Source organism: Corvus cornix, chromosome 1A (genome assembly GCF_000738735.6).
Source record: "Corvus cornix cornix isolate S_Up_H32 chromosome 1A, ASM73873v5, whole genome shotgun sequence".
NCBI classification, from domain to species: domain Eukaryota; kingdom Metazoa; phylum Chordata; class Aves; order Passeriformes; family Corvidae; genus Corvus; species Corvus cornix.
In genome coordinates, this window is record NC_047057.1 from 30,776,865 (window position 1) to 30,921,043 (window position 144,179).

A 144,179-nucleotide genomic window follows, 5' to 3' on the forward strand; every position below is an offset into this window, starting at 1 on the left:
GCTGAACACAAGCTGATCGTGGGTCTCAAGAAGCAGACCATGAAGTATTCCCTTTAGGAGGTGCTCATGTAAATTAGGAAATGGTAGCACCAGCCTGAATGGAATAAAATATATGAAACTGCTTTTTTTTTCATTTTGGGTAAATGTCTCTGCATATTAGCTCATTGCAGGAATGTCTTTCATTGCTGTTTACCTCAGACTTACCACAGGGTCCAGGTATTCACACAGGCAGTTACAGGGGCCATTTGGTACCCAAACTTATCAGACTTGGTAACCTGTTTGTTTGCTATGTCTTTAGCATAACACCACGATGGAAATTTTTCTTGTTTCACATGTTTAATATTTATGTTGGATAGCTGCAAGATATAATGAAAATTCATTTTCACAGCTGGTTTGAACCTGTTTGTTTCTGCTTTTCTGAAAGGCAAGAATAGAGAGAGATGAGATATCTCACACAGAGAGGTAAAAGAGGAGGGCAAACAGAGAGAAAATAATGGAAATGTTCTGCAGATAAAAACAATATGAGAGAAAATAATGATTTTTTTCTCCTTCTCTGAAATAAGACCTACCTAAGGCATGCTCATTTATTTCTCTAATGGCAGGGTAGGTCCCTTGATACTGCTCCTTTATATGTCACCAGTGCAACACTACAAGAACCTGCCAGCTTGATTAGAACTCATCAATTAGCTTCAAAAGCTTTGAATCAACCCCTTGCTTTTTATTGGCTTTATGTCTCCATCAGACCTGTGTAAAGAAGCCTCCTGCCAGCAGGGGGTGGATCTGGTCTGGAAACGGGGACAAAACAAAAATGCATCTTAAAGCACCAGGCAGCGCCCTGGTTTAATCGTTATATTTATTTATAACAGTATAATAGGGAAAGTGCCAAGACATTATCTAATACATGGATGGTGCCGCAACAGCTTTTCATCTTAGTCTGGGAGCCATTAGGACGTTTTGCTGCATAAATAACACAGTGAATTAAGTCTTCTTCTTGTATCAGCACCATATGCTAATAGCAAACATATTTATAATGTTTATTTGAATAGCTTCAAAAGGGGATATTACAACAGATCAGTTGAACTGTAAACACTATTAAAGCACTTTTTAAACTTTGTGGCTAATGCCTCTTAGTAGATGTAGAAAAATATCAGTGAGAAATTTCAAAAGTACGGGGAAAAACAAGATTTCCACACATGAAATTCTAAGTACATTTATTAGCTATGCAAATTCACTGGTCTCAGTAACTGGGAGGCTTACAATTCTATCTTATGTGAATAACAGCAAAAACTGGGTTGTGTAATTAGTCTGTGGTCTTCCATCAGTAAAAACTTCTATTACAGGGAGCTGCAGTGCTGACATTTATAAGTTTCTGGGTGATGTATTAGTTACCATAAATACAGCTGATAGTAGCAGTTGCTGTGGCCACAAATTAGGCTAGTAAATCAAATGTAAGTACTCACACGGCTCTTTTTTGCCTTTTTTTTAAATAAAGAAAGCTGCAAATTAGCAGATTTTTCTATGCAAGTTCACATATCACAGAAAAATGTCAGTGAGTTCGGTCCAAGGGGCACTCTAGGTTTTTTTCATTCTCCTTTGTTTTTTAACAGTACTGGCATCAGCATTTTTTTTCCCTTTTTCGAAGACACTCACCCTTCATTTGTGAAAGCAGTATCAAACAGCAGGTCAGCTGCTTTTTCTGTGTGTATGCTGTTTCCTTTAAAGGCATTCTTGAGTGAATGCTGGTAGCTGTAAGGACAATGATGGGACTACTCAGTGGGAAAGAGTATTTAGCCATCTGCAACACAAGGAGATGCTGATTTTTTTTGTATCTGTATCCAACCAGGTTAGTAAGCAGAAAATCTGTCTGCACAATGAAAACAGTTTCAAAGATTTCCACAATGAATTAAAAATTAGTGCCAGAGGTTCATGCATCCTGAGTTAGTCCTTTAAAATTAAAAATCAGTGATGCCAAAATTTTGATTAAATGCAAGGAAAAAAGTAAAATATTACACTGGCTGGGATTCACTGGCTTAAACACAGTCATCTAGTGTCATTTACAATGTGCAAAGATGTGACAGTTGTCTGTGGCCAGGGTGTATCATATAGTATCTATTCAGAAGCCTTCTTCTGTCTAGTCAGTCAGAAGACTGACAGGACACCACGGTGTATCTGAAATGGTGTGAACACTCCTATGGATTGGCTAAAGAATCCTGTCCACACTGAGAAAATCCCCAGTGGCCAGTAAGTAAATTTAAATGTCTGTGTACATTCAACAATTTCTTTCTCTTTCTGCTCCAGAGACTTGCCTCCCTCCTTGGCTATTTCCTGAAGTTTCAGTCAGTCTGAGAAACTGAGTTCTTTCTGAATAGTAAAAATCTCCCGACATATGTGACTTGTCTAATTATCTGTTCCAAATATGAGGGTCTAATTTTCTGATTGAGGACCCTTTCTGGCTACAGGACTCTAGTCTCAAATTGTAAAGGAATCCAGGAATGTAAAAGAGCCCAGTTATGGGTCAAGCACTCTCTTGTTTGTAGAAATGAACTCAATAAACAATGAATTTCACCATGCCTCACACAAGTTGCATATGTGAAGCTCCTTAAAACAGTTGCGCCCCTCTACTGCTTCTAATCCTCTGCAGTGAAGCTTGTGTACCAAAATGGACAGCCAGCACTGAAATACTTCATCTGGACTTGGCAATTTTGAGTATAGTTACACAAGTACGGTACTTTCCATCCAAATCCCTGAAATTTCATGACCTAGATATAGATGCTGACTGGCTATTTCAGCATGTGTGCATGGATCTAGTGTTGCAGTGGGGATCCTGCAACACGCATATATCAAACCAGGAGTCCCGTGGAAAGGAAATATATATGGACAGACAGATTCTTGCTAGCTGTTTCAGAGATGTTTATTTCTCCAGCCGCATGGCCGGAGCTCTGCCCAGGAACTGTTCCAGTCACGGGACCAAGGGTCCTTCTGCCCGCGCAGGGAACACAAACCAACCAATGGGAACGAGGCTGAGCAGGGGCAGGGAAGCCCCGTGTCTGTGCCCTCAGGGCCCCTCTGCCAGGGCTACACGGCAGGGGAGGGACCCCAACAATCTAGGGCACTGTGTTGCATGGACCAGACTCAGTATCAGCAATATGGCTTCGAAGCCAAACTTTAAGTAACAAACTCAAAGTAACAGAAGAGACATTTTGGCATATGACTATTAAACACAAGCTGTCTGAAGAGCATTAAAAGAATATATTATTGCAGATCCAAATACAGAATCCAAGTGCAGAAGTTACAAAATATCAAAATACATGCAACCCTAATTTCTTTTTCTTCAGGTATATGTCTTCTAGTGTGGTATATAATTACATTCAAACCTGTCACAGAGCATGAACTATTTCAGGCACAGGACAGCATATGTTCTGAATAAGAGCAAAAGCACTAGACACCTACTTGTGCAGTAAGCACTCTCTCTCAGAGACTGGACAAGAAAGAGCAGTGTAAGGCTTTGTTTCAGTCTATCAGTTTGCTACATTCCCAGGCTATAGATTTTTAATATGTTATATGAGCTATGAAGGTGGGATGAAAATGAAGGTAATCACCAGCTGTAAACTGGATAAGGGGTCCCTAATCAATCCTTGTAACTTGGCCCCTAACAATCTCATTATTGTACTGTATGTGTACTCTCTTTTAATACCTGTAAAATGTCATCTCTGTGTTCTTTGTTGTAGGTAGTTTAAAATTAAAATTTGTTGAATTAATTCCTTGGTAGCATAGTTTCAGTGTGTGACAAGAAAAGCTAATTCAAAATATTGTGATTACTATTGCAATTCAAGTGGACTTTAACCATATATTTCTCTTTTTGCAAATAGTTTGCTGCTTTAAGAATGGTTCATGTCTTGTATCTATAAACCAACAGTAGAATCCTTCTGATTATGCAAATGATGCCAAGCTGCGTGGTGAAGTTGATTCACTTGAAGGAAGGAATGACATCCAGAAGGACCTGGATGACTTTCAGTAGTGGGTCCATTTGAACCTCATGAAGAGCTACAAGGCCAAGCACAAGGTTCTGCACCTGAGTCAGGGCAATCCTTAATATCAGTACAGACTGGAAGATTAACTCATTGAGAGTGCTATGAAGAAGGACTTGGGCATGGTGGATGACAAAATGGCCATGACCCAACAATGTGCGCTCACAGCCCAGAAAGACACCTGTGTCCTGCTACATCAAAAGAAGTGTGACCAGCTGGTTGAGGAAGGTGATTATCTACCTCCACTCTGCTCTGGTTACAACCCACCTGGAGTGCTGGGTCCAGCTTGGGTGCTTGGAGAGTGTCCTGAAAAAGGTCACAAAGATGGTCAGAAGGCTGGGACACCGCTCCTGTGAAGAAAAGCTGAGAGAGCTGGGGTTGCTCAGCGTGGAGAAGAGAAGGCTGCTGGAGACCTGAGAGCAGCCTTAGTGTACCTAAAGAGTGCCTACAAGAAAGACAGTGAGAATTTTTTTTTTACCAAGACCTGAAGTGACAAGGAGTAATGGGTTTAAAAGTGTGTAGATTCAGATTAGATACTGGGGAGAAATTCTTCACTGTGAGGGTGGTGAGATATTGGAACAGGTTGCCAAAAGAACCTGTGGATGCCTCACCCCTGGAAATGTTCACAACCAGGCTGGATGGAGCTTTGAGCAACTTGGTCTTGTAGGAGGTGTCCCTGCCCATGACAGAGGGGTTAGATGACCATTAAAGGTGTCTACGACCCAAATCCTTCTGTGATTCTATGAATGTAGCAATGACTAAATTAGCCCCTGCTTTCTGACACTCCTTTCCACTTCCTCTTAGAGCAGCAGGAATACATTGGCAAACGTGAACCTTGCTTCAGGGGCACTCAACAGGTAGGTGCTTCAACCAAACCACAGTAAAATATTCATATTGGTTCACAATCCATGAGTCCACACACTGAGACTGAAGCTTCTGAGCTGTACTACTTACTTGTGACATCCACCTGAGAATTTTATAGTCCGGCTGCACTCTTGAAACATTGGAAAGATCAGGTCAAGCTGAGGGGTGTGTGTGAAGTGTGTGGGGGCGGGTGTCATTTCCTGAATTTGCCTCTTCCCACACGTTCTTGGACAGGAAGGAACATATGTTGTGACTACAAATGGGATTATTCACTGAGTATGGCAGGATCAAATTGCTGTTTTGAAATAATCTTTCCTGATGTTAACATCCAGGAAGGAAGAAATAGCTCATATGAGTACTCAGATCATCCTCCAAGATGCAGAAATGGCACCAGTTTTGACTTTTGTTATTTTCTCCATTCCTATAGCGTCTCATGACTTGTGGTCTGCTTACCAGAATCAAGTTCGAGAACTTTGGGAAAGGCCACAGGGTACATAGCCAATCTCTACAATGGCAGAGTGTATGCCAAATATAGCTCCTAAATATGATATTATTTAAATATTTTTTTCATTATATTGTTTGAAGTGGAGCCACTCAGTCTGCCTTGTGCCGTCTGCCAATTTTTAATCATGAACTGAAATTTGAAATGCTTATTTTATTAGGGCAAAAATGCCAACATTAAAAAATATTATTATTAATTTTTAAATAATGTTTTAGTTATTCTGCCTCCAAAATGGAGTCATATTTTCTGTTCACAAATTTAGAAATGAATGTAACTTATTTATTTTCTCACTTCTCTAAGAACATAAGAAGTAGGTTTCTATAATAAAGTCTTTACATGATGGGAGACAGTGTATCCTGCAGACACATTATCCCCACAAACATGATGGATATATATACTGTTTAACCCAAACTAACCCATTATGTCAAAACATTTAACAGCTCTTTCTTTTTGTTCTTCATTTTAGTGGAAGTTCCACCTGGGAAAGTCTTTGCTGTGCAAACATTTTCCATTGCACACTTTTCTGATGTTGCTCTTTAAAAGGATTCTTTTTAGCAGTGCTTTTGGATATTTAATGATTGTCAAGCCATCAAATGTTCAAGTCTCCGAATGACCTCATTACTTAACTTTGGCTTCACTCTGATTCCATATTTGAGGTTGAAACAAAACACAATTGAGTAAAGAACTCAGGTCACTACACTATGGTTTGCCTTGACCTTGAAAGCCCTATATTTCCCCTTCATGCCCACCACCTACACTTTTCATGCAAACAGACTGCTTTACTGACTTAGCTTGTTTGCTAAGTTTGTTGTTTGTTTGTTGACGAGGTCTATCTCATTATCACATCTTCTATCATATTTAGATCTACTGCTGTGACTCTATGGATCACATTTCTTCAGGAAAGCTCTAATGGTCCTGGCAATTATATGGTACATTATACCACTGACAAGGCATATTCATTCAAACATCTTAAATATTTTAAGAAATCCCATAGAATTTTGCTAGTGCCTGAAAATCATCTCTTATCTAATGATACAGAGTATTTCTTTGCCTTATAAACACTTTGAATTTTGGCTTACCATGAGAATTTTTCACTGAGGACTAAATGCAACCCATTACACCAGTTTATTGCTATCTTTAACTCAGGAATGCCCTATGGAAGTCACAAAAGTGTTAACCCTTCTATTTTCTTACTAAGTTTTCTCTCAGTCCTTCCAGATTTTGAGAAAGAAAACCCAAACACACCAAATAGAAAAGTCAGGTGAACAGGTAGCATTTTGCAATTAATGAAGAAGAGAGAGAAAGATTAATTTTTAACAATATCTGCTTTCATGTGAAAGACACGCCTTTATGAAAAAGTGTGATGTTTTCAACTGGTTTCAACAGTTTCCCATGACCACGTATCTCTAGTTCCTAGAAGACTAGGTTTATACCACACAGAATACCCATACCAGGGCATCATTCTGTTCAGACTGTGTTGTGCGGGAGAGAAGGAAGCATATCAGAGTGGTTGGACAGCAACAAGAGCAAAGAAAGCATCCACCAATAAAAAGCAATAAGGAAAGCTGTGTGTAGATCTGCATCAGGATGTGTGTGTCAGTATTACTCTAGGACTTAGCTACACTGGATGCACCTTGGGACCCACAGTGCAGCATCCCCTCTTGAGATAAGTCCTTAGGGGCTTCATCCCACAAAATTAAGCAGTGAGACCTCTTCTCTTTCTAATTGTTTTAAGTAATAGCTTAATGAACATTAACACGGGATATTGGCAATGATTTTGTAAACCCCCTCACCAGCCTGGGGAGGTTCTGACTTAAGCACCACACCAGAGATGCTATTAGTATTCTGGTAAATTGTATTCTTCTTCTACCAGTTAAACACCTGCTGCTGGGAGGAGAGGAACTTGAGAGCTATCGAGTTAAGAAGAAGTAATGAGAAACAGAGTGCCCCTAGCTTTCCAAAAGGAAGGGTCTCGGTTCTTTTCCAGGCCAGGGTAAAACCAGTAATAATACTGATTCCATAGATGAGAAGCTAGATTTGTCACCTGCCAGCTCAATACTCTTAAGCAGTGTACTGGGAGAAGCAGAGTCATATTCCACTGTGTTCCGTTGCTTTGTTTACGTTGGCGCAGAACCACAGTCATTGGCTCCACAACCACACATCACTGAGAGCAATGAAGGGCTTCCCTGTCTGGACTAGCTTACAGCTTGGTGGTAGGGGCATTGCCTGGGAGTAAAGGGAGGGAAATTCATCTGACAGGGAGCTGAATCCAGACATCCAGCATGGAGTAACAATAACATTCGGTGCCAAAGGGGTGTGGCTCCTTGTGTTTTAGGACCGACCTTCCATTTGTGTTCCATAAAAACTCTTTTAGAGAGTATAAGCCCATATCGAATGATTGTCACTGACAAAAAGAAAGAAAAAAAACCCTTCATGTTCTGAATTCTGAGCGGAGAGAAGACACAGATCTGTGCCTGACAGTTCTTACGGACTAAGTCTAAACAAGCCTTCCTTTTGGGTGGAGGCTTTCTGGTTCTTTGAAGTGTCTCATTTCCTCCTATCAGGTATGCAAGTTATCAAGGTACTTAAACTGTTTTAATTGCCTTGACAGGCCCCCTACATTTAAGGCTTTGCAACATTTTTGCACAGAGAACAAAACCTCAGGGTAAGGTACCAACATCAGTGAAAATTTTACAGTAACTAATACTGTTTGGAAATTTAACCAGCTGAATACATCTGCTATAGAGCTATGTGTGACCTGAGGGGCAAAATCACTTCCAAAGTGCATATAGTTTATGGAGCTTGCAATAAAAATTATTTGCAATTATAATTCCACTTTTAACAAACAGACAAGAATAACTTGCCAAAAATATTTCAAAAGGCCTTTGCATAATCTTCTTATGTCTATTATCATATTCTTGACAACTGAAAGTTATAAGCTATTTAGGTAGACATGGAAATTCAATTAGATATTAAGAAGTTAGATATTAAGAATTTAAAAGTCCAATCACAATTCTCTTTTGAGGGAGAAATTAAACATAAACCTGCTGTACTCACAGGTTTTGATTGATTTAAAAAAACCCATTCAGAATAAGTGTCCTTGCATGATTGATCCAATTGCGTATTATTGATTATTCCTTATTTTCTCAAAGAACTTTTTCTTCATGAATCATGAATGCTCAGCATTCCTGAGTTGTGCTATAGGCAGTTCATTCTCATGTAGTAAACTGAGCTGCTAATATCCATTACCAGTGTGCCTTGTTCCATTTATGCTGCTTCCTAACCTGGGAACCCAAGAATCCCGCCTTTACTGCAGTAGCAGCTCCTCATTCCACAGTGTGATTAGGTTCAAATGCAGAACCACATCCCTCAAGAGAATTTGGGTAATTCTTGCTGCTTCCTCTCTTGGAGCCATACCTTGACACCAGTTCTTGTCAGGAACAGGTTAGTATTCAAAGGTCAGCATGCTCCTGACTTCTTTTTGCTTTGATTTCCCATATTTATAATTAAAATAAAAATAAAAACTAAAAAATAACTCTAAAAAACCTCAAAACAACTTTTTCCTTGGTTTGTATGGTGCAGGCCTTTTAAGAAAGGTTTTGTTAAGATAGTTAAGAATGAGTAAGTGTTGAACTCTTCTAGGGCATCTTTCTACCTTCCTACCTTTCTACCTTTCTACCTTCCTGAAGTTTGTAATGAGCAATAATTCAAGCACCTTGTAGTGCTCAGTCCTTGGAATGATGTAAACAGCATTTTACATCTGGAATGAGAAACAATGAGACTACAGTTTTACCTCCTATAATGTGGGCAAAGTCCAAAATCCATGTCTAGTGATATCAAGAATAAACTATATGGCTATCACTCCAAATTTGTTACTCGTCATGATTATGATGTCATGCAAATAAACCAGATGGTTCATTGTCATTTGTGTAATTGTGAACCGACATTGCTGTAACACATTGAAAATCTTTAGAAGTTTTCATTTTTGTTCAGATAATAAATCAAGATCAGAAAAACAGAAAATAGTAATGTGTGATAATATAAGAAAAACAATAAATCAAGATACTTTACTTGGAAAAGGCAATCTCTAGCTGCTGAAGAAACTCCTAAATTGATGTCTGCATAATGACTTAAGTTTTTTATTGAAAGAATTTTAAGAAGTAATTTTCCCTACTTCACTCTTTTGAGACAGGTTTGGTCATTTTCACAGATATTCCAGATGAAAAAATTGTGATATTTCAGATTCCATCAGAAGGAAGTTGTCACCAGGCTGCAGAAGTCCCTAGACACAGTTAACCCACTCTGACAACAGAGCAGAAAAATTTCATCCAAAAATAAAGCACAAGACAAACAGTATAGGAGAAAAAATGGAGCCTGTGTCAGACTGGAAAGGTAACAAGGTAGATTCTGCAACTTAAATCTGTATGAGGAAAGCCTTGGGCATCAATTGAAAAGTGAGCTTCATCCTAGAGAGGACAATAAATTAAATATGTTCCTCTAGATGAAGTTCTCAACTTGACTAAAACCTACATGCTTCAACTTCCTCTCTTCCATGTTTTTAATGCTTCAGACAGGTGTTTCAGCTGGGAAGACAATGTGAAGTTTTAGTTTTAAAAACTTTATAACTTGATTTAAATTCTATTCCTTGCAACTAAAATACATATTTATTTGGAACAAATAAATAAATTAATACCTAAATTTCTCTAGTGACTTGTGGTCCCAATAAAGATGCTACACAATTTCCTTAACTGAATTTTTTCTTTTGTGACAGGACAGTTCCCTTTCTTACTGGTGGAGTCCTTCAATAAGATTATCAGCTGAAATGGTCAAATTCAGACACAAACTCCCAACAAAATCCAAACACAAAAAGGAAACACACAGAGGGTGAAATCAAGGCTGGATAACCTGGGAGGAATACAGAGACATTGTCCAGTGATCTAGGGTTGAAGTTAAGAAAGCTAAAGCCCAAATGGAATTGAACCTGCTAATGGATGTCAAAGACAACAAGAAAGGCTTCATAAGTATGTGAGTGACAAAAAAAAAAGTGACATGTGGAAAATGGGGGCCCATTGCTGAATCAGAGGATCTGATTACACAGGATATGGCTGAAGTACTGAAAGCCTTCTTTGCTTCAGTCTTTACTAGCAAGACTTTTCTTCAGGAATTATTGTCACCTGTCTTCCCAGACCAGCAGAATAATCTGGAGCAAGGAAGATGTACCCTTGGGGGAAGAGGATCAGGCTGAGGGATACTCAAGCACACCAGAAACATGTAAGTTCATGGGCTCTGATAGAACATACACACAAATGCTGACAGAGTAAAAGTGCTGCTGGCCATTGATTTGACATTAGAGCCATAATTAAAGTCAGGCAGTAAGAATGACACCCATATAGACTTCAGTAAGCATGGACAAGAGGAGAGAAAATGCAAAAAATTATGAACATATTTCTCCCACTTGCCAGGGAGGATGCTATAGCACAGTGATTTGGTGACTTTCTTTTCAACCTTATTTTCTACTAAGAACCTTCTCTCTCGAGCACTGTCCTAATCAAGTATTCTAACACAGAGCTTCTAACTTTATTTCTCTACAGCACAGCATCTTGCACTATTTTGCTTTTAAGTGGTGGCAGGTGCCAGGGCAGACCAAGCCCTGGAGATGTGCAGAGGCCAGTCCAGGCAGGTGCAGAGCAGGTCCTGGGCCATGGGTTGGGTGAAGGTAGAGCCTAGTAAAGGGTCAGGGTCAGGGCTGGCTGTGCACAAAATTGATGAAGTTAAATGTCACATCTAGTAAATGAGCTCACCAGTAACACACCAGAAACACACACACTTCCACACCTCTAAAAAGCCAAGGTCAGGATCCATAAAGGCACACTCAGCACATATCAAAGGCTCCTACAATAGCAGTGCTATCTCAGGACTCGTAAACAACTTTTGCAGTGCTGCAGTGACTGGAGCAAACTGGGTTTTGCTGAGCAAGCCGAAGGAGAGTCGGTCCTTCATGCTGGCGGGTGTGCTGGGAAATCAGCATGTCGTGCTCGTCAGAGCACTGCTGTGACAGAGATCTCTTCCTCTGATGCTGCCTCTGCAGATGCAGTAAATCATTCTCCCCGGTTACTGTTTGTGAGAATGAAGCCAAGGGAAAACTCTAAGTTGTTACAGGGGTGACAATTCCTGGCAAAAATGAGTTATAGTAGAGTAAAAAGAGCCAAGGAGCTGGTTCATGTGTCATTCTGTACAGTGATGGATATTCTGAACTGTCATGTTTAAGAGCTGAAGAGAAGAAAGCATAAGAAAGCATTTGCTGTTTCCTCCTCTTATTCCTTCCTCTTTTGAAAGTCTCTCCAAATTAAAATACATGTATAACATGCATGAGGTATGTATAGCACTGTATTATGTTGTACTGCAGAGAAAATTTTACTTTATATGTATATTTCTTCCACTAGTATTTATCGAACTGTTTTTTCTACATTAGCATTTTTTATTGTCAGACTTATTTCAAGCTTCAAATATTCATGTAAGTATCAGAAAAAGATTTGCACATTTTATCAATGCATTACACTTGCATTAGTAGAGAGGTCCTAGAGACACAAACCAACAGCGTACCTACCTTTACCACACAGATAAGAGTGGGCTGGAAGTCCCTTTTTGGCTAGATCTGCCTGTTATGATTCACTTTCTTAAGCCAGTAGTCTACTTTATCCATGCTAATCACAACAAACTGTACTCCCTTAGATATAAAAATCCCCCTTTCCACTTCGTGCTGTGGAAGTGTTTGTAGGTCATCAGTTTGAAATTAGAGCCATAATTAAAGTCAGGCAGTAAGAATGACACCCAAACACAGGCAAGTGGAGAGAAAATGCAAAAACCTACCAGCATATTTCTCCCACTTGGCAGGAGGAAGCTAAAGCACAGTGATTTGGTGACTATTTTCAGCCATATTTTCTACTAAGCACCTTCTCTCTCAAGGACCATCCAAAACAAGCATTCTAACAAAGAGCTTCTAACTTTATTTCTCTACAGCACAGCACCTTCCACTATTTTATTTAACTGTAAAATGGTAAAATGCAGTTGAATCTTGGTTACTTGAAATTTAATGATGCAAAATCATTCCTTATTTGAAACATATTCTTGTTACCTGAATACAGCATGGATCTACTAAATCTTTGTTTACCTGAAGGTATGAAAATAGACTTAATTCTAAGTCTACCATTAGAAAAACCTAGTAAAACTTAGACTATCAGTCATAAAAATATCTAGTTAGCTTTTTCCCTAACCCTCTGAAGCAAAGTCATGGGACTTTGCTACAGCTAACTCCATACTCTGTCTCTCACCCACGCACTGTTTGATATGCTTTTTGAAAAATTAATTGCTCATATTTTAAAGCTTCTTTCTGGTTATTTTGGTGCTACCCACTTTACTTTGTACTTAACATCAAGATAAGGGAGTGGACTTAAAAATTTATTTAGCGGGGAGGGAAAAATGTGAGGAAAAGTCTTCTAGAGACTCCAACTTCTTAAAGTAATTTACCTGTCCTTGAACAAACTGACTGTAAGTCCTCACTTAGAAATTACATTACACAGATAAATTACCTTACATCATATGCACCCAGGCTTTTTGCCTGGTATATGTTTGTGTATTGGTTTTTCTTTTTTAATAAAATCAATCATATCTACCTGATTTCAGAAAGTTGTAACAACCCACCTGATTTAAAGACACAGAGAGAAAAAAATGATCAGACAACGTTTTAAGCTACATGCTGGCTCACTTTATTAATATTGATACAAAGAAAAGCATGTTAGTTTGTCACAAAAATCACAACTTTCTCAAGAAGGGTAGTCTGTGCTCTTTCATGAGCCTTAAGGAGAAAAAGTACACAGGAAAATAAGGGCCACAGCAACAATTATTCCCCAAAACAACTGCCAAAATTTGGGCTGCAAACATGGATTTGAATTTTGTAGCACAGGGCTATTTCCCATATTATATTATTTAATAATATTTAAATAATTATTATTTCTGTTTTGGAATGTTTTAAATTTTCCTAGTCATCTTCTGTGTTGTGTGATTTGGTATACTACCTCTTTGGAACTTGTTTAGCACAACTTCCTTAGCAGTAGTAGCTAAATTTGCTGAAAGTTTGTACCACCAGATCTAACTTTCAGCCAGTCAAGGAAAAGTAGCACCCAGAGGCAGCTCAAGCCAGAAAATAAGAAAGCTACATGCATTAACAGAAGGGCAGCCTTAGAGAGAGAAAGGAAATGGCTCACCTAGAGACAGTGGAAGGACCCAGTGATGGGAAGATCCCAAACCACAATATTACGACTGGTCTGAACTGCCCCATGACAGGTAGGGAATTCAGATTATAATGGTAGAATTGCCCAGGGCTTTCTGTGTTCAAAGTCCCTCTTCAGAGGCACCCAGGTCAAGCTGTAGTGTTATTAATAAAAATTACTTTATAGAAGAATCTCTTTTTGGCTTATTAATTCAGCAGAAATTTAGAGCTGAACCCTGTTATGGTGGCAGGTATGTGTAATTCCTATCATAACTGTAAGTTAGGTATTGGCCATTGGTTTTCTTTACCATATTGCCTTAATTTTAAAGCTCGTTAAGTTGGTTTCTAGCTTTCCATCTTACTTGAATTGAACCTTTCCTAAATGTAAAACCATGGAGTCAGTGAAGGAAAAGAAGTGGGTGGATTTGTGTGCTCTTTTTTTTTTTAATTTCACTTTCTTGATATTCTGATGGAACTTCCATCTCTTGGGAATATGCCTCACAAATATGAGAAAAATAATATACCTTTTTCTTTCCCCTCAAACTCTCAAGAAATTGAATCAGCAAGCCCCAAATATTTAATAGTTTTTTGATATCTCTTTCAATCATTTTTAAAAATCCTCACTTGTCACTGACAGCTTTGCAGCTCCTGTCAAAAAGGCAGACTTGACTAACAATTATTTTTTTACTCTTTATACAAAGATAATTTTTTCTTTCAATTTCTTTCTCAGTCTGAGTTGAACAAACTTTCACCATTTGGGTAGAGAACTCTCAGAGATGATTATTTGATTACTTCTTAACCTCTAGCAAAATGTCTTTACATGTCTTTATATTTGTATCATCAGTAAGATTATTTTGAGAATATGGAATGAGTGGCATGACAAGAACTCATGAAACAGAGAAGATTTTTGCGACCAAAAGTGCCTGAATCTTGCTCAGTCAACAGAAAGCCATTAGAAGCAAAAAGAACAGTATCACTCTCAAATATTATTTTAATATTTAGTTATATTCTTAAAAATAATCTAGAAAAATAAGAAAAATAAACTAGTTAATGGGGAAAATCAGGCAGTCACAGAATTTAGTTGGTTTAATTGGTTTCAAATGTATTTATTTTGATTTGCTGACTCATGCTTTAGAGGGGCTTATAAGAGAGAAAGCTGGACTCACATAAGTTTAGATAAGCAGATATGTTGTTTTCAGAGGGTTAGGTGCAGATGAAATGGACTCTACCTGTTTGATCCGAGCAACCCATCAATGTTTCTTCCTTGCATCCAGAATCACTATAGGGCCAGTCATTACATGTAGAGGCAGGTAGGCAGGTCGGTCTTTTCTTTCTATGTTGCCAGTACCATTTTCAACTATTTTTATCTGTTGAATTTTCTCTCACAGCAGTCACCTCACACACAGTTTACATCACCTATCCCTCTTTATGGCTTGCATTTGAAACTTTTGTTATGGCATTGTTTCAAAATGTCTACAAATGCAGGGCCCTGAGGGCATAAGTTTTCATTTCAAGTCTAAAAATTTTAAATTTATGGGATTTTAGGGGTTATTGAGTATTGTAAAAAGGAAAATGTTACAGATCATTCTTTAGGGACCAAATAAGCTGTCAACCAAACCAATTTATATGCAGAAAATGCAAATTAAGCCAGGGCTTGATAGCATTATCTTACCAAAAGTGAGTTTTCATAGATTTTTTTTTTTCCCCACTGGGGAAGAAAGAAAAGAGAGAAAAAACAAAGCAAGGAAGATAACAACTTTATGATGTATTATTGCCACTGTAAGTGGTCATGGTGAAAGAATAGAGACCACAAGAAAAGTAGGATTGTAAAGGGCATTAGAGGTTGCCTATGGTGAGAGGAAACCTTGAGAAAGAATCAAAGTAGAAAAAAGCACCTAGAGATGACAAAACTTCAACAAACAATATAAAACTGTATGCACGTTCTTTAGAAATTAGTTGGTGGCTGTTATCAAGTCCAGAACTAAACAAGTGGTTGCAGTGGACTTGTGAAGTACGTAGAAAACACTGAGCTTAGACACTTCATGTGTGGTGAATCAGAAGAATTTAGCAACTGTCAGAATGTGGGAATGCCCGACTCAATCACTGGCTTGAATAGACCTAGTACAACTGCTGGGGATTGCAGGATTGCAGCCACAATCACAGGTTTCACCATCAGAATTACAGTCTAGAAACTGCTTCTCCAAATTAGTCTTGCATTTTTGTGGTCATGTTTGTTTTGGCACGGCAATATTCAAACAGTGTACTATATATTGCTTCCTTTAAGTCTTTTTAACAAATACATTATTTGTGGGGTTTCTGAAATATTATTCTAGTTGAGTTTAATTCTTTGTTAAACTGCACAGTTCTTTATTAGAAGGATATCTAGCTCTGTAATTTACACATGCTATAACTGCGCTAATGAGTTGTAAAAGACAATGAAATTCTCATCTTGAAATATTATATTTATTAATATTTTCATAGCTCCTGCATTTCATATTGATGTTCTGAGATTAGTAAAATTGTTGCAGTTTAGAATTCTTACTATATTAAATCATATTTCTTGTTGTTTTATTGTGACTGGCAATAAAAAAAAGCATTGGTCCTCCTACTTACAGCTAATGACCAAAAAAAAAAGGTAGTTAAATACAGAAGTTTAGGTCACAACCTGGCGTTCATCTTTAGTCTAATGTGTAGTTGATAAATAATGGTTCAGAATCTATTAGAAATGCAAAGTATGTATTAAAACCTGCTATCACGTTCTTATTTCGTTGGTTGTATTTTTTTTATTTATAGTGTCTAAACCACATATAACAGCTTATTTCCAAGTAGAATAGCTCTCATTTGTTCTGCTTTTCCATATCTTCACCTTTTCTCCTGCCATCTTCAGGGACCCTTATAGTTCCCTGCCTTTGCTCATCACCTTGGAATCTTGTTCTGGGCAATATCTTGCCCTTTCATTTAGCTGAATTGACCCCCACAGAAGCCAGGAGAGAAGCAGAAATAGCTCATGTAACCAACAGATGAAATTCAACAAGAAAGGAGTAGGTGATAGCAACCATTTAGTCAAGGTTTGACCAATTTCTCTTCAGCTGCAGTGTGAAAGCATGGCCAGACTGCCCTGACTATCTTCTTCTTCCTGGTTTCATAGTGAACATTCCTCAGGATCTTCTTTGCCAATAATAAAATATTTTAAAAGCCGGAACATATTTGGGCAAGGCATCATTTTGTCAGGAGAGATCTGGTAAAGGATGTCTGGTTTCAGTCAATGTTAACTAATGCATTCAAAATTATTTGGGCAAGAATTTATACTGAGAGACCTCTAGCTGGTATTATAAATAATGCTAGAACCAGTACCTTAGGAGGCTCAGTTATGTCTCCTCTTTTGTGCCATCCAAGCTAAGTGTCTTAACCACAGATAACTTTCTTTTCAAATATGTCATAATATTGAAGGTTTTTCCTATTAGGGGAGGAGAATGGAACAAAAAGATCAGAAAGATCTAGTGAAAAAGATAAGAGAAACCCACACTATTTTTCTTTGTTAATAACAACTACACTACTCATAGTTAGTGCCTCAGCATCCCAGGTCTTTGGGTAAGGTTTTCAAGAGCATTCATACATTCATGAACTATGACTTAAGCACTACAAAAGTCAAGAATCCTAATAGCTGACTGAAAGGGTCTTTAAGCTGTTATTGCTATTGTCAGTAACTCTAGAAACACTGGAACAATTTCAGAAACTGGAAGAAATTTAATGCTGTACCAGTATGTAAATGTGATAAATGATGACCTGTCTGAATATAGTCTATCAGGCTGACCTTGACCCTAAACAAAATAGTAGAACAGATACATTACATCAATAAATAATAAAATATTATGAATGCCATTCAAATTAGTCTTCTGCAAAACAGGTTCCCTCAAGGTAACATGATTTTTTTTCGGATGGGATTACAAGTTGAGCTGACAAAGGAAGGTACGCCAATGTATATAATCAAAGCTCAGTCAAAACTTTGACTGCATATCACAGGAAAATTTGATTAAAAAATCTAAAATCCTACAAATTTAACACAGTGAACACTAGGCATATTTTCCATTAAGTAAGTGACAGACGTCAGAGAAATCATCACCAAGCAGGTGTGCTTTTAGTGTGGTCCCATAGGCAATGCTTAATAATACTTTTTAATGAGTTTTTATCAATGACCTGGAAGATAACATAAGAATATCATAAAGTTTGCAGTTACCAGGAAGAATTAGAGTTTGGCAAATAATAAAGAAGAAATGTTATTGACAAAGGGCAGTCTTGATTGCCTGATAAGCTCTAAGCTTGCAAACAGTATGTGTTTTGATTTGAACAAGCAGAGAGAGACTAAAGAAGAAAGGACATAGATGATACCAACAGAGGAGGAGATGCTAACACGTGAAGGAGTAATTCTGGGAAGAACAGTTGGGATGGTCCTGCTTTAAACTGATCTGAGCTTCACACGAGAGTCTGTGTTTTGAAAGGCTAACAAGACCCTTGAATTTAGTAAAAAGGGAAAACTGACCAAGTGTAAAGAGTGAATAACATTTATGTATTTCTCCCAAAGTAAACTTTATTGGAATACTCAAGTAAATTCCTTTGCCTGCAGGACAAGAAGGATTGATATTTGGAAAGAGTTCAGAGAAGATTTGTGAGAATAATTAGATTATAAGAAAACATGACTCATAGCAAAAAAAATCCAGGCACTTTATCTTTTGAAGTTATGAGGTGATCTTGGCTTGCTTATACCTATGTGAGGAAAAAAAATTTAAAAGGTTGTTCCAGAGGTCATGATTTAGCTCCAGTAAAATCTAAGCTGGGCTAGCCTGATGTCCTGTGTCACAGCTCAAGATAGTTAACCACACTGGGTCATTTTTGAACATGTAACCTATGACTCATGCAATACTACTTATTTCAAACCAAACAGAATTACAAATTGAATTTGAGTAATTCGAAGTAAAGTTATAGATGGTTACACATTTGAGACAGGCTTCTGTGAGACATCATATTTTGAAGGGTTTGTCTTGACTGGAGAGGATCTGCTGAGCAGGAATGAAAACTGAAAGGTTTGTTAGACTATAAGAATAATGAGGCTTAGTTATGGATGGCATACCTCAAAAAAAATACATATATAAAAAAGGACTAATTTTTTTAGGAAGCAGAATAGAAAAAGATGAAAAAGATAGTGTTCTTTTCTGATTCTTAAGCAAACTGATTTTTTTCTCAGTTATTTCCAACACTTAATTCTTTGGGATAATGAGGAATGAGAAAAACTGTTTGGTTAGAACATGAAATAAACCAACCCTGTCCCAGATTCCAATCTAATGTGGATGACCGTGTAAAAAATGAAGTTAAGGCAGATGATCACTTAGTTTAAAGAGAACAAAGAATTCATATTCTTAGCTCTGTTCTGAAAAAATTGAGTAAAAATAACAGTCACAGCTGTTGCCTGAACTACAAACGCAGCTTCATGTGGATGCACAGAGGCAGCTTCAGAAAGAAATGCAGCATCACATCTGCAACAAGAGGCAAATGGTAGTCATGCCACTCAATAAGCTGCAATCATTGAGCCCAAAAGGATACCTATTGATGTTCAAAATATTTCAATGCACAAATGGGAACACAGGAGGAAGGACAATATCACTGTCAACTCTTGCTCAGTTATAGGATGTTGCTTAATATCTTGCCTGTCTTAGGGTCTTTGCTTTATGATTAGAAAAGCTAAATCCAGTTCTTTCAACTTTCTGACCTGTATGGGTGGAGAACCAGTCAGAGATGTCTGCAGAAGGAAGTGACACATCCATGAGGAGCTGATGATGAATCTGGGCTCTTGTTTAGATAGGAAACAAAAGGAAGAAATAGCTGATAAACATTCAAACTTTTGAATGTCTTATCCAAGCCTCTCTGGTCTGGAAGCAAGACTGGAAATAACTCAAATAGGATTTCTTGAAGGATTTCCAGAAGCATTTGGTTTTGGCTGAGTCAGGAGTACAGCAAGAATAGACTTCCTGGGATATTTCAGCATTGCTGTTTCCCATCTCAGACACAAACAGAACATTTGTTTTTTATCTCCCCTCCCCTCCCCTCCCCTCCCATCCCTTCCCTTCCCCTCCCCTCCCTCTTTGTCTCTCCCTCTGTCTCTCTCTCTCTCCTTCCCTCCCCACCCTTCTAGCATTTCCAAACAGCTCAGGCTGTGGTTCAGCTAGAGATTAGGACAAAAGCTTTGCTTTGGTTGAAACAGCGTCACCAAATTACCTACATGATTTGCCAAAGTACACTGCTATACACCAGAATCCACGAATCTAAAAGCAAATAGTAACATTTGGTACAGAAAGGAAATGGGAAGCTAATGAATATTATAATTCAGGGAAGTTACATTTCTCTTTCTCCTTAAAACTGTTGATTATACAGAAGCTCAAACGTGTACACACAGAGCCAGATCCTATCCCCAGCTATGCACACACTGTTCCCATTGAAGCATGGAAGCCACACACATGCATCTGAGGGCAAAATGGGGACCCAACAGCTGGACCTTTTAATACAGCCACATTAATTAGAGCTCAATGACCACTGCATACCACTGAATCTCTGACCACGCTGAGCAGATCAGCCTTGTAGTGCCACTTTTGGCTCGTGGACAGCAGACAGTGATGCCTGAGGGAAGAGAAACACACTTTTGAACACCTGTTCATTCTCTCCTTGCACACTAGCATTGGCACCCATCCTTCCATCACCAAGGACTGATTGTTACATACGTGGCCACACACAAAGCCTGCCTGGCAGACAAAGAACTCATAAACCAAACACTGTAATCTACTTTGCTGGCAGCACTCAATGCTATGGATGCAATTGGGATAGTGGTCTTGCTGACTTGGCAAGGGTTTCTTTAGCTGCTTCTGTTAACATTTCAAGATTTGGCTGCCACCAGGCCTTCCCAGCTGCCTTCTTTCACTGGCTTAGTTCAAAGGCCCGAGTGAACTGAGTGTATATAGACTGGTTCAACTTTGTTCCACTGCATATATACACACATGCAATTAGCTGCATTTATTGAGTTGAAAGTGGTCTCCTATTGACAGTCAAGAAACTGAACATAAATTTTGAACTTGCAATTAAAAAAAAAATTAAGCCGATAAAAAAGTAATTTATATTGTTAAATATTGGGCAAAAAGGATGTAATGTAAAATGTGAGACATAAAATTAATACATAGGAAGTGTTCTGTATTCTGGGTGTTGTATGAGGCCTTAAGAAATGCTCACCTGAAAAAGCATAATGTGCTTTTTTTACATAGAAGTGAATCTGACATTATACGTTGGATTCTAGCCTCGCTTTTGGTGTCTTTGACAAAAAAATGTGCATGTTGGCCTGAAACTCCAGTGGAATTACAGCAGGCTGAATTTTGCTCTTTGTGATTCATTAAATGTTTGTTTACCTCTGCCTTTGTTTGAACGGGCAACAACAACAAAACATTCTTTTTTTGGGAAATCCCTTGCTTAAAAATAGAGGAAATTAAAATTACTCTTCCCCAAGAACTTGCACCACTGAACAGCAGTGGAAGAGTTACTTTCTAACAGTGCATCATCAATTTTGCTTCATTTGCCCAGTGTGGAATACACCTTTGAAAAGTGGAGGACAAGGTGAAAGTGCCTTTAGAATACAAATAATTAGCTTGGCTTGGTTTTTTTTTTTTTAATGAGACGATTCAAAGTCAGAAAGACTGATTACATTTTACCAACTGGAAATCCTATCCTACAAAGTCAGAAGGCTATTAGCATCAAGAGGAATGACACAACGTGGGAAAGCATTGTCACCACAAAAGCATATTATGTCAGAGGACATTAGCAGCTGATAACAGTTTTGGGGGGTAGTTTGTTCAATTTTGTACTAGTTGATTTTGATTTATTTTTCTCCCTGAAACTATTTTACATATATTTATATTTTAAATATTTTTTTCTTCTGCATCAGAGATTTCAAATGGTTTTGATTTATTGACTCTAAGAAATACCCAGATTCCACTACAGGAGATCCTGTGTCCCCAGGTTGAAAATCTTGCTCTATCTTTTAAATTAAAAATAAATTATAGTTTTATAATGTGCTATGAAATTTAAAAAATGGCATCACAAAAACAGTTGTATTTCTTTAAGGAAGGATACTGTGGTTTTCACAGCAAGCAACAGTTCCCAGCACAATTAAAGTAACAAAGTAAATAATAAAATAATGGAGGATGGCTATAAAACACTTGCACCTGAGGTATTTCCATTTGCTTGATGTAGACCACTTATTGCAGATGCTGGCTGAGTCCTCACCCTCCGTCTCTGATCCTTTATGAGTGTGATTCATTCATTCACTTCTGTTCTCTACACCGTTAATGGAATCGTCATCCCTTGAGCCTGTCTTTGTGTAACCAAGGTTCTCTATTTTCTTTTGCCCTCTTAAAATAACGTTCAGACAGTGATGAGTACATCTAGATTCTTCATCTCTTCACACCTCCTCCACTGTTCTTTACAAAAGGTATTGGTACTTGTTGCTTTGAAAAGACTATGAAAAGGAAAAAAGAGAAAAAAAGGAACAGAATATGCTAACCAAATAGATTTCCTAAATCACTTTCTTTTTGCTGATTCAATATATTATAAATATAATATAGATTCTTAATATATACTCATATATAATTATAAATATAATACAGATTTTATTAAATAATGTTCCTTTTAAAGATGCATTTCTTGTGTATATCACAGCACAGATCCACTAAGTACACATTCCTCGAAATGATAATTTCTGTGATATGGGAACCTTTGTTCTGAGGCTGTAATCTTTAGTATTAAAAACTTGATAATGAAGTAATGTTTGGTCCCTGATATACGTCTGAATAAAAAAAAATTAGTTTCTGGTATTTTAGCAAAACATTTATAAATATTTAAATGTTGGCTTTTTTTAAAGGAAATTATATTTTGAAATAATCTACACAATTACTGAATGTACATAAAAACAGTGAGAAAATTAATTTTTAAAATAACATCATCAAGCTTTTTTATTTTAGTAGAGGAAATCAGGTTAAAAAGAGCAAAATATTTATAGTCAAATTCTTTTTCTTTTCTCTTTGCCTGACTTTTCTCCATGGAATATATTTCTGATGCAGTAATTTCACATGTATAAAAACATCCTCTGCTGTAGTTTGGACAAGTCTGCTGAAGGCGTGGCTATGTGTGGGTAGGGCAAAGCCATGTAAAAATATTCATGTTATCTTTAAATGAGCTATTCTAGAAACTTGGTTCAAAAGAGTTTCTTTAGTGGGATCAAACACTATGGGAAAAAACGCACATCACTGTTTTCCAGTACACATTTTAACTCATTTAGGACTGGTTCCTATAGCTTAGTTAGGCACTGCCTACTCTGAGTTAACATTTAGTGAGTTTAATGCTTCAATGGACAACTCTTGTAGGATAATGTCCTATGGCTCAGTCCAAGTCTACTCTGATGAATTTTGCTTCAGAATGTGTGAAGTTTGGACTGCATCAAATACCTTGACGCAGAAGAGAGCACATGGCACTTTTAATGGCACAAAAGGGAGGATATTGCCTGCCTTGCAACCTGGTCAAGAAACTGAAGGAGCAGATGGCAAAGAAATTTACTGTGCTGACTCTCTGCTCTAATCTCCCTCCACAGCAGTGATGGGTTCATATTGCACTGCTTTATGATTTCTCTCCTCAACTGCTCCCTGTAACTCGAATTCTACAGCTAGACAGGTATAGGGATTTTCAGTTCAAGATTTTTCATACCATTATTTAAAATAAGTGAATTTTAATTCAGGAGCAATGTAGCCAACCCCTTGATATTTTCGAGCAATTGCAATGGTCTCACCACCTGCGGGGTCACAGATGCAAGTCTCTGTCTAAGATATAGCCACAAGGGTACATAGATACCTTAACTATTAATTTTAACTTCATAAGAAAACAGTATTTTTTCTTCTAAGTAATTGTTGTGTATCATGCTAACTTTATTCTTAAACTGTATTGATCCACTTGCATAAATATTTGATGATCATACTCAAGCATATGATTAAATCTCATGTCTGTATTGAAGCATACTGATCAATATTTGATTCTTGTTCACTGCAGAATTGTTAAGGATCCTCAATAAGCAACATAACATTTTCATCATGAAAGGATGTTATCCACTGTCATGAGGCATGCCATGCTTTGGAACACAACTCAATATCAAAAAACAGTGCAAGATTTCAAATTCCATAAAATTGTAAGTGGCATTCATCTCAACAAACTTTTAAGCACTAATGCAGAAGGCAGGTACATCTGGGTTATTCAGCTAGATTCTTTTTATTGGAGAGGGCATTTAAGTGGCATTAATGACACATTTGAATGGAATTACTAAATCTTACATTTATTACGATATTTTAAGTCTGTTAGTCAGGATGAGGTGAGGTGCTTTTTAGGAGTAGCTGTTTCTCATAGCAGTCTGAAAAAGGAATACCATTAGATATAGATTTCTACAACATAGATGCCTATGCTAGAGACATTTTGAAAGCTACCATTGTTGTCTGACTGCAAAGGCATCTTCTGAAACACAGCCAGAGAGAGCTATACTGGGCTCTTATGTACATAAGATTGTTAAGTTTAGTTATCTATTTACGCTGTGATTTACTTCAGTTCACCCAACCTACCTCTTGGCCATATTTTTTTCCGTATGAATAATGCAAATCATATCACTCTTTCCTCTCCTCATGAAAAAAAAAAAAACAAAACAAACCAAAAAAACCCAAGGCGGTTATATTTCTGTATGCAAGAACTGAGGAGAAGAAACTAAATACAATCTATTCTGTGTAGCATACACGTTCTATTAATATATGTAGGATAAATAGCAAGATACACAGGTGAATGAACTTCTTGTATCCATTATCCTTCTCTGGTTGCAATATGTTGCTAGTATAGCATTAACTTGTGATAAGAATGTCTGCTGCTCCAAGTAAGATAGGAGTTGAAAAAGAAAATAAATGAATTTGATTTGGATTCTCAAGGCCAGTATCCAGCCCAAAATGCATTATGCCCGTAGTCAGTGGTATGTTAATTCAACAGAAACTTAGTCCAAAGACCTTTGCCTGTATCTTTTCCAAGCTGCATTACTAAACCATTCAGAACAAAATAAATAGGAGAATAGGTCATAAAGGAATTACAGTCCCAAAGGTAGTTGACTGAAGCTCAGATGCTCTTGGCAGCATGACAAATGATGTGCATATGATCAACAAAAAGCATGGAAAAAAAGCAAAGGATAATGACATATTTTGCTATTGTGTTTGTTTTTCTTCCATTTTGTTCATTATATACAAAATTAGAGGTAGAAGCCACAGCCAGAAATCAACAGCTCAACACAAAGTAAAACAGAACGCCTACCCAAATAGCTGGATTAAATAAACTGGGAACAACACCAGGAGCAGCAACAACACAGAAGAGTGAGTCAGGAGAGAAAAAAAACAGACCCAACAAACAAGCAACAAAACAAAATATACAAAACCATCATCTTTATACCTTTTCAGTGATGAAAAGATTGTGAAAATAATAATAAACCAAAAATTAAATCATAATCAATGGTTAGTTTTCACATCTGCTTCAAGACAAATTCCTATCAGAAATCTCAGCAGGAATACTGCACCTTCCCTGGAGACCTGCGAGTTCCCACCTTTGCTTGATGGCCTCAGCCACCCTTGCTGTGTCATCTTCATCACTACCTGCTGCACACAATGAAGTTGTTGGGAAAAAGGAATTTTCTTCCTTAACAACAAACCTGATATGAATCCTACAAAATTCTCTATGTTTACAGAAAAGATATATGTAAAAGTGGAAAAAATATAAAATATCAGAGCTCCTGACAAAAAAAAAAAAAAAAACCTAAAGTTTGTTAAAAGACATTCCATGCCAAAGAAAATTTTAAACAAAAAATATGCCACTAGTTCCAACTTAACGTTTTCATGTTCATTTAAACCTGTCTTTACAAGAATATTTTGTGCTCTTTAAATTCACCCAACCTATTCTGTGGGCTGTGCAGGAGGATTTAGTAAGTACAGGAGCCTTATGCAAACATGTTCATGTCAGTAAGCTTTTGTGTTTTGATCCTGAGGCAATATCTTGGCAGCTGTACTTGTGAGAGAATGCCCCTGAAATCTGCATTTTGCACAAGTGAATTAATAAAAACACAAACAACATTTTGCCTTGTTCTTCTGAACCCCTGCAATGTAACAGCTTCAGAAAGAATTATTCAGGTGAGCCTGTGGAATAGATGGCAGGGTAAGAACTCAACTACATTTCACTATCTATCCTTCCATTTTGTGTTCCAAGATTCTGTCTTTATTTCAAAGCTTCCCTGTGAGAGCAATATGGGAGATTAAACAGAGACTGAAAGCAGTGCAATCATGTTATGTTTTTCTTCCTTTTGCATTTTAAAAGATTGGGGTTTATCCATCTTTGTGTTCTTCATTCCCTCAGCTAAACTAGACACCTCTGAAATTTTGTGTTGCCCTCTGGGTTAAAATCCATCCTGGACTTAAATCCATATATATATATCTCCATATCTATCTATATTGTCTATCTTTCTCTCTTTATATATGTGCATGTGTAGATATATATATATATATATATATATATATACATATTTAAATATAAAGTTGGTTTCTTTGGCTCTGACTTTCCACAAGACCTTGAGCAAACCAGTTTGCAGTTGTCTGATCCAGTTTCCTCACCTGGATAATTTTTAAAGGCTACTTTACTTTCTCTTATGCATTGACATTACAAGCTGAAATTACATTATTGCCAGAAAGCCTATCACAGGAGTTTAGGAAGCAAACAGCAATGGATGAGAGACTGAATCCCTCTGAAAATCTCTTAAAATAGCATTGGTGGCTCTACCAATTTAGGAAAGGTTACACTACTATTGCTCGTGGCATCCCTGTTGTGCATGTAAGGAGAGAAAATTGCTCTCTAGAACTGACAAAACCACAAGCTAGAGATTCACTACATAAACAGATGAAATGTTAAAACATGTTTCTCCTTTCTCTGCGTGGGTTGCACTTGTAGATTTGGTTTATCAGCTCTGCACTCTCCACACACACATTCAAAATTCAGGTGATTGTTAAAGACTTATAGGTTAAAACCATAAATAAGCTATAGTCCATCAATATAATGTGCCCCATCTTTTTCTTTTATCAGCCAAGTGAGAAACACAGGCATAGCCATTGAACACTGGTTTAATTGAATCACAGTTGCTTAAGTGCTCTCAAGAGGTGATAAATTAAAAAGTGTTTTATCGATGAAAGAAATGGGTTTCTGCAAGTTGAAGAAGCAATATGGCATGAATCTAGTAATAAATTGTTGGTTATCTACTAACACCAAATTGCTACCAATAAAAATTATCTGTGAGCTTTTTTTAACAAGGAAGGAACAATAAACAGAAGATTCTAGCCCAGACATTACTTTGTTTTGCTTTTTTCGGTCAAATTAATGTCAAGTTAAATGGAGAGCTGATCAAATTATTTCTTGAAGGCAATTATTTCAGTTAATCTGATTTATTTTGCCCTGACTAAATGTTCCCCAAGGAATGCTGATTAGATGATTTTATGTCTCTTTTCCGAATTTTGAAACTATGACCTTTTCTGCAAATTTCTTTTCCTGAAAAGTTCTTATTAACTTTTAAAAGAATTTGCTTTCCCAACTCATATTCTACTGGTTATGTAAAGTCACTGAATATGGTTTACCTGCAAAAATCTTTTCTATATTTTAATAAAAGTTTTTTTTTCCTTAGAAGTTGCTAGGTAAAATCCTGACTTGTCTAAAGCTAGCTGATTTTAGCAAGGACAAGAAGCCATATTGCATGTCTTGAAAGTAACTAAAAATGCAATTGAATAAAACAGAAAAGGCATTTAAAACTAAGTAAAAAAGAATGGCATTAGGTAAATATTAAAAATATTCCCCAGTTATGATCGGTGCCTTTTCCTCCTGCACTGGTTTTCACTGGGACACAGTTAACTTTTCTATATAGTTGTAGTTGTATAGTACCTTGAATAGAGCAATATGTTTTGGATTTGTGACTGAAACAGTGTTGGTAACACACTGACAATTTAGCTATTGCTGAGCAGTGCTTTCACATCATCTTGGCCTTTTCTTCATCAGTGCTGGGGGTGCACAGGCATTCAGAGGGGACAAAGCTGGGACAGCCTCCCTTTTTTTTTTTTCCCTAAAGATCCCTCCCTCCCTCCCTCCCTCCCTCCCTTCCTTCCTTCCTTCCTTCCTTCCTTCCTTCCTTCCTTCCTTCCTTCCTTCTGAATTCCTTCCTTCCTTCCTTCCTTCCGAATTCCTTCCTTCCGAATTCCTTCCTTCCTTCCTTCCGAATTCCTTCCAAATTCCTTCCTTCCGAATTCCTTCCTTCCAAATTCCTTCCTTCCTTCCGAATTCCTTCCAAATTCCTTCCGAATTCCTTCCGAATTCCTTCCTTCCTTCCGAATTCCTTCCTTCCGAATTCCTTCCTTCCGAATTCCTTCCTTCCTTCCGAATTCCTTCCGAATTCCTTCCTTCCCTCCGAATTCCTTCCTTCCTTCCTTCCTTCCTTCCTTCCTTCCTTCCTTCCTTCCTTCCTTCCTTCCTTCCTTCCTTCCTTCCTCCCTCCCTCCCTCCCTCCCTCCCTCCCTCCCTTCCTTTCCCTTTCCCTCTTCTTCTCCCCTCCCTCCTTTTTTTTTTCAACATATAATATTCTGAAATTATGTAAGGACTGTGTTACAGCCTATGAAATGCTTCGGAAGCCCTGATTTGAAGGCATGTGAGAAGGCTCTGCAGGGGGACCACTGCTACTGCTTCCCCAGCTGACCACTGGGAACAGCCTCAGAGTTGTCCCCAGAAACACATCTGAATTTGATCACAGAAGGATCTGCTTGATTCACTCCAAAAAAAGGTAAGACCTGAACAGGGAAACAGAGATGTTAAGACACTGAAGATATTCTCATCCTTCTGCAGGATCCCAATCAGGAAATCTCATTTTGCTGTGCAAGTTTATGGATACAAAGAGAGAATCTTTCTGGTATAAGAAAGGCAGGCCTTTGATGTATCCCAATATCAGATATTTCTGGTTCATCAGACAAACTGATAAAGATATTTGGACTTTTCTGAAAACTTGAGGACACTGCTTGGGAAGTCCCTTGGAATTTCCCTGGAGGAAACCAAAATTGAAAGATTCAAATTTAGAAAAAAGAAAACAAAATAAAATAATTTTTTTCAGTCTACAGTTATTTTAGAATGTCAACAATTTTTTTCAGGATTTTATCAATATGGAACAATATTTTTGTTGGAAAAAAATTGTTAATCTCTTTTTCTGTTCTGTGTCTTCAGAAACAATATCTTTTATTTATTTATCTTGCTGGTAGTATAAAGTTATAAGAGTTTTCCAGCAGCAAAATATAATTTTCCCATTCAAACTTACAAAATAAATATCTACCTAGTGGATAATTTTATAATAAAACAGTAAATGAAATACAATACTGTTTCATGTTCTATGGCCTTACCTCTCAGGGTTTAGAATAAGACTGAATATATTATGTCTTTGGGGAGTGTGTGATAAAAATTATCCCTGTTTGCACATTTGTGTGCTTAAAGAAAGTCTTTACAGTTCCACCCAGGTTAGTAATGAAATCCTAGCTGTTAGAACCTCGTACATGAATATGTTTCTGAATGGATGTTAGTGAAAAAGTAGTCTCTCCATCATGTGTGAGAAGAGCAACACAAAGCAAAAGCCCAGGAGTGATTCTTGCTAACCGAGATGTTTCCCTAGGTCTCTGCCACAAGTACATTTCACTGTCATTAGAGAAACACAGGCACTTCCAAAGGGCTGTCTAGAGCATGGGCTCAGCCAGTCTCTGCAAGGCGTGGATGAATGTGGTATTCTTAAAGCACTCTTGCTAAGTGCTTCAGGAATGATAGGATGCATTAAAAAAATAAAAAGAGTTACATTTTCTTTTTTCATTTGTATATTTTCTTGTATCTTTAGGTTGTTTTACGCTCAGCTGCTGAGGGGTTTGATCAACTGTTTCCATTAAGGAAGTATTAATAGGGGACTAAACAATCTGTTGCAAGAAAACTAATTCCCTTTAGATAATGCTGGCTGCATGAAAGGGCAAAACCCTTCAGCAAATACACAAAAGCAAAAGACAAACCAAAGCCAAAATTAGAAGTAAGCATGTTCTGAGCCAATGCAGATTCATCCTGCAGCTGCAGAGGAAAGTCACCTGCCCAATTTGTGAAATCATGAGGAGTGTGAAGAATCACAGAAAAAAAAGAAGCATTTGGTGCCCAAAACTGGGCTTGAAGGGTGAGAAAAGCTGGAACTGGGGAACGCTCTGCAGCCAGCTGTGAGACTGTCTCTGCTTCCCAGAGGAATGACCCTTTCAAAGCACAACCTGCTTTTCCTGCTTGGCCTTTGCCCCATGTCAGGACACAGACAGAACCAGAGACATGTCATAAATGCCTAAGCATAGCAGCATGGTAGCTGTTCCCACAGGAAGCTTATATTCGAGCAATTATAAATTCAGAGGAAAGGCCATATTTCTTTCACATTGCATCTCAGTTGAAAGCAAAAAGGAGATAAGAAAAAAACTCAAGACCACTAAGTTTTGAAGGGAGTCACAACAACGCTGAACGCATAGGCAGTCTGAATATGACTTCATTTGCTTAGTTAGTTACTTGCTCAGGAAAGTTAAGGCTTTGCGTTTTTTCTTTCACTGCCTTCTCTGTATTTAATTTCAGGTTTAAACCTAGAATGATACATTGGTACAGTGTAGTTAAAATTATTCAAGTGCTTTAAACAACTATCATTCAGTGCAATCAGAATGGGGATTAGACAAGCTAAAGTGTCGGAGTATGTTCTTGCTTTTCATTAAAATTCAGGTTTCTGAGAAGTGGCACATTTTGAATTTTGATCAAATTGATTTATTTCCATTAGTCGTAAGTGACAATTAATTGTTTGTTGCATTAATGAGAGATTAGATCATTTTAATAGAAAGATCCAAACCCAGTGTTCCCTTTCACTGTAACCAGCCCCTTCAGTCATCCTATTCTTAACAGTTAGAACACTAATAAAATCCTAATTTAAATAGGAATATCACCATTGACTTCAAACAAGGCCAACTTGCACCCAGTGTAACTCATCCCATTTTAGAACAAGACAGAACCTTCTTGTGATTCTGTTCAACAGAAATTGTTTTCTTCCTTCCTGGAGCTAAATTAGTCAATATTTAACTCAAAGTTTTGAATAAAGCTAATTTTTCAGAGGATTGCCATTGTCGATTTACAGTGATCCTTTGTTGAATTTATAAATTTAGAGGAAAGAGATGCACAAAATATTAAGGAAAAGGCAAGTGATATTCAAAGAAAAGTACAGAACTATGGCTTCTCTAAACCAGGAAGGTAGAGAAGGAATATGCTTGGTCTTTACGAAAACGTTGGAATCTACATATTGGATACTGTTCCATCCACTTTCAGCAACAGAAAGCTGTTATTCCAAAGAGCAAATATCTGTCCTGGGTAAATTTGGGCTGAAAATCAAAGAGATTCCTACATTTGTGAGCAAGCGGGTTTTAGCAGACCTTTCTAAGTGGAAGGAGGAAACAGATGGTTTTACAAAGGAACACTTTCTACAATCATTTGTTTGTCATAGTATTGTCAAAATAGACCCAACCCCATTCCTATTGTGAGCATTTAAAGTCAGCAAAAAAGATCATGCTAATGATCTCAGCTTCATCGTCAGAATGCAACACATTACAATTAAGTATCTGGGGTGTTTTTTGTTGGCAGCTTCTATAAACCTATTTGGGGCTTTCTGAAGTCAGCTAAACTGTGCTCTTTTTTCTCATTTCTAGTGAGTAACAAATATTGTTGTAGCACAAGATTTACTGACCTACCCCTATCTGACCAGAAGTTAAGCTTTTAATTTGATCTGTTTTCTAAGGTTGTCAGCAGAGGTGTGGGCAGCCTTGAACATCAGTGCAGCTCCTTCTCAGATGGGTTTCCAAGACATGGGGACAAGCATCTCCTGAGATGCTTATCACATATCCACTGAGCCCAGAGGAAACCAAGACAGCTACCTGAGCCTACAGGGCTAACCTTCCATTAGCTAAAAGGATTCGGGAAGAACCCAAACCCTACCTACCACCTGTATCTGCTTGTATGAGTTAAAACTTCCTTTTGAAGACTTTACAGAAATCTTTTCATGGTGCACCTGAAGATGTGAATTATCTTTCCCGTGTGTGGTTTGAGTGGTGCTAACACAAGACAGTGAAATTATTTTTTGTACTGATCTCTGGCAGAACAGACATTTAAATTTGTTCAGAATAGCTCATACTGTGCAGAGCAGATCCTCTTTGTGGCACATTCAACTTTCTCCTCTCCTTCGTCCCAACCCAACCTCCAGCCTACAGACACGGCTGCAGGGAGGAGTCAGTCAGACCCTTTCTGCTGATTTGTTTGGATTTTCTCAGAGTTTTTAGGTAGTTGATCATCCCTATTCATGCATATCTCTATGTTCCACTCTGTGTGTCTCTCCATCCCACAATTCTCCCTAGTCACTCTCTTTTTCTGCCTTTGATCCCCTCCACATCTATTGAGTTTTTCCACCCTAAGCTCCTGATAAAACCATCACAACATCACATCCTTATTTTAGCCCTTGCCTTCTCTGTGAAAGCTTGAGGTCCGAGGCAGGAGTCTCACCACTGGAAGCCAGTCTTGTGTGGCTTCTCATCACTGACATAAAAGAAAGACCAGGCAGTAGTAACAAGTAGCCACCACTTTATCACTTGAGGGAAATGACACTATTTTGGGTCACCTTTTGGATCAACTGGTTTTAAATTATACAGGATCTAGAAGAATGCTAATGTGCAACATGCAGGGTAATAATAATTTTTAAAAGTAGGCTGATTTTGAGATTAGAATTATAAATTTTTCATAAAATCAAATACTTTGATGGACGAAAGCACCTGGGTTTAAACATGCTCTTTTCAGGAAATACTGATATAAACACTAATAATCATAAACCAGAAAAAAAATAGAATACTCACTGGTTAGTCTTCCAAGTAAGCTATTTGATTTATTCCACAAGTTTTAAATTCTAATAATCCTTGTCTGTTGAAAATTGTATTGCATTTAGTGGGTGGACTGTATTTGAAATATAAGAAGTGAAAACACAGTATACAGACTACTTTACTAGATGTAGAAAACTGCTTGTTTCCAAGCAGCTAAAGATAGATACTGCATGAAGACTTTGACAAGGCCAAATACTCATTTTTACCTTTAAAAACACCTGATTTTAAAGTCTGTAACTGTGAGAATAAATATTGTTTTAGCACTAGTTCTGTGTGCAGCTTGATGTTCGTCACTGTATCCATGCTCTACAAATATTATTATGTAGTGTAAGTCGGAATTCTGTTCTAAATTATGTTTCTGTAGTGATGATTGAAATAATAGCTAAGAAAGAGGTTTCTAGGGTGAGCTTTAGTTGTTAAGCAATTATTCTTTTTACCATTCATTGTAAGAAGAGGCGATATTTCTAAAATTAGTGTTCCCAGAATTTCTGCCTGGCTTTCCTCCCAGGTAGTTCAGCAGAAGCAGCTCATCAAATTCTAAGATTCCTCCAAATGTTTTGCTCTTAGCTGTTGTGTAACAACTCCTGAGTAGTCTTATACTCATGTAATCAAAGGGAACAGCCAGAAAATACTAATTTTCGGAGAAAGGATGGTCTAATTCCTTGACTGGCTCAGCATGGGTTCAGATGAAAAGCAAGTTCTCATCAGGGAGGCAGAATGATTGGCACAGCCAGGAAGGCTGGATGGGGGCTGCCTTGTTAGCATGGACCATTCAGTAGGATTAGCTGCATTCCCAAACATATCCAAACATCTCGCCTCTCAGAACTGATCACACAAGGAAACAGGAAAAGCAAAAGATCTCGGGGCGATGCACATTCCCATCCCTGCCCAGTGCTGTGAACTACCAGCACAGTGTTCCAGCTCACTGCTGAATTCTCCTGAGCAGCTCGGCTCAGCCCTCTCAGAAGCAGAAACTCATGGTGGGTACCTGAAATGGCTCTTTTGTCATTGTCTGAGGGGCTGCTGTGAAGCTTGTCACGGTTGACCAGGGCCAGCTCCTACCTTCAGCTGCCACAACCTCCTGCTTCAACTTGCGGGCACACATTCTCTCTCTAAAACCTTGTTAGGAAGAAAATTTTGAGTTTAATGAGAGTATTTATTTTTCTAATTTGCTTCGAGTAGCTGAAATAAGTAATGGAAGTGGTGTACCACCTAGAGGACTCCTTAGAGCGAATAAGTACAGGCAACCTCTACGCCCCAACCTCCATGCACACATGTGCACACAGGCGCACACACACACGTGCATACATTATTTGTGACTATCTTTCCACCTGTGCTGACATGGATGGGAATTTACAACTGCATTGAAAAAGTTACAAGCAGTACCTCAGAAATTCCACATTTTACTGAGCTGCGTTATTATGGCACATTTGTCAGGCAACCAAATGCTATGTCAGCCCCATAACCGATTTAGAGCAACATCTGTAAGAATATTTGAGGAGAGGAGGAAACAATGTTCAGTTTTCATTCCAGCGTTGCAAAGAAAATAATGGCCATAAGAGATTCACAAATAGAAAACACAGAAATAAATAGCATATCTAAAAGTTTATGTGCTAAATGTTACAAAAAGGAAGGGGAAAAATAACAAATAAATGCAGTACTTTTCAGACAGGAAAACAACCACAGCCTTTCCAGGCATGTTTTAACTCAGCCATATAAAACACCTGGCCCTAAAAAAGCAGACCCTTTTTCTTTCTTTCCTGACAAATACATGAAGCTTGAGCAGGAAGTCCACATAAGCTTAAAACTCCTTTGTGAAAGACCTCATTAAAAAAAAAAGAAGAAAAACCCCACCAAAATTTATTAAATAGTTTCTTTGTAATTGCTATGAACTACAAGAGCAAATTCCTGCTTTTCCATTTAAGAATGTTTTGTGAAGAGTAAAGAGGTCCAACACTACTGAACAGCTGGAAAGCTTTGAGTGGAGGAAAGAGGTAGGAAAGCCTTTCCCAGATGACTCTCCTCAGCCCCTGCACCTGACCAATGATCAGATGCTACAGACTCTAAGAAAGTTTCCTCAGCTGCCTTGTCTGAGAGATAAACTGAAGTGCAAATAAAAGGCCACATCAGGTAGTTAACAGAAGAGATGATTTGGGCATTGCTCACACAGCTCCTGAATCTGAGGTGCTGTTTGAGATCTGCTGCAGCAAGGCATCCCCCAGGGGGGGAGTTGTGGAGAGCAAGGCTGCCCCTGTGGCTCCCCTGCCAACAGCACACACAGCAACGCTGAGAGGCCACTTGGAGCTTGCTCAGAACCCATCCTGGGTTACACAGGAGGTGCAGGGACCAGCCTCCTACAGCTCTCAAAGCGCACAGGGAGCAGAACATTTCTAATCACACAGAAAAATCTCAAGCCTGACTCTTTATGATTATAGAAATTTGTTGAATCAGTACTTCTAAGAAGAAATCAAGGAGAGAAACATACTCTGGTAGGAAGGAGAATCAATCCCCGAGGACCTGCCAAACTTAGATCAAATGGATTTGGGAAGAAGGATGTGCAGCAGGGAAAGAACAAGCAACAGCTCTACACACTCCAGCTGTGTGCCTGGTCTGTGTTGCCCTGATAACCCAAGGGGCTCTGCACTTTATATTCCAGTTCTGAATGGAAAAGGAAGAATTCAAAAACAAAAATGAAAATAATTTTGAGACAAGTAATTTCAAAGTGAAAAATCAAAACATTTCTATTTTTTCAGTCTTTTTTCATGTTCTGATTTAAGACAGTAAAACAAGTTCAGTGACTCAGTGTCACAGAATTGCTTTTTGATTTCATCCTCTTCTCTTTTTTTTTCAAAGAACCCCCATACTTTGAATGTAAATGCTGTTTCAGACAAAACTGCTAGATTGTGCTGGTAGGTGAAATAAAACAGATGTTATAAGCTACAGAACAATAAACAAACACATTTTTAAAATAAGGCACTTAAGAACCTCAGTTTATATTAAAGGACAATTTTATTCATTAACTTAATGCAGCTTTCTGATTAGTCATATTTTCCATCATCACCACCATTTTACTACTTTACCTACTGTGTGGTCACATTTATGTGAAATTTAATTCATTCTAAGAATATTTTTACACGTGGGCTTTTGTGCCCTTGCCAATATCTGAGAGCAGATTAACTTTTCCTTGCTAACAGCAAATACCTACGAGGCTGCTGCAAGCACCCCTGACACTTTCCATTCTTTAGCTTACATGGAAGGCTGTTCAAGCTAATTACAATGGAGGCCATGTTTCCCCTTTCCTGAGGGAAGGTTAATAGAGAAAGAACTTTACACTAATAAAGAATCCGATCACTCTGTGGCAGAGGCCAGGCTACGGGCATGCTTTCTTAATGCTGCTGGTGTACAGACCTGCAGCAGGTAGCAGTACAAATACAGTTTATTTTAAGCCAGGAGAGTGGCTAGTTTCAGTTATGAGTTGGCTTAATTATGTATGTCTCCTACCACTTACTCAAACAGCAGCTTCTTCGTTGCTATGCTAGTCAGCCACAGCTATTAAAAAAAACGTAGAACAAAAGTCTCATTTGGAGATGTGTTAACAATTATTATGTGGTACCAGTGAATGAATTTTTTGTGGTGTGAACTCTCTGGTTAGTCAATAGACTGCTAAATTTTTCTGCATGCAGTAAGGCAGATCATGAGGGACCTCCATATGCCAAATGAAGGACCAAATCTTTCTGCTCACTTCTAAGAGTCTAGAATAACAATGAGATCAAAAAGCAGTTCCAAAAACTCCATCGTACTGTCCTGCAGAAAATGCACACCTTCCCCATTCAAGGGCTAATAAAGTGGCAGCTCTAACTCTTTGATAAGCTTATTGAATTATGGGGACTAAACGTTAAAACCTGCACAAGTTACTCCCTTAGAACAAGAGAACTATTCAAAACCCCTCTGTGGAGGGAAACTACAGCCCTCCTCTCCTGAATCCCCTTTAAGGTATCTCTGTAGCTCTGCCTTACAGTAGCTCTGACTACTTCCCTAACATGAAGCATGCCAGCACAGGACAGAACTAGATACGGCTGTCAAGTGCTGGCACATCTATGAAAATCAGGATGAAAGTAGTCTACTATTTGTTGATGAACAGAGGCTGAATGGAGTCCTGAATTCTTCATGTTACAGCAAAACAAAATGCAAGCATTTTGCAAGCAACCAAAGGACATCAATGTCTATTCCTCCATGACAGTATTTTTTCAGTGATTTCTAAAATAAGTAGGCTGAACACCAGGAAGAGTACCAAAGGGCATTTCTTTAACTGGATAGGAACTGATGTGGCCTTGCATCATTTTGCCATAAAAGAAGCTGAGGCCTCACTCTCCAAGATGTTATTTCACACATCTCTATAACCAATACCTGAATTTTGATAATCCAGCAGCAGACCCAAATCATAAGCCATAGCTTCTACATGCACACCTACAAAGGAAGTGCTGAAAATAAGTAGGTCACACATTGCTATGGCAAATGAGTGTGTCTTTAGACAATGTTGTATACCAGCCTTTCAAAGTAGGGGCCTACAAAATCCCAAAGCCTGTCTTATATCCAGGGGATCTTACTACCTCTGTCAAGTAAGTTGGATCTTCATTTCCAATGCCATATTTGAAATTCACATGCCTTAAAATTAGTCACCATTAATTTCAGAACAGAGTACATACAGGTACTCACACTGCAAATTCCTGCACTGAAACTGCTGCTCAACAGCCCATGGTCAAGAGCCAAACTGAATAGGAATAACACCAATACCCTTGTTGATGGCTGAGGCAGAGGGATCATGCAGAAGTGCTATTCAGTATTCCCTAACCTAGAGTAATTTATGGTTCTCTTCTCTGTTGTGTGGGGGAAAAACAAATTCTGAAGTCACAAAGCCTGAATTTGTTTTATGATCAGCGAACTTAGAATCACTACCAACTTCACTGTCAGGTCCTGCTGTCCCATGGCATTCTTGAGTCACATTGATCACGTGCATTCTGACACAGTGGACCCCACAGACCACATGACTTTGGGAAACTGTGCACCACATCAGCAGTATTTAGTCTTGAACACAAATACAGAATAACAAATGGATCTTGTTTCTTGCCTACCAGAAAAGGAGATTTTTGATGCAGTAAGAGGTCACTCTCCAGATGATGTGCTCTTCAGTGCATTGCTGTTTTGGCATTTGAAAGCACGGAGGATGAGAAGAATTAAACACACAAAAAGTATTGTAAAGCTTGTAAAGTACAGAAATGCTCTTTATTATGCTCATATTATTGTATTATAAATATTTTATCCCTGTCCCCTGAATTACGCATTTTCTGCACATTCATACCGAGTTCTTCCTAAAGCTGTGGCTAGCCTGTCTCTCTCCCAACACTTTCCCTCCTCTCTTCCAGCACACAATCACTTACTGTCTGCAATTGCACTGTGCTCTGTACACTGAGTCCATTTGTCCCAGCCTGTCACCACAGTGACATGGCAAGCAGAGAAACTGGAAACAGAGGAGTGTAGGTTACCAGAGAGGGTCCCCTGAGGACATGGGAGCACTATTGAGCCATGAGAAAAAGATCAGCAGGGGAAACAGGAGAGGCCACCTGTGCCTTTGGTAAGAGGTCAGGTGTGCACATATTTATTTCAGGGGAACAACGACCTTTATACTTAAGCACAACAACCAAGAGAAGCACTTTTTGCCACACATTAATGAGTCAAGACATTGTTGCTTTTATTCCTTCCTCTAACACTTCCCTGAAACATAAAAAAGGAAGGTATCTGGTAAGTTCTTAATCGGAGTACAATGGTATGAACACAAACTGCATCTTGTTACACACGGTTTTTTCCCTTCATTAAACAGGCTGAGGCTCCCCTCTCTCATTTTCTTAACGAAATAATTTCACAAGGCTGTGAACTAACATCCAAGTAGTCAAGACACATTCTCTATGACAAAGCAATACACAAAGTAAACAACAAAAGATAGACCTCACTGAGAAAGTATAATTCTCTGAGACGTGTCATACCTGCAACAAGAAATCTTGCAAATAGCTAACAGAATTTCTGCTTATGTTTATATTCAAGAAGGAACACAGTCCCCAATTATAGTCCTGGTTTGTAAGACAGGCAGAACATAAATGTTTGCAGTGCAAATCTAAAGTCTTAGTTTTAAGCTTCTTTGAAGTGGCTCAAGGAATAAAGCTTTCGTGTTCAAGAGATCCCCGAGACTGAAATAAGAAATGTTTGGTGAAACTAATGAGCCCTCAGTTGGAGAAAACTTTGCACCTAACTTTACCATTTGTCAAGATCCTCTTACAGTTAAGAATTCTAAATTAAAGCACTTGCTGCTGCATTACAGTAGTACTCCATAAGGTTTTTTGTGTTTGAAATTCTAACAGCCTTCAGTAAATGCAGGTATCCCTAGAGTCATCTCATACACACCATTTCGATTACTCGTTAAGAAAATGCTCGCTCCAGAGAGATTCTGGTAAAAGAGTAACTCCACTCATCTGTCTAAAACTATTAAAATTATTATTTAGGGCTTGCAGAAACTATACCTCAGCAACTGCTTATGTGAGTTCAACAGATAATGCTTTACATAACAAAATGTTTTAAGTGGATACTACCCTTAAAGAACATTCTACAAGTTTTAAGTGAGCCCATGGCAAGATTCCAGCTGCTGCTGGTCATTAAACCACAAAATGTCTGTTTTGTCATACAGCAACACAACACTTGTTTCTAACTCTTGAGATGCAGTGTAAGCTTTACTCAGGGTTGGCTGCGATTTATTTTCCCATCACATCAATTTACGATTTAGCTTTCAGCTGGGTCAATATCCCCAACTACCAACTCACTAACATCTGCATCTTTAGAGGGGAGAAGAAAAAAAGAAAGAATGAAGGCAAGCAAACTTGCAAGCCTTTAAAACAGATGTTTGGTTACATCAGTGGTCTTAAAAAGAACTACTAAGATATTTGCAACTATCTTGCAAATTTCAGATTGCCACTGTATTTAAGCACAATCCGCTTATTAAACACAAAAACTCAAGCTAGCAGAAAAGAGGACTTTGGAGCTCTCATTTCCATTTCTGGGCATTTAAGGCATGAAATAAAAATTTAAGGCATCCTATGTCTAGATTGCTAAATGAAACTTGATGGAAAGCATTTAAAACTCAAGTCATTGACCCTGAACATTTATTTAGGTACAGACATCCAAGCCTTTGGAAGATTAGTATCTCCGCAAGGGAAAAGATGAAAAAGGAATAAAATGACATTGCCACTGTTCTCAACCTTCACCCACTACAGAAAATAAATTTAAAGCTTGTTTTTCATGATGGACCTTTAACATAGAGTTCTTAAGGATAAACACTAAATCTGGAGTTACTGTTTTTAACTTCAGTATTTTTTAATATGTCAAAAAAGCAATGTCTGGTTATAAACAGGAGCTATCATAGCCCCAGGCTCTCCTCTCCCTAAAAACAGGGTCATTGGGGAGGCGGGTGCAGGGCAGAAAAAGGAGAGATATATTAGTGAATCAAATTTTAGATTGCTTGCCTTATTGACCTACAGGTTTGTGCTTAACTGAGGAAAAATTAATCTCTTTCAAATGCACTTAATTATAATCAAATACCCATACCAATGTCTGTCACCACATCAGCGCATCTGGCAGCAATGAAGACAAATTAACAGTAAGTCAAAAAATCTGGCAATATGATCAACTGAAACACGCAAAATCCATTCTGTAGACTTAAGACCACCAGTGCCTAAGGATGGATTAACTTCCTGTCTCTAATACTGGTGTCTAAATTAAAGGGAAATTGCATTGCAATCTGGGTACCAGGTTTCTGGCTACAGACAACTAAAAGCCCTTAGTTCAGGCAACAAAATCTTTGCTCTCGCTTTAGCCCTGATGCCTGTGATGGCCTATTCTAACAGCTGCTTTTAATTTAGTTTAAAAGAAGCTATTTGGCAACCATGTAAGTTTACACCTTCAAAGCAGGCAGATTTAAAAAGCCAATGTCCTGTAGAATTAACCATTTTGAAGTCTCGCTGTTTTAGAGCAGTGATGACAACAGGATTCACGGCTTTTTTAAAAAGAAGGCATCTGTACATAGAAAAACAAAATAGTGTTTTCACTCAGTTTTAACTACAATTTTATAGTAAGCAATCCTCTTTCTCTGACTTTGTATAGTTAAAGATATTGGGTTCATTACTACAAATATAATCCAGCAAGAGTTTACAATTGCTCAACTTGACTGAGCAATTAAATACAGCACAGATCTCATCTATAACCAGAGAAGGGCAGCCAAGTAAGGAACAGAAGCATGAATTAAACCAAAGAAAACATTATCTTGTTCTTGGATTACCTCGTGTTGAGCAGGGAGTGGTTGCAGAAGCAAAAAAGAGGGAGAAAGGGTATGGGAAAGCAAAGACTCAGGCACGCACTGTGTACTTGGCAAACACTTGACACTGAGCAACTCGGAGAAGAGTGAGGTTACCAGGCAGATATCCAGTGCCTTTTTTCTTCTTTTACTTAATAGCTTGATATGAATTTGTGCATCTACTGCATATATCCCTCCACCAGATGCAGGCACACTAACAAAGGCACGGGCAAACTGCTGGTACTACAGCCCTGCGGGCATGAAAACCAAGTGTGTGCGCGCACACATCTGATAAGGGGAATTCACACACTGGAAAATTTACAGCCTTGTTTTGGTTCAAATAGCTTCAACCCACCTTACCAGTAGCTGTGGTGGGACCACACCCACTCTTCGAAGATGAACACATTTTACATAGTAAATCTAAAGGTACATGTTTAAGTCAAATAAAGGTGCAAACATGCATCAGAAGGCACCTACATTTGCAACACTGTCTACAAACATAATTCACACTTTTCATTCTTCATACACTAATGTGGGTCAGAGACCACACGGCAGCATATTTTATTAAAGTAATGTGCAAATAAGATGCATGATACCTGCAAACAGCATGGAGTTTCCATTTGTAAAAAGGTACAAGTAACAGTACAAAATTAGAATGCTTACTACTCATTTCAGGAAAATTAAGTCTGACATAGAAATACATATGCTGTATTATTTACACCATTAATTTACAAAACATATTATCTGCATTAAAAAAAAGTTATAAAATAATTACAAATATAGTATTTTTATAAGGAATGTTTTCCCTGTATAACCAATGTAGAGCATCTTGGAAATTATGCTTTATTGGAAAAAATTTTTTTTTTTCTTCTGATTTCACAGCATCACGTGGTTTCTTTCTTCCCTTCTTCTCCTTCTTCCCTTTTTAAATAAAGTTCCATACTGAGGTAGTAGTATGTCAAATTATTTCTTTGGTTCCAGAAATCATTAAGTCCAAAAGGAGCTATGTATCCAAATCACAGGATTGGAAAGTAGAAGTCCTAAAGTTTTCAAAGGACTGTTTGCAAGTATAAAAGCTGTTTTCTCCTTTTGAAACTGTCCTTTCCTTTCCCTCTTCATCTGCCTCTGCATCGAAGTCCAGTGAGACACGATGACTATTACGGGAGGTTTTTGGTTGGCAACTTGCTGGCTGTCTACAGCTTGTAAGAGAGTCCAGCTGAGGCCTCCATAAAGGCTTTCCAAATGTTCCTGAAAGACAGTGAAAGAGTGAGCACAGAAATACTAATGCTAAAAGCTTTGTGTTTCACCCTAGTGTCCAAAAGTGACACTGGAATGCAAGCCAAGGATTGACAAAAGTTCATCAAAGTGAGAGTTTACTTAACCGTTGTTTTACCGTTTAACATCCATGCAATCACAAGCGTAAGGCAAGATTCTGCCACCAGAGACATTAAAAACATTTCCAAGTAGTTGTATAGCCACCCACAACTTCATTTCTTTTGTTTTCATGACTACTTCCATACCCATTTTTCTTTGGGGGGAGTGGTGAGGGGGGAACGTGAGAACACAAACCAAACTGCAAATGCATCACAGGACACTTTCAAATGCGAAAGTCACAGCAGCCTCCCTGTTTTGTTCTTCAATAAATGAATGACACATGCAACCTGCCATGCAGTTCAGAAAAAATAAAAGGAATTAAAAAAAATGTAACCCTGCAACCTCTGTCAGGTTATACAACATTGTCCCACAGTACAATCTGAATGCTAAAGCAATCTTCTTATGGCTAGCATCAATAAAGGTGCAGATAGCCACATGCTCCCTTCACCACTCATCATCCACAGCCAGTTGCGGGCAAGGAGAATTGTAGCAACCCAAAGACAATTCCACATTTCAGTTCAATTTTTATTAATAATTATCTGGATTTACCAGTCAGAAACAATCAGTGTGTGTCACTTTTCACCACTGGGAAGCTGCTAGGATCAACACCTCTACAAGAAGGGCCTTCTCTTTTTTCACTGAACGAAGATACAGCTGTCGAAAGTCATAGTGTCTGTAAGGACTTATTTTCAGAGGACAATGTGCCACAGGCTGACTTTGAAGAACTCGAGTTTTTATTAATAATTTAACACTACAATCTTTAATAAATTTTGGACCTGAATGCAACACTTCTGCTTTTGCTTAGTTGCTAGAAGCAAGGGTTTCAAGTAAAACTGTGATCTGTGAAGTTAATAAAAAAGGAATTCAACAAAATCTCTATTTGCATCAATGACTTGTAGAGCAATTTTGACCTAACACAATATGAAAGGATGTTCCTCACAGCACCAAGCTACAAATGAATTCTGTCTTAAAACCAAAAATCCTACGAACTTTCTGGCTCATGCATCAACAGTGATGCTAATGCCAGCTGTCTTCTTCACTGTGATTGCACAGGCAAAAGGGGGCTTGAATTTGACAACCATTTTGAGGAAGCAAATCCACAACTAAAGACAAGAAATATATCACAGGTTCTTATACAGCCACCACCTCCAAGATCTAACCATAGGCTCTTTGAGGGAAGAGTGCTAATGATTATGAAGCATCCAAGGCAATGACAATGCAACTTAAGTGGGGTAGTACGCTCAGAGAACTGATGAAAGAAGTAACTCTGCATAGATTTTTAGGGCAGAAAGAGGACTATGTACCCTTGAGGTGACATTAACTCCTGGATATACGAACATACAGTTGAACTACTTTCTGCAGGAGACATGCTAAAACCCTATCTGCACAATCCCACCACAGTAATAGTGGCAGGCAGCCAGGAGGCCAGCCATGTGCAGTCCCAGGGTCTCTGCCAGATGTCCTGGCATCTGCAACATTTTACAATTCAAACATCTGGCTTTTGAAGGGGGAAAACTTCAGAGCTTGTGCCTCCCTTCCCACCTCCCGAGAACAAAGAGCCCAGTGGTGAACATTCCCCCAGGTCCCCTTCAGAGCCAGCAGACCCAGACCTCGATCAGCCAGTGCTGACACGCCAGCTGGGAGACAATCCATGGTACCAGGGCTGTGCTTGGCGCTAAGATATCACAAGGATGAAAGCAGTATGTGGTTTTATATGCGTTTTAAACCAAGCAGCCAAACCAACATCCAAAATTTAATGAGTTTCAAGGAGAAAGCAATGTTTTTCTCCTTCCCCCACTTCTCCCTGCAATGTGGATTAAAATTGTAAACCCTAAACTAAGCTTTGGGAATTCTTTTGTCACGCACATCATGAGAAAACGACAAAGGAGGGATAGAGAGGGCATTTTTACATAGTGCCTTATTTTGAAGGGTAAATAGTTCTGGTTGACTATGTTACACAATACGTACGCATACAAGTTCAAGTCTCTCCACCTGCCCTGAGCCCTCCTTGCATACCTTTTGCCTGTCAGGCAAAACTTCTGGTATGCCTGAAGTTTGTTAAGGTATATTTAAGTTACGTATTCTAACACTCACAGAAATCTGCCAGCTATATTAAGACAGAAGATAAGAATTGCATCACTGATGAGATTTTTACATAAGTGTGAGCTACTAAGATCTGGTAATCGAAATATTCTCATTACACAGTTTTACTGTAGTCACTTTCCTGTTCCTTAGCTTCAAACATTTGGGAAAGAAAAAGCTGAAAAATTAGTTTTGCTTAGTGTCGTAGGTAGGAAACAAGACAGGAATGACAATGGCAGTTTGAATAAAAAACAATAGCTAGAACATACCCATGAAAGTGCTGTTACTTGTAATAGATGAAGGTTCCAAACTTCTGCTTAAATCAAATACGTCTGAGTTGACACTTTTGCTTTTCAGTCCAGTTCCTTCATTTTGAGTATAAGTAGAGTTCATCAATCTGCTACTTGCAGCCTGTGTCCCAATAATTCTGACACACTGGTCAAAGGGATCTTCCTGTGGAGGTGAGTATTGACAGCATTCCTTTTTTTTTAAATATCCAGACTCATAAAGGCCTAAGCCTGCTGTTCTTTGGTCAGGGCTGCAACCTAAAGGAAATGAAAAATTTATTTTATATAGATTCATCACAACAAAGATCGAATTAGGACTAAAACTTCCACCCAACAACTTACTTGTACTGTATGCTTCGAATGCATCAGAACTATAAGTGTTTCCTTTTAAATACAAAGTCCCCGAAGTCCCATAGTGGCATAGGAATGGATCTGCAACTCCCTCCAAGTCTGTTTCACTGCTGTTATCTAGATGGCAAATGCCTTAAAAATAAAAATGATGTGTCAGCATACAGTCTTTTCTGAGTCTTCAGCTTAGAGTGTCTTGAGTAAGTTTTAAGAACCCCATGTATTCAACTACATTTCATAGTGTAGTTTAGAGTTTGCTTAACCTAACCTTTGGATGAGAATTCTAATTCCAGCAGCTGATCAATTAATTAGCTTGACAGAGCATATGTCACAGTTTGCTTCACTATACAATCCCTGAATAACAAAACAAAACCAAACCAATCACAGGGATCAGAACCAGGGACTCCCTTCTTCTAAAGTACAGAAGACAAGTCCATGATCTGTCTGACAGACACCTTTTGGAGCACAGTGTCAATGTCAAAGTCCCAACTGGAAGAATCTGAGGGAGTCACTGGCTGCTTGAACAGCTATACAGATTTTCAGTTCAATGGTTCCTGAAAGCTGTGGACACAGTCTGTTGTAGGGAGAGATAAGACAGAATTGGGTTACAGGCTGTGGGATGTGCCTGCAGAACACTATGGCAGCATGGAGAAGCTTGTCTCTGCCTGACCTTAGTGGAAGGAGATGCCACACAGCACAGCCCTAGAGAGGAGCCTGCCAGAAGCTGACAGACACCTGAACAGTGCGCGATCAGCCCACAGAAGGACATTAAGAAAGTGTACTGCTGACGCAGCAATGTGTGACAGGTCGCTTAGTGAAAAATACCATATATGGAAATACTGCATCTTGAAGCAAGTCTATAAAAACCAGCTCGTTTCTTTGAATAAGTGATTTCAGATTCCCTGCTGGTCTGGGTCCGTGTCTCGGTCACTCACAGTCTGTGGTTCTTGATCCACAAAGAGGCTGTTCCTCTCACTATCTATCCTACAACTGCAAAACTATCTCACCATCACTCCATTCCCATCTGTCCCAGCTCCTGATTGTATCTCAACCCCAAGCCCTTTCCCAGCAGGGTGCCTTTTCCTCCCTAGACCAGGTATGTATGGGATTCTTAGGGGTCATATGTATAAAGGTCAAGTACTGCAGCTTTTAACTTGCAGTCACCACAAATCCTTTACTGACTCTGACCCTAATGATTTTTAACAGACAACTTTAAATGGTTATACTGAAGTTCCACTGGTATTACCGCACATGCCTACATTCCACTAAAAACACCCTTTTCAAGCTGTAAGAGAGGAAGTCATGCTGACACAATTTCTTTTGAACACTCTTGTTTTGCAAATGTCATCTTAATTTCAAATTTACCCTTGAGACTAGAAAAAAAACTTCCTGATTTAATAAACACCATAATGTCATTTGGATGAACAGAACCAAGTTTCAGTTATTATCTTGTTGAAAAAATCCCAAGCAATAAATTTCACATCCTCTATTAAACATCAGTAAAGATGCTTCTTAACTGTTATTTCTATTAATTAGAAAGACAATAGCCAAACTGGAGCTCCTCAAGCCACATGAAAAATCTGCTTGGCATTTTCTACCTACCATTACTGTCCCTCTGCTGCAAGAAATACCCTCCCACAGAAAATGTGAGGAACTGATGGTGACTACCATTTTCAGATGAGCCATATCCATCCTGCCTTTCAGCCAGTGTCCCCTGGGATGACAGGTAACTTGGAATGTCAGTAGGCAAATTTGTTTCATCTGTGGGGAAGCAAAACACACATAAAACCAAGCCATCAGCATACTTCAGTTTGTAGAAACATTTTAAACTTGTCAGCAAAGCACTGAAAGTAACAAATAATTCACCTTTCTGCCTCTGAGTCAAAGCACACAAATATTCCTACAATAAAGTCACTGCAAAGCAACCACAAGCATTTTTCTTTCCTTTCCAAGGCAAACCTTCAGTTTACACACCTGTATTTGTGATGCTGCAATCTTCATTTCTTCTTCTGGTGTGGTAGATGATGACCACCCACACCAAGGAAGTGCCCACCACACAGCAAACCACAGCTATGATCACAATGCCAACTGTGGCCCATCCATCATCATCAAGTGATGGGGCAATATTTTGAGGAGAGTCACAGGTGGGAGTAGGAATTACATTAAGATGGATGTTGCCTCGTTCCGTTCCAAGCGTATTAGACATTTCACAAGTATATTTCCCAGCATCTTCTACATCTGTATCCACAATAATTAGTAACTGATTGCCTGCAGCAAAGAAGTGTCTTTCTGTTACCACGAGTGGGCTGTCATCTTTAGTCCAGTTCAGCCGGGGTGGAGGGCTACCACCAGCAATGCACTGCAAAACTGCGGTTTCACCTTTTGTTACAGTTCGATCCAGCAAAGGCCGCAAAAATGATGGTGTTTCTGAAAAGAAAGCATAAGCCTTATATTCTAAATGATCTTGCAAGAGTAAGAAGTGTCCCTTTCCTTCATCGCTCAAAAGCAAAAGCTAATTTAAATGCCTTAGTAAGGCCTAATGAAGCTTACTCTCATTCTAAGAAGAAACTAAAGGATTTGTACTTAAAGCCTACAATTTGTCAATTGATCTGATTGAGATACTCGACTACCTTACAAGGTAAAAAGGCCAAATTATATATGCTTAAGATTTCAGAGAATTACAATAAAAATGGTTAACAAAATGTCAAGAAATCAAAAGTTAAACCAATCTACTGTCTCTAAATGAAAATAGAAGACCCTTCTTCCCTCCACCCTATTCATACCAGATGTGTATACACTGAGAAATGTAAATAACTTTTATTATTTTGCATCATAATAGTGATTGTGCTGTTAAGGTTTGCCAGTACCTTACCTAGTACTGTTAATGTTGCGTTAGCTGAAATGCTTCCAGCAGTGTTTTGAGCTGTACAGCTGTAAACACCTGTGTCCTCGATCTTTACATCAACAATAAAGAATACATCATCTTCAGGCATGACATGCATGCGTCTCTTGCGTGCTGCAGGAAAATCTGTTCCACCATCTTTCTGCCAAGCAATCTGTGGGATAGGATGCCCAACTGCAGCACATTCCAAACGTGCTGTTGCCCCGGCTCGAACGGTTAAGTCCATGGGGATTTTTGTAAATGAAGGAAGCACTAAAGAAAAGTCGGTGATACCAAAATCAATACATGAAACATACTTTTCCTTTTTTGTACAGCATTTTCTTGAACACCCTTCATGGGCCTAAAAACCCTAAAGAAAAATACAACCTAAACTGATCAGTAGCTAGCAGAAAGGGAGGGAACTGTGAAGTATGTGAGACCACCTAGATCAAAATCTCATTTTTGCTAACGGCCTCCGACATGACCTTTCCATAGCATCTTGAAACAGAGCACACGCTTACCTCCTGTGAGGAAAAGATAATATTTTTCCATCTTGTAACATTGATTTTGCCAGATTTACTATTAATTGGGTATGTTATTTGTTTTTTTCTATACTATGCTTCAGCACACTGGGACCAGAGGTAAAACTGAATGGTGACCTTGGAAGTGAATACATTTTTAAGAAATAATCTCATATTAAAGGATCTTCTAAAAGATGCAGATGATGAGAATGGAAAATCTATGATTACCTATCTTGATTAAAATCATTCTAAGTCCACAAGCAAAACACAACATACTTACTGTTTACTGTAAGTTTGGCTTTGACAGAGTAGGATGAACCAAAATGATTTGAAATAACACACTGGTATTTCCCTTCACTGCTGAACTCGACATTGCGCAGTCGAAGGATGGTGGTGTACTCCATCACTTCTCCGCCCTGGGCCCGGAGGTGCGCGTAATTCTCCATTTCAGCATCTTGCAGTAATTCGTTGTCTTTCTTCCATGCAAAAGTCATTGGGGAATCACTGCTGCTGGCTGCCGAACACACAAAACTTAAATTGGAGCCTTTAATTGCTGACTGGGTTTCTGGCTGGACAGTTATCTGTGGTTTAGGAAAATCATCTGCACAGAGGGAAAAGAAAAAATGATGTGATGCCTGAGGATTCTTTCCAGAGAGTTTGTAAGCCTTGTTTTATAGGTTTGAGAGAAGAGTCAGATAAGTATTTATTAAAGGGATCCACAATGCTTTTGTTTTAAATTTTGTTAGCCTTAGGGGCATTTAAAGATGCCGTATTTATGAGTTTATTGTGCCAAGCCATCTCTTATTGAAGAGAAAGCACACTTAAAAGCAAACTGTGTGCATAGTTTATTCAATAGGAGCACTAAAGACAGAAGAGTTACCTCCTGACATCCATAGGAACTATTCTGAACACCAGTCATGAAGCCTACCTCTCATCTTTACGACACCTCAGTCTGCTGTGAGTTTTTCTTTATTGAAAGCATAGCTCTTCTGCTATCAGAAACTGCAAGTTACAGTTGAGGGTTTTACCCAAACCCACCAAAAAAATCATGTACAAGTCAGTGTTCCAGTGATCTGCATCTGTTTGGGCCAAAGGGGATGGAAGGTCCCTTAAGCAGGGTAGAACATAAGAATTTCAAGAATTCCTGGAGGTCCCATTACAATAGGAAAGTTACCTTCAAAGTGCCATTTTGGGAGTTTACGGAATTAGTTGACTTCTGAATTATTTATTCAAGTGTGTGTACACTGCATGTACAAAAGCAATGGGCAAGTAAATGCTTGGTCACCCAAAAGCAAAAGCCTTTAGCATATTCCAAACTTTCAAGATGTCTCCAATCTGTGGACAAACTTCACAGGAACTGCAGGGAAAGCCCTGTGCCCCAAAAATTCCTCCCTACAGACCCTGCTGTTTTTCCTAGCCCCTTTGTCTCATCACATCTCAACTGTGTGGGAAACAGATGGGGTCAAAGTGTTATTTCTTTGAAGAACCTCCACGCTGTTTGTTACAGAAGAAATGAGATGTGCAGAGATAGCCTAACCTTGAACTGTCTGCAAAACTCCTGCAGGCATGAAGCTGTGCTCCAGTGACAGGGCAACATGGATCTGGGACTCTAGACATGGGCTTTAAGAACCTCCCAGGCCATTTGCTTTTCATGCTTCATACCCACGTCTTAAATCCTCCATGACAAAATATACCATTTGCAAATTGAGTTAATACATTCACTGACTTTGCACAGGGATAACTAAATACAACACTCTAAATACTTAAATTAGCCTTGTGAAAGGACAAGAGAACTACTTCAATCTTAATTATTTGAGAGGGAGGGGTGATAAAAAGGTCACTCAAATAAGCATACAGTACAGAATACAGAAAAACACACTAGGATAAGACTAGCATTGGAGACTTTAGCTATTGCATGGCAATTGCGTTAAGTATTAAGTGCAACAACTGACGCAGTACATTTCTTTTTACTAATACATCTTAAACAGTTTGAAATTAATTACTTAAAAATAGCATTCAGAAGCTAAAAGAAAGAACACAATTCCCCCTGATTTAATGAATGAAAGATACATATTTAAATCCCCAGTTTAATTTTTTGACAGAATGCATTTCTCATAAATCAGGACGTCTATTTCATATATACTCCTTTAGCCACTGAGTAATCTGTAATTCCCTGTATTATGTCAACCTCTCCTTCTCACCAGTAGCTAGAATCTGCTCATTATTTAATTTATTAAATATTTGACCACTAATAGGAAGGGGAAAGGCCACATTTTGGTACACTATTTTATATTCTGCACCTGCTTTCACACTGAAAAAAGGCTATGAGTAGCAACAGTAAAAATTAACCAGTTATATTTGCTATGAGAGGAAGTTATTGAGAAAACACTTATTGTTTTGTCTCCAAAGAATAAAAAGTTTGAATTTTCTTTAGTAAGAAAAATAAAATGTATTCAGCAAAAATACATGAAATGCAGTTAGCTTTTAAATTTCCTGGTATTTTCAAAATTCCCACTTTACGTATCAGAGTACTCAAATATATGTCTTTACTCTGAATGCTTAGCTTCACTTTGCTTTAAATAGAGAACATAACATAGGTGATAATGAATGCTACTAAACACATAGAAAAATTTCATTTTTAAGGCAGACGCTATCACCTTAAATTCTCAGGTCTTAAAGTAAAAATATTTTACTAGCATTTACTATCTGGTGAACTGAAATAAAAAAACATCAGTATTGTAACTGTGGTAATCAGGTATTTTTTTTAACAGTTTATATAAAGGCAGTAATTTACATACTACAAATACTTTTTGAAGCAGACAACAAGCACACATAAAAAATGTCAGAACTGAGGCTGGTATGGCTTTACTTCCAAATTTTATCAGCCCTGGAATAACCTCAAGACTAATGGAGTATGAAAAAAAATTTCATATACTCAAATCCAAAAACTGCATCCTAATTTTGCCAAAATATGCCTCGTTTAAAAACCACAGTTATCTAAGCAATCTTTTAAATCTAGAGGCACATTCATTTACCCTCACAAGCTGATGAGCTTTCACTTGCATGCTATGCTATGTTCTATGTAAGCTGTACTTGAAATAAAAGTCAGAATACCATCACTCCCTGTGTTACACAAAGCCACAAGCTTTGAGCATCTACATCATAGTCTGAGAACAGAAGAAAATGTTAATAAGTATCACATCCTCTCCATTTTGTTGCAGAAATCACAACACATCAAGGAACCACAAAAAACCCCAAGCACACAGCAAAATTTGGTTTATGGAATGAGAAGTTGAGGCTACACTCACCACAGACAAACCCATCCAGGCTAACAGCAAAAATACTCCTCCCTTTTAGCAGCTGAGGATGGGCACAACTGGCATTTACAAAGTTCTGGAAGTTATTCTCTGACATCCACTGTGGTAGCCATTTTAACTGGCAGTCACACAAGAGACTTGATGTGTTGAAGTGCCTAAGAAAAAGCAATTAAAATCAAAGCCTGGTTTTTTCTGTTTGCAATACAGATCTGCATGAGCAAACTTTTGTAACAAAACTAAGTTTTCAGGTTGAATACAGATATTGAAAGACAGCAATATTGTTCAGCTCTAATTAGTGACACCCATTGTCATGACTCCTACATGCCACAGAGCAGACATGTTATCCTCAACTCCCAGCTTCAGCTATGAGTTCAGGCAAACAAGCATGTTTGTAGTGTCTCTCAATACAAAACTACAGTCTGCAGTCACACACACAGAATGGGCATGCAGCAGAGCAGTCCAGAAGGCAGGTACTCTGAAAGTCAACATCTGAGACAAATTCATTCTCTAATTTCCTTTTCAGCCAGAATTTATCTTGGCGAAGATATTTAAAAAGATGAGTGAAAAGAAAAAGAATAGTAATGTGTTGAAATAACAAGTGCCGAACTAGTTATTAGCTTACATAACCTGTAAGAGTATCTCCATTCACAGAGGGAAAAAATAAGAAAGCTAAGGAATATTCTGGTAAACATCTAGAATCAGAAGTTTAAGCAAGAGAAGTTCCCAGTTTTGGCTGAAAACTCAAATCACCCTTAAAAAACATATTAAAAACCCACACTCAGTAATAAAATACCGTTCCTTCAAATCTTACTTGTTCTTGAAAAAAAAAGCAAAAATAATTCACACAGATCCACAGAATATGCTGAGTTGGAAGGGACTCACAAGGATCATCAAAGTCCCACTCCTGGCCTTGCACAGAACCATTCCCAAGAATCACACCATATACCCAAGAGCATTGTCCAAATCCTTCAGCAGTGTCAGGCTTGGTGCTGTGAACTTCCCCTGGGGAGCCTGTTCCAGTGCCCAACTACCCTCCAGTGAAGACCCTTTTTCTAGGATTCAACCTAAATCTCCCTTGACACAACTTCACGCCATTCTCTCTGTCCTGTCACTGGTCCCCACAGAGCAGAGATCAGTGTCTGCTCCTCATCTTCCCCTCATGAGGAAGTTGCAGACTGCAACAAGGTCTCCCCTCAGTCTTGTTGACCCCAGGCTTAACAGTCCAAATGATCTCAGCTGCTCCTCACATGGCTTTGCCTCAAGGCCCTTCACCATCTTTGCTGCCCTCCTTTGGACACACTAAGAGTTTAATGTATTTTCTTGTACTGTGGCTCCCAAAACTGCACACAGTGCTCGAGGTGAGGCCACCCCAGTGCAGAGCAGAGCGGGACCATCCCCTCCTTTCCCTGGCTGGCGATGCTGTGCCTGCTGCACCCCAGCACAAGGGTGGCCCTCCTGGCTGCCAGGGTACTGGTGACTCACATTCAACTTTCCCTCGACCAGGACACCAGGTCCCTTTCCAGGGCTCTGCTTTCCAGCACCTCATTACCCAGCCTGTACCTACATTCAGGGCTGCCCTACCCCAGGTGCAAAACCCAGCACTTTCTCTTGCTGAACTTCACACAGCTGGTGATCACTCAGCCCTCTCACTTGTTGAGGTCTCTCTGTGGGGCCTCCCTGACTTCCAGGGAGTCAACAGCTCCTCCCAGTTTTGTATTGCCTGTGAACTTGCTCAGTATCCCTTCCCGTCCTGCATCCAAGTCTTTTATGTAGAGCACAGGGCCAAGGATGGAGCCCTGCTGAACCCCACTAGTGACAGGTTGTCAGTTTGATGTCACCCCTTTCGGTATAACCCTCTGCACTCAATCCCTGAGCCAGTGCTGTTCTGCATTGATCAATCGAAAAAAGGGGTAAAAGGACAAAAACCCATCCTCACTAGAACACATTTTTCGCAGTGACCGCTTCATGACTTCTCTGAAGATCTGTCTCTCTGCTACTACAGGAGAGAAGGAACCAATTACAAGCACTGACAACCAGGTCTTTACAAAAGAATTACAGCACTGCATTTCACTGGTCCAGCAAGCTTTAGCTCAGTGGTAGCACTGCTGATCTTAGAGCACATTACATCAACGTCTCTCTTATCTAAAACCTGTTAGAGTTCACCCAATTTAAAATAAGAAGACAACAAACGTAGGAGAAAGTGAAATGCCTCCTATCCTACACTTTCTCATTTAAATACCCCCATCATATAAAAAATAAAAAAACCCCAAAACACTGACATAACCTTTTGATGTTACTTCAGAGAGATTACAGCAGGAGTCTATCACTGCATCAGGTGACGTCTTACAAGGCTCTTATTTATATATTTATCAGGATACAAATACTTAATAGAGATCACGTCTTTTGATAGAAACTTACAATTCTTTGAGTTTCTTCATTTGTGAAAATGCATTCCCTTGAACTGACATAATTGCATTGTTACTTAGATCTCTAGGAAAAAAAAAGAAAAACAGAATGATTACAGTAATTTATTAAACTGAATGGATTTAAGACTCAAGCAACAGTTTGCTATTTTATTGATATACAAAGAACTCTCCAGCTCAAAAGTGAAAGAGACACAAATAAGGAGTTTCATAGCATGCTTAATATGTAAGAATTTCTGCATTAATTCCAAAATTCATACTCAGTGTAACTCCAAAACAGAAAAATCTTCTGAAGATCACAGCAGCAACGTGATCGTAAGTGTACTGCATCCCAAGTCATAAGCAAAGCTTGTTAGTCCTACTTTAATTTCAGTTAGTATCAAAGTTCATTTTATTCCAATTTTGCATTAAATGTGACTTTCTACTACTTACAAGTGTTCAAGTGCATCCAAACCAGAAAATGCTTTCTTTGTAATGGATCTAATCCTGTTCCCTTGGAGTACCCTGAGAAATTTAAGCACAAGACGCAAAAGAGATGTAATTAAATGGGAGAATTTTTGAGCTGAATAATTACATTTTTGGCATTTGTTTTTGAACTGTGACTCGTATTCACCACTAACCCATCTCCAATGGAGCCAAATGTCTCACATGTAAAAAATACTCATTTATTGCCCTTGAATAAATATCTAGATTACAATGATTTTAGAAGACATTTAAGATGTCCAGTTAAGTGACATGGATTATTCTAAATGTAAAACTATAAACACCTTTTAATTTCATAAATACGCATTTGAAAATTTCAATGCAATGGAGCCACTTCCACTGGATGCTGTTTTATCTTATTGAAGACTATCCCTATCACTATGCCTTTGTCATATGATACACTTATTACTCCTTGCTATGGAAAACCTCACTCTTTGATAAATATGTCCATAAATATTAATAATACTTAAAATATTTCAGATTAGTTTGACTTGGAAAATCTGGAATTTCTTTTACTGAAAAGGAACAGGTTATAGAGAATAAAGTGGTAAGGAAGAAAAAAATCATCTCTGCTGTGGAAAATTTAATATCCTTAAGTGTTGGGCTTGTCCCTTGAAAGACACATAATAAGCTAATTTTTTTAAGGCATGATGATAATACAAATATTGCAGCAATACTCACAGCTTCCTAAGTTTATCTAAGCCAGAGAAAGCACCATTCATATCTTCAATAGTCCATGATATTTCATTGTTTTTCAGATCCCTGTTTAAGAGGGGAGGGGAAATCAAACCACAAAAACTATTAAAAAGAACAAGGTACATACTTCTTCAACAGCATGTATTATTTTTAAAAAAATTCTAAAACAGCTTTCTGTTAGGTTGGATTTTTGTTTAGCTGGTTTTTGTGGGTTTTTTAAGAAAAGCTTTTCCTGATTAACTTTATAATTTCAATTTTTTCCGAGAGACTCTGAAGATTATTAGTACTTTTTGATAATTAAAAAGATCACAAACTCAGTAATTTTTAGAACTGTGAGCAAATAAACCCACATACCCCTTCAAAGGTATTCAGATACAGGACTATCTTAAGAGAAGGTGCATCGCAGGAAGAGAAAGGATCAACTGTCATCCCTTTGAAATGAAACACCGTCATGTCTTTTTAAGTCCATAATATTAACACCCAGAGAATCATTTTAATATCCCCAAATACCTGCTTAATTATCTGTGAAGCATAAAGAGATTAGAGATTTGTGTACATAATGGTCTGTCAGCAAAGAATCAACAGGGTAGGGCTGGAGGAGAAAGAAAAATCTATGAGGAAAAGCCTAACACTTAATTCCTAAACACCTTGCAATTTTCTAACTTCCTCTCTTTATGATCTCCAACTCTCTGTATTCTTAAAAAACATAGTGTACACCCCTCTAATCTGCATCTTTCCTGGATGCCCTAAGTGTGAGTATGTGAGCAAACCCCTGAAAATAAAGCCTAGAGGGAAAGGCAATCGTTGTGCTCATCTGGCTGACAGATGGGTCAGTGGTATGCAGTGGGAAGGTTTTAATGAAGTGAAATATATTTAGATTAGTTTACTTTGTTCTTTCCCTTCCTTTAAGAAACGGTATTTCAAAACATGCTCAAATGCTTAAAGCAATTGTCCAGTCATGACAATCAGTTTCGTCTTCTTACTTCTACCATGAGGGAAAATGATTTAATTAGGACACAACTATGATCCAGATCCCCAAAACTGTGGGTAGCAGTGCTCTGCTTGCTGCCTTCAAGCAGAGATATGCCTCTCCCACAATAATGCTACTGAAAGTTTGTATCACAGTTACCATCAACAATGTGCACAGCCTTAACAAAAGAGTCCCTTCCCCAACTATTCTGAAAAGAAATCCTACTGTACCAAAATCATACACTGATCAGGGGAAGTTAACAGAACATTCTTGTCTATTTCAAAAGGAAAAAAAAGAACCTATAAACACAGGATTTTTCTTAAGGTTTTTTACGTTACAAATTGAGTTTGTCAACTTACAGAATCTGTAGACCGGAAAGTCCCTTGAAGGCACAATCAGCAATGTAATTTACTTTGTTGTTTCCAATGTACAGTCCAACCAGCACGCTTAAACCAATGAAGCTTGAATCATCTAACCTTGCTAATTGATTGAATGTCAAATCTCTGCAAATTTAAGGGGGGGAAAAAAGCATTTTAATGTTCATGCTGAAGTGCTAATTTAACTCAGTTCAACCCACATAAATTTTCAGGGGGGAGCACAATTTTTCCCCTTGTGATTATCACACAAACCTACTGCATCATTTCTGACCACACAGCATTTTGCACTGTTTCGAACAATTCACAAATTACTGCAGAAATAATTTCCTTCATTGGAAAATGACTGTGTTACAGCTTTAGTACAACTGCTACAGTGAAATAAAGCCATCACAGTTAACTTCAGCTTCTTTCAACAAGACATAACTGTCTAATACAGTAAAGTTGTTGTCACCTTGGAAACTTTGCTATGAAAAATTCACAAATCAGTGGTAAGAAACTCATGTTTTGGCATGTGCCCGGCTTTTGAAACTGGAAGAGAATAAAGGTACTCACAGCTCACTGAGTTTTTGGCAAAACTCCCAGGCATCAGGGCTGATCCTGCTGATGGCATTTTGGCTGAGATGGAGTTGATGCAGCATCAGTAAGCCATAAAGCCAGCCTTTGGTTACCTCTGTTAAGTTGTTATGGTCCAGCTGCCTACAAACACATTCAAACAGAAAAAGACATAAGGTTCAGAAACTCAGCAGCATGCATTGCTATGCCACAGGTCCACATCTGGACAACACACATCTCACAATACTGCTAGCTAGCTGGAGCCTCTATTTAAATTTAGAACTGTATGCATTTAAAATGTGCTGCTCTACACATTCACTAATGACTGCTTGCTGCTTTTCAGACCACACCACAACATTTTAATTCAAAAACGCCTTAAAATTTTACCAAGCAATTCTATTAATTTTGTGCAAATCTACTTAATATGTTATCAGCAGAACCTACCAGCAAGTTTGATACTTACAAGACTTCCATGTTGGTCAAACCCCAGAAAGCACCATCCATGAGCCTCATAACCCCATTTCTCTGCAGTTTTAATGATTTCAAAGCAGGAAGTCCTTGGAAAGTAAGTCCATCTATTTTTTTGATTTTGTTGCGATTCAGCTCCCTGCATCAATAAAATTTACAGTTACAGCACAGTAATTTTACCTATGTGCCAACAACCTTTCTTCCCTCTCTGGAAAAAACTATTTAAACACTTTTCTTGCACATAAAACAGAGACAAAAAGTAATAAAAATCAAACATTTTATTTTAACACATTATGTTCAACCATGTTAATACCTTTGTGCCTTTCTGATACTGAGGACAAGTACTTGGTAGTTCCTTGACTTTCAGTCTTAAAGAATCCCTGCAGACCTAGAATGTCATGGTTAATCCTGTTCGCTAATTCAAAACTGAAAGCAAGTTCCTGGTGTTTATCCAGCAGTAGAGCTGTTAACGTTGGACTGTAATTGCAATCAATAATCAGTCAAGAAAAAATTAAAATTTTAGCTGTGATAACTAGACAAAATTGAGTATGCTGGGTGACCTCTTCCTGTACCTGTAGCCAAGCACTCATTACATGTATCTCTCCCTCCTCCACAACCAGTTACACATAGTGCCTTCCCTCTTTTCTCAAGTGGTCCTGGCACACACCCTTCTGCCACTACACTCACCCTCTGCAGTCAGAAACCGGGAGCAATGTGTATCCAGTGAGGGAGCTGGAGGGCATAACTAGCTGGAGGGCAAGATGCAGTGACAGGATTAGACAATACTACCAAAAGATGAGTGATCATCTGCCCCCTCAAGGAAGTCTTAGATCTACCAAACTAAGAGGAATCCTCTCCTTCCAAAACTTACTGCCCCATGCAAAGTAAAGGTCTAAATAATCCTTTCCCCATAGTTATACCATCATTATTTTTCAGGGTGTCAGTCCCGAAAGAACTCACCTTTCCTCTACGGCAGTCTGACACAAAACCTACCTGATAACAGACCTGAGGGAGAACCCTACTTCTCATCGTGTGTTTAAATATGAATAAAAAGTGAAGAACATTCAATAAGAACAGGCTTTAGTTCTTCCCCACTCCTCTCTGAATACTTTCAGGTGGTAACACAAATTTTTTGCCTTTCTTGCAAATGAACTACCTAACATAACTCAGTCAGCATACCAACTATGAACAAAGGGAACATTTTTAGGCAAGAATATAACCAACATCCAAAATTTAAGGTGAATTTAAGATCAGAAAGTCTACCAAGATCATTAACAAATCCCGAGCTCTGCAGGACTGTTCTCATACTCTTCTACTGAGGCCTGATTAAACCCTTCCTGCATTTGTATACAGAAGAAACACAATCACTGTTTCCAGAAGTGTCAAGAACCCTAACATTTTGGTGTTCTTATAACCTATCACTTTCAAGGTTAAAAATGACTCTGTCATTTTTAACTCCTGACTATCTGATATGGAAAATAATTATCCAGGATTTGACAAAGTGCAATCCATTCTCTTGTCCATTTTCTGCACTTTCTAAGCTTTCCAACAACAACAAAAAAATCCCACAGTCTCTTTCATATAACTTTATTATTTATTCAGTAAAACCTTTATGGACAGCACTCCATCGGTAAAGCTGAAGGTCCATTAATTCAAGCATATTGCTTATTGTCATGCCATGTGAAAGCAAATTAATTTCCTTCACTTCACTGTGAAAGCACAAAGTAAGTAAATGACTGCTGCAGTGAACTATATAGGTTTACTTTACTTACTATTTTCCTGACGCTTTTTTACAGAAATATTGCTACTACCCCTTTTCCAGCCTTTTTTTCTTTTTAAACTTTTAAAAGGCGAACACAATTTTAAACACAAAGACTGTTCACATCTCACCAACATATAAGACTAGTTTTGTTCAGTACAATGCTGCAGTTAGTAAGGGTTGTAGTAATATGTTTTCTCTGTCTGTCTCACTCTGCCTCTGGTTAAATTAAAGGCTAAAGTTCAAGCACTGCCAGTGCTTTGGAAAACCTGAAAACAATTAGTCAATTGTAGGTTACACTTACAGGTGCTGCAGATGGGACAGTTTAAACATCTTTTGAGGAATTGCTGAAATTTTGTTCCTGTTCAGTTTCAGTACTTGAAGTGTGGTAGACAAATTGTCAAAGGTACCAGGCTCCATAGAGGTTATTCGGTTACTGTTAATATACCTGTTGAAACAATGTCTAGAAGGTCAAATTTACAGCTATTTAATAAATTCTTAACAACAAGTAGTGAAATACAAAGCTCTTGTGGTGCTTACTCATCTATAAATGGAATTTTATATTAATTAGAGCTCTTGACAGCTAATTCTATAGTCAAATAGTATTTCACCCCCACCGTTTTACTCTATTCTGCCAGAGTGCGATAATGGAAGAAGATAATGTGGCAATCCTGTTACTGTTTTATCAGTGAGTATATCTGGCATTGCAATATTCCTGAACAAGAACTGAAGTGTATTCACAAGAAGTCTATCAAACTCCGTATAACTACAAACTAGCCTATCCATGGGGAACTTAAATTCATTTTATTGCATAATTATTTCTCTCAAGAGACACGTCTGTTTGTTTCATCTCAAAATAATGGCCTTAGCCTTTTTTAATGAATTAAAACATCTCATTGTAACAACTCATGTATTCAAGTTAGCAGCTTATCTTAAACTAGACAGGTGAAAGTAGGAATATTTAATGTCATTCTAACTAAAAGAAGATTTAGTACCTTAATAAACAGCTGCGAATCTAAATTATCAAAGAAGATTTTTCAAAGTAACCTGAAAGAAGGAAAAAAAAAATTAATTTTTACTTACAGATACTTGAGCTGTAATGGTGGAAATGATGACATTTTTAGCTCAGATATATTGTTGTTGCTCAAGTCCAAAGTTTCCAGACTCTGAAATGGCTTCAGATGTTCAGACAAAATGCTGGCGATCTTGTTACTGGTCCTGAAATTTAAGGGCAGTAGGGAAAAGACTGTCATTTCCAGAGTAAGCACATCTTAACTACACAACTCTGGCAAAAGTTAGTTCCTAATTCCCCTACTTGAAAATAACTTTGAGTTACAGAAAACCAATAAAGTATGTTCTTTATGCATAACATTAAAAATTTCCAAAATCACAAATTGGAATAGTTTAAATAAACGTTCATTAGTATTTCTTAAAATATAATCCCAGGAAACTATGAAAAAAATGCAATATGATAAAATTACTGCCCTTCATGACTGTTAAAAAGAGATGTAAAACTCTATAATCATCTGTTTCTGAACAGCAGAAATATCTGGTACTTGCACGGAACAGTATGTCACAGTATTGCAATGAAATAAGGTTAGAGCTGTTTCCTATTTTAAGCAAATTAATATCATAGCAGCTAAATACAGTGTTTTGGGTTTTTTTGAAAACTCCCTTGGCATGAAAGTCCAACTGAGTTTCCAGGAAAAAAAATAGAGCTGGATTATAAAACATGGATGACAGTGCACCCCCTCTGAAAAACATTCTCTTAATTGTGGAATTAGACCTAGTATTTCAACCTACAGATTCTTCTACTGAGTTGGCAAAGAACAAAAATTCTGCATATTAGAGGTCATTACAGGAGTTTTGGACTTCATGTCTGGTCAAACTTCAGCTCAGCATCACACCCAATTCCACAACAAAACACATGCAACAATCTGAAGACGTGGGTATCATAGTCTGCTATAAGGAACACCTCTTTTTTCACTTTCAAGGACATGAACTTTTTCCAGAGACCCTATTTCATGTTCATACCCAGCAACCTACAAATTTTTCCCATCTCAGCAGCAAAATGTACAGAATCATACATGAACATCAGCAACATTAATAGGGTTATTCGTTTGGGGCTACCAGTACATAGGTGAAAGCAGATCATGACCAATTAAATGTGACCTGAAATTATTCTTGTTACCTTGGTAAGTTCAAGTCAGTTCTAGCTGTGGTACATTCTGTACCTTGTCTAATGAATTACCAAAATTTAGGAGCTTTCCCCAGATCCTAGAGATTGGAGGCAAATGCAATTTTAGTAAAACTATCAACAAGAATATTAATTCTGGAAGGTGTTTACCTTTACTGGAAGTACTTGCTCTGGATCAAACAGTAAGCCAAACATTAGGGTAGCATGGACAACCCTCATGTATTCAAGGGATGTGGGGGAACTACTGCTCTAGACAAAAATGTCCCAACTCACAAACTGAACCAGAAGTGAGATTAATGGGCTTTCTGACCACGTGTGGGAATGGGTAAGTGATCCTGCAGCCTCTCCAACGCTGAGCTTGTATCATGTTTCATTCCTTAGGCTGTCTGGTAGAGGTACACTGCATTTTTTAACTCTTAGCTAAAAGTATTTATAACAAATGGAAACAAATTACTTTAATAAAAAACAACAACAAACACCACCACCATGCATCAGTTCCACCAGCCAAATAATAATGTGAGTTAGATAACAGGTCATAGAGCCTTGCATTTATGCATTACTTTGTTTATAAGGTAATTACTAACAAGGTATTAAAACTGCCAATTACTTGAGTGACGAATAAAATTTTCCTTGCAGTAAAAGTGTGCTCCAGCACAAGCCAGCAATTTCCTGAACTGCACGCCTCCTAAATTGCAGTGTGAAAGTGTTCAGTTATAAGACGGCTTGCACAGTACTGTCTTTGTGTCAGCACTGCTCCATAAAACAGAAATTCCTCACAACTGGCAGGATAATAGCCCCTGTATTACAAAGTTTAGTTGGACCTAATGGAACCAAATAAAACTCTTACACAGTCTTCAGAGTAGCACTTAAACCAGCTGGCAAATTACCTGACACAGACCAGGTTACAACAACAACAACAACAACAAACCCCAAACAAACAAAAAACCCAGAGCTTGTTTGTTTCAGGAACATTTTTCTTTTTTTGGAGATGGTAAGGCCATATTGAGGAGTGATGAACAACTTCTTTTGCTCACTGAAACTACACTACACATTGCAGTCCTAGTCCATCTCACAATCAAAAACCAGCCCTCACTGCACCTTCCTGCTTAATCTTGTTTGTAGCAGTTACTCAGCTGCGGAACAGCTGAACGGTTCACTCCCTATTGCTCCAACACCCTAGTCCAGTTTCTTTTCGAAAGAATGTAAGCGTAGTAATTCACACCTGGAAGATTACTCAGCACTGAAGATATCCAAACAGTTTAAGACCCAACTTTATTTAAAATGAGAAAGTTCAACTCTAATTTGGTATTTCTTCATCACTTAAGCAAATTGAAAAAAACAATGTATCATCTTTCTCATAACTGCCAAATCACCATCAAAATTAGTCAAGAAGGACATGCTTGAAAACACAAGCCTATCTTAATTGTCAAGACAGAACCAAACAGTATGTGTGTGGGTACAATGACATGAAAGTTTTTTCACTGAGAGGAGGGTGGGGGTAAGAAAACCCAAAAGAAAACCTTTCCTGTGAGATGCTGTTACAGACAAAAGGAGCTGCATACACCCCATTGGTTTACTTTCACAAACCTTCAAGGGGAGATGAGAGAAATAGAGATCCCATGCAACAAGAAAACCAGCACATCAAGCTCTCCCAGAAACAAATCTGCAGCAATTTGATAACAATTTCTTCATGTGGAAGGAACAGCAACATGCTGCAGCTTCCTTACAACTTCTCCTGTTACAGCTAAAGCAGCAGGAACACCAAGGAATGCAGATAAAACCACCAAAAATATCTACGTGAATTTGAACATGCCTTTTGCAATTTGAGTGCCTACACCCTGACTTGCAGCAAAAAACCCCACAAACCAATGACCATGAATGCATACAGCCTGATTTAATTACTTTTACATAAGCCTGTGTGAATACCAGCTTAACAGAGAATACCAGTTTTTCATTATGTGTATGAGAAACCTTAGCCTTCCCTCTCAACATTCATGACTTTAAACACACCAGGTAGGCCAGAAATCCTGTAACAGCCCGATCAATCCTGATCTTAAGCTTCATTCCATGTAAACAGCTACCATACATCTGACATACTGACTTGTACTTTCCTTACTCTGGGGAAATACAAAGCAGCACAGAAACTTCTGCATCCATTTTGCTGAGGGTCTAATTAACACCTTTCAGATGTAAAAGCTCTTAAGTGCTCAAACATTGCCCCCACACCAGTTTTTAAAGATCTGAGATAGTCATACTGTCTCTTGATAAAGATTGTCAGTATGAAATGTTTTCTACCGAAGAAAAATATCCATGTAAGCTTCATGGTCCTGATGAGTTGGAACTCATCAAGCACACTGTAACATGGAAAATCCAAGGCAAGAACAGATTAAAACCTGAATTCCTATCTTTTGTTTCTCTTTGAAAGCTCAGCACAAAAAAAAAAAAGACTCCTGCACTTTCAGCATAACTTTTTCTTCCAGCTATATCCTGATCAGCAGTGTTTTGAAAACTTCTTAGTTGGATCTCACCCTACTATCCTGACAAGGAGTATGTGTAGGAGCCTGGAGGTGGAGCAACCTGGTAAAAAACAAGTAAAAGTAAAGTAAAAAAAAAAAAACAAGTAAAAGCCAAGTAAAAAAAAAAAAGTAAAAGACAATTTTGGAGAACAGTCCATGCAGCCTGTTCTGCGTACCTGTCAGATGTAAAGTAACTATCTTAAGATATGTGTGTATGTGAACTAATACAGTACCTCCTGTTCCTCAACTAAGCCCTGAGAGGCAGAATAATCTGAATCACAAACAGGCAAATTAAACCATAGTGGAATCTCCTGATGGAAAATAAGTGGATACATGAAGAGAAAAAAACCACATTTTGCTAGGACTAGATGTACCTTTCTAACCAGTGCTGAGGCTGAGACATGGAAATTGATGGATGCCTGGTCTGACCATCTTGTGTTTGCACGGATTCCAGATTAGAGCTCTCTTGGAGGCAGCCATATCAGAGTCCTTGCAAAACCAACATGACTGTCCACATCTGGGCATGTTCTGGGTGGTCTCCACTGCGTGCCACTACAACTCACAGCCTCCTTTTAAATTTTTCTGGGTTTTTCACCTGTTCTTGCTGTCACTCACCAGCTGGCATCATATTCATATAGCTGGCATATTCTTTCTTGCACTCCCCCTCCTCCCCTCCCAAACTCCTTTGGGAACAATGATGTAAACATGCTATGTGGAAGAAAACTGAAGCAAAAAGAAAAAACACATTATACTATATACAAAGGATCAAGACTGTAATTGGAAGTGCTGGAAGATACATACCTTGTGGCTTTTAGGATAAAGCTAGACAACTTTAAGGAATACTTATCAGAAGAGCCTCAGTAACTACTACTTCCAGAAGATCAAAAATGTCCTTTTTTTCTTCAATTTCTACTCATTTGACTACTGAAACATATTGCAATGAACAATTACATCATTTAAAATACTGAAATTGTGGTTTTAAGCTGAACACTACCCTGAAAAAAAAAAGCAGTCTCTGATGTGAATGGGACTACATGCTCTTCTCACCATTAAGACACCCAACTGGACTGAATTAAGGAAGTCTGGGGGTTTTTTAAAATATTTGCAAGTGTTAGTCACAGAAATATTACAAGTGAAACTGTTTGTCTCCAAGACAAAGTTAGCAGAAATGGAGCCCAGATTCTGGCTCACTTCCAGTTCTACTGGTAGGTTTACAAGTCTGATGACTCTTTAACACACAAGCTTCTTGTGTTCCTTGCGGCAAGCAGCTGTTCTTTCTTTTGAAGGTCTCCTTCATTCCATGATCCATGCCTTCATTCCTCTTTCAAGCCAGATGTCAGGAAGACTCTGCTTTTATATTTTGTGTTTTTTATGGTATACAGGCATCAAATAGAAAATGAAAACTCAGAACTCTGTAGGCTACTGATACCCTGTCCAAAACTTGAAACCAAAGCTTTATTGATTCCCAAATCAAACATAAACTGGCAAAGGGGGAAGAGAAAGATACAGACTGAAACAACTCAGTGATCAGATATGTCTTCATCATCAAAAAGAAAGAGGCAAATCCAAACTTTCAAACACATGATACTTCCATAACAATTCTCTTCTCATTCCAGTCACAGTACCAATATGCAACTAATTAAGCTTTCCTTCCAAACTCACTTCTTAATACCCTGATGTCTGTTTCCAATTCAGTTTTCTGGCTTTTCCAAAATAATCACAAGTTACTTAGCATGTGATAGACAAGTGAATGTGTAAGTTCATCCCTTTATTTTAACAACTGTAAACAAAAGCAATGCAGGCATAACTATTTTGGCAAGAGCTGACTGCAGGAATAATAGCCCAGTGCAGACTTGGTGTGCTCTGTGACAGTTAATGCTAAAATCTTGGAAAACTTTAAATATGACTTAGATTAAACCCACCATAGTGCCCTCCAGTACTATAAATCATTTTTCTAATCTAATGTATAGAGTTCCTAGGTAAAAACACCTATCCTTTATTGTTACACAGCAGCCGCTCCTTTTAGAGGGTGCAGACCAAAGTCCAGCCAGTTTAGACTGCACACCCTTTTAGATGTATCCCTAACTTCAATACAAGGTGAGGAATGTTCTCCCATCCACTTCTTTCACTGAAGGCCCCAGTGATTTCACTGTTCTACTGCAACCACCACCACCAATTCTCTAAAACATAATCCAAACGCTTTTGCCTGACCTCTTAATTTCATTCTCACTTCTCTTCCATATGGTATGCCCTACTCCTCTGTAAAATTCCTACCACTCTTCCATTCTGTCACATCAGAACAGTGTTCTCTGTTTTTGTAGTCCATTACTACTTTTTTTAATTCACCTTTTCCTTTACCACTGTGATCAGAAAATCATGACAGATTTATCCACTGCAAATAGATCAAAGTTTGCATTCTTTTCCACTCTCACTGCAAAAGCATTAATCTAGGCTCTCACTCTTTATATTTTTGCTACAAGAAACTCTGGGTTTCTACATACTTCTCTTTCCCATCATTCAGCCTAAATTGCTGCCATAAAAACTGAGTTTCCATGTCTGCAAGTCTGAGTAAGTCAGGTTCCTTTTCAGATTCTTTCATTTATTTCCTCTTAAGTCTCCACACCAAATGTGAAAGACTGCAAGAACTAATTCCAGTAAGTTCCTCGCTCTAGCTTTTTGCTCACAACTTCAGACCAAGTCACACATGGTTTACCACCACTCTCATTTTTGGGACATTCTCCAAGTAGCCTATGCCTGAAGCCCAGTCTGGCCTTCCTCTATCCTTTCTTTCACTCCTTCTTCAAAACAAACTCTTCCAGGCAGCATCCAAATCTTAATCCTTCCCATAATAAAGTGGTAGCTGAAGAGATGACAAGGATGTAAAATATTTGACCAGCGTTTTCTTAATACTGGGATCCAGACTTCAGTTTAGCATGCTAGCTTTATAAACAAACAATACCACTTTCTCTGGCAAGCACAGGAGGGAAAGCCATCCACTCCTACTGAATGTAAGCTTTCATTTTCAGGAGTTTCATCTAAACATCTTTCTAAATGCATACCGAGACAGTGTTCTCCTGGATTTTACACACAGATTTCACTCCCAGACCCCTGTGAGATGACAAGGAGGCAAATTTCTCATACCTACCCCTATTCCAAACAATCTTGAACACATGGATTACGAAAAAAAAAAACCCTTCTGTCTTTACTGAAGGCCCTTCACAGGGGTTTAAGTTACTGCCACGAAGTGCAAACTATCACTCTTATTTACAAACTGTCAGCTGGGACAAATACGTAATTTATTTTGCATGTTTGCTTCAATTAGTTGGATTTTATTTCTCAGTATGACTATCTGAACCCTGATCTGGGATGCCCATTATCACACAACATACATAAATACACTTTTCCACATTTTAAACAGAAAGGGACACACAATACTAAAAAAAAAAAAATCCCTTCTCAGTACTAGAAAGGATTAATTGCCACTTTTCTGCTGTAACTATGTTTGTGCAAAAAGATAAGTAATCACACTAATTTTGTGGTGGCTGATCAGAAAGCTACACATAAGGTTGAAACAGTTTTTTGTACTAGAAAAACTTGTGACCTGTGCAGTCACCTAGGACTGGCTACTTGACAGTTTTTTTGTCCTGTTTTTATCTTCTGACCTTCTCTGCTAATACTTTTTGTTCATTTTAAACATCCAGGATACAAGACATGTATTCAACGTCAGTGAATTTATATTCAGCACATATTGACAGAAAGACATTACAAACCAAAGGCTGTAGAAAACCTTCAGAAAAGTGGCTTGTGGATTCTGTTCATCATCTAACAAACACGTGGAAACATTTCAAAAAACTGCCTGAATTTTGGCAGCACTTTTAGCTATCTCAGAATTCAAAAGTGAATGGTCACTGCCTTAAATGCTTCCTGGACAGAGTTGGAGGGTTCCCCCAGCAGAGCAGAGAAAAACCTCTACTATCTTACATTTTCATTATGCCTCTTATAAACAGAAGATTTCGCATTCTAAAAAAAAAGTGAAGCAGGAACCTAATATAAGGCACACATTAATGTAAGACTTGAAAAACATTCCTGAACTGTGAACCATCCATACTCCCTTTAACTTCCACACCACGACTTTTGCATTTTCGTCTCTGGCTTTACTAAGAACAAATATTTTGTTTGTGTTCTAGACTAACATGATCAGTCCTTACAACATAATTTAAATCACCTACACCATATACACGAGTGCCTTTAAATAAAATATCTCCTATTCAATAAAATGTAAAATTACAAGTTTATTTAAAACACTCAATTGTTGAAAACTACTCTAATGTTAGAATTTCATTATACCCACTGAAGACTTGGGCATGTACAGCTTTTCTCATCCCTACTAACTGCAAGTGGATTACTACATTACATATCCTGGATGTGGGTAATGAGAAACATGGGGGTTTTAATATTAGCTCTACACGTATGTTTTGATAAGAACAAAAAATTCTAGCTGGAAAAGCAGGGTACTTTAATACTCAAAGCTGTTCCATCTCTTCATAGTCGCTGCTACCTTCCATTTTCCACAGTACTCAAGGATACGGTGTACTGATGATGTTGGATGGTGTCTACAATTATGTATTTTTAAAAATTCTGCAAGTAAAAGTAGCATGGGTTTCTTATCTAAACTGCATATCCTTAAACAAAATTTTAAATAACATCGCTGAATTTGCAAATCACTGTCTCCTTACAAAGCACTAGTAACATTAAAAGTAGTTAACATTTTCAGAAGAATTTTAAAGTGAAACCTCTATGCAAATAGTAGTTGGTAGTTAACCAAGCAGGACTTCTATACAAGGCTATCATACTTACATTATTTAGTTTCAATCTATTTCTGGATTTTTACCCTAGATCCAAAACTACAACTGTGATAGACCAAAAAGGCAGTATTAGTTTTCCTCTCATGTGTCAAGATCACTGGTTCAGGCAGATTTTTAGGATGAATAGGATAGAACTGGTACACTGTTGATAAGCAATGTCATTAGAATGGAAACAATACTCAGAACTTTTGCTTGTTGCCATGGAATGAGGGCACTAGTACTCATCTTTGCACCTGGCACAAAAGCAATCCACCTATCTTCGAACAGTAAAAAGTAATTTTTTTTTTCTCCAAGAAATGAAGAATGTACTACAACCATTTAAAGCAATTCTACATTAACTTACCTGTTTTTACATTTATTTCAGGAATGCAAACTAGAAAACATCTAACCTATTTTCCTTCTAGGGATAGATAAATACACCTACATTACTGTGTGTGGTGCCCGCACATTATGTATCTGTGGTAATCAGTTGTTAAATACAATATTCTCCTCAAAAGCTTATGTTGCCAGCACATGGGGGACCTGGCCTCCTGGCTAGAGCTATTGTGCTGACAGTCTCCAGCAAATACCTGAACTTCCCTCTTCATGCCTTCTCTCATACAAGGTATAAAAGTGCTTGGTGGCTGTGCAAAAAGAACACCCTGCAATATAATTTTCAAAAACTTGACCTAAGCCTCCTGACCAGATACAGCCCAAACTATCACCCATGTAGCTCACAGTAGTATCCAGATTCCCAGGAGGCTCACATGCTCTCCTGTGACATGTAACAAGATACATACTCATCACATGAATAAAATCACAGATATCTCCAGCCGTGTAATAAAGAGTGTGCCTGAATATCCTTGTATACTCACTCCTTCACACTGACACATCTTCCCAGGGTGGTGGTGAGGGGGTGTGCCTGCCTGATACTTTTCACTCCCAAGATGTTCAACCCTCAACAGGCATCAGTAAAAACAAAATGTTAGCATCACTGTTTCATGTTACAGACAGACTGGGACCATCTCCTGCTCTGGGTATGTTTATCCTGAATAATTCATTAGTATGTAAATATCTCATTTAGATAAAATATCAATTAGATAGCTAGAAATGAGGTAGCTCCAGAAATGGAAACTGGACTAACATGATAATCCACCCATGCTTGTTTATATTGTTCAAAGAATTCAGACACACATGGCTGTGTGGACTAACCTGCACTGTTATGGAGACACACCAGCAGTGTATTTTCCTCTGCAGGGCAAGAGGATTCTTGCAGAACATGTAAAATTCTAAGGCTACCCAGCTCAGTGAGAGTTCTTAAATGAAAGAAAAAAATCTTGGAAGAGAGCTTCTTCAGCAATGAAGATACTGGCAAGAAAAGAGGGTACTACTTCTACAGCATTCCTTGAAGATTCCTTGGAAAAAACCAGCTGGCTTTTCAACTGACAGTAATGAACCAACATATATGTATCTCGTAAAAAGTGTAATCAAATTAAGTTTCAGAAGACTATCACCCTCTTTTATGCTATTATTTGAATGCCAGAACAAAGACTCAACATGGAAACTGGTTTGCTTTGGGAAGGCTCCACAAGCTCCTTTCTTATAAAAGTTTAAAATCCTGGAGAAAGTCATCAGATATTTCTCTGAAGAGTGGTTCTAAAACTTAAACTGTACTTGTTCCGTATGTGCTCTCTTTGCATGACTTAGATATATTAACTCAGTTCAATTCAACCCCTTCAAATAACATCCACCACAGAAAAAACAAATGCACGTAATTTTTTCACTTCTAGAAAAAAAACCTGTTAGATTTTTTGTCTGTTTAGGCTACCACAATACTATATATATTTTTATGCTAAACGGCTGTATGTTTATTTCTCTTTATTTATACTATTTTCTATAAAATTAAATTTAATATCTTTATATAAATATCATCCAACTAATAAGAACAGGAGGCTCAGGGGAGACCTTATCACTCTCACAACTACCTGAAAGGAGGGGGGGGGGGGGGGTGTCAGTCTCTTTTCTGAAGTAACAAGCAATAGGACAGAAGAAAATGGCCTCAAATTGTGCCATGGAAAGTTCAGACTGATACTACGAAAAATTTCATCATGGTAAAGGTTGTCAAGCATTGTAACAGGCTGCCCAGGGAAGGGATTAAGCCACCATCTCTGGAGGTATTTACAAGATGTGCAGATGTGGCTTTTAGGGAAATGGTTTAGTGGTGGCCTTGACAGTGCAGGGTTAATGGCTGGACTTGATGAACTTAATGGTCTTTTTCAACTTAAACAATTCTATGACTCTACTCTAAGTTTTAAAGAAAACCGGTGCAAAGGAAACAAGATACTTTATTTTTGAACAATACAATACCACCCTAATTTTATATTCGGTGTTCATCTGTTTTGATACAGAACAAACCATTATCTTAACTATTGTAGACAGGTATTCACAAGTTAACACAAAACATTAAAATAATTATTTCTGCCGTATTAATCTCAAGCAATCTCTGCTGTAGTCATAGAATAGGTATTAAGTCTCAGCTGAAGAACAGTTATATTCAGTAATCTCCTCCTCCACACATAGAATTACAACGAAAACAAGCTAACACCCAACCAGAGCAACTTTAACTGCATCAGTAGTGTGATAACAGCTTTTAAAAAATACTTTTTTTTTTTCTTTCACGTGTTAGCATATACAGTGCATAGCACAGATCTAACAAAGATTTCTCCATGTTTGACCACCTAAGTAAATGCACCAAGCCAGGGACCTAAGGATATGAAACAAACAATTCAACAGTGACTGATAGTCATTTATTCTCTCAAAGGAATACCAAAATTTTTGCACAGCTGCAAAAGAATGATTTTAGGTTCCTCTAAACTTGTTAAGTTTCCATGAGAAGGAGAGATGCTAAGAATTCAGAAGTAAAGCAAGATAATATAAACCACTTTACTATTATGTTAGTACTTTTAGCCTTGTGGTAAAAAAGACCTTAGCAAGGTGGTAATATGAAATATAATGTTTAGATCAATTAGATGCTTAAACTACAGAATGCCATGCCACTGTAAAGGTAACGGCAATGGTACTGCAAAATAAAAGATGTGCTTAAATTCAACAGTTATTTGTCAGACACCACCTGCTTTTTCTTTCATTCTCTTCTGATTTTGATCTGTAAGAAACCACATCAGTATCAAATGTCACTTAGTTCTTATTCAAACAGAGCAGTCCAGACACAGCGGCTGCACCAGCTGACTTAGCTGACCTAGGCCTAGAGTAAAAACAAACCCCTATAAATCACCAGATGTAAGCAATTGAATAGTGATCAATTTAATTAACTGAACAGCTTTCCAAAGTTTATTGTATTGTTTCAACCCTTCAGGATTCTTCAAGAAAGGTTACTTGCAACTTGTATTCAAGGACAGGATTTGGCTAGAGGGCTACATATTAATAGCTTTTTTAGATTCCCATTGATAAAACACAAACCCCACACATGAAAACCAGGTCTTCTCTTTTTTCCTAACTAATAGTATGATAGTAACTACTTTTCTACACCTGCCTTCAACAGTTTATTGAAACTAAGTCACAGAAAAAAAACCCAACTGACTTATCTTTAAAACATCAGGACTAAAATTTCCTTTAAAATCAACTTTTTCTGTTATTGGCCCTACATGCCTTTTACAACTTTATACTAATATTACAAATGAACACCAAGTAACCTACTCATTTCTTTCATGCAAAGCAATGAACATGGACACAACCATGTATTACAATTTTATGTATTAACTGCAGTCATAAAAAAATGTGGCACCCATTAAAATGGGCTCAAAAAGAATTTTTCAAGACATTGGCAAAACATCTTCTAACCTAGCTACTTGTTCTGAAGCTACATCTCAAGGGGATTTCCCTGTACTGTCCAGTGAAATTAATAGAATTCTGCCATGATTTAACACATCAGGATCTCAGCCAAGATGCATAACGACAGTGTATAAGTCTTGTTTTAAAGACAGCACTATACAAGTTTGTGTAACATTTACTGATGTTTGTACAGTGCCTAGCAAAATAGGACTGAGGCTTCTGGGCACTATTACAACATAAATTAATTCTAATGCAGTCTTTGTATCTGGGAAGCACAAAAACTACAAGGATTAAGCTCAATTATATACATTTTAAAGAACTACTAAATAACATGACATAATCAACTTCCTAACCACAAGCCGCTCTATTTCCAATTATTTCACTTTAATCTCGGTAATGCACCCATTTCCATGAACCCTGTAGAGTTAGTTCCACTAACCAGGGACAAGAGTAAGATTCACTTACAAAGACAGAAGAGTTATATTTGCCGAGACTGGTCCCAGATCTGGAATGATCTCCAGTTCATTGTTGTTCAACTTCCTATTAATATTACAAAAGGGAGAGTTAGCTTTGATGTTAATCAGAAGTATGTACATTGGACTTGCTAAACTGCTGAACTGTGTCACCTCAGAATTAAAAAATAATTCCAGTTTCACTTAATGTAAAATATCAGAACAGCAAGTATCTTTGTTGTTCAAGCAACTATCCCTAGAGAAATAACTATACAATTAGCATACACAAACACCAGGTTGGGTATTTTTGGTTGAGGTTTATGTTTTGGTATGGTTTTTAATTAAGACAAATTAACTTACACTTCCTGAAGACTATGAAGGTGATCCAAGATACTGGTCTTGATTGAAGATAATTTGTTGTGACTTAAGTCCCTATGAGGTTACAAAAACAAACACCCTGTCAGTTTTGCCATACAATATCAGGTAAAGCAGTACAATTTCAATCCAAATTATGTTCTCACTTGTCTCCAAGTACATAAAAAGATTTTTTTCTATTAGTAAAATTAGAATAGAAACTCATTTGCTTATACAAGGTATAAATATACAAATTCAAATGCAAATACCTTGATCACTGCTAGCAGTGTCAAAGAAATTCCTGTACCTCTGAACAATGTAGAACTGTTCATTGGAATGTGCATAAGACCCATGGAAAACATCTTAAGATTTTGACTCAGATACACCAACAACCCCTCTCCCACATCCCCTCACAATGAAAGATATGGCTAAAACAACCTTCTAGTTATTTTAACAACAAAAATTCAAAAACCAGTAGTCATTGCAGTCTCATTCCTTAGGTTAATCATAATATTTCTACCATTTACTCTTCTCACTAATGTCTCTAAAGCAATGCATAGCTCACGAATACACAATGAGGACTGTCCATAAATTGAAATTGTATTTTCATGCTTTCACAAAAGTTCAGGACACCATTTCCACATAACCAAATTTAATGGAGATCTTAAGAAATAGCAGAAGAAAACAGACATAGCAAGGGCTAATTCTGAGTTTTAAGATGTCTGTACACTAGTAATATTAATACCACACTTAATTACACTTGAAGTAGCTTGAACACTTAGCTTGTCCCATGATGTACTGAAGATCCCCAGCATATATTGATGCAGTTAATATGCAATCTTGTTAACACCTTTGTAGCATTTGCTGTGAAACAAGCCAGGTACTAAAAATGCAACACTTTTTGTTGACCACAAGAAATACTTTTCCTTACAGTGCCATGTATCTTTACCCTCTCAAACATTTATGCCCTCTCAAACACTTGACACCATACAAGAGTCCTAATAAATTTTTGCTGTAGCCTCAGAAGTACTGGAAACGTAACAGAAATAAGAGTGACCATGAAGTAAAAGACAGAAAAGCTAGTTGCAGGAATTCAAATCTGCACATCTCCAAACCTCTGCAGAAGTGGTACAGACTCACAACTCATCTTGTAACCGTGACTAGATCTGTTGAAGGCCTCCTCCTTCTCAGTCACTCATCCACCAAAATGTGCACTTTTCTGTTCCCCTACTACAGACTATCACTACCTCACCAGTATCAATCCAGCCATCTGCAAGCATTTGTTACAAGTTAAAACACTACATTTATCCAAGCCAGCAAACAAAAACTATATTTTTAAAAATTAGTTCTTAAATTCACTCCAGTGAGTGTTTGTAATGCAGACATATAAAGAAATTAATCAGCACACCTCAGCAGTGAGCAGCTGCAGCATCAGGTAAATGTTGCTTTAAAAAGCACACTTTTGAAAAAATACTGCACACACTTCATGATACTTTTCCCCATGCTAATTAAGCACTAAAGAGTCATCCACCACACCTGGGGTCCTCATCAAGCCACACAGGCACAAAGTGTTATTTCAAGTTGAATCTATGAGGAAACTACATGATTCCTCACTTTTTCTGGGTAAGATGACTCAGTACAGTCATCTGTGCTGAGCACGCCAAACAGAGGCCTCACTGCCACGGATGTGTATACTCTCCATCTACAGTTCCAGAAGTGAAGAAACCTGATGAACAGCATATCCCTGCTGCACACAGACCAGAACTGGCTTAAATGAAGCCAAGTTCAGTGTCCATGCTAGGCATTCTGCTCTGTGACTAAGCCCTGAAAAACCACAGATGCGGAGAACTCCAGTTTCCCCGCACCCATGACTCCACATCCTCAGACACAGGTGTAATGCTGCAACCCAGCCAGGCACCTAGGTTTCCTCAGCAGAACATGTGGATAGTAAAACTGTATTTTAGATTCTCCCAGCTGACTTGTTCAATGTTGCCAGGACAGTTTCACTGTCACTTTTGTCCTCGCCTGCAGCTGGCAGTTAAAAAAAAAAAAAAAAAAAAAACAAACCAGTAACAAGAAAAATTAAGTTTAAAAAATAATCCCAGGCACATATGGGTATTATGAGGGGTACCACCAATACTTGGCTGCATGGTGTGCTCTGAGCCAGCCAACTGGACCAGGCCCAGTGGGCTGCTGAGCTGTGGTACCAGCGCCTGGTTCAGGGCCACAGGCAGGGAAAAGAGATGTTCTGTGTTTCCCAAGCCAGGGCTGCACAAGAGAGCGCACACAGCAGACCCACCGGTGTGAATGGCATTTTCCAGAACAAAAGAAGGGGGGTGAGTGTGGGGGGAGAGCCACCTAGAGAAGGGGAACACACTCCACCACCTTCAGGTGGCCTGAAGGGATCTTTTCAGAGACTCAGCTCTGGACTCCTCCTCTTAATGATGGAAAACCAATTCAGTGTCAATGTTTTCAAAAGTCCACTAATGTTAGTTTCACCATTATGATTTTGAGTTCTCCTGTATATTAATTAGGTTAACCACACTTAAGTTAGAGGACTGCATCTTTCACTACCTAAAAATCTAGTGCAAACATTCTCCTGGCAATACACTGGAGAAAAATCCCTTTGTTTAACATCTGAAGGCATCAGCTGCACAGATTCAAAATTCTCACACTGCATTCTTAAGTGTAAATACTGAAAAAGTATGCTGCTACAAAAATCTACATGGCAACCTAACTTCGTCCTTTAAAGCAGAGTAGAGACAGTTTTTGCCCTTAAACTTAATTCAGTATTTGGCTTTAGTCTGTAGGGATTATAAGAACTATGCAAATAAACAGCCAAAATTCAGTTAAGTTATGGCTGTTAGTGCCTAACATGTTACTGTTGTTCACGCTTCAAACAAGACTTAGGAATCAGTAATTATTTCAACAAAGAGCTTTCAACATTAGTGCTAAAAACCTGCATTTCTTCATTTCACCTAAAAACTCTGCAAAAGGTTTATTTAAAGCATGTTTGCCTAAAGGACCTACCAGACAGTAACAGACGTGAGTAGATTTGTTCTGCTGGAGTTTTAACATGTTAAAAAAAAAAAAAAGTCTGGCAGAGTCCTTAAACTATAAAAATCCTGCAATTACAACCACTGCTGTGCATGATCACCACACTGGAGCCAGACACTTTCACTCATAGCTCAAGCTCACATCCATCTGGAGTCTATCAAGGCAACTGTGAGCGTAACTTACACTAGGTTTCAAACTAATTTTTTTTGTTTGTTTTTTAACACTAAAGATACATTCACAGTTTCCAAGTAGCACCTACTTTAAAAAATATGTACATAAAAATTTCTTATGCCTAGTTTACTTACAGCAGGTTGTCAAATACAGGTTGGAAAAAAAAATCCCAAAGCAAAAGAACAACAAAAAACCCCCAACCCTCCAGACAATACTGAATTGCCTGTTTCATACAGTACACATGCTTGTCTACCAATAGTTGCATAAAACATGTTTACAAATATTTTATTAAACTTTATTTCAGTACTACTGGCGTAAGAAACTTCATGAAAATTCAGGGAAAAAAGCCTTGCAAGTTACCTTTTAAGTTCAAACAGAGTGGTTGGAAGTGAACCAAGAGTTAAAATATTTGCCTTTTACTAATAATCTAACTGAAGCTTAAGCCTGTAGAAGTTTCTCAAATTTATAAGCACTGGATCAGCAAAACTTTTAAAATATAAAAGTCTATCATCCCAGTTGCAAAGCTACAAGTACATTTCAGTCAACTGCATTTCTCGACACACCTTATAACTAGTATAAAGAAAAAGTTGGAAAATTAAATTCTATTTTTCCATCACAGAAATGGAACTGACAATGTTCAAACATAAAGATTATTACTATGTGCCTTCCATTTCTGAATTTTCCTTGTATTTTAAAACCACATTACAAGGGGGGAGAAAATTCCCTCTGTGATCACTTTTGCTACTAGAATTTTGAGTCATAGAAGATAGAACACACTCTGAAACATCAGAAATCAGATGCATATTACGAAATTCTTTATAGCAATAATAAGCATATAGCTGTTCTTCACCTCACAAATAGAAGTGATCGGACATTTAAGTAGAATTGCCTCCACTTGAAAAAGCATGCCATAGTTTTTGCCCTCTAAGAACCTGTTCTACGAAAGAAACTATTTTCTATGTTCCATTATGTTTGTATGACCATCTTTTATAACTCACAAGTCTCAGCATTAGCTGAAACTTAACTCCGAACATCAATGTTTGTGTGATTAAAAACTCAAAAGAAGCCTAATGCATAGAGGGAGAGGGCAAGTGCTTCTTCACACATTTTATAGATATAACTTTTAGACTCTAACTTAATTTACAACACTTAGTCACAATTATCATCATCTTCCTTTACAGAACTCAGAAACCTGAGCCCCAAGTCAAATTTTAAAATGCAAATCCAGCAACAGTTCCTTAATCAGTCCCACTGGGGCCTATACAGCTGCTAATTCAGCAGAAATCAGCAGAGCTGAAAAACAAAAAGCCAGGCTGTAGCTGTTTTAAGACACTGATCCAAAGTGACTCATAAATCAGCTTGCTATGTTCAAGCTTTAGTCTGGAAAATATTGAAAAACAGCTGTGAAAACCATACAGCTTTTTTTTCGGGCAATTCTGGTAGAGAACTAGAGGATTTATAAAATGTAAATACTAAAGATGTAATACAAACACAAGTGAAAACCATTTTTCAGACTTTCCCTCCTGCCCCACCGACAGTTCTAGCATTCCTGAGTGAACCTGGTGAAGGGTTCAGCCGTGCCAGTGGGAGTTCGCACACATGGAGGACACTGGCCAATGCTCAACACTCTTCCTCCAGTTCTGCTATACCAGCTCTAACAATGCCACATTCCTGCAGTATCAGGAATCCTGGACTGGATTTAATTTCCTGGAATTAAATGGAAATCTAACTTCAAAACTATCTGTACACAAAGCCATTATAAATGTTTATCAATGTTCGGCACACTGCTACCTCTCATGAAGGCAAGGTAATAGAAGGTATTTTTGGCTAAAATCGCACTGAAGTTGGCAATTACAGCCTGTTTACACTCCACTTTGTGAAGCCACTTCCATACAAAGCAGTAGACTCCCACCTGGCACCAAGAAGGGGACATAACTCAGGCTCATTTTTTTACCCCTCCTTGTCCATTCTGAGGTCACACTCATTTTACTTCAGCAGGGAATTTGAACAAAAAAAGGCATGAAAGAATGCAACAAGAGCTTCAAAAACCCGCTCTCCATCTGGGCGAGTGCAGGTGGGCAAAGGAAGGTGTAAAACCTAACGTGGGCCTAGACCTTCTCAGGCACAAGAGCTTTGACTCTCCTGCTTGGGGGAGCTAGCCTGCATATGCTGAGAACGCAGTAAAAAAAAAAAACCTGTTGCTTTCTCAAGAGGACAGGAAAGCCTACAATTAAACTACTAGCCTTTGGCTATAACCACTATAGACTTCCATGGAAAACATGGTAGACATATAGCAATAAAATTCATCAACAGTCTTTTACAATTTGTAATGTGCAGTTTGTTGCAACAATAATCCAGACTAGTCAAACCTTTTTTGCATATGTAAAGCTGAACGCATTAATTATCTTACAGATTGCACAATCCCAGGTCCAAGTACTGGAGTAGCTGGAGGTAACAGACAACGCCACACTCTTCCTTGTTCTTATTAAGAGAGGAAAGAAGAAAGAGCTGGGTACTTCTAAGGCATTTGTCACAAACAAAAGAAATATTTACACAAAAGTGGCCAGACCACATGGTTTGGTGACACCTACAAAGATGTACTTCTGTGAGCTTAAAAGCAAGTGACACAGCTGTCCAATGAGTAATCACAGCAGGGTTTCTTACAACAGACCAAAGCTTATTTATACAAGCGGAACTTATTTTCTCACACTTTTAAAGGAATGTGAACTTACATAAGGGCAATTTACACTACCAAGGGAATTCTAATTAGAAAAACGTCCCTTGTGCTAACAAAAAGCCCTGCAATGTGCTTTATTGTCTCTCGGGAACATAAGTGGAAAAGACAAATTTGGATTACTGCTAAGGAAAAATGCTTTTTAAAGCATCTCTAAAAAATTAAAAGTTCTGTGATTTCTCCCCTTGTGTTTTTATTCACCGCATCTGAATTTTAACAGCACTGATGTATGCAAAGCTAAGAAACTAGACTATAAAGCCTACCTAATAAATAAAAAAAAATCCTTACTTTTTGTAAGAAAAATTAACAGGGCATACTGAAACAGTTCAAAAGAATAAGAGGCATGAATATAACAGAAAGCAAAACCAGTTGTTGAATGTAAAGCAGATCCAGCGTTAGATCTGTATGTTTCAATCACATACACAAAAAAAAAAGTTTCTTTCCCTTCACACTTTGCTATACCAGTCCTATTCAACTCCCAGAGCCATGCCTGTATTCAGTTCCATATGGTGTCAATACAGCCATCCACATTTCATGAGTAAAGCAGCATGACCTCCAGACGAGGCAATTGAACAGAATTAGCCACAGCTAATTGAAAGTCTTCCTGTTTACTTTAAAGCCCTTATCTCGATCTGCTTTGAAAATGTAATAGAAAATTAATACGAGTAATATAGAAGATCTTTCCATGGCAAGCGATTAAAAACAAATGTGAGGAGTCCCTCGGCCATTTTCAAGATTTTAGAAAGCTGACCTAATTTATGCTTGCTTTGTAGAAGTTTGTCACTGGAAGCAACTTTTCCTCAGCTGGCACTTGGCTTCGCGCTGCCAGGGGTTCGGCCACCGTGCGGCACCGGGCCGAGCGGGCCCGCACCATCGCCAGCCCCAAAACTACCCAAGGAATGAAGAACTGCGCGAAGAAAACCGATAGCACCTTTCCCGACACACAGATCAGCGTTAAAGCGATGATTACTGCACGTTGTCCAAAAAACTCAACAGAACTTCTTCCTCGCCCTCTCCGACACTGAGCAGCGCTCCCGGGCCCGTTTCAGCCCGGCGCTTATCGCCACCACCGCTCGGGGCCGCAGCCCGCCCCAAGGGACGCCGTCCCGCTGCGGCCGCCGCCGCCCTCGCCGCGCCGCTGACAGCTCGCCCGCGCGCCCTCGCCGCCCCGCCCTCGCCGCGCCCCGCGCTGCCCGCCGCTCCCGCGCCCGCCTCGCTGCCGCCACCACACCCGCGCTCCCCTCAAAGCCCGCCCGTCCGCGGCCCCCAGGGGCAGAAGATGGCGGGCGGGCCGGCGCCCCCGGCCCGCCACGGTGCCCGCAGCCCCGATACTCACAGCTGCACCGCCCCCCGCGGCAGCCGCTCGGGCAGCCGGCTCAACTCCAGGCGGCTGCAGACGACGAGGTGCCCAGCGCAGCGGCAGGGCGCGGGGCAGCGGGCGGCAGCGGGGCGGCCGCCCAGCAGCAGGAGCAGGAGCAGGCCGGGAGAGCGGCGGGCGCCGTGCGGGGCTGGCGGAGCATGGCGGGCTTGGAGCCGCTGCCCGCTCTCCCGTCCCTGGCGTTCCCCACTGACAGAGCCGGGCGCGACACGACGTCCTACTTCTTAGCGCGGGTGGCGGCTGCCGCTCATGCCCCGGAGCGGCTGCTGGGGGGGAAGGCGGTGGGAGACGGGGGCGTAGAAAAAAGTAAAGACAAGAAAGCGGGAAGGGACCGCAGCACCGCCAACGCCATCAACCACTCCGCAAACTTTCCGCCGCCTCAGCCCGCCTCCGCGCGGCCGGGGGAGCCCCGAGCGCGGCCCGCCCCGCCGCAGCCCCCTCCCCCTGCCATGTGACAGCCGTGACCGGGCCCCGCGGGCCCGGGAGTGCGAGATGACGGGCCGGGGTGCGGGTGGGAGGGCGTCGTGCCCCGCTGCTGCCAGGCCTCGGCGGTGGCACCCCCGGGCCCCCGTCCCGCCCGGGGCCGGAGCACATGGCCGGCCTCGCAGCACGGCGGGCGCTACTGTGGGATCCTGCTGCCGTCCTCGGCCTCTCCATGGGCGGGCGGGAGTGGGCAGTGGGTCCTGCGTGCCCTGAGCGTCCCACGCCCGGGCCGAGGTGGGAAGGCACGGGCACCATGGCCCTGCTCGCGCGGAGTTTCCTTTTGCCATCGCACCAAGTAGCGCGTGTCGTGGTAATCCAGAAGCTGCTCCAGAGGCCCCAAAGGGTTCCCCGCCAAGCCTGGGGTCACTGGCATGTAAAAGGTGAGGTGAGGTTAACTCCTGCCTTCCGGGTCCTACATGGCTAGTCCAGACACCGTAATTAAGCCCATTATGTTCCCCACAGGATCCCAGCTCCAAAGGTTCAGGGAAGTGGGCAGGGCGTACAGATTCCACATCTCTGAGGTAATCTATGTAATTTAAGTAAATACCTATTGTTCAAGTTCCATATGTAAGCCCGGACCTTGCAACGGATTCAATTACTGAAGGCTTAACACCTCCGTACTCTGCAGCAGCAACCATAAAATTGCTCACGAACACTGCTTTCCCTCCCACCTTTATATGTTCACCTGAAAGATTATAGACATCTTAGACACTGTGAACCTGGGGCCTCTAAAAGTTTGACAGCTCCAGTATCAAGATATGTAAGGTTGAAACTTTGTACCGGTTTTTATCTTTTCCATCTGTATCTCATAAAACAGGGATTTTTGTTAAAGAAACGAAACTACAATTTAGTCAGGAATCGTGAATTTGCAAGCCAGACTGACGAGTCCTAAGTAACTACAAACATTCACGTGCCACTGTCAACATGACTGTTTCAGGTGCTAAGGGTATGCAGAGCTGTGCAATGTTTTGTCAGCTTGTGCTCCGTTGACCACTGGTGTTCGTTAAGGAAATTACCATGGGAAAACAAACAAACGCTGCAGGAACATGCTTTTTTCTCCATAGAAAAGCAAGCAAGCAAGCAAACAAAATACAGGATAGAAATTACTTAGTATGTCTTTACAAGTTATTCTTTTTTATTTAAAGTGAATGAAAACTGTCCCAGTACCATTGGCATGTCAGTATTGTAGTTTCTTTAGTAGTCTATACCTGTTCCTGTCGAAGTCAGTGGGAGAGCTTCCTTTTTCAAGTGCCAGCATTTGTTCCAGCTGTCCAGTTGTTTCACACCGTAATGCCAAGATACAGAGACACTTGAACATGTTGTGTTCCTATATAGGTAAGATATGCTATACTTGCTAATTTTGCAAAGTAATCAAAAATTCAAGAGAAAGATCTTTATGTTGCTCCAGGTGATTATTGAACAACCTACTAAAATTAAAACAGATTTAAAGGAACTAAACCTTGTATTATGGTTCCCAGAGTGCACAGCAAAGGGCCTCACTTTTCTGGGAAAAGTGAGCTTCTCTTATCTTGAGTGTTGGTAAGGGTGGTGATTCAGTAGTAGGTGGCAAGAGAGTCATTAAGCTGTCAGTTTTAACATTCAAGGAAAAGAAAAATTAGAAACAAAGCATTTTGAGTTTATTTTATCACAGCAGTCAATAATATATACGGTGCATATATGAACTATGGAACAAGAGAGAATCTGAGAAACAAAAGCAGAAAAAACAAGATGAAAAGGACAGGAACTTCTGGTTTTGTAATTTTGAAAACCACTCATGCAGTGAGGGAATATTGTGTCTTTAGAAAAACCTAATGCATATTTAGTGCTAGTAATATATGAAGCTATTTTAAATTAAGCAAGGTAAATCAATTCAGAAAATTAGCTCATTTGTCTTTGCAGCTTCTTTTCTCAAAATAATCGATATTATGAATCCTACAGTGCTTATATGCTGTACTTCAGAGTCCATGACACAAAGTCTTTCTTCCCACAGGGAGATCTGCTCTCTTCAGAAGTCTCAGGGACCGATTCTGCATCTCATATGAGTACTGCAAGCTCTGGCAACCCTCAGTTCCAGGCGTCTCTTCGTCATTGGTTTTAGGTTGAGAGTGCACTGTGACTGTACATAAGCAAATACAAGTCCCTCTTTCACAGGTTTGGCTGGACTATATCTTATAAGCTTAAAAGTAAGCTTATATCAAAAAAGAGGTCTCCTGTTCCTCTACCCTGTTATCTCCACATGTAGCAAGGAACTTGTGGTGACCATTGTTTGGCACTGGCATTAGTGTAACTGCGGATTCACCGGGATTAGGGGACTTATTTGACTGAAACCCCTTAAAAATAATAACACTACGCACACACGCAGAGACACACTTTAATTCTGAGTTGGAATAATTTCCTTACCCAGTTTTCTGTGTAGCTGCACAAGGAAGAGACCTTGCTTGTGGTGGTAATGCAAAGTCAGGCCCTTTCCATGACAGCCTGACTACAGGTCAGCCTGAGGGGATGATGTTGAGGAGGGGGAAGCACGGCTGCAGAGAAAAATTCTTGTAAAACTAGACCCTCAAGCTCTCTCTTTGCCTAATGAGATTAGTTTCCTCCACAACACTACCAAGCATAGTCCTGTGGATGAGTTGGGAGTGGAGGATAGGGGGTTGTGTAGTGAGCTATAGCCCATTGTTTGGGATGTTATGGCTTGATTCTAATGGTGTCATTTTCAGTCTCTGATTTTAAATCAGATAAACACAGGTTTACAGCTTCAAGTCCAAACATACGTTGTTTAAAATATGTATTCACTTCAGGCAAAAGACACACCCAGAAGCTAAGTATGATTTTTTTGCATATCATTAATGCACTGAAGTCAGGCACTGCTTTCAAATAACCTACTTCCAGAAAAACCAGTGGGTTTATTAAAAATAATTTACCTATTGTTAAATTAAGCACAACCAAATTAAGATGATATACATTTTCTGTTCTGAGTTCAAATTAGAACATCTTTTATAACATTAGTAAGAATTCAGTTAATCTAATTACAGGTTTTTTTATTCATTTTGCGAAGGAATCTCAAGTCATCACATCAGACAAATACATATAGTTGTATATAGATACCTGTAGTTAAATCTGCAGCATTAGTATCAGAAGGTCAAAAGGACTGAACATCTACTAAAAACTAAATGATTTTGTCCACTAAGGCCACCTCAGGAATTAAAAGTCTTCCCATGTACTCCTGGATCACCTTGTAATCCAAATCTGTGTCTGGTATTCATCTCAGGTTTTCTGCTTTTCATGGGTAAATGAAGTGATGTGGGTAGTGTTCAGCAGCAAAAAGCAGAAGCAAAGCAGGACAACATTGCTTACACTCTGACACATCTCAGTTCGGATAGTGAGATAGAAACCAATGGCCTATCTACTTGCTTTCCTGTCAGTAAATGACCCTGTAGGAGCATCGGCAGAATTAATGTCCTGTCTATTTATTCCTAAACTTTCACAGTTCAGTTTTATTTATTGTCAAAGAAGATGTTTAGGGTTATGTGGGAGAAGGAAATGAAGAGTTCATGCTCTCAAGATCATTACTCCCTGCTGGAGATTCACCAATTTAGTCCATTAAAAAGAATAATTTAAAGGCTAACAAAACTTTTTTTTCTAAAACCACAGCTGGAAGGAGAGATGAACCAGGGAGACCCATCCTGCTTATAAAACAAAAGTGGAGCATGACATGCTTTTTTGTGGAGGCTGCTTGCCTACATTAATACCTTGCAATAGGCGAGAGAAAGTTTTGCCTCAGGCACCTGTCTGGAAGTTACTAAAGAGTCCCACAAAAACTCCATATTGTGTGCAGAAGAGCCTTTTCACTTCTTTGTGTGTAAACAATAATCACATCCAATATAATGGAATCTTTTTCATGAAAATTACTCTAAATGCAGGGCTTTGCCACCCTCCTTTGCTTCTGCCCATTTGGTATAGCAATTGATACTACTTTTAGATTATTGTAACACTAAGACTTTATGACTATTTATTTCAAACTCTGTGATTAACCATAGTAATTTTATTTGCATTTGAGGAAAATAATAAAATATTCTTTAAAAATTTCCTAGTAATTGTGAATCTTCTTCTAGTGTGTCATAACTCCATGGTGAATATTCCAAGGTGCATACAGAAATTTATTTTTGGTAGTAATTTTAATTGACTTTATGTTTTCCAACACTGAAACCATGAAAACCAAATTATGCATAATTTGAATGCACTGATTACAACCAGAAAAACCATATGAGGTCTTTCTGAAAACTTTGCCTAGGGCAGAAAATGTTCAGCTTTTATAGAATTCATCCCAACAGTGAGTGTTTGTCTCCTTTACAAATAAACTTGAAACATCCTTAGGCAATCCACATTAGTGACGATTGTTAATGTCTTCAAGTCATGTCCTGCGTGGGGCTAAGTAGGAATTTGAGTGCTTGATTGGAAGGACAATTAAACAATCAACATCTACAATGATGTAACTTCAAAGTGGAAAAAGGAAGACTTAGTTTTATGTCATTAAGGAACACTCAAGTTGAAATGTTTCAATTTGAATAAAAATAAGTAGATGTAATTTCAGGATGGTGCTACTGTAATAAAACACCTGCCAGGTGTGTTCTACCTGTTGTTTTAGTTTATTGAGGGTTTTTAAATAATCTTTTAAAATAAGTAAACATTTTGTGGTAAGAAAGATCAAGGAGTGGTCCAAAACGGAATCTGAAAGAGTGCTCTGTTGAACCTAGCAGTGGCTCTTCCAGACAGTAATGTCTTTGGCTCTTCCCTCGTCCCCTTCCTTGGGGTGGGGGATTATGGTACCTGAAGCTCAAACATATGTTCCTTTCTTCAGTGGGGATGGAAACTTTTGCCACAGGAAAAAGGGCTTGAAGGCTGTATCTGCTTAGTCACAGGCCGAGTTGGTAAGATTTTTATCAGTGTTTTGCAGCCCCGATGTTAAGTATTCACTACCTTTAGGTGTGAAACTCTCACTGAAGTCAACTGCTTGAAGAATCTCACAGTGAGAAATGAATGGGAGTTAGGTCCTAAGTCTTTGAAGAATTTATGTCTGATTGTCTGTTCTAGGGGGAGAATGAGCTGCAGCTGGGACTCATCTTGTGTAATTTTAGCAATTTGGAAGTTTGGTATCTCTTCTAAAGCATTTGCATTGGCTTCTTCTGTAGTCAGTGGAAAAAGACACATCCGGGAAGTGATTACTACCTTTCTAAAATAGACAATCAAGGCATTTAGAGTGAATCGGTCTCTGGAGATTTTCTCATTCTGCCTAAAAGGAGCCTTATGACTAGTTTAGTCTAGACCCTGTTTTTTCAGATGATTCTCAATGTGTGCCTTCAAACATACGCATTAAGTAGTTAAATAGAATAATATGGAAGCATATTTCTCAAACTTCTTTCTGTAATGGGGACCTGTGGCCTGGTTTTGGTAGTGGGGAGGCTACAGGGGTGCTTCTGTGAGAAGCTGTTATAAGCTTCTTCCATGTCCAGCAGAACCAGTCCCTGGTGGCTCCCAAAATGGACATGCCACTGGCTAAGCCTGGGCCGATCAGAAATGGTAGTAATGACTCTGTGCTAACATATTTAAGAAGAAAGATAAATAAAGTTGTGGCGTAGTTTTATTTCGGCCCGAGAAGCATGGAGTGAAAATATGTGAGAAGAACAACTCTGCAGACACCAAGGTCAGTGAAGAAGGAGAGGGAGAAGGTGCTCCAGGTGTGGGAGCTAAGATTCCCTTACAGGCCATGGTGCAGACCATGGTGAAGCAGCTGTGCCCTTAACAGCCCATGGAGGTCCATGGGGATTCAGAGATCTACCTGTAGCCTACAGAGAACTCCCACACCGGAGCGAGTGCATGCCTGAGAGAAGGCTGTGATCCTGTGGGAGACCCATGGAGAGAGGGGCCCTCATGGGAGCAGCCTGTCCTTGAAGGACTGTGCCCCGTGAAAGAGTGACCCACGCCGCAGCAGTTTGGGGAGGACTGCTGCCCATGGGATGGACTCACGTTCAGCAGTTTGCAGGGAGCTGTTGCTTGTGAGATGGACTCACACTGGAGAAGTTCATGGAGAACTGTCTCCCATAGGAGGGACCCCACGGTGCCACCAGGGAATGACTCCTCTCCCTGAGCAGCGGGAGAAGCCTTGGGTGGTGAACTGACCGTAAGCCCCATTCCCTGTCTCAAGCCACTGGAGTAGGAGGTAGAGCTCAAAGGAGGGAGGGGTGAGGGGAAGGTGTTTTTCAGGGTTTATTTTACTTCTCATTATCCTGCTCTGATTTTGTTAGTAATAAATTCACTTCGTATCTCTAAGTTGAGCCTGTTTTGCCCATGATGGTATTTGGTGAGTGATCTTTCCTGGTTCTTATCTCAACCCATGAACCCTTTGTTATATTTTTTCTCCTCTGTCCAGCTACAGATGAGAGTGAGTGAGTGGCTTTGGTGAGTACCTGGCATCTGGCTAGCATCAGCCCATGACAGTACCTTAAATATCATTGTAACAATAGTAAGCAAAATTTATCACAAAAATGAATTGTAGTTTTAAATTTCATTATACCCCTGTAATAGTTTACTTTGTTTCCTGCTGATGTAACAAGTTCTACTAAGGATTTATTAACAGGTTAAATCTTACAAGTCTTAGTAAACCAAAGGGGATGTGCTATGCATAAGTGAGGTATTGTGTGCAAATACAAAATGAGGACCACATGGAAAAGAGCTAGTAGTGCATCAAAAACTTGTGACACTAAGTATGTGTCAACAGTAACAGTATAGGAAGCATTTTGGGATGTATCAGTTGGAGTTTTCTATGTGAGAGAAAGAAATAATATTCTGGTGAGGATTGAGATGAAGTACTATATCCCATTTGGAACTCACATATTAAAGGAGAGGAATGGAGGAGGCTACAAAAAGCTGGTAGCAAGGTCAGGAGGACAGAGTTTCCAGCTCTCACAAAATGAATACCCAGTGTCGCAGTGCAGCAAGTAGCACTTGAGATTTTGCACAAAGCTATCCCATTGCCATCATTGGGAAACCAGTGAGTCAGAGCAGACTGTAGTGTCGTCTGGACTTGCTCCCCCCCTTCTGCTGTCTGCTGCCTCTTGCTTTCCCAATTATTATATGAAACAAAATAAGCAAGCACTATCCTGGTAAGAAGTTGGCCAAACACACATTGCACCACTTCCACAGCTGTTCAAGTGGTTACTTGCAATAGCTATGTTTGCCAGTAAAGTCTGACTTTCCAAGCTGGAGCATCAAAGAGCAGGCTGGATCCGACAGCAGCAAACAGCCTGCAGATCTGAATGGGCTGGGTGCCAGCTATGTCCCAGCAGGGGTTGCAACCAACTCCAGTCCTGTCCACCAGCTGGCCAGATTGGTGAACAATGGTCTGCAACACACTCTTTCTTTGATCTTGTTAATATGGAATCAGGAGAAACTGCAAGGGATCTTGCTATGAATCCTTTTGGGGAACCTTTTACAGGCAAAAGTTTCTGTGGCTTCTTGTACATCTCTGACATTCAGGCAACATGGTCTGGGAAGACTCTGAAATGGAGATGTCACCTTCCAAATACCCTGTTAGCTGCCAGTGAACACTGCCAGAGGTTTGTCCATTTCCTAATGATCATGGCACTTCTTTTGACTCTAATCAACTTTGTCAAGTGAGTTTTCTGCTAGGCTAAGCTAAGCTAACCCTCAGCATACATTTCTATAACGTTGTCAGTTGTGAAGTTTTTCCTTTGTTGTTTTCCCTCACAGGTTTGAAGCCTAGTCATCTCCTCTCAGTCATTTCTCCCTTTCACTAACCTCTCTACACTCTCCAATATATCAAAGAAAATATTTAGCAGGACAGAGAATTGCATGTGTTGATTCTTCATATACTTTCCTGGTAGTGAGCTGTAATCTCCAAAGAAAGAACTTCTGGTTGAGGAACTCTCCTCGCAGTTGTGTTCTCTATTGCCGTTCAGCTTATGAAGAGGAAATAAATAGGACAAAAGGGTGCAATACTTTAGCAGTGATACAAGACAAATAGTTTAGTGTACAGTTCTCCTCAGACTGTACTGACCTCAGCATTAGAAAAAGCAATCTTCTAGAAAGATACCAACAACACTGTCAGCATCCTACTGCATGTGAGATGTGAGGATCCAAGTCACAGTGTCACAGTGTGGGATATTATATACCTTGGCCCACATGTGCAGTGTCAAAGCAGTACTACCACACACGTGGTCAGGCTGGGCACAAGTCTGGCAGTGGTGATTAAGAAACCATGGCTTTCACTGAGTTGCAGACACTCAATAATTTAGTTATCCTTTGAGTGACTTATAATCACCAAAGTCTCTGTAAGGTTGGCTAAGCTACTGCTAGAGTATGAATTTCTGAATTTTGTGGGGGGTTTAAAAGAAAGAAGCTATAAACTAAAATAAACAGGAAGAGGTTTGCTGATCATTTTAAACTTTGGGAAAATTACATCTTATTTTAATCATAATGAAAAAAAAAATTCCACCACAAATACGCCATGTTACCACAGTAATAATTTTTGTTCTGAGTTTTTGTTAGAAAAAGCTGCTAATGATAAACACAAAATTACTTTTCTAGAATTTTGATAAAATCATACACGCCCTTACCAAGTACCACATGTGAGTAATATTGCAGTTATCCCACTGATGTCACTGAGATGGAATTAAAAGTGCTGAAATTTTCAGTGATGGATATTTCACTGCAGCTGTGAGCAATGTGTTCCTCAGAAACTAATTCTCCTGGGGCAATGTTAAACCCTTGGACTTGCATCTTATTTGTAAAATAATACTATTTAAAAATAGGATCAAAAGAGGTCTACCCAAGAAACTTAGCCTTGTGTATATTTCAGTATATAAATTAATATCATAAATTATAAATAAACGTTATTTTTACACATATATATGACTGCATGTCATACAAAATAAACCATAAAGTATGTTAAAAGAAAATCATCAAGAAGAGAGCATTCAAAGTTAAAACTAAATGTGATTGTCTAAAAAATGGCAACAGCTAAATATAAAGTGGTAGAATTTTGTTAAAAATTTTGAGATATAGCTGCCTGACTTCTTGCATTTTAAATCTCTTGAATTTATTCTACTGCTTTCCAAATACTTCATTCTCTAATTTTCTTAAACAGATAAAATTAAGTGTATAATTAATTATAAAATATGTAAAAGCAATTCACACAAATGAATAATTCTACCAGAGAAGCTACTTTGCAGAAGCAAACAATCCATTGTTGTCGTCTTTATTTAGGAGCATACACTGATCTCCAGATCTGGAATGAACTATTGAAAAATGATGATGATTCAAAGAGCACTCGAGCATGTATTTAAGAAGGGGGTTTGGACACAGAACTGTAAGCCCAGTAGGATGGATAGTGAGAACCCTTTCATGAGTTCCCCTTCATGAGGTAGATTTGAGTGTTAGACTTGTAAAAAAGCAGAAGTTGATGGGGAAAGTCATTACAGCTGCAAGCATGCTGAGCATGTTTCCCTAAGCTGTCTCTGGCACTACTCCCTCAGCAGAGCGGGTGTGTCCGAATAGCCTTTTGCCTGTGGCCTGAGGACCTTTCCATACCCATGGACATATTTTCAAGTTGGCAGGGTGAGGTAGTGGAGAGCAAACAGAGTAAGTATCCCTGCAAATGGTTCCCCACACCATTTTCTCAAGCAGCCATGGCTTCAGATTTTCCCATCCAGCACACTGCCTGCTCAGACCTGCCCCAACCACCCTTTCCATGGTGTGAGCACAGCTGTTTGTGGTGCCTTAGATGAAGCCAGATCATGACTTTTTCGTTAGAGTTATTTTTAACCTGGCTCTGTTCATTTGTTTAGTTTGTTATTTTGCCCCACAAATGATGCCAGCTGCCATAATATGAACCAATGGCAAGGGGTCCTGGATGCACCTTAAATGGCTGTTACCACTGAAAAGAGCATGCCAAATACAATGTGGCCTAAAGAGTATCATTTAGTGTGGTGGTAAATCCAGTCTTCCTGCACAGTCTGAGTCTAGAAACATCACAGTCCCTTGAACTTAAAATGCCTCAGTCTGCCTCTTCAAATGAATTAAATATTTTTTCCATAGCTGTCTCAAATGTTGTCTCCCCTGGTTTTACTTTATGCAAGATCAGAATGGATTGATCTGTAGCTCAAACAAAGCTGGTATAAGATCCTAAAAACAGCATTAAAAATCCTGCTGTCCAGTTTGGCAGAATGCAGTTGTGTATTCAAACCTGATCTGTCTCCAATGTGCACTTCCATTTACTCCAGTAATGCACAGGTGTGGTATTAATGATCATGGAACCCGCAGTACAAGAAAAACAAGCTCATTTTCATAAGCCTGGCAGACATTCATGATGCCAGTAAGTAATGTATAGGGACTCAAAATTTGAAAAATAGTTGAAAACAAACCTGACAACGTGCATCAGTGCTTGTACTTTAAATTCTTCCATTTCTAGTGCTGTCTAAAACTTGTCTAAAGCTGCAAAGTTTGCATGCATGCTACAGTTCTTTAATGCATGATTTTGTCCCGGTTTCTCGATTTGAATGCTCAGATACCCATTTGTATACTGCACTTGTAAATTCATATATACACATAAATATATTTTATATGTACTTTAACTTTCTGTGCACATGATATTTAACTTCATGTACTGTATGTGTTTTTGTACAGTAGGTTCCAAGCACAGCTAGTGCAGCTTTCAACTGAGACAGTCTCTGTCAGCCTCAGGCTCAACAGCCTGGCAGGATAACCTGCAAATCCTGCTGCACACCATGGATCTGTGTGATTTGCAGTGTTGATAGAAACATCCTCTTTGCTGAGGCGTTAGAAGTTCCCAGCTGAGAAACCTTTGCTTCACTCTTCCAAACTCCCCAAATTGTTATACAACTGTAACTTTGATTCTCTATGATGCTAAACTTGGAATATGTGTTGTTGCCACATATACAGTAAAAAAAAAAAAACAAAAAAACAAAACCATGAAGTAAGGAGGATAACACTGCAGCTAATGGGTGTTTTATTGCATGGTTTAAAAGAGGCTAGCATTTCTCCACATGCAAGAAAAGGCTAGGCATGTCTCATCATCAGAAAGATGCTGTTCTGTCCCACAGTTAATACTGTTATCTCATACTGTCTACCAGTGACCTTAACACAGTCCTACAGCTGCTGTGGATTTGGTAAATTGTTTTGGGAATATATTTGGTCCATTCTGTTGGATTAAGTAGAGTGCTTGATAGACTGTATCACTAAATCTGATGTGGTGGTTTGATTTTTTTGGGGTTTTTTTGTAACTGATCTGTCAGAGATCAAATTTTCAGCTGAAAACTTCAGTAAAGACCAACAAAGGGTCTGGAGAGACACTGGTAAAAAGTGTCCTGTAGGGTCATAGAATCAGAATATCACGAGCTGGAAGGTACCCACAAGGATCATCCAAGTCCAGCTTCTGATGCCAAGGCTTGTATTCCTTGTTTTAATTTGTGGCCTTAAAGAATGGGTAAAATAAGAGTTTTATATATATTTATTAGTAGTAAACACTGTGAACACAACAGAGGACAGCAAATAATAAATGCAACTTGTAGATATTAGAAATAGAGACAAGATGTAATTTAGGCCTGCATTCTGCAAACAATTAAAGAGCTGTTTAATTTTAAGAGTGTGAATGGTCTTTTAATTCCAGCAGTCTACTCCTAAATCTAAAGTCACAAAAGACATGAGCATGGTGTTTTCTGGAGATTATTTATATGACACGTTAAATCCATATATATAGTGAAGTGTACTTTGAAAATTAAGTTGCAATAAAGGAGACTACTTAGAATGCAAGAAAGTTGAGACAAAAATAGATGTACAAGTGACAGACCAGGGACGTGCCCTACTTTAGCTGACCACAAAGCACAGGGGAAAGATTGGACTCTGTTTCACCCAATGGGACATTTGACACTTTCATTATATTCATGTGAAAACATGGGTGTGACAAGCCACTTAAGAAGCCTTTGAAAATTATGTTTGCTTTTAAGAAAGAGGCAGAGCACTCCTATGTTACATTGAAAAATAGTTCTAACTGGGCTTTTATAAGGTATTTATCTGCTATTTATTTGCTTTTTGAGGTTGCCTTTGACTGAGAGGTCATAAGAAGCTTTCAGGAGCCCTTTCCATTGCATAGCAGTAATTAGACCTGCAAGAGCCACCCGATTAGCTCTTACTTCCCCAGGGGGGGCCATGGAGATTCCCGGGGCATTGGGAGCCAGCGGGGTTGCACGGTGCCAGCCCACTCGCCGAGTGGATGTCGCGATCCGTGTGGTGTCCTCCGAGGGCAGAGGAGTCCGGCCGCGTCCTCTCTAAAGTCCCCGGGATGTTTGTTGCCTGTTACTGACAGAATGAGAAAACACTTAAATGAAATGTTCTGCCAGACAGAATAGGTAAGCAATAAAGGTGTCACCAAGCACTTTTTCCTTTCTGAAAATAATTCTGTTTGTACAGTTAAAAAAACTTCAGGTATTAACTACTTCTGATTTTTCAGATTCACTACTTAAAAGCTGATTAATCAGCATATTAAATGGCACTAATCCTTCCAGAAAGCCCCTTGGTAATTACTTTTTAAGAACATCGCTTCTAGATTCAAGTCTGTTTATTCCTCTGAACTCAGCACAGCAAAAAGCTTTTAGTATAGTGAAATGCTTGCACCTTTTCGTGTTGGCTAAAAGAGGTAATAAAGATGTGTTTTAACAAAACTAATGAGAGACCTGTTGTGAAGTCTCAAGATGTTTATTGCCTAAGAAAGGGGGAAATAAAACCCCTTTTAACATTTTTTAGGTGTTACTTAATTTTGAAATTAATTTAGGATGACTACAAAATATTGAAAGGAAAGAGAATGAGAGGATTAGACCCATAAAAATTTTGAAATCATTGGGATGTTTGTCACTGTTAGGATTTTTAAAAGCGGACAACTTCTATTTTTTTTTTCCTTGAGGAATATAGCGAAATATAGTTAAAACAACTGTATTTACATACCTAAAGAAGCATGGTAAAACCAACTGCACTTGAGGACTGCTAGGGATCGGCCATGGCAGGTTTAAAGGGAACTTTTACTAAGAGTTATTGAGGGAAAAGATTATTATGGAAAACAATCATATCGCTGGTTGTGCTGGTGGGAAATTGCCAAGGAATATATTAATCAAATGTTTCACTTTCTTCCACTCTACCATTCAAAGGAAAGGACTTTATTTAGGGGAACAAGGTTTTGCATTTAAGTAATGAAAAAAAGAGCACACAAACTTTTGTTAAGAGAATCGTTTATACAAAAAAACCACAAACAAACCCACAACCACCTACCCCAAAAAGAAAGCAAAGCAAAGCAAAAAACCCCACCCCAACCAACCAACCAACCATAAAACCAAAACCCACAATGCAAATGCAACAATGGGTACCAATAAGGAACTTGCACTGCTTGAGTTCTAACTAGTTTATTTCCTTGGTTTGTGACCAAGTATCCTCTCCATCAGACTGTGGACGATGCCTGTGAAACAAACAGAAAGCAGATCATAAACCAGCCCCTGTGCTTGGACTATGAATAGGCGGATGCCCGTTTACTTCACTCAGGTTTTGTGACTGCACAGACTTCTGAAAGGGCGGAATTCATGGAAGGACTAAGGCTTTAGAGTCTGATTTCATAGGAACATGTCAAGGCTGGACAAAACATGTCTTTTGCCATCTTAATGAAATAAGTGAGAAAAGTAACTTCCTTTGCTGTTTCTGAGTTGGAATTTGGTACCTGAGACACTAGGACATATTTTTTTCAAACTAAACAAGACTCATTCCCATTGCCTACAGAATAAATGTGGTAATTTTCAAGAGAAGCCAAAGATATAAAACAGCTTAAAAAAGAGCTTTGCAGGTGGTCTATTGCCTCTCAAAAATAAACATGTAATAAAATAATAAGTAATGAATACATATTAATTACCTCATGACTATGTATAGTAAATCAGGTCTTTCAGTGCAGTGACATGAGCTCTCTGGGAATCATACTGCCTGTGGAGGTGTGAGTTCTTTTTTGGAATAATGTTGTCAAATGTCAATAAAAATAGAAGGTTGTGCTTTGTGTCTAAACATAGGTAGGTATCTTGTGATTCTTTGATTCACAGGAATGAGGAAAGCTTGGGTCCAATTTAGACCCAATTCTTACTGGCTGCCACATAATAAGAAGGCCAGCAGCTCTGGTTTGGGGTCAGGTAGAGTGAAAATGAAGCTACTGTGCCTCAGGCTTTGAAGCAGGCATTAACTCTTCTTTGGATTTCCAGTTGCAAATATTAGGGGTCATCAGGGGAAGCTCTTGTTAGTAGCAGATGGACTCCCTCTCCTTCTGCTTTCCTTCTCCAAAACTGTGTTATACAAAGGCAGGAGCTTCAGCAGAGTGAAGAGACATAAGGTCATGGAAAGACTATAGATGTCTGTAGACAAATCCTCAGTTTTCTCCCTTACATAAGCAGCAAGGACTGTCTTAGCATCAGGCAAAACGGATGTTACAAGTTGATCAAAATTTTATGTAGGGAAAAGTAAAATCTGTATTTGGCAAATGATTTGATGTCCTCCCCTTCCTTCCCTCCCTCTCTCTCCTAAAAAACCTAAAAGAACCTAAAAAGACCCCAAACAAACAAAAACAAAAAAGCCCCACATCTAAAGGTGATGTATAGAATGAAGTCACTCTCAGAAAAAAAGACAAAGAGAGTTTAATTCTGCTTTAAGATAATCAAGGACAGTGTTAACATGGTAAATTCAGCTTCCATTCAGTCACGGAAGAATAGCCTCAGCACAGAACTCTAGCATATAAGTCAAAATTCACTTTCCACTCTCTTCAAATATATTGCTGAGTAAGTGACTTAGGCCCATAGAAGCAGTCAGGTACCTTAAATTGTTCCTAATCCCAAGACTACTGTTACCAAAGTCCTGCCTGAGTTTAGGTTGCTGGAGATCCCTAGTGCACGTTTCACACTGCCTGGAGCAACATGCTAAGAATAGTTACTTACTTTGCAAGCAGTTAATTCACCAAGGAAGGATTCAGAGATTCTTAAAGAATATAGTTACTTGTAGACAAACATGTCCAGCCAACATTTGGGAAACTTGTAGTGGCTTTCTTAGCTATCTCCCTGTATCTCTCAGTACTCCCTTCACTGATTTCCTCATTTGGTTACTGTAAATCTGCTTCAGTGTTACGTAAACTCTAATACATATATAATAACTTACTCTGTCTTAATATGGAATGCTTTCACACTACTTGCTTTCACTTCTGGATGAAGAAGGAAAAGCACTAGCTGCTTCCAATATGACCATCAGAACAGTCTTGTGGATTCTTGACAGACAAGAAGTCTGGATGGGAGGTGTTTCCAGGATGATGGAATTGCACAATTTAATAATTTTTTCAGAAAATAAAAACAGTCTTCATTGCATATTGTTTATAACTTCTCTCCACTGAGACAGTATGAGCTCAGCATGTACTTAATGAATAGCTTTGTTGTAAGGGAACTTCTGTTCACGCCTTAGGAAGCAACTAATTAACAGTTCCAGGTCATATCCCTTGATTTGAGTTGTGTATACAGGTTCCTTTAGTAACTATTTTGTGTTTTCTGTGAAAACCTTCTTGACCTGCTGGAGCCAGACTTCAATAGTGTGCAGATTTTCCAGGAGTCCATCCTCTCCCTTCACATCATCATGGTTGGGCTAGTCTTCTCTATGTGATTGTTTGGGTTTTATTTAATGTAATCTCTGGATTCCTGTTAATGTTGTTTACTATTATGTGATGTTTGCAAATCTTGCAGAAAAATCAGAAGCACTGGGTGTCACTGACCAATGAGATTCTTGTTAAATTCAGATCCTGGCATATACATGACATAACTGCATATGACAAGGTCACTGATAACTCTTCATTGCTTGCCTTGCCTATTGCTTCTTTCCTTCTGTCATTCATTCTTCTGCTAGTGTGAAACAAAAACATTGTTCTTTGATGCATTATTTTCTGAGGTCTTTCACTGTATGCTTGGTAACTACTGTGACACTCTAGGATGTCTTGGGACTGTGTCTTCATTTGTTTACAAAGCACCTATTAGATGGTAATTTGTGCTTAAGTTCCCAATTGACACTGACTGGTTTGTGTTCTACCGTGGGGCATGGAGGCCTGTTGTCTCAGCAAGTCAGGTCTGTTACACATCTTTCAAGATCAGAAGAGTCTCTACCTGAATTTGTAAATGAAACTCAGTGCACACAGGTAGAAATGATGTTAGGGAAGTGCCAAGAAGAAATAAGAAACACTCGGTCAGTGTGTGTTAGGTCACAACACAACCAGGGCAACCAGCTGATAGGCTTTATATGCAATACAGACATCTTTGCCTGTAACCTTAGTTTTGCCCTCCATTCAGTGCCCTTCGTAGAAAATGGAGTATTAATCTGTTGCTATCTTGTAATTCCTGTAACTTTTAATAATTAAAAGATATATTACAGATCTCCTAGTTCTGTTGATTGCTTGACTAGGAATATTTTTTCATAAATCTCTGTATGCTACTGATTCAGCGTTTCTGCTTGTGATGGGCCTCATCTTATCTCAAACGTGTGATGCAAGCTTTTGTGCTAACTTCCAAGTCCTATGGAACTACTGCTTTATCCTGCCTTTTTAAACAAAACTCTATCTTATGGCTTTATCCATAATAGGGACTAACTTCCTGAGGTGTTTTCTTCTGAGATAGGGCTACCTCTGGAGTATGAACTTTTCTACACTCTGCCATTCTCAGCACTTTCAATAGATAAACAAAGTATTTTATTTTGCAGATATTTTCTTCTTTATAGAGCTGTAAGAATGCTTGTCTCCAGAAGGCATGCTTTGGTGTGTATCTCTGTCATTAGTAATGCTGTTAGTGAGTTGCTCCTTATCCTTGCAGTAGCATCTTAGTAACGTGAATTGCAGCTTGTGGTGGTTTCTTTGTGATGGTTAATGATGATGAGACCATGCATCCCAGTAACCCATCCCTTTCCAGAGAACATGAAATTGGGTCTTCATGCAGTGCTAATACTGCTCCAGAAAGTGCAATTCTAGGTGCACTGTACATTGGGAACATTTTCCCTCTCATTAAAGATCTGAAATTGTATGATATTTTCTGAAAATAATCTAAAAATCCTAAAGATATAAAAATCCTGGATTAAGTCTATCCTCATCACTGGATGCATTGCTGCGTTGTAAGTCCTTAATATGACATTAAGATATAATGGAGTTCTGGTTTTCATACTTTTAATATAGGTAATTTTTTTAATGTCTTTGTTTTGCATTCCACAATATGGAGTCGTACCATCCTAGCCAAGACATTTGCAGTCAGTCTGTCTCTGTCTTGAGTTTCTTTATCCTTGCTTTTTCTCTAGGAATAACTTCAAATTGGAATTCGAGGAAGGAAAGCTGGATCCTTGATAGAAAAAATTTATTTTATTTTCTTAGATAGATTAAGAAACCATCTCATTTCAAACCAGTAATATTTGTTAATGACATCACTTCCAGACTGGTCCATACGACTTTATTCTTGCATAAATGATGTATTTATAACAAATACTTTATAATCTTCTAGAATATGAACTGCTTCTAACAGAAAGTCAGGAATACCAAATACAGTGAAACTTTTGAATCATGGAGTAAAATATTTTCCAGTTCCAGAGGAAGGCAACAGAAGTGCCATTACAGAGGCATATGAAGCTGTCACATACAGCAGTAACAATTCCATTTTCCATGTGGGTTATGCTTCCAGGACTTTACTCTCTTGATGCTGGCTGTGGTTTCCAGATGGAACTTTTTTTCTTTTTAATTATTATTATTATTATTTAATATATGTTTCTGGTTTTGTTGTTTCACTTAATGTAAAATTACTTATTCCAGAAAAGAAAATATGTCTCTTTTTCTCTATGGAAAACATAACAGTTCACATTTTCTTTACGTTTGGAAACACTGAGCTGTTACTTGAACTTGTTTAATAAAGGTGAATTTCTGATATTGGCAGAGTAACTATGAGGAAATGTCTTTCTCTCTGCAATAAGGATTTAAATTGTCCAAGATACTCAACACTTTGAAAGTACCATTAGCGTTTCACTTTTTAGATTTCCATTTGTGCGAATATGAGAAAATGAAGGAATGCCTTTTTCTGGTTGGTTCCTCCGAAGAATTTCAATGTCTCTCTGCTTCAGCTTGTTCTTTTAGCTGTGTTTGCCCTTGTAACTTAAAACCAAAAGGGAAGTGAATGGTTTGAAAGAAAGATATTTGCTTAACAGCTTGTGGCTCCAGCTAAAAATTCTGCAGCATCCCATTGCTCTCACATGCTGAGTCAGGCAGCCCGAAGTTTGATTGCAAAGCTTATAAAGGATTGTGTATTTCTTACTTTACGTAGATCCTTTTTTTGAGACTTCTGCGGTGATTTTGGTAATGTTTGGGTGCTTTTTTCTACATTTTTCTAAGAAAATGAAGTTTAGAGGATTGAGCAGTTACTCCTGGTTTTGTCTGCCAGATCATCAAGGGTTACGGTTGTCCTGTGCAGGGCCGGGAGTTTGACTCAATGGTCTTTGCGCATCACTTCCAAGTCAGATACTCTGTGATCCTCTCCTATCATTTTGAGCCTACTATCAGTTTTAACCAAGACATGGGTATTCAGTGTGTAGAATTAGAGCAGAAGTAGTCCAAAATGAATACCTCTAAAGTATGTACACCATCAGTTGTCTTTTACTCATCCACAACACTTGCTCATGTAGTGTGAATGTAAACTACAGGTTTTTCTTTAATAAATGGCTGCAAAAATATCCTTTTGGGGCTCACTTTGTGGCTAAATCAAATCAATTTATGAGCAATGTTTAATAGGGTTCTTCTGTGTTCATTCTACTTAGCATCAGGCAAACCAGTTGTAGTTAAACTTTCAGTTTTTGGGTGTTTTCCCATTTTTTATAACTCCACTGCAGTTGCTATAGGAACAGAGAGTATGTTAATGTAGTCCAATTAAAAATATTTTTACCAGTTTCTTTTTTCTGAGATTTATAATTTTTTCATCCAAAAGACACCCCCGGGGGTGGGGTTTAGAGCAGCTTTTTGACTGAAGTATCTAGTTTGGGTGTGATTCAAAGCTAATACACTCTGAAAGTAGAAGCCTAACTTTGTTACAGTTAATGTAACATCATTAAAAGGTTATTCAAATCACCTGCAGTAGCCTCCATTCTTACACAAGGAACATACCCATACAGTGTAAAATTCTCCACCCCAGGGGAGGTACCTGGGCATTCGCACCTATACCTGAATGTATCTTAACCCATTGAACTTTGTGTTTTGTGGGCTTCCCCCACCCCTCCGACTGACCAAGACTGTGACCATCGCTTTGACCAGCAAACATCAGAATTGCAACAACCAGCTTTTGCTGCTGGACCCATGGGTGATGACTATATACCTTTCTACTCTTACCCTTTCTTTCTCTTTCTTCCTTTTCTCTTAAACATTTTCTTAACTGTGATTTTTATGCTTTTATATTGCTGCAGTTCTAATCAAAATGGCTACATTTTGAAATTTGCCAAGCACCTTATTCTACCTTAATGCTCTAAAGTTCGCAAGTAAAAGTTTGTTATTGAACCTCCTAAGAATTTTGTTGTTTCTCTAGTGCATCACCCAGAGTGAACCCAATAATATTCCCCCAAACTCACTGAGCAGACTGGGCCATAACAGTGTGCTAACTTCAGCATGTGTGATCACGTCCAAACAATAGCATTGTTTTGAGCTGGGCAGTGGGGAAAACCCTACTTCTGGGTTTTTGGGTGCAAGTTTCTGTTGATTCTGCACATTTCAAAAGAGGAAAAGAGTTGCCCATATGCTCTAGAGCAAAATCTGGTTCTTTGCTCCTGGAGTAATAACAGAATGGCTCGTGTTTATAAACTGTTGTTCAGAAAAGTCTGTTGCTCTAAAGATTAAGCCACATGCAGTGTGAGTAATGTTCTGCGCATACTAAACCACCCCATGGGCTAGTTAAGGAAAACTGGTCAGCAATTCAAGGAACACATTATTTTCATGTAGAAGATTCACTGGTAGGAATGAAAAAGAGGTAAATAGTTACCCAATTGATTTACTTAATCATAGATTTTTTTACATTTCTCCTGATTAAAATGGAGAGAGTTAATCTTAGGCCTTGAAAAGTAATTAGAATACAGAATCGTAAAGAATTTAAGGAAAAATGATGGAAAGGAATTATTTCTATTATCTCTTCTGAAATCTTCATCTATTTCTCTGTTATATTCCAGTTTTCATTACTTATTTTTTTTCTGGAATAAATTCACTTGACTGTGTATCTTTATATTCTCCTCACTGATATAATAAAACTCAGAAATCTTGGAGACCAAATTCATCACTCACTTGCCCAGTCCATTTATGTGGCAATCTCACCACATTGTGTGGTTACAGGTAAGCAAACAAGCTCATCTCTAGATAAAAACATATGTTCAATTAAGCTTGTGTTTCAAAATAAATGATGTGTAAATCTTTTTATGGCTTCTTAATTTAATGTGAGTTTGGTTAGTTAATAGCTTCAATAGTAAAAAAGAGCTAAATGTATATAGCAAAACTGGTTAATGTGTATTCATGTACACTTTTGGAAAGCAGCTTTGGAAATATGGAGTGTATTAAAGCTAAAATCATGTCACATCATTTTCTCTGAAAATGAAAATCTTAAAAAACCTCAAAGCATAGTAATTCCATCTCCCTGAATAAGATAGGCTTAATCTTTATCTCTGAACATCCTTTATTTGCTATAACTCTAAGGAATGGTCTGTGGAGCTTTTCCTGTATTCTTCATCTCGGGAGCAGTACAGTTGTGATGAGATACGGTCAGCTCTGTCATTGAAACTGTCTGGACCCTGCATTGTGAACTGGAGTAAAGGACTTAAACCATTGAAAAAAATGTTGAAATGGTAGAATAAGGAGACCTCTCCTTACATTCTGTACTGATTTTCCATCTTAATTTCTGGTCTATAACCTACCATATTTCTCCTGCATTTGTCTTTCCCAACATCCATCTCCTGATGCCAGCATGACCCTATCTTTCTGCTTGTTATTACTAAGCTTCTTTGCTTATCTGCTATCAAGAAAATAACATTGTGGTTAGCTTCTGAATGGTAGAACCTCTTAAGACGTCCTCTGTACGCATTTCATTCTGGATGATGCTTGCGGGCCCCCCTGCATTCTTTTTGATTTCAGCTACTGTACTGTTTTCTTTCAGAATATTGAAAGATAATGTCTGACTGCAGCCCTCTTCACTTGGGAAAGATTTCAGTTCATGGACTTTCCTAGTTATTCCAGATCAAATGTCAGAGAAACATTGAAGTCACAAACTCTTCAAGACCCAATTTGCAGACAGATAACGGAGAAACAAGTGAGAGTAAACCAAGCTGGATTTATCCTTCTGATTAGTGTGCACTGACTGTCAACTGGAATGAAAGACCATTCACTCTATCAAATGGATTTTCACAACATCTAGCAGTCATCATTACAACAGGTACAAAAGTACCTGGACTTCTAAAGTTTTCCCACCTGTCAAAGACCTTACTGTCAATAATGAGAGTGGGTATCTGAACTATCTTGATAGCTTTCTCTCTTTCTTTCAGACCCTTAAGATTTTGAAAATCTGAATTCGGATATTCCAGTAAAGCATGTTTATCTACTTGCTTATTAGCTTATATTCTTGTAAACTGGCAAAAATATTTTAAATATTATTTGCAGCACTTTGAAGGGAAATAGGATGTGTATAGAGTTGTTTCAACTTTCAGTGTTTTCAGTGTTTGGAATTATTTTCAGGACCAAAAAGACATACGCAGAGGTGCTACCCCAGATATATATCTGCGCCTAAACTCCATGTCAAATATTCTGAGTACCTGGAGAATATTGAAAAGACTCTCTTGTTCTTTGTAGTACTATAAATTTACGTTTCTTTCCCATGTAATGCAACAATGGTATTTTAGAGGAAGAACAATCAGAGATTCACTGATACTCAAAATGAACATGAAAAATGAACTGACAAAGTCTGTTAAACAGATGATAGAGCAACGATATATTTTACTTAAATACTGTCACTGTATGTACTAGACTTCTGTGTTTAATTCATGGAAACATTAATTACAGCGCTAAACCTCTCCTGACAGGCAAAGTATAACAAGTCTTCAAATAATAAAACACACCTAATTTCATCTCAACCCCTTTTCTATAAGCAAATGCATGAGTGTGTCTCCAGAAAAACACAATCTCATCTACATGGAAACCTAAGTATTTAAAATTACTATCACTATGGAGGGAGGGACGAAGGACTTACTATGGAGGGACTTGATCTACAGCTGCTGTTTAATACAAGCCAACTTAAATCTCATGCCAAAAATGTCTGGTGTTTGTTTTCTTTTGTGAAGAAGCAGATGATTGTCCAGATGATATCCAGATGATTAAAAGGAAGCTGAATCTGTATCCTATCAAAGCTCATCTGAAGCTCATCCATAATTTGTCCTCTCTCCCACTGTACGTACTTTCATGTGCAAAAAGCATCAGACAAACCAGAGGCTATTGATTAAACAAAAGAAATACAGTAGTGTACCAAAACTGAATTTCTACAGTAAATTGCTATGTGATCAATATCCAAGACATTAAATATCTTTCTTGCAACGAAAATTACCCTGTCTCCTATCCTACTTCATAAATTACCCGAAAGAGTGGCTGATATAAAAACCTTTGTGGTCTACGCCAACTTTTGTGGTATTTCCCCATGAACCAAATAATAGTATATTTGTAGTAAATTTGTTTGCCAGGGACTGTTTTTAAAGATTGAAACCTCCAAATCTTATTATGTCAAAGACATGAGATTTCTGCTGTTGAGAAAAGATTTTTTAAAAATAATTTGAATGTTATTTTTAGGGACCATGGTATTACTTTAGCACCTTAGAATACCCCCTGCATATCTTCTGTGCAGAATAAGCATGTTGGTTATATTTTTAGTTCATGTTGTAACAAATTCTACTTTAGAGGTCTATGTAACCTACAAGATACAGTTTTGTCCAAGTTTATTCTCCTTCAGTGTGAAGAACTGCACTATTTCCTTCTTTACTGAAGCAGGGAATTTTAGAGCATAGTTCATCTCACCTCTTTTAGACTGTTACTTTAAGGTGGGATTAATCACTCTTTAGACTCTATTGATCATATACACAAGATTTCAAGTTATTATAAAGAGACACAGTTCAATATAATCAAACAGTAGATCCTAATGCACATTGCATCCTGTCTTCTACCACCTGACCTCACAGGAGAAGGAATATATACATTTTTCTTCAAAGAATTTTACAAGCATCTCTCATATGGATAAAGGCCAAGACAGCTGGGACTGTTCAGCCTGGAGAGGAGGGAGGGGAGTGTCTCATTAATGTGTATAAATATCTGAAGGGAAGGTACAAAGAAGAAGGAGTCTGTCTCTTTTCAGTGGTGCTGAGTGACAGGACCAGAGGCAACAGACACAAACTGAAACTCAGGAGGATCCCTCTGAACTTCAGCACTTTTTACTGTGGGGGTGACAGAGCAGTGGCAGAAGTTGCCCAGGAAAGTTGTGTACAACCAACTCTAGGCAGTCCTGCTTGAGCAGAAGGGTTGGACCAGATGACCTTCATAGGTCACTTCCAACCTCAACCATTCTGTGATATTGCACCTAGATTCTATTAATGATATTTACGTAAGGACATCACTGATTGAAGACTATTTAAATAATATGTAGGATCCTTGAGGGTGGAATTTTGCTTTACAGAAAGACCGATTACCTCTCAATTTATGTTCCTTCTGCTCCTCTTATGAAAGAGGAGCAGCACACTTTCTCTTCCTCTTTCAAAGTCATTGATGGTTTAATTGACTTGAGTGAGTTGTCTGACTCTTAAATGAACTGAGTTCAGCTTTCTGGATTATCAGCATGCTAAACCCATGGAGGGAAAAAAGAAATTTTTCTTCCTGTTTAGCTTCTTAAATCTGCTCACATGCACCATATGCATCAGTGGCATAAGGGAATTCACAGCCAATGGCAAAAAGTAGTTTCTCCTTCCTTTTGTTATTGTCTGCCATGTCAGACTTCATCCTAAGAAAAGGAACAGCTTAAGGAGCAACTGTTTAATTTTTCTACTTATTCAGCTTGATTCTGTGGTCAACAGTGCTGATGGCAGCATATGCATCAGCAATTTACTGCACCCACTTGCGAAAGAGCTTGATCTTCTGAGCAGTACTGTCTTGGCTTAACATCTCAGTCTGGACCTATGTACTCCAAATCTCAGCCTAGGTTGTCTGGAATCTTCTTAGAAAAGTCATTTGTGAACTTCAATCACTACCTTCTCTAAAAATAAAGCGTCTGGTTTTGCATGATTTCAGAATGAAACCAAGTGAAACTCAATGGTAGGGATTTTGTTTTGCCTAGATCTCCTGGGTGCATGTGGATCTGTAGGGGGGAGCTGGGCCGGCAGCGCAGGGAGCCACACAGAGCTGAGCAGGACCAATGGAACAAGCCAATGAACCAAATAGGCAGCTCAAGTCTTGCAAAGTGAAACTGCAACTTCACAGGCAATTTAGCTCGTACAACTTATTCTAATTTATTACAGTAAACTACATATTAGCAAATGTTAACAGATCAGGGCAGATTTTTGTCAGAAAAGGCTACTGTGCTAATGAATGGCCCCCTCATTAGCATTGCCTGGAGCAGCACATGCTCTCTCTCAGCCTCTCCTTAGCACATTTTACCATTACCATCACAGCAGAAACAAGTCTCTCTCATCCTGTAATCTCTGACCAGGTGGAGCTTTGTTTAGAAGGTAAAGAAGGAAACTGGCAGATGTCTGTTTGTATGAACTGCAGCTCCAGTCGTTATTGGGCATTTACTTGAAGAAGCACAGGAATTCCTGGGTACTGAGCACCTCTCAAAATCCATATCCCAGTCGTGGTTGCTGCTAGTGGTTGTTTGGTAGTTTGTACATGTTGCATTGCTGTTAACTGACTGTGACTATCAACTTTTCTACTCTTTTTCTTTTTCCTCTGTATACAAAATAGGATTCCTAACACTTTTCACAAAAAAAAGATTTTTTTCATTATCGTGCATTTTTTTTTTCATTAGTACATATAGAGTATTTGCACTTTCAGAATTATAGTATCTGGCTTAAAGAGGGAGAAATATTCTGTAGGTTTTGCTGATTAACTACTACAAAGCATTTGAGATCTTGGATTGGTGTGTGCTGTCAAAGCATAAAATATGATCAACGTGCCTTTAAATCAATGAAAGACCTAGAGTATCACAATTCAGAGAGCAAACAAACCTAATTGTTTACTCTCCATTCTGCTGCAGTCTGTAAGTGCAGACTCAAAATTTATGTAGCATACTTTAGCCACCCAGCTAAAACCCACAAAAATCCATATAAAACGCCTTCCAAATTCCTCAACGCCAGATTGTACTAGTTTAAGAAAAGTCTTTCTGTGATACCTTTCCTTCTTTTAAATGTTTGGATTTTTATTAAATACCAATTAAATAGGAATTTGAAAGGATTGGAGCGATATTTTCACATGTTCATAATGCAACTGTTGATAAAACTATTCCTAAATGTCTCTAATGGTAGAGTCTGCATTTCCCCCACTCTCTTGCCAGAGAACTCTAAAGAAAACTTCATGTACTGACTATTAGCAATTTGTCTGAAGACAACACTGTGATTTTCTTTTTCTTTTGTAACCTATGAGTACATTATTAAGTCCTGGTTTGTAGCAATCATTAACTTATTGTTGGTCCTTTTGCTAGGCAGTCTGGATTTCACTCTCTGGGCGTGTGCAAAGTTCCTAATTTGTTTTTTCTCTTCAAGACAATTTGCATTTGCCATATAACACTTCATTGAAGACAGGGAAAAGGAGAGAAATGCAGATGCCCAGATTTTCCAAACTGCTCTAGCCACTTTGAATCACCCCATAAAACTTCCAGATCCTTTTCCCTGGGGAAAAGTGCAGGTGGTAGTGGGCTGCAGGAGTTGCTCCTAAGCTAAGCTCCTGTAAGCCACCAGCAGAGAGGGTGCAGATGGGAGGGAGAAGGGCTGTGGGTGTCTGGCTGCTACCCTGTGTGAGTTTTGGCAGCTGGTGAGAGTCAGGGCTGCTCAGAGCGAGCTGGGGGGAAGCAGCCAGGGCCTGGAGACTGGAGACCTTCGTTTTTCTAGAACTACTCTGTAACATTTTCAAAAATGAGGAATTCCTGAGAATAACAGAGAGAGAAGGGTGTGGGAGAAAGAGGACTAGAAATGGAGTGAAATCCCTGAGCATCATTCATTCACTGGTGAAAGGGAGGGGGAAAGGGAAAAGACAGGAAGGCAAAGTTTTAAACAGTTGAAATGTGGTATTTTCAGTTTGGAAAACCTTGAATTATCTAAAAAATTGTTGAAATTTGCTTTGCAATTTTCTTGTAAAAATAATAACTAGAAAATTAATTACTATTCCTTGTGCAGTCCACTGATTCTCTCAGATTGGATAAAGCCTTGTGAGGGTATTTTTTTTCCCCTATACATAAATTAATATATTTTAAGACCAGAAGGGACTGATCATCTGACCTCATACATAACAAAGGCAACTCGTTTGCTGTATATTAATTACTGCTTCAAGTCTGATTCATCTGCAGCATACCACAAAGAAATCTTCCCACTTCAAACCATTATCCCCCTGTCTATATGTCAATGAGCTCTATTGTCCTTTTTTTGCAATCATCAATCCCTTTCGGGAAGTCTAACTCGCCAGGGGCTCAGATCCAGTCGAAGTCCCCTCCTCTTGGTTCCCCTCCTCCAGCCCTGGGAGAACAGTGGGTTAGTCTTTCTGATTAAGTACGTGACTTAACTTTTGATCGTGACAAAATCATATCATTACCTAAGCAAATGACATAAAACAATGCCAACAAAGCAGCGTTTTGGTTTTTTTCACCATTCCTCTCACAAATGTGCCAAAAGCAAACTGTAATGAGATCTGAGTTGGGTTTTCATCTCATTTAATTAGTTAATTAAAATATATTTAAATTAGGGTCAAAGATTGTCCCTGTGGGACTTTACTCAAAAATTACTCTGTTTATAGTTGCATTTCAAGAGCTGCTGGTTTCTAATCTGTGCTGTGTGCTCTGTTGAATTTACAACATTCTAGTTTACTGCTCATACCATTGTGTGGTGTCCTGTCAAATAATATTTGATTTATTTACATTGTTACCTTTATCAAATCTGTAATTTCACTCGCTATTAGATACTTCATTGCTGTTGTAGACAAATTGCCTCTTGGCATTTTTTTCTGTAGAGAGAAGGGAAGGCAGAGGTGACAGGCTGGAGCTGTGACAAGGCAAGAACCTGGGGAGGATACAAAGAAAAGGATCTGACTGAGGGCAGTGTGGGCAATGAAAGGCTTTAACAGGACCAGTTGAAGCAGAGCCCCAAGTTAACAGTGTGACTCTCTGGGAAGCACAAGAGAGGAAGCACTGTGGTCCTGGTAGGAGTGCGGAGGCAGGAACTCCACCTGACAGTCAGGGCTGAACACCTCAGGCACTGGCAGATGTGAATAATTCCAGTGGATGTAAAAGAGATATCTACGTGATTCCTCATCTTTCTCTCCTGTGTTCAGTCTGGCTTCCTCTAATGACACTACAAGAAGTGTATTACAGAAGAACCATAAGATTTCTCCCTTTTCTTATTTCCTGTACATTATCACATGTACCATGAGGTGGGATTATATAGTAGTTATTTTCTACATGTACAGGATATTCAGGTAATAGACTCAATTTCTGCTCTTGGAACAGCAGATGTATTAGTTTCTCCAGTAAGACGTTTCTCTTCCAGCCTAGAAAGACATAAGAAATCAGGAATGACAGTTATGTTGTATTACAATCAACACCCCTAATTTAATGAACTTTTGATAATAGTCTCAATAAGATGGTCTGCTGCTTTGTTGAAAATTACATCTTGCAAAATCCCTACTAACAGCAACCAAACAGAGATCATCCACACAAATACTTTCATTAAGTGGAAACTCTGTTATAAATCTTTTGTATTTAACCACTAACCTCAAATGAATACAGCACACTGGAAACAAATCTAACTATTTTCTTTGAGTGGGTTGCTTCAACTGGCTTCACTAATGCCTTCAATATATATTCTCTGCTCAGTTTACCAACAAGAAACTTTTAGTGGAGGTTTTGGTTTGTTGTTTTTTCTTTTTTCTGTGAATGCAAGAGTGATCAGAAGCCAAAGAAGCGGGGCACTGAAGTTTTTCTCACTTTGATTTGCTTCATCTAGAAGGGAAGAGATCCAGTAGTGTGCCAGCCTAAGGCACTTTCCAAGTTGTACACATTAAAAACTAGTACTGGAGTAATGCACTGGCCTCTCAAACAAGAAGATATATCCAAGGATGTGTTTGGGAGAGAAAGAGGAGGAAAAATGTGAGGGAGATGAGCTATTATCCTACAACTGTAGGAAGCCTGATGAGAAAATAAAGGGATTTTCCTAACAAATGGACTAAAACTCCAAAGCATTTAAAAAAAGACAGCTACAAAGAATAAGGAACAAGCACATTCATTCTACCAGTGCGCAGTCAATGTTAAAAGGTTTATAATTCTGAAAATGTGGTTGTGGTTTTTTTATTTTTTCCACCCAACTCCCTCTTTTAAAAAGAGGAAAAGGGTATTGTTCTTGCAAAGTAGAATTAGTGAAATAGCACTTTTCCCCACACATATCCATGAGCATGAAGGGCAAATCATGCAGGTATTTCACAGGATGCCCTCCAAGTGGTAACTACTGTGGGCAAATGCCTGGGCTGCTATTCTGAGAAGATCCTCAGAATTTGCTTGTGGTTGGTCCAGTGCTAGACATGCTGTGTCAGGCAGTCATGACATCCTCACACGGCAAGACCAGTTCCTTGGACCTTCTCTGGCTGTAGGCAGTGGCTGTGAGTGTGTGCACCAGGTGTATGCTAAGTGGAATCTCACTGAGTGCACATATTCACAAAAGACATTGCTGGCATCCTTAAGCTCCTTTAGGTTTTATAATTAATTTCTGTTTTGCTTACACTGTTGTATATCCTTTTCATTCCCTTGGTGGGTAAATATGATTTTGCTTTCATGATAATTCTTACAGAGCCTCTGCTTTACCAGGTGACTGAGCAGTACAAATAGGATATGGATTAGTTATGTGCAAACAATCACATTTATGCTGAATTACCCAGAGCACACAACAAACAAAGAGTGTTGACTTTATGCTTCTATCCGGACTTTCTGGCAGTTGTAGGTGCTGCAAAATGCTACCTGATCTGGCACAAAGTTAGAGTGGAGTGACAAAAAATACCTGATTCTGCATAAAGCCTCACAGCATAACAAGAACCCCAGCTTTGGTTCGGTTTTGTTTTAACAAATTTGCAGTAGATTAAGTTCAGGCTATGTTAGAGGGGTTTTTTATTCTGTAGCCAAGATATTTTTAGAATGTGGTGCTAAAACCCTTAATGTGGATTTACTGTATCATCAAACAACAACTTGAGTTTAATGGGAAGAATAGTTGTTGAGAACATGATTCTCTTATTGGTTTGTCTGCTTTGACAAATTACTCTAAAGACTCAGCTGAAAGAGCAGAAAATTGTTGATTCTGGCTTTCTGATTCAAAAATCAGATTACTATTTATTCAGCATTCTTTAAAGCTATCTGCTTTTAATATAAGCTGTTCACAAACATATCCCAACTATGACTTTATACCTACAAATCAGAGTCTGTGGCATATTCTGCTTCCTTGAATTAACCTCTGCATTGGTGGGCATTACATGGAAAATGGCACTGACAGTTCATGTCATCTGGCTTAATCTTCTCCCTCCCTATCTCTCACAAAATGAAAATTTGGCAAACTACTTTATGTTAATTGCCATGAATTATAATCTGATCTCTGTTTTAATTCTCTAAAATATCACGGTTTGATATTTTCAAATACATCACTGTGCTTGATATACTCTAAAAGAGGACAGTACTCTTGAAGAAAGTACGCAGTTATTTATAAATGAGGCACTAAAGCTCTTAACTGTTTTGCATCCAAAGTGTAGAATGAAATCCAAAAGTTTCAGCTAATTTCCCCTGACAGGCCTGGGGAAACAGATACTTCACATGGAACCCCAGATCCCTGTACTGCGCAGAGACCTGCTCAGGGTCACTAGAGAAGTCAGACATATATTAAGCTGACATACACTGAGGTGCTCAATGAATGTCTGCCAAAAAGTGCTTCTGTCTATTTGAGATCTGCCACTTGCTCCCCCTCCCCCTGCAGTGGAAACTTGAAACCATTCCCTTAAGTAATTGAGCAGGATTCAGCTTTTCTTGTGAAAGTTATAGACTGGACAAGGACCTTTTTACATAAAAGCCTGGGGATTATAGCAGTTGCAAAGGAAGCACTTAATTAATTTTCCTTCTCACCCTGAAAGAATTCATATGCATATCTGCCACCTCCCTCCCAGGAAAATGTGAACCCCCCAAGCCACATACCAACAGAGGATGAAGAGCAGAGAAGCAAGAAAGCACACAAAGTGCTCACAGACCCTTCTTGTGGAGCTGGAGTAGGCAATTTCACAAGCCAGTGATCCATACAAACCTGGCTTTAGAGTCTGGTGGTTAGTCAGTCATATGGAAAGAGGTATCCTGGGTTTTGACTCATCTATTTTATACTAAATAACAAGATTTAGACTGTCTGTATGAGGATTTGTGCATCCACCTCTGTCTCCCCACTTTCCAGCCACAGTGCTGACGACTGCAATGTTCACAGCTTAGTTCCAGCACCAATGCTGCAGCTTCATTTCAACTGCAGGTATGTATGCTTGTTGCGTGGAGTCCGGCATCAACACAGGACCTAAACTTAGGCTTCCCTGGACTGCAGCTAAATTTATGCTTCCCCAGACCTTCAAGGAGCCAGCTGCAAATGAGTTTCATCTAGAGTATCACTTTTGCTCTGTCCTGTGATCAAGGATACTCATCTTGTGAATGTCCTCCCTCAAGTACATCAGTCACCTGACTTCTATAGAGGATGCTTCTGCAGCAGGTTCTGGGATACAGAACCTTGGATTTACATGCTCTCACCAAGTATTTTATGTGCTTGAATCTAGATCTGAAAAACAGTCTCTACGAAATTCAGAGCTAATCACTGAGTGTAGGATTATTCATATTTATAATAAATAGAAAATATCAAAGCAGGTAAGAGGATTCCTTTTTTTTTTTTTTTTGCCATTTACATAGCACAGAAGATACCTGTGACACAGTACAAAAAAATCAAAGTTATGCTGCTCCCTCTGTAAGGAGAAGTCTAAGGTGGACAAAGAAGTCTAAGGTGGTCTTACAGACCTTGCATTAGTGGAACAATATGGCTGCAGTCAGACATGATAGATAAAACAAAAGAAATGGGATTGTGATGACATTGGTGTTTCAGGATTAATCAAACCTTTGCAAAAGCATCCTGCCCATATTTCAAGCATGTGGCCTCTAGCAAATTCAGGATTTTTTTTTTTTTACATTTTAGAAATATTACTGTAATGGTCTCAGTTTTGTGTGTCATTTTTATTGATCACAGTTTTGCATAAGCGGAGTTATGTCTCAGAAGTATGACTGGTTTGTCTGTGTATAAATCCTGCCAACAGTTTATCTATTCTAATCTCACATTTGCCATTAATTTATGTTGTGGATCTGAGTTCATAATTTAAGTTTGGTTACTGATCTCACTTGAATTGGAGCTCTGCCACTGAATTTAATGGAGATAACTTAGGCCTTTATCCATTTCATCTCTTGTTTCTATATTAGCAAGGACAGATGAAAAATTATTGTTCTGGATGCTAAGACAGTGGTCAGGTCAGAGCAGGTATTATGCAGCTGAATCTTGAAATGCACAGGTGTTTTATATTCAACTGTCACTGTCTAGTGAGCAAAATTGGCAGTGGGAGTTGAGGATAGAAGCCTAGCCCTGCCCCTCCAAACCAAGGGTCCAGCTGGAAACATGGGCTGCAGCAGGGACATATCCAATCTATTCTCCTTCTAGCCTTGTCACTCCTGCCTGCACATCCCAGAGGATGTGATCTTCTCCAACTTACCCTGTTGCTTGGTATCTTCCACTGGTGTGCTGGAGATGCTCACTTACTCCTTTGGGATAACTCAAAAATAAATTTCAGTTCTCTCACTTCTTGAGAGAACTTCCTGGTGAATATTCTAGCAACTAAGCAATTATTCACTCTATGCTACCATAGGATCACATGGGGTTAGTTGTAGTCCTGGCCACAATTAACATTTGAGCCTTCTCCAGGGACTTTAACTGAGTTTGAGTACAAATCCAACTCACCCATTAAATGAGAGGAATAGATGAGAGATAAGCATCCATTTTCCACTTCCGAGTGTACATGGGAGACTGAAAGTAAATACCTCAGAAATTTTTAAGCTAAAAGCGTGTCACCTAATGAATTTATGTCATTTAAAGGAGACAACCCTGATAATTAGGTCAGACTGTACTTTTCTCTGAGACTGTGGCAAGATTTGGACATCCATTTCACATTTTAGGTGGAACTTTTTCTGACTAAATATGTCGAAGAGAACTGGTGGAAAAAATTAACAATGTTATATTTTTTCCTCCAAGATTTACGAATGTATGTTACCTGTGATATTATAATATCTTAATATTGTTACTTCAGATTTCTGCTGGGCTTTACATCTTTGTACATCTATGGATTTAATTCACTGGCTGCATCCTTACAAAAGAGCAGATAGTAATGGGTAGTGAGACAGGAACTCTCATCCAATTCTCCTCAGCCTTTAAGTGTTTCTATACTACCTATATTAAATAGTGATAACTTGTTTCAGATTGAGGTCTTGGAAACTGAAAACTTCCAAAACTAATATACTGAGATGTATGCTAGAACATCAGCAAATGCAAAAAAAAACCCTAAACAAACAAAACCCTCACAAAACTCAATGCCCCCATCTGCCCCCAAAAAGGTTCTCTTTCCAACACTGTTCTATGTATTATATTCCCAGATCACTGGAGTGAGAGTTTAATGCAAATTCCTCAGACAGGTAAACAAGTCTGGGAAAACACCGCCCTCTGGGAAAGGCGCCCAGGTTCATAAAGCCAGATAAACACAGAAATTTTTTAATGAGATAGGCGGGAGACAGGACCCCAGCCTGAAGCGGAATGGAGAGGACAGGCAAAGAGACTAGAGCAGTTTAATGAGTTTGTGTTTACAGCTACTGACACACCTAACAGTAAACTGAAGATATGTGCAACTGGCTCTCTCATGGCTTGTTTTCCTGTTTCTCTTTGTCCTAAAATTAGAGATGCTCTCCAGCATGAAAGCTGTATGGTGGCCAATCCACTATGTCAAGGTCTCTGGGAAAGGAGTGATTCTACTGAACTTGGTCAGAAGTATCAGATGATGAACACAAACAGTGAGAATCTGGTCTGAACAGAAACAGCCATTTTATGATGCAGTGGAGGAGTGGAGAGGACTGGCAGGAGCCGCAATGTAACCAGCTGCAGCGAGAACTGGTAGAAGCTGCCCTCTGATACAAGTCTACTCTTTCTGTTTGCCCTTCTGTAATGCATACAGCTTTTGGATATCTGCTAGCTTATGTAATACACAGAATTCATAGTGTGGCCTATCCGAAGGAATAATATTTGAAAAATTCTAATCTGAATTCCCCATTACTTTTGCCAAATGAGAGTTACTGTCTTAGCTGAGCATTCCTCAGTGCCTTCTAAATCACCATGCCTTTGTATAATATGTATGATTAAGTACTTTGTAAACAGCTTTATGTTTAATAAGATGCTACAAAAAGGAGTTTTGATGAATTAGATTTCTTTTCTAGGATCATAAAGTATTTTCCTACCTAGCTTGGAATACATTTTGTTTCATATGATGCATTCAGTTGAAGCATTGCTATCTTTATAGAGAAGTATTGTGAAGTTAAGAGGTAGTGGCTGCATTCATTGTACAGTAATATAAGCTGCTGCCGTCCAATTCACATGGCCTTTGCAACTTTGCCTAATTCTCTCTCTTATGTGAAAGACCTAATTAAAGTCCATCAAATTTGTAACCATGGATCAGTATAGTATATTGTTATTAAATCTTTATCATGAGAATATAAGTTAAGTCACAGGGAGTATTGTGACAACGCTAGCCAGTCCTCTTTTTTTTTTTTCTAACGGGGTATAAATGACTTTACAATATTTTCCAAAATCCTGACAAAGTTTCTTCTGTGAACTTAAAGGATCAGCTCCTTGAACATCACTCATGAAGTCCTTACAGCAATACCTTGGTTAAGAGACACCAACTAAACTTACTGATTTCAGCTGATTCAGATGTTGCTGTGTGCAGTGCTTTACTGATTGGGACACAAGATTCCAGAGTGCAAAAATAAGTCTTTCATAGCAGCAGTGGTCTCACGCAGTGCTAGGAAAAGTTCAGTCCGCTGTGGGCACTGAGTCAAAGAGCTTGGATATAAGGCTATGTTGAGATTTTTCTCCACAGCTGTCAACATGAAAGGTAGTAGCTGGTCCCAAGGAGTAGGAATCTATCACTCAAATGATAGGAAAGGAAGTTTCCTTTAGCATGGTTGCTCTTTGTTATTCAGTCTTGGATATGTAGGTAGTAGAACAGAGGTCATCTAGTATAAACTCTTCAAGTCTGATTCCTGTAGCATAATGCTAACACTGCAATACTGTGGTCTCCTCACCTATGGAGAGGCTTCATGAGAATGCATCCATGTGAGGTGTCCTCTTCACAGATCTGGTAAATTTGTTGGCAGGACTGAAGCACTAGTTCCAGTAAACCTCCTGCTTAAATGTTACCCTTTGGTTAATAAGAGCAGTGTGCAGAATGTGCTCAGTGGAGTAATCAGCTCACTAACCAGTGGCAAAGATCCCAGATAAGAAAAAGAGCGATGCTAATTTTTTGTGGGAAAGCATCATGCTGCTTGAGACACACTGTAGTTCTGCCTGCACTTAGTAATAAGAAAGCAATGTAGTAAAATGTTATGATAATAGGTTCTCAGAACTAGCAATGAAGTATAAACACCTGCATTTCCCAGTTCCCTGACTTTAAATCAATTGTCAAAAAGTCAATCCGCTCCTAATGAGTTGACAGTGTTTGAACCCACAGGAATTAATGAGAATTTTGTCTCTGACTTGTAAAAGGCTCCAGGGAGGGCCTTCTCTATTCAGTATTATTTAAAATACTGTGGACATATGTGTGAAAAAAATGCTAGAGGGAGAATTATGCACTGGAATCACTAGAAGTATTCCATTTCTTCAGTGGAAAGAAATTTATCTGAATGTGGCCTGGAAAAGAAGTTCAAGAAAAATGTTCGAACTTGAGGTATTTCTTGTGATTTCAAAATTTTGTTTTATTGTCATAAGGAAATATTTTTTTATGTGATTCCCACAGAAGCTCAGATATTTGGCATGATATAATTAGGAACATAATATTAGAACAACCAATAGTGGGTCAGAGTGAAGCACCTTGTCTCTCTCCCTGAGGAGAGCAGTTCATGCTGTGGGAAAAGGCACTGTGACATGATACTTCACCTGCCTGTTTTTTTCCAGCCTTCTGCTGTCCATAGATTTCCTGAAATCACACCTGTATCTTTGTAATTTAGGGCCATGGATACATTATTTTACTATATACCTTTTACATTACTTTTAAACCAGTGCATATTTTGGCTTCTCTACTATTCTTTACAGTGAATTCTATGACTTAAGTAGTTACATACAGTGCATGCACACCTCTTTCCTTGCACACTAGTGCTTGATAACTTCGTTTGTTGCCCCTTAGTTTTGTCTATAAACATCTGAATAACTACATTCTGTTAATCTTCTCTGACTTATGATTTTCGCCAGTGACTTCTAGCGTAATCTATTGAGTCTTCTCTCTTCCAAGTCTGCAAGTTCTAGTCAACCTAACCTGTGCTGATATGGAAGGAAATCTGTACTTATAATTGTTTCCTCTGTACCTGTTCTTATGCCACTATATTCTTTTGACATGAATAAGGAAATAATAATCAAAATGGCAACCTGTCAGATTTATAATAATCACATAGTAATAATTTTGCTTTTGTACTTTATTGTAAGACTTTAGAATAAAGTCTTAATAAGAATCTTTCTGTAGTAGTAATATTTAGTTTTCAGCCCACCACTTTATAGATCTCATTAGAACTGGTTTTGTTTATGATCCTGCATTTATAAGCACTGCATTTCCCCTGACAGTTCATTACCCAACCAGCAAATAATATGAATATTCATTTTTAAAACCTTGAATTAACAGGAACTGTAAAATCATCTTCCTTTTCTAAATAATTTATTATTATACTGAACAATGCAAGCCTTAGCACAGATCCTGGGCATCTCCTTTTCTTGTAAAATCAGCTGGTTTTTTCTACGCTCTGCTTGTATACTTGGATCAGATCTGAATTTTTAAGGGGATCTTACATGCTATGATTCCAGCTTTTTTTCTTGGAGATGAATGCTGTAAAACTGTTTTAAAACCTGCACTTACTACATAACCTGTATTTCCCACATCTGACTGCTCTTGAGCAGCTTTAAAAACCAGTGGTAAATTTGGGAGGTACAACTTTCTTCTGCAACACTACTGTCCATTTTTCTTTATCATAAAATATTTATCACTTTTTGATTGATGACTGGATATTTTATGAGGGCTTCTACTAGTTTTTCTAATATGAATGTAAGATTTCATAGTCTGCAGTTCCTTAATCCTTTTTGGAAGGTTTTTTAAAATCCTTGTCACAATGACTACTTCTCATTATTCTGTTGTTGAGATCATTTCAAGTGTTAGCTATTCCCATTTGATAAAGAAATTCCAACTCCCATTCTGAAAACACAGACCTGTCATTAATTGTGCTGTGTAGTTAAAAATGGATGCAGCTTTCTAGATCTCCTCTGTGGAGTAAAAGCAATCACAAAATTCTGCTTTACTTAGAACAGTTACCTTGTGCCACTGAACAGCCTCTGAGCAGCTTTTCCTTCACAGAAGAAACAAGCAGGTATTAGTAATGCAGTTAGTCATTACAGTCACATCCTTGCAATCTGCGGACCAAGGCAAGCTCAGAACGCAGCTGAATCAATGACTTCACCTCTGTTTACTTCAGTGGACAGGAATTAAGGACTTACTTAATTGTACTGGGAGTTGGATACCTGTATACTCACAGAATGTGCTAAGAAGGATTGAAATTCAGCCTTCAGGCAGGAAAGATTTTTATTTGCTACATTTATTGCCACCGATTTCTGTTTCATCTCTGAGTAAGACCTGGAGAGGTTTCATTCACTGATTTTCATGAAAAGCAAACCAATTTCAGGATCACAGTGTTAGGATTAGTCATTGGATTTATAGGACCTGAAGCCTTGGGCATCTCTGTCCAAAATTCTATATATGTCTACAGCTTGGGGATTTTTTTGTGGCTGTGTTTTCATGTTTGACTGTTCCCCCTCCACACTGTTTTGATTTTAGAAAGCACTAGTCCCTGTGGCCAGTAATCTTCTGCCTTATTGAAGTGTGCATGTTCCCATCAGCTTCTTAGGAAAATTTAACTTCATAAGTAGATTTCTCTGGCCAAGGCAGCTCTGAAAGTCTAACAGTGTAGAGCACTGCCATCAGGAAAACAGTGTTTGGAACCAAAAAGTTTTTGCTGGGCTGATGGAAACTTGGCACACTGTATGATAACTTAATGAATGCTGGTGGAAAACAGACCCTAAAACTCCTGGCAGCAGAAAGTAAGCCGGGACTGGAGGTTTAGTAAACAAGCTGCTCATGCACAACTCCCAAAGGGTGGGACTGCTGTTGGTCACTGCAATTTCAAGTGCTGGCTGTTAAGGGGCAAAGGACTTAGGCAGAGAGGAGCTGCACCAGCAAGATTTCCCAGGTCTCTCCCTACTCCCACCCTTCCTGAAACCATGTGCCAGAGGATAGCTGTCATACAAGCACTGTCCTCTAAGGTGGTGAGACCCTGCTTTAGGCTATTGTATCATTGGGGTAGAAAACAGATTGTGTGGCTTTTGTGTTTGCAAAGTCTAAGATACGTAGCCTCAAAGGGCCTCCTTGGCTGTCACTTAACTCTGCAGAGGTTGATTATTATAGGAATTGAAGTTTTTATCAGTTGAATTTCTTCCATGTCTAAGTTTGCAACGGCTCATACATTGGAGTTGCCAAAACATCATCACGTGACTGCCTTTAGCTTAGGTTTCAAACATATTTGAGGTATATAAATCAGACATCGTTCTGCCTGGCTGGCTGGCAGGGCCTAAACCAGCCAGCAGACTCAGATCAAATCTTAATTTCTGCTCTTCATTTAAAGTGAGACCAGATGACATAATACCCCTTTTACTTTTGTGGTTACAGCATTACAGCATTATCCTGCAGTTAATTTCCTTCTCTGCTTGAGTGCTTATCTCAGCAAGTGGATGATGAGGTGCTCATTCTGATGGAGAGCTGTGTCAAGCAACTGCTGTCTGGGGCGTGTTTTGAGACAGCAGGAAGCAGCTTGTGTTCAAATTAAACAGGGAACGTTCACTGGGGAGGTGGGGAGAGCCTGGGCTCTTGATCTTTCCTATCCTGGGTGAGCAACCTTTAGATGACAAGAATTAGATGACGGTGAGGGGTTTTGTATCCTGCTTTAGATTTCACTGCAGAGGGAAGGACAAATTATCATGCTCTGAAATGCTCAGTAATCTGAAAACTGGACATCCAAAACATGCAGATGGCACATTACAATGTGCGGGAAAAGTGTTAAAACTCTGTCTCCCAGTCTGAGGTGAGCGATTTAATCATTACACTGTAGAATAAGAGGGGTAACACACTGCTCCTCCTGTGTTTTGTGAGAAAGGGGTTGTTTAGGGACCTGCAATCAAGGACAGATGCTTTCTGCTGGGTCCAGGGGTGCCAGTTCTGGCTCACCACAGCTGCCCATCCTTACCCTCTTCAGGCTGTCAGCACAAACAAACTAATTTGCTTCAGGCACAATAAAAGAGATCAGCTCTAACAGTGCAGATTGTTGACATCAACTTGGCTCAATTTCCATAGAGTGAGGTAGGGAGTTGCCCCACACACTGAGTCAGTCACAGGTGGCCTGGGGCAGGAATCTCCAGCTGGGGAAAGGAGAAAATGTCTGCTCCTGCCCTAATTTTAGGAGGGAGTTCAAAGCTAAAAATACCATAGGTGGGAAGTTCCTCTATTTATTTCAGAACTCCATGCTGAAATCTCTGGCAAAATGGGTTTAAAGGCTCTGGGTGCACTTAAATCTCTCTTTGAAACAGTCCACTACCTAATCATGTCTTTCTTCAAGTAAGCTCTGTTTCTCTCTCACTTGGAGTCCAGTTCTGGTCTCCTTGAAACTATGGCCAAAATGGTCCTCAGTGTGGCAGGAGGAAGATTAAGGAATGCAGAGACAAGTGCTCTGCAGTTTGTCACCTCTGCTATCCTGAATGCCTGCAGGCAGGTTGAGAAGGTCCCTGTATCCAGCAACCTCTGCTTTTCCCAGAATCTGGCTTCCTCCTTAAACCTCTCCTCTCCTTCACGTTTCTTCTTCAGTACTTCTTCTTGTCACCTCCTTTTTACCAGATTTGAACTTTGGCTAATCTTCCATGGGGCTTTTTTTCTGCAGATTTAGAAGCTTCAGCAAATTCTGCCAGGGCCAGGGGAGCCCAGGGAAGGGAGAATGGAGGAATTGGGATGGGTTGGTGTGTATCAGGAGTGCAGCAGCCAGCCTAGGTCCATTGTCACAACTGCTTCTGCAATTGCTCGTTAACCCGTTCAGCCACACAGACATCAGTTTTAGCAGGTTAAATGCAAAATAACTCGGACCTTTTTGACCTAGAAGGGTTAGAAATTAAGTACATTAGCACTTTATCTTGTTGGATATGATGGGTCTAATGGAATGAGAAGGTGGAGCTTGGGGTTAAATGAGCAATAGGTGTCTATAAAATTATGTCCATTCTTAACTTTGCATAGAAGAGAAAATGCCATGTCAGTTCTGTGTGCCAGCAAGGTCGTTGCTGACATGAGACTGAATCTCACTAGCACTAAGCAATTTCAGAAGAAGGCATCATCCTGTAGTAAATTCTAAGGGTCTATTTTTGGGTTTCTAATTTCCAGGTTACAGAATTCTTGATAAAAAACTTTTAGTATGTTTACTAGGGGGTCACCTGATATATATGTTTTGTTTTAGATATAAAGCAACTTTTACAGATTCCTAGTCATTTCAGCTTTCATATATTTTTCTCTACTTTGTGCTAAGAAGGAAAAACTTTACCAATATGAATAGTATAAAAGTCAGAGGGAGAGAGATAAAAGAAAATTATTCACAAAATTTTATTATTGATGCCAACAATAAGAAAGTAAAAGTGGAGTTTTTAATGTGGTCTTATAATGTCACAAATTGTGATTTTCCCAGATAGTAAAATTAGCATCTATATTGTTAGAACAAAGCTCCAGATTATCTCTGTTAAGAAGACAAAGGGAAAGGTAAATAGGAGCTTTAAATATGGGTATGCTTATTTCCTTTCAGACTTGAGTCATCAAGTAAATTTAATTTCATTTGAGAGGTTAGACCAATTACTGTGTGGCAGAAGAGAACTCTAATTCATGCTTTAGACTTTAGTTTCATTTGACTGGAAAGTGACTGCACAGTGATGTGAGCAGTTTTAAGCCATTTAATGTCTTTTGTATTCTGAGTAAGCAGAAGTTGGCAAAAAGACAGCTTCCATCTTCATATCAGCAGCAGAAGTGAAAATGTATTTATCACATCAATGGGGTTAATTTCTTAAAAGATTTAAAGAAGACAGTATTGTATGTCTACCTCTAAAAGCCTTCTGGTAGGGTACAGATAATATTAATTCCCAAATTAAAGAAATAATCTTACTGGTAAACCCATGACATTTTCTTTAACTTGGTATTTTTTAAACGTTAGTTTGATTAAGTTTGTTTAAATCTTGAGTTTGAGTGCAAGTTTTATAGTATTATACATCAAATATATTGTAGCTTAAAATATATATTATTTATGAATATCACAGTGAGGTTTAATTTGGGTTTTGCCTTGCATCTGTGCAACAAAAATTACCTTGTATTTTCATCTATAACTTTATAGTTAATGCGCCACTAAGGATGAAGCAGGCTTCGTGTAATTTAAAGTTATCTTTTATTCTAATTGTTTGTAATATTATTTTTTGTAGAGGTAGATTTGTATTCCACTAATCATCATCATTATGTCATCAGCCTCTGACATGCAATATTGTTAATCTTCTGTATCCCTTAATTCGCCACAGTTCATTGGCACGATTATTGATATTGATGGCTTTATTTTTTTCTAGACATTAAGTGAGCAATTCATCAAGAGAAACAACAAAGATTGGAATAGAAAGATAAAACATCCTGGTCAGTAACTCATTGAGTGTCTCACACCTAAAAATGTTCTGGAACACACAAAAGCCATGAGCTGATTTGATACATGGACATGCCAGGATGAGTAACAGGGGGAGAGTCAGTGTGTATAAGGGTGCAGGTGCTCGCTGTGAATCCAAACACTCACCTTATTATATATTTCAGTAATAAAAGGACTTCTGGCAAAGATCTGAGGAATAAAAAAAAGAACAAAAGACCCATTAACCAATAATAGATGGTTTCCAAATTCACTTTTATGTAATACATTTCTAAATACATTTACAGATTTTCAAACTAGCATTCAGAGACTGACAAGTATTCCACCATCTAAAGATGCAGACAAGTACTAGGAGAGACTTGAAGAACTAACTTGGGCCCAGACTTCCCAGCATTTTTACATCAAACAATGGTCTTGAAATTAGTTCAGGCCCTTTTTACAAATAGAAGCCTATCAAGATTGTGTGAGGTGTCCCAGCTCATGATACAGTCAATGGAGAGTATTAGCTAGACCACAGAGAGCTCTCTTTCCATTGGCTGTAAAATGCCCCTATATGCATTTTTAGTATCTACTTCCTGGAGCAAACTGATGGGAAAAGGGTTTAGCACTGAAAATCCCATTATGTATGCTCACCCCACACTTTTCAATTACTAAATCCAAATGTAAGTCCACCTCTAAGTACAGCGCTGCTGGTTTTATAACTGAAAAGTTTGTGACTAAAAATGCTGTTCTTCCAATAAGACCACCAAGAATGAGAATGAAGTTGGAATTGTTTCAAAAGCTTCTATGCACAACAAAACAACCACACAAACTTAATTAACATAACTGGAAATCAGATGAAAGAATCCTGAAATGAGGGAATAATGTCTTGTTGATGTTTGAGATAAGAGGATGAATACCTGCCATGGTATTTTGATCCTGATTATTAATAATTTGCCTTGCTATTACACTGGACTAGCTAGTAGCCAAGCCACTTCACAGAAGCATAAAATTCAAACTCTAATCTAATCTCTAGACTATATTTTATGTATTTGCCCTTTTATATCTTTAAACATGAAAAAACCCTAAATCCTAAATTTATCAGTATTCCCCATTATCAGCTGATGTAAAAGTTTGAACAGCTCAGTGAGAGCATTAGTGAACTTAGGTTTGAGCTCACTTTCCACTTTTCCAGTTATTTCCTTTGTGGTTTTTGATCATCTCCTATTACTGTGACACCAGTTTGATTTCTTAAAAATGTAAGTGCAGACCACTAGGTAAGACAGGAGATATGTTTTTTAGCATTTTGCCACATTAGCAATGCCTTTCTCAATGTAATTGCATGTCCAATTTACTGCATGTCATGATTTCTTCAATGTGCATTTTTTTCCCCAAATCCTCTCTGTTAAAAAACATAAGCGATGCTTGAGATGGGTTTTGTTCCTTTTCAGGTCAGGCCAATGTAGCAGTAACCAGGCCAAGGATGGTGAATTGCAATTATTCTCTAATCAGGTTTTCCCCACTACTAAGCTATCACTTAGGAATTTGGCTGCTTTTATTGTTTTTTATCTTTTCAGAAGAAATTTGACTTACTGAAAAGATATAGCTTCCCAAAGGATATGCTCTGCCCTTGGATGAATGTAAATGTGTGTAACTGTCGGTAGATTTTTTTTTCTGCAAGAAGCTTTAAATTTTGCCTAGTCATTTTAACAAAAGACAAATGTCTTGTTCTGTTTTCTGTAGGATTATCAGGCCCATGCCAAAAAAACCCCAAACAAAACAACAAAACACAAAAAAACCCAGAAATCTAAACCCAAGAAACCCCAACACCAACTCTGAAGATATTTATTTCATTTAAACCTAAAAACATTACTTTTGCAAGCTGTGTGCCTGAATTGAGACCCTTTAGCTTGGATAACTTCAGAAAGCCTAATTCTCCTTGGAAAAAGAAATGGGCTGTTCCACCTACTAACTGGATTGCTTTGGGAAAAAAAAAACCAAACCCTGAGCAAATAGATATGAGTTAAAGGGATAAAGAAAACAAAAGAGAATTTACTATTCTTACAAATTTTGTTCCAGGTTTCAGATGGCTCAGAAGGCCTGTATGAAGTACCAGAATAAATACAGTGGTGGAGCAGTATTTCAAAAGCAGATTGTGACATCTTGTAGTCATGAGTATCACTTATTTTTTTAGTTGTGTATCTGTAACTCAACTGCTTGCTACTTTAATCTGTTGTTATTTTCTTTTTCTTTAACACACTCACCCTGAATTTTTTTTGAGATGTTGGTTTCCTAACTGTATCTAGAATTTGTCTGACTTCACTCATATCTTTTTTCCCTTCCTCGTCTTCTCTGTGTATTTATAATCAGGGAGCTCACTGAAAAGCTTGTCCTTGCTTATAAAAGTCATGGGCTAAACTCAGTTTTTGGAACTCTAGGCCAGCAGCTGACAAGGATAACACTGGTTATGGCTGGACAACGCTGGTTATGGCTGGACCACATGTGCTCTTCCACAGTTTACTGTTCCCAGTGCTCACCACGTCCTCTATCAAAATGGTCCATGTTGTCTAAAAGTCCCTTTATAACCTGCTGAAACTCACCTAGCTCTTCCTGACTGGAGTGGGGTGAAAATCAGGGATAGAAAGAGAGGACGCATAGGAACCTCTTGCAGTAAGGAAGGAATGGTTATGAGCAGCTGAAAAGAGACAGACAGACAGAAGAACCTGCCATCAAAGTGTTTTGAAGAATGTAGAATTCCTGTGGTGCAAGGTTCAGGCTCTGTCTCTACAATGAAATGCTGCGATAAGTGCAGCTTCTTCTTCTGTCCTGTGATCAGGTCAGTGCTGGGATTTATGGTCTTATTTTTTTCTACAGCATATCTGCTGGCAATGTGTTGCCAGGACTTAGCTGGCTTTTATTTGCTTATAAGGCAAAGCATAGTAACATGTTGTCCTTCAAAATTCCTTTGCTTTAGAGCACCGAGCGGGCTATAGCCAGGTTGCTCTGCAAGAAAGGATAGTTACTTCAGTGATTTTTTTTTTTTTTTTTACTGACAGGAGGTGATTTAAACATGGTCAGGGATGCAGCTTAAACTCTGAAGCATGATCCACTGCTACTCTAGCATTTACAGCAAGGAGAATGGGACATTTTTCGTATTCTTGCATGGCATCCAAGTGAACCTATCATCTGTAATAATGAGTTACACTGTATGGAGTTATTCCATGTCTGATCTTAAAAACCTGAAGAGTCTGTAATGACCAGAATGCCTAAATTGTGATTGCTTTTCACAAGCAGCGTATTCCTTATTCATTAGACAGTAAATAGAAGTCTCATTCTTTTCTAATATACTCATTGCCCTTCTCCTTAAAATACACACTGTTGACAAATGTTGTCTTCCTTTAACATGGTATTTCTTACCTTCAGTCTGAAATATACCATTCTACAATCTCCTTCCTTTGCAGTATGGTCTATTTCTGGTATAAAAATAATAACAAAATAGCAAATAATGCATTCTGAAGATCAACAAAAAATCAAACAGCAACACAAAAAGCAAACAGGTAAATGATCAGTTTGAGTGTGCTGGTACATTAGGACAATTTTTGTGTCTGTGCATGTTTATGCCTATACACAGATAGCTACAGTGTGGGTGATTGACTCTTCTACCAAACACCTTCAGATGATTTCTTTCATTTTGGGCATGATGCCTGTTGGAGAGAGACGACCTTTCAACCAACCTATTTATCTTATTGATGTCCTACGTAACTATCTTTATAAGGCAACTTAACTCCTTTCACACTTCTGTATTAAGCAGCAGGGGGTAAGTACTGAGGAAGGTTGAAGGCCAGCCAATGCCAATTCTTTCTTTAGGAAAACCTCAAATCATTGAACAGTGTTTAAGATCATGTACATAATTTCCAACGATTTACTTGTAAGGGCTTGTCGGAACACGAAAGTAGGAGAAAACATACATCTCAAACAAAAGCGCTAATAGTTTGTTATTTTCCCCTTGCACAATCCTGAATGCTTTTTTCCCATTTCTGTACCAGTTATTGAAGGAAAATTATTACAGTCTGCCAGCCCAATGAAGAGCTGCCTTTCTCTGGAAGTGTCAGTTTCTACTAGAAGCTACCCAGCAATTCTATCTCTATCATCTTAGAATTCTGTATGATAAATCCAGAAAAATCACTACTTATATTCATCTATTAAACTTAGGATGAAAAACAGGACTGAAACTTGTTTTCAGTGGTTATTCATCTAGTTACACTTAGTACTGAAAGGAGTTGGAAGGAATATAATATAATATAATATAATATAATATAATATAATATAATATAATATAATATATAGGCCTTCAGAGGAAAAATAATAGGACTTTGCCATTGCTGATGTATACTGAGAACTCATGTTCATCTGAACTATGGCTAACTTCACTCGATAAGGGAGAATAAATTTTTTTTAATCTATTGTTATGGAGTCAATAAGCAGATTGAGTTTGACAAATACTTCATTTCGGCTTTTAGTTATATGTGTTTTCCAAATGATTGTTACTATTGTTTTTTAAATTTCCAGCTGCGTCCAGGTACATTATTAAACAGGTTCTCTTACAGCCTTTTGTCTGTAAATTAAGAGTCTTACATATAATATGGATCTTTTACAACATGTAAAGTCATATTTATCATCTGCTTAAGCTGCTTTCTATTAATTCCAAGAAACCATGATCATTTTCAGAAATTGCAATAAAGTTACTCTTTCTGATGATAGTTTTGAAAAAAGAGAGTGAAGACCCATCTTATGCTAGGTATATTTTCTCAATTCTTAAATAAGCAGTTAGACATCTGACATGTTAAATAATTCACTCGATGCTGGATAATTCTCAATAAGCAATCAAAAAAATGTTGACAGGATCATTTAATATGAGCTTGTCAAAATAAACAGTTGTTTTATTGAGATTGTAATTTTTATTAAAATCAGTGTCACAATGTACTAGACTTCTCTAATACATTGCTAGATATCACACAGTTTTTTGTTTCAGTCAAAAACTTAAATGACAAAAGATAAATACAGGGTATAAAGAATGGATTGAAACATTTCATGTAATATGAAGCTGTTCTTTGTCAGTCACTCCTGAGGCAAGATCCCTCAGGAGTCACAACTTGGTCTTAGGTGAATAATTTCTCACTGTGTGCTTATCTGGGTCTGTATGCAGCTGTGTGCTGTGAGCTCAGGCAAAATGTTATGGTACAATCCAGTGGATGCAAGCTAAAGCCAAGAAAAATCAATAGACACAATAGTCAGGAATGAGGACGATTAGTCGCTGGAACCATTTTCCTAAGTGCTCTGTGGACATCTCTTCAACCAGTCTTTTAAAAGCAACACTTGCTATTTTTCTAAAATAAGTGGGGGAGTTCAGCTAAGACATGTAATTGGAGTCATTAGTCCAAAGAGGAGAAACAAAGACACATCCTATTAATCTTCTGGTCACAGTTTATCCACCAGTGGTATTAGACTGGATTCTGTGCTTGTGTCAGTTTCCCAGTTTGTTTGAAACGTCTATTTTTAAATAACACTTTCTGTACCTTTTTATTTTCCCTGAAGTATTCTTTATTTTCTTTAATTTTCTTTAATTTTAAAACATTTAGCCACTTCCAAGAGAAGGCATTAGAAAATTAATATTTTCTGCAGTATAAATGTTTGTGGAATTATTAGTCATCTTAGATACTGAAAAAAATGGGTACAGAAAATACATTGATGACAAAGATTGAGTGTTGGCTTCAATTTTGCTGTGTATCAAGTGTTGCAAAAATTATTTTGTAAAGCAGGGTGGTGGGAGAACATTTTTTTACCCCCTGTTGGCACCTGGAAGCAAAAGAAATTTTGTTGCACTTTGCTACTTTTTATAGTAGAGGATGGCTGTTGATACTTGATTTAAAAAGCAAATATTGGTGAAATTAATGTCAAGATTTCCAAGACCAAAAGAGACAGGGAACAAAGGCTGCCACAAAATCTTTTATCTTTCAGAATATCCACCGAACCACTGAAACCAATAATGAGCAGTATACAAGTAGATGTTTGCATTCACATTGAATTCACATCTGCTTAGAAATAAAAGTGACAGTCCTCAGGTCAGTCCATTGATTTCCTGCAAAAACATTTTTAATATAATAATATAGAAAAATAATACTGTCTTCATTTATAAAATGTGCAAAATTTTGCTGATGGATTACATAATTCTAATGTGAGGATTTTTTTGCTTTAGAAAGTTAAAACCCAGAAATTATTTCAAACAATCAGACATAAACCATAATAACAGAACATTAAAGTTGTACTGCTAAGGTTTCAAAAATCATGACACAGTTGGCCCTTTGTGAATATGCATTATTAAATAGTTTTAAATGTTCTTACTGTGTACTGTACTGTGCATACAAATTTGTGTTTTCTAGAAGTAATTTAAAATTAGTAAAATAAAGCCTTGAAAAGCTATTTACTGAGTAATGCCACACTAATTGTAAAATTGGGTATCTTAATTATGCCATTAGAGTATAAACATGTAGTTAGGCAATATGGATATTTAATTTTGTGTTATCATGTGCAATTATGAACTGAATAGTCTTAGGAAATTGTGGCCAAGGTTGGCACCTGAGCAGTTTGAAAGTTCTTCATCATACATTGTGTTTTTTTGTAAAAGTGCTCCAGAACATAAAGTGTATTAATGTGCTAATGTCTCAGCTCATGCACTGTGCAAACAGTGGTGTGCCATGGGCAGCATGGGGACACACGGTAGTTTCTTCTCATACAATACAGCAACTGTTCACAATCCAGTGTTAAAATTTGCATTGCTCAGGGTTACTTGTCTTGTCCTGAACATATCCAGCCTGCATTTAAGTTATCTTACACATTTCTATATAGTAATCTTGTTATCATTCATGTTCCCTGTCTTTGGCTTTGCATTTAAGCCCCTCTTAAAAATAGGTCCAAGCAGTGGCAATATAAATATCAAGGCATTTATCAGCATTTGCTGAAAAATTATCATTCACACTAGCTCTGAAAATATAACTGAAGGTATCTTTAGACCTACATGAGAGCCAAAAGATTGTCCTGGTTTACTAGTTCACATAAAATTAGAGAAGGCTGGTATCTGTCTGACATTGGCTGAAGCACCAGGTTTAGACAGCACATTAACTCCAAAAAAGCAGATCAAGGCTGACCTGTTGTTGTGGCACCAGGAGGCATCTGTGCACAGGGATGACTGTTGCTTAGGCATGAGCTGGGCTCTGAATGAACTGTATCCCACCTGAATACACAGGGCACATAGGTGCTGTCTGCTTTCTTCTGCAACATTTGGTGCCCATTACTGTTCAGCATGAAAGAAGAGGTTTCTTGGTATATGCATAAGGCATTAGTCTAAACGATTATCAGCATATTTAGTTAATGCATCACTTAACTTTTGACCAAGAAAAGAAGTGGTATCAGCACCTGTGGTTCATTGACCAAAGATTGAGAAGAACGGTACTTATCTCTCAAGAAGCCATACTGCATTTTTTCTTGATTGCAGGAAAAGCAATTTTCCTGAAAGTAATTTAATACCAATTGCAATTGTTCCTACTCACTGCTCACTCTTTATCTGTTTTGCTGTTAATTAGGAGATCACACTTTTTAAAAGAGATCATATCACTTCCAGTTAAAGTTATGAACTTCACCCAGGGGGTGTCATTTCCCATGTTGATCTCAAACCAGGCATGGCCAGATAAGCTAATGTCATTTACTACGCTCATGGGAGCAGAAAAAAATTAATTTCTGTTGGTGTTGCAAGCTCCTCTTGCAAGTGCCACAACTTTCAGTTTGGGGATCCCAAATGAAATACTTTAGGATATATATCAAAAGAGGGGAGTGAGTATTTGCAACAGAAGAGTTGTAATTCAGGATGGCAGCACAGAACTCTGTCTGACATTGAAATGCTTTTTTAAGATAGGCCTCAAACACTGTAAGCAGTCAGACAGAATGTAGAGTGTTTCCATAGTATCTCATGAATTTCTAATTGGTAACTAATGATGGATTGTTACCTGCACATAATGAAGTTATTTTCCAGAGGGTTATAGCATGAACAGACATCTGGTAATGTGCATAAGTGAAAGAGAGTCATAAAAATTAGAGTGTTCGGTTATAGGATTCTTTGAGGTCAACAAACTCCCTTTCCTAAAGAGAGTTTTGTTGAATTAAATTTTGAAGAAGTAACAAAAATCAGTCAGTTGGAAACAAGCATTTTGGGACATGACTCTTGTTTACACTATGTATAAGCAATGCAAATTGTCTTTAAAGGGAATGAATATTCTATTTGCATCCACTTTACAGCAGCTTTGTACAGCCAGCCTGGTATAAAGAGGCCTTTGTAAATTCTTGAAGAAACTTTCGAAGATCTTAAGGGAAAATATACTCTATTCATATTAGTTTTCATAAGATATGAAGCCAAATTTAACAGGCATTATCTTTAATAGTTTCTTCCCTAACGTAAAATATAGGAAGTACAACAGAAACAAATATCAAAACAAAATAGATTTGGAATCAAAATGTCACCTAAGCAGTTAGTCAAGAAAGTCACTTTAATCCTCTGTGTGAAAGTGTACTTGTTTTTTTAGTTTTAAATAGTTATCTGAAACGAATGGCAACTAAATGTAGAAGGTATGTGTAATTTGTCTGGGGTGATGCAGTAATAATGTGTTCTAATGGTCACAGAGCATGTACCTGAAGGCATTTTATCTTAGTGTGTGATGTCATTCTTCTATTTCTAGTGGATTGAGGCATATAATTTCTTTTAGAAGGCCTTCATTAGAAAATGAAAATGTGTTGAAACACATTTCTCCTTTCTCCTCCAATAAAAATGAGAAGAAAATAAGTTTACCTTCTGAAAATACAATATAGTCAGTCAAATATGGCTCATATGGCAAACTAAACAAAAAAAAATTGAATACTTTTTGAAGCTTGTTGGATTTTTTAAAAGAAAATTGAAAGACATTTTTGAAAAGCAACCATTTTATTTTATTCCAGATTTTTCATTGCTGTGAAGTTCAAGTGCATTAAACACCACCCACCCCATTAGAATGCATCCCTTGTTTCTTCCCTGAAAAATCTGTAAACCATCAAATGCTTATAGCACAATAGCACAAAATCAGAATTAGGAAGTACAGTATGGGAGATAACATACTTGGAGATGCATGATAAAACCAAGATCCTTTCCACAGAGGAAAATAAAAAAAATGCTTATCTATTTTGAGGTATCTATCAGGGAAAAGATAAATTCCAATTTTGGTTACTGTGTTGCACTTAGCTAAGAGACACTAGAGGGTATTTTAATGAATTATCTATCTTTTTCTTATTGGTATATGTTATTTTAAAAATTATTAAATAGTTTTTTTGTGGGCTTTTATACCCACCTGAGGTCACAGCATTTTATCAAAATGTGCAGTGTTTATTATGTAAGCTGTGAATTAGTTATTTTACAGTCCTTGAGGACAAAAATATGTATTGTACTCCAAGTGCACATAAGATATAGTATGAAAATAAGATAATATTTATCTTGGTTAAAAGAAATGTAGAACCTAAGATACTGTAACAATTTGCATAGATTACTAGTAGGTCTTCTGGCACCTACATTTTTGAAGTGTTTGCATGTTTAAACCACTTCCTTCTGTTCCCATAACCTCCCATCATGTTGTTGCTGTTACTGTGCAATGCTGGAAAAAACCCAACCCCAAACAACTGGCTTCTGAATTATGGAACTTAATTTTCAACTACAATCATGTCAGGTCATGTCAGACAGTGTAGAGATAACTCTTTTTATGTTTCATGTGTTAGGCTATATATACCGTATATATATATGTATAATACGTGTATATAATATGTGTGTGTATATATATATGTAAAGCATGTATCTAACATATTATCCGAAGTTTAGTGGATTTGTAATGTTCTTGAGGTACCCAGAAATATATGTGGATAGCCTGTGAATGCACAATATCAAATAATCAGAGAAGTCCAGTTAAAAAACTTAGAAATGATCCCACCAAAGCTAAGTGTTCCAGTTCTATCCCAGTTTAAAAGAAAACAAAAATCTCTTTGAAGATATGCTTCTTAATCAGAAAATAGTGAAATGAGATATCTGAACGTAAGATTAAAATAAATGCCTTGTCTTGTATACCCATATACAACTAACATGAACTAACAGGTTAGAAAATAATTAGTGTGGTTTGGTAAGTAATTTTGTAAGAGCACAGACCTGGATTTGCAGATGCTCACTTTGTGCTTTACTTGGCTCAGACAGCTCTACTTTAAAGTCTTGTGCCATGATGGAATGATAATTGGGCGTTGATGAAAAACATCAGTCATCATTGTATTGTGATTTGAATTATATTCGTTCTAAAGTTGAGCGGTAAGATGTGAAATAAACCGTATGGGTTTGGTGATTGCACTTTAAAAGCTCCTTCACTTCCAGTACAACTGTGAATCATTCTTTAAATCAATAGAGCTTACTGAAACTCTGGGATTACCTAAAAGAGTTTTGAAGAGTTTGTCAGTAAGAAAAAAAAAAATATCCTGACTTTTTTATTATGTATCTCTTTGTGTTCCATATCCTCCCTAATACTTCTAAACCCTTACCGTGGACATTTTTCTACCATTCCTGCTGGGACAAGCCAGACTGATTTTGAAGTTTTGTTTAGCAAGTCATTCAGTGGAAGTGTTTTCTAATCAGTAATTTAAATTACTCATGTGCAAAGAAATTAAAATAAAGATAAAACTGTATGAAGTTTCATTGATCCTAGGTTTATTTACGCTAGTTACTTTAGATCATTGGAAGGAAATTAATATTTGCCCATGGTTGAAAACAAGTATATAATTACATAAAAGAGAATAGATAAAGCCAAAATTGCTTCATATAAGAAGTTGATTGTTACTTCCATAATAACCAGCTATTAACTACACAAGTGGTTCGTTGATCACAAGGACAGAGCTGAAGCTTGTCAGAGTTATTCTGATGATTCAGAAAGTCCAAAGCAAACATGAGTCTTACAAACAATGGCTACAAATAACGTAATCAATATTCCTTGCAGCTCTCATGACCTTGTATATATTCAGAAAGGAGTACAGATGATGCTATAGCAGACTTAATCCCTGAAGATGCATTTCAGCTGACTGGCCCTTCTGCTTTTTCCATCCTCTGGCGCTGAGACCACAAGGAACACAGACTAAAAAATCATAAAGTTTTTGTTTTCTCTGCTTAATATGTGTAGGCATCAGAGAAAGAAACTTAAACTAATTAGAAGTTTTTTCACTCCAGTGCACAGAAGCAGAACAGTGGCATTCTCTGTTACTGCTTTTTCACATCCAGCATGTTAAATCTGAGGCTTTTAGTGGTAAATAGCAGGTGATCAGAGTTTCTGATATTAGGGTGGGATTTCATAGTTCAAGAAGGTCACGTATATATATGTATATGATGATTTCAAATACACATTTGTGTGTGTCAGAAGGCATAAGAAGGTTCAGAGCTGAAGGAATTTGTTTCAAGGAGGAGTTAAGTGTGAAGAGAAGGGATTATCACCTTAGGCTTTTGTTCTTTGGTGTTCCTACACCATAGAAACTAGGCTGATGTGTGAGAATGAGTCAGAAAGTTTACGACTAGGGAGCTTGGTTGATCAAGACCAAATACAAGGAAGCTCAGTAATGTGGCAAATGAGCTGGAGAAGTGTGTTGCAACTGATACAACACAAATACGTTTGAAGATGTTGAGGGAGGAGTGAACAGTAAGAGTTTTATAAGGGGAATCTTCTGCTTTTTACTCTTTGCTGCAAAATATGTGGGATCTTCACTCTCCTTTTTCTTCCCCTTGTAATCCATCCTCCCTTGTTCTCAGTAAAACACTTCTCTTTAACTTCCTCCTTTTTGATTACAGTGTCCTTGTTTTTCCACCCCCAAAGTATGATCAACATGCCTGGGAGTGCGTGGTGCAGACTGTTGGCTGCAGACCTTCACTTATTTTGGCTACAGAATCTACTGTTAATTGTTACATTCCTCTGCCTCTCTCCTCATGAACACAAACCACTTTGAAAATTATGAGATTAATTAATGATGCCACAAGGTTTCTGCCTAATTTTGCTTTATTAAGGGTTTAGACTAATTTCAACTTAGGCCAGAAACTGGAGTTATCTGTCAGGGTAATGTAAGTCAGAGCTTTTAGCTTTCAGCTTTCAGAATGCAAGAATTACCTGTTTTGGGGGGAAAAAGCCCACCCCAAACAACAAACAAATAAACAAACAAAAACCCTACAAAAATCCCCAAACAACAAACCAACAAAAGAACCCCCACATCCCACCCTCGTACAATGTTGTCAAGTTTTGCTCTCTTGGACAAATAAATAAAAATGATGCTCAGCTTCTAGTTTCTATGTTACATCAGTTTTCTCCAGCTGTTTCTGTCCTTTCCTGCATGCATGAGGCTGTGCACAGTGCCGTGTTCTCAGTCCTGCAGAAATCCATCAAATGTTGAATGTGCGTCAAAGTTCTGAATACTGCCAGCAGGAAGTGCCTAAGATCCTCAGAATGATTTAGGCTAGCTGGCAGTTCTTGGTCGCTTCAGACCAGCTCTTCAGAAGAGTTCAGTTCTTGAACAACTTTAACTAAAAACAAGATTTTGAACAGTGAAGAGAAACAACAGACTCTGATTGACCAGACTTTCAAAGATACCAGCCAAAACCTAAACTTTTCATATAATGGCCATTTAATCTGAATCTAAGCAGAGGCCGAGCTTGACTTGAGTATAAGACTAAGTATATGAGCAGCTGCCTTTAAGTTTCTAAGAGTATATCTAAGTAAAAGTATATGACTCTAAGTTTCTTAAATATGTTGATCTCCAAGTTTTCTCTGGCTAGAGAAGGAAATATTTTCATTAAGACTAAGTCCTGACTTTGAATACTAGGCTTTCTTCCATGTGTTGGCATGAACTTGAAGTTTTAACTTGAAAATAATTTATTAGCTATTCTCTAGAGGCATAAGTGTATAGTTTCTAGGCCTAGGCATGCTAAACCCTGGGAATTCTGGTTTTATTTATCTGGACTGGGTTTTGTTGTATTCCTTTAGGTCATATTATCCTGCTTGTATATTGCATGTAGTTTGTTTTTCAAGTGATATATTAAACTGGGCTAGCAGAGACATGCTGTTATTTCCTTCATATGAAAGAGGAATGCAGGGAGACCCAACCAAACTCACCCACTGTGGTTTGTTGCCGTGACATTACAGATCAAGCTAATGACCTCTAGAAGAGTTTGTTCTGTTTTAACCAATAATCATTATATCATTATTATACTTACTTTCAATGCTATAAATGGTAAGAGATTAGTCACCTTATATTACTCTGGACCATAATTTTAAAATGATTTAAGGATAGAAATTCAGTCAGAAAAATTGGTTCTAAAAATACCATTCAGGTTTTTAAGGAGTTCTGCTGTTTTTGCAAAGTCCGAGCAAATGACATCTCTATGTTTTTCAAAATATAATAAACCAAACTAAGATATCCACAAATTTTTCCCATATCCTCTTTGGCAATCTTCATTTTCTTAAAAAAATAAAAAAAAACCTCATAGTGAAAAGCAGAGACTAAAAAAGCAAGAGGATGGTGGTAAGGGAAAGAAGACTTTGTTAAGAAACCCTTTTTTCTGTGTATTCAAGCCTGCATTAAATGCTTGGCCTGTCTACCTCTCTGTAAACACAGTCAAAATGCCCCAAGGTATTAAACCCAGTGTGTCAGCAAGTACTAGGAGTCAGGTGTATAGTCCTCTGGGTGTGTGGATGCTTGAGATTTTGCCAGGAACCAACGAACACTTTCATCAGCGCATGGTTCATAATGGGATAAAATATGCTGAAAAAAGAACAATGGTGGAAACAACAAAATAAATAGACTCTCAGCTCCAGTCTGATGTAATTCTTAGCAGCAAAGTGATCTCAATGTATATTTCTTTTCACTCTGAATTTTTCAGTCTGCATAAGTTTTAGGCATGGATCTTATAGTTGGGTTTTGAGAATTTAATCAGAGTGTGGCCATAAGCAATTTCTGTACTTCCCTTTTAAGTATGCAAGGAAATCTTTCCAGCCAGCTGCAATCTGCTTCACAGTTCTTCTGTTTCCAGCTTCCAAAGTAGTCTTTACTACCCCAGACTCTTTGGAGTTTATTGCTCTTGCCCTCCACACACATATTATTTGAAAGGGTTCTGAGAACATCTTTCTCAGCTTCCTCTCTCAGCTGTAGAGACCAGCTGCATGCAATCAAATGACAATGCCTGGGGCTACTTTGAGCACCATGGAAGGAATGAGGAAAGTTTGTGAACAAGTGTCAAGAGCTAATGTGTGAATGAAGTTTTAGAGAAGCTAAGTGTAAACCGCTGTCATTCTAAAGGGATTTTTACCCTTCCTGAGATAAAAATCACTGTATGTTTCCCTTTATTGAGCTGTATTTCCTTGGTATCTCCTAGTAACTGACATCATAAAAAAGACATAAAAAAATACACCTATCTGAATATATGATAAGTTTTCCCAAAGATCAGGGTAAAGGCTACAGAACTGAGAATGAAAATGGGTATAACAGCTAAATAAAAGGTAGAATGAAAGAGAGGCTCATTGAGAAACAACATCAATCAGATGATTTTTATTACACCATGGGAGGCCAACTGAACTTTTTAGGATACAATATTGCAGGTTAATTGGAGTTAGGGTACGAATTAGTATGTACATTCTGCTGAAAAGATTGTTTCTAAAACTTTGCACAGATTTTTTTGTGAAACAATTTTTGTGGTGGTGGGGAGCTTTTGTGGACACTCTCTTGCTCATTTAAAAGCAAAATGTTGGTTCAGCATATACGTTTGAAGAGTAGTTGACACAGGCATATCCTCACCTGCCAAGTATGCTACAGCAGTGTTCCTGCTGGAAAGAGTGTGGCACTGGCAACCAAGAACAGTGACACCTTAAACCACAGAAAATAGACTCACCCATGATCACCTCTCAAAGCCCTAAAACATCTGAAGAATAGCTGGAATAGTGGAAATAACTATAATCCAGCACAGATAGTGTGGAGAGCTCAATTCCAGGCCCATGCGCTGTGCTTGGGCAAAAATGTGTGTCAGCTGGAGTCTGGAAGCAACTGTGAGTAACTTAGTGGTCAAGGGAAGAGCTAAGGATGTCACCTATCTAGAATCCTGTAAGGTCTTCGACATGATCTCCAGTAATATCATTCTCTCTAAATTGGAGAGAGATGGATTTGATGGATGGAGTCTTTGGTCGGTAAGGAATAGGCTGAATGGTCACAACTCAATATCTGGATGGAAATCAGTGTTGAGTGGTGTCCCTGGGGGACCAGTACTGTTCAATTAATCTTCATCACTGGAGCTCCTTAAAGATAGACTTCCTTTCATTTCCCGCTCAGGACGTTTTATATCTAGTATGTCCCTAAGGTTGGATCAATACCTAAATGTTGTGAAAGGTGAAAGTATTCTATGTGACTTTGTTACATGATGGTTAAGTATTTGAGGGGTTTGGCCTTTTTTTTTTTTTTTTTGGTGTGTGTAATTGTCCTTTGACAATGATAAAGCTAGCAGGAAGAATAAAATAAGAAAAATAATTAGCACAGCCACTGCTGCAATTTTCCTAATATTTATTTGGAAGGGCTTTGCTAAAGTCCAAAGAAAAGACTTAAGTAATGCTAGGTTAACATAGAAAACTCAATCTGTTCCCACTAGTGGGTGAAAAGTTTTGAGGACACTAGTATTCAGAAATCAGAATCAGATGATAATTTTAATGATGATAATCATTATCAGATGATAATGATGCTTGTGTAATACAATGTTTACATTTGGAGTCATTCACAGAATAAGAGGAAACCATTCACACTGTCACATGTACTGCTTCTTTGACCCAGTATAGTATTTGCATTTAGTATAGTGGGTAGACCTGCAGTCCTAAATGATTTAGACATCCTGTAGTTTCAAATGAAAGAGGATCATTATGTCCCTTAGTCTCAGCTTCTGTATAACACAGAACAGAATCTTTCACCATGTAAGTTACTTCATATTGCAGATAATCTTTTTTGATGTCCACTCTTAGAAAATCACTGAAACCAGACATTAAGGCTTGATATGATAGAGAGGATACCACTCCATACAGTACTGTATTTTACTGGTGAACTAGCAACCTTGTTTTTAAATATGTGCAGCAATGAGTAAGGCTTCACAGCTACAAAATTTGCTCTTAATGTGTTGTCATTGCTTTGTATAATCAATACAAGCCAGGCTAACATCGTCCTCAAATATAGACCCTGAGTTCCTAATGCAAAATGAACAGTGCTAAAGTACATCTCTCACCTGGATGCATGTTCCAGGTCATCACTAGTACATAATCCCATGTGCTTCTTGTTATTTTTTTCCCCAATCGATAGTCTTTAAGGAGAAATATGTTCACCCACTAAATATCTTAAAAATAAGAATGATGATTCATGCCTAAATAAACTTACAGATGCTCCAGTATACCTTGGAGTGAATACACCAGTCAGAATATTCATTATCACATAATATGCACCCACATTATCTTCATCTGTTCCTGTGGTGTATTCCCAGGAAACCTAGGCAACATGTTACATTCTACCAGGAGATGTCTGGGTTCAAAGCTCATTGATCAAATCTTCACAATCCCTTTTTGAAGAGATGAAACATACATAAACATTTCTAAAATAAGCAAAACCAAACAGCATAAGCAGTGAATGAAATACATTTTAGCACAATTTTACAATAATTTTCTCTACTACCACAAAGGGGATCTTAATATGGCAAATCCAGGTGATGATTTTTGAAAAATAACCTATGAAAAAATGTGAGGATCTCCAGGATGAGTGTGTATTCAGAATATTTGAGATAATAATCCTTTCTGTGAAATTCAGATAAAATGTGGCTCTGAGATCCTAAATAAACTTCATGGTTTTGCCTTCCTTTCCCTCACTGCAGTTCCCTATTTCTGAATCTCAAGACTGAAATACTTGTTTATATAGTTATTTATATAGTTTCTGGGTGGTCAAGCACAGTAAGAGTCTTCCCAGGAAAATGGTCCCCAAGCTTGTCAGTGTTGAGGCAGCTTTTGGAAAATGCTTTTAGACACATGGTTAAACTTTCAGGTCACCCTGTGTAGAGCCAGGAGTTGGACTCCGTGATCCTCTTGTGTCCCGTCCAGCTCAGGATATTCTGTGATTCTATGAATCCATGAAAGTCACACCAAATAGGAGCATGCCATGGATTGATTATCTCCTTGGCTTGTGTCCAAGATCCCACATTTACAGTGTGAAAGAATTTCAGCCTTACATTTCCAGGAGAGGTGTGCTTTGAGCACATATTATGCAGGGGCTGGATAGTGCATCTATACCATGATATTTGCAGCAGGCATTTAGTTTCTGGCGACTAAACTCCAAATAGGAGTCTAGTGCCTGTCCATTTTTTCCTATTTGTTTTGTATACTATCCTAGGAAAATTCAAATATATCACTTAATTAGGCAGGGTTGCTATCTTAACAGGCCTGCATTTCCTTCAGTAGATTTTCAGAAATATGTCTGTTGACTTTCTGGGTAGCTTAGATAATTACTTTAGTTGGATTAGGTAAGTTTACCATACCTTACCACACACACTCCACCAGAGCAGTTAGCTACTCTTTCAGGATAGCCTTAATTTAAACATCTAATTTAGGTCAATTGGATTTCAACAGAACTTTTATTGTTGCAAATACTATTGTTTAGAGACCTTCTATGATGGGGCTACAACATTAGTGGATAGGGACAATGCAACTGACATTGTCTATCTGGACTTATGCAAAGCATTTGACACTGTTCCACACGACATCCTTGTCTCCAAATTGGAGAGATTTGGACTTGATTGATGGACCACTTGGTGGATAAAGAACTGTCTGGATGGCCATATGCAAAGAGTTGCATGTGTGAGAGCAGCCCTATGGAGAAGGACTTGGGAGAAGGACTTTTCATGGTTGATCAACGTGAGATGGCAGCGTGTGCTAGCAGCCCAGAAAGCCAAACAAATCCTGGGCTGCATCAAAAGGTCAGCTGGTCGAATGAGGTGATTCTCCCCCTCTGTTGTGCTCTCATGGGACCCCACCTGTAGTGCTGCATCCAGCTCTAGTGCCCCCAACATAAGAAGAACATGGAGCTGTTGGAGTGAGTCCAGAGCAGGGCCACCGAGTTGGTAAGGGGGCTGGAGCACCTCCCCTGTGAAGACAGGCTGAAAAAGTTGGGGCTGTTCAGCCTGGAGAAGAGAAGGCTGCATGGAAACCTCATAGCAACCTTCAGGCATCTGAAGAGGCCTTACAGGGAAGCCGTAGAGGAACTCCTCATCAGGAATCGTAGTGACAGGACAAGGAGTAAAATGGGTTCAAACTGAAACAGAGGAAATTTAGGTTAGATCAACAGAAGAAATTGTTTACTGTGAAGGTGGTGAGGCACTGGAACAGCTGCCCAGAGAAGCTGCAGATGACCCCTCCCTGGGAGTATTCCAAGGCCAGGTTGGCTATGGCCTTGAGCAACCTAGTCTAGTGGAGGTGTCCCTGCCCATGGCAGAGGTCAGTGGGACTAAATGTTCTTTAGGGACCACTAACGTTCTGTGATTCTATAATTTTATGATTTTATGTGCAATTAGGCTCTTGTATATACTTGGTGGCAAATTCCACTTTCATACTTGTCACTGATATCTTTGAAGTTATGCCAGATTTATACAAATATGATCAAGAAACAGAAGTTATACATCACTCTATACTGTGAATGGTGATAACCATTTGGATTCAAATTATTTTGCTGTAAAGGTCATGCAGCTCTTTTTCCATTATCAAGAAGGTGATAATATTTTTCATGGCAAACTTTGTAGGTGCAAAAGAGTTTGTGGGAGGAGAAATAATGAGGAGGGAGATCAAGTTACGATTACAGAGAATTATGCATAATTTAGGTGAATGTCCTTCAGCCAAAAGTTTTTCTCAGTATTCAAATACAAGATAGTGTAGCTGGAAACCAAGAGTGAAGGTGAGCATAAGAGGACAGAAAAGTCTGTCTTGGAAAGCAATGAAGTACGTAAGATTTGAGCATTCAGAGAAATTAATGCCTTTTCGTAGGAGCAAATTTTGAATGAAAGACTATGGCAAAAATAATCCATGTGAATCTTAGTTATTTAAGAGGTAACCAAGCCACAAGATGGAAAAAGACAAGCAATATTACCTCTATAAATAGCAGTGTTATACTAGATGAGCACATCAGTGCTGTCATCTATACTTGAAAAGAATGCAGATATATTAAAAATTTCAAATAGTCCTGAAGATGAACTTGAGAGTATAAAGCTTATAATGTAAGTCAAAAGGAGCTCAGTTTCCCTGAATTTCTTTCTTCACAGAAGATAGCCCCTGTATTCAGGTGATACTGAGGAAAGCTTTGATAAAAAGTTAAAAGGCCTGGTGAATATATCTCAAATCAGGCAAACTGAATGATAAAGGAAGGTGCTTTCATAACAGCAGTCAAATATAGAAATACCTGCAGAAAGGCAGCATATGCAGGATCAGTTGGAATTGTCAGAACCAGATTGTAGTTGTTTCTTAAGGAAAAGGAGTCAAACTCCTGGAAGAAAATCTATGAGTGAGAAAATCAGAAATGGCAGATGAGTAACGTGGTCACAAAAGTTTTCTTGGCGTTGACGTTTAATTCTCCATTTTGGGGAGGCCTTCTCTACTTTCCATTCCTCTAGGAAAAAGAGAATATACTTTACAATCTATTTGCATACAACACATTTTGCACTGGACTCAGAGAAAATATGGCAATGGCTATGATCAAATACAAAATGCCTGAGAATTTCAGGCACTTATATGCAAGAGGAGATTAATCACTTTTAATTTCGCTCTACATGTGACAGATGTATTTCTGAATTTCTTTGTCTCACTAGATCTTAGTTTGAAGATGCAGTAAATGGACAGTTCATACTGTAAATGGACAGTTCAATATTGGTCAGGTTAAGATTCAAAGAAGGTGCAAAGAATCTTAATTGTATGCCCAGGGTTGGTATTCATCCATATGCCAGATCTCAAACTGGTTGTCAGGACTCAGACAAAAAATACATTCTCTTTTCTGCAGACCAGACTGGGCTATAGGTCTTTGTTATTGTTGTTTCATTGGCTTGTGTTTGTCAATGAGGAGGAGAGGTTGTTTATTTACTGATGATTTTCCTTGGCAGGGGTTATGATTCATCTCTTTCAGATCTTTGGAACATTTCTTACTTAATGAGCTCCTTGCTACTCAAGAAGCCTCAGGCTGTGGTGGAACACGGGTCTTTCCTGTTCACTGCTGAGAGAAAGCAGTTGTTTCAGCCCTCAAAAGATTAAATGTTTTTGTTTGACTCAATTTGTAGGCCTTAGTATAAGCTTTTTGGATGAAATGGGTTGTGAATAGGAAGATGTGAATACTGGAGGTTGGAATACATGATCTAAAGGTCTTAACTGCTTTTAAAGCTTACGGACTAGGAAAGCCATTAGCAGTTATATGTATAGTTTCTCTTAGAAAGTCCTCTCTTTTCTGTATTTATGTCATATCTCAATCATTTTGGTAAAAGGAAAAATATAATATGCTGCATGTGAAAGCTCTGAAAATACAGGTAATGTAAAGAATTTAAAGAATTTGTTTCACTTGTTCTTTAGGACACAGATTGTGTCTGAAACTTAATAGCCATCCTGCTTTCTTATTATGTTTCCCCATACAACATATGCATTATGAATATTTGTACTATGCAACAATAAAATATAATATTTATACTATGTTTGCCTCATTGGTTACTTAGTTTTATAGTTTCCTATTTATAGTAAAT

At 38.4% G+C, this 144,179-nt stretch overlaps 1 protein-coding gene across 1 annotated transcript; it reads right to left on the minus strand.

The window, feature by feature from the left end:
- Positions 1–38,523: 38,523 nt before the first annotated feature.
- LRIG3 (leucine rich repeats and immunoglobulin like domains 3) lies at positions 38,524–81,685 on the minus strand. Its single transcript, XM_039570847.1, is given in 20 exon segments — positions 38,524–42,442; positions 44,920–45,195; positions 45,280–45,420; positions 46,888–47,046; positions 47,260–47,712; positions 48,158–48,439; positions 48,968–49,288; positions 51,996–52,159; positions 54,423–54,494; positions 54,860–54,931; positions 55,592–55,672; positions 56,936–57,079; positions 57,506–57,649; positions 57,969–58,112; positions 60,037–60,180; positions 60,816–60,950; positions 73,604–73,678; positions 73,951–74,022; positions 81,243–81,387; positions 81,390–81,685. Coding segments are annotated over 20 exon segments (3,306 nt in total). The 5' UTR covers positions 81,427–81,685; the 3' UTR covers positions 38,524–42,197.
- Positions 81,686–144,179: the final 62,494 nt, after the last annotated feature.